This window comes from Emys orbicularis, chromosome 2, assembly GCF_028017835.1.
Source record: "Emys orbicularis isolate rEmyOrb1 chromosome 2, rEmyOrb1.hap1, whole genome shotgun sequence".
Classification (NCBI taxonomy): domain Eukaryota; kingdom Metazoa; phylum Chordata; order Testudines; family Emydidae; genus Emys; species Emys orbicularis.
In genome coordinates this window covers 294,341,464-294,483,059 of record NC_088684.1, presented here as the reverse complement: position 1 = coordinate 294,483,059, position 141,596 = coordinate 294,341,464, and the positions used below count along the sequence as shown (strand labels likewise).

The 141,596-nt window shown below is 55.3% G+C and overlaps 1 protein-coding gene across 1 annotated transcript; it reads right to left on the bottom strand.

Annotated features, from left to right (window-relative positions):
* Window positions 1-20,258: 20,258 nt before the first annotated feature.
* NBEAL2 (neurobeachin like 2) lies at window positions 20,259-141,284 on the bottom strand. Its single transcript, XM_065397779.1, has 55 exons — window positions 141,239-141,284; window positions 136,579-136,667; window positions 116,482-116,646; window positions 101,438-101,519; window positions 99,673-99,797; window positions 99,252-99,334; window positions 90,430-90,515; window positions 88,549-88,855; window positions 87,690-87,796; window positions 79,644-79,727; window positions 73,830-73,913; window positions 71,020-71,118; window positions 66,226-66,806; window positions 63,712-63,844; window positions 61,410-61,529; window positions 59,536-59,863; window positions 58,662-58,744; window positions 57,304-57,396; window positions 55,585-55,756; window positions 55,265-55,398; window positions 54,537-54,696; window positions 54,201-54,303; window positions 53,070-53,223; window positions 51,822-51,980; window positions 51,547-51,706; window positions 51,159-51,244; window positions 48,984-49,721; window positions 47,478-47,656; window positions 46,219-46,378; window positions 45,716-45,853; window positions 45,102-45,407; window positions 44,214-44,363; window positions 43,747-43,904; window positions 42,880-43,004; window positions 42,315-42,435; window positions 41,240-41,397; window positions 40,515-40,648; window positions 39,396-39,503; window positions 38,232-38,327; window positions 36,661-36,785; window positions 35,979-36,119; window positions 34,980-35,110; window positions 34,305-34,414; window positions 34,003-34,120; window positions 32,854-32,951; window positions 32,486-32,602; window positions 31,999-32,088; window positions 31,156-31,265; window positions 30,337-30,509; window positions 29,672-29,766; window positions 28,395-28,511; window positions 25,401-25,562; window positions 22,873-23,021; window positions 21,006-21,141; window positions 20,259-20,369 (listed from the first exon to the last, which is right to left on the bottom strand). The coding sequence occupies exons 1-55, from the start codon at window positions 141,263-141,265 to the stop codon at window positions 20,259-20,261; spliced, it is 8,358 nt and encodes a 2,785-aa protein (XP_065253851.1). The 5' UTR covers window positions 141,266-141,284.
* Between the last annotated feature and the right edge of the window lie 312 nt (window positions 141,285-141,596).

The following is a 141,596-nucleotide window of genomic DNA, read 5'->3' as shown; positions in this document are numbered from 1 at the left end:
TTTGACGGAAGAATTCTCCTGTTCACGTAGTGCTGTCTACACCAGGGGTTAGGTCGGCTTAACTACATGGCTCAGGGGTGTGGATTTTTCACACATCTGAGCGATGTAGCTGGGACGACTTAACTTTTTAGTGTAGACCTGGCCCAGGGAATATCCCCAGGCAAACACTCAATCCCCAGTGACAAAAAGAAAATGCTGTGTTTGCAGGCCAGGAAATATTTTGTACTCATGGCCCAGGTTTCTGGCCAGTACCAAAGGTTGGTTGTGCAGTCCAAGTAACTCCCCTTTGGCTATGTGCGCAGAACGGTCCTGGCTGGGGGAGAGCTCACACGTGTGCCTAGGTGGTTGCTTTGAATCCTCTTCCCCATGTGCCGTTCCCCGGCAACTGCGAAGGAATTTCCTCATGCTTTCCCAGGACAGCGTACTTGTGATAACGGCAGCTCTGGCGAGGAAATCCCTGGGAAGGGCCAATGAGCAGTGCTCCACAGGGCTCTGCTGAGACACATGGAGTTCAGATCCTGCCGCACGACCCAGGACTTCCCTGCCCATGACGGTCCCTAGGCGGTACCTGAAAGGAACTGGGCTGAGCCCTACCAAGTCCCAGCCTGAGTTGAACTCCTTCAGAGGACTTCTCTTTCTAGAGATCCATGTAGGAAACAGGGCCCGCTCTGTATCCACTACCCCATCCCTGTTTGACACCCCTGGCTCTCCATGTTATCACAGTATAAGCTCCAAACCCCACTGCCGGCCCCGGAGCCGTCCTGTCGCCACCCATTCGGGTTAGCTGGATATAAACTGGTGGTTGCTTGGACGTGCTGTAGCTGCCTCTCAAGCCTGGTGTCTCAGCTGGGCCAGGCCCGAACAGAGCATGGTGCCGTTATCTGAACGGCGAATCCAGCCTCCCCCTGGATCAGCTGTGATAGTCCCAGAAGGAACGTGGCTGCCGGGAGGGCTCCCGGGCGGGCAGGGGGTCACATGCAGACTAGGCACCCAGGACGGGGCAGGCTAGGCTGTCGGCCCCTGGCAAGGCCCTAAACCGCAGGCCGAAGGAGGCCCAAGATACCATGGAGTGGATCCAGCTGCATTAGGAGCCGCCAGGGCCCTGTCCCCCCTTTGCCCCTGCTGTCTGTCTCTCTCCCCAGCGGGGGGGGAGGCTGTCTGGGACCCCTCCCCCTCCCCCAGATCTCTCTCCCCTATCATGAGGTTTTCATTCCTCCTCCTGGGTCTTGTGGTCTCCCTGGCGCCTCTCCAGCCCACCCTCCCTTACCCCCCAGGGCTGCGCTGCCGCCTCCTCACAGCCCACGTGTCTTTCATTAGGCCCCTGCCGTAGTGTTGTTTTGCCAGGATGGCTCCGTGCACAGCCAGACAGACCCTGTGCATCTCCGTCCCCTGCCCCACCCTCCACAGCCCCAGGCGGGCAGTGCGGGTAACCCTAGGACCAGGAAAGGAGAGGGCCCTGTCTGGCATCAGCTCCCTTTGACACCCCCCCCCAGCCTATTCTTCCTCCTCTTGCACCCTCAGCCTCCCCATCCTCTTTCTTCTCTGCCTTCTTCCCACCTCCCGGTCCCTGTCCCCCTTCCCACAGCCGGCTCACTGTGCCTCTCACCCCATACCCCACTGTCTCTCTCACATTCATCCCTCCCCACACACACTAAGGCCTGGTCTACACCTAAAACTTAGGTCGACGTAGCTGCATTGCTTGGGGCTGTGAAAAATTCACCCCCTGGAGAGACGTACTTAAGCTGACCCAAGCCCCGGTACCGGCACCACTAGGCCCAGGGATAAATTCCAGGCGGGATTTATAATGGAAACCCCCCAGCTGTCACGGTAGCAAGTGTCGGCATGACGGTGCCGCACGCAGCTGGTGGGGGTGTACGGAATTGTCCCGGCTGGCCAGCACCACCGGGCAGAACCAGCTCTGAGCGCCACCCTCGCTAATGCACCATGCTTCAGTGCCCAGGCCTTGGGGACGCTGAACACGAGGGCTTGCAGGGGACGTCAGGGCGGAGGGGACATTCACGAGGGGGCTGCACGCGCTCATCTCAGCGCTAAAGGAAAAACTCATTCCCTAATGGGGCTCGTTACATTTGAAACCAGTCACTGACTGCTGGGCCACAAGGCGCGGGGAGCACAGGTTCCTATAGGCCCCTATAGGTGGAGGGGACTCATACAGCTCCCACGGTACGATTGATAGCCTTTCCCACCCCTCGTGCTGCACGGGACATCAGGGTTTGTGCCTAGGGTCACCCATGCTCCAAGGTTCGCTGCACCTAGCAACCGGGCATCTGGAGAGCTTTGCACGGAGTCAAATCCAACTCAGCTTGACCGTGCCCAGGGACCAGGGCTTAGCCCAGGGGCGGGCAAACTTTTTGGCCTGAGGGCTGCATCGGGTTTCGTAAATTGTATGGAGGGCCGGTTAGGGGAGGGGGTCGAGGGCCAGCCCCCACCTCCTATCTGCTCCCCCCCCCCAGGACTCCTGCCTCATCCGATCCCCCCTGTTCCCTGACAGCCCCTCTGGGACCCCTGCCCCATCCAACCACCCCTTCTCCTGGTCCCCTGACTGCCCCCTGGTGCCCCATCCAACCCCCCCCCCTTCCTGACTGCCCCCCTCGAGACCCCTGCCCCCATTCAACCCCGTTTCCTCCCCGATCACCATCCACACCCCTGCCCCCTGACCACCACCCCCAGTACTCCTAGACTGTTCACAAACCTCTCCAGTGCCGGCACAACTCTCTGACCTTGTCTTCTCAGCCACAAATGCAGAGCAACGGGTTTATTTAAAACCCCAAACCCATCACCCTAAAACCCTACCAAAACAAGACACTCCACTGCCCACCGGGGAGCGGCTGAGAGAACACACACGCCTGATGGGGAGTCCCGGTGCTAAATGCACGAGTGGAAGGCGCCCAGATACTACAGTGATGGGCGTGGGATGAGAACCTGCACAGAACAGAATCGAGCGGGCTATTTTCCACACGGTACTGTCACCCACTAACTTATTTTCTCGCACTCTGTAATGCTGCCACACTGCACGGACTCTCCCACGGCGGCAGTCTGCTCTGGTTCAACGCAGTTGCAAGCAAGGCCTTCTGGGAACAAACCCTGTCAGTGTTTATACTGCCCATCGCCTTCGGAATTAGTCCCAGCCAGAGCAAGGGGGCGAGGTGTGGCCCGGGGGTGTCTGGGAACCTGGAGAGTCACCCCGATCTGCCTCATCTTCGCAGTCCAGTGAGCAACATTCCAACACAATTTGCTCCTGGATGCAAAACCCACCCTTCACCCCTGGCTTTGTCCAGGGACAAAAGGGCCCGGCTGGGAGCTTTCCAAACGGCAGGCGTTTCAAAGGCAGCGGTTCACCTGAAGTGCTGGTCTCTTTTCTAGCATGGGGGGGGGGGTGTTATAGGCTAGCTGCTAGCCCCCCTGGGGAGCAGAGTGGGGGTGGGAGAGGCAGCTCAGGAAATGACCCCACCTCCAGGGAGTTTTATTGCCCCTGCTGCAGGAGTGTGGCATTTACAGCCTGTTAACGGTTGCACTTCAAGGGCATTTTTGGTTTTTATTGGAGTCCACAGGGTGCTGCAGAAGGGGAGGGGAGAGGGGCCGGGGCAGGCCGGGCTTCGGAGAGACACTCCTACAGCTTGGGTCCAGTGGCAGGGTGACCCAGGAATGTGGCCAGTAGGAGGGAAACTTGTCCAGAATGGACAGCCCGCAGCAGAAGGCCCTTGGCTGGGGGGAATAGAGGGTGCTGAATGTGCATTAGCTGGAGGAAATAAAGCCGATACCCTGAGCAAAGTCTGGATCCCTTGCTCCGTCCTGGCCTGGGGGACAGGCCAGCAGGTAGAAGAGCAGGGTCTGCCCAGGAGACGTTACGCCTCTGGTGACAATTCCAGTGGAGATAAAGCCACCTTAGTCCTTGCCCACCTGGCTGGGGCCTTTGCCAATCACCTCAGTCTAATGGGTGAGAACAGCTGCCGAAAAACAAGCCCCCAAAGAGCGTCTGGGATTAGAATGGGCTTGACTCAAGGGTCGTCTTCCCCAGCCTTATTTCAATGCAGGGTTCACCAGCCTGGCCTGGAGGGGGTTAACGCGGGGGGGCAGGGGAAGGATGCTCACTGAAGTCAATGGCGTTCCACTAGGCTTGATGCCAGCCCGTCGTGGCTGTGAATGCCCACAGCAGACCAGGGCCTGTGTCTTTGCTAGCCTGGCAGGGCGTGCGTTCCAATTTCACAGTGGTGACTGGAGCAGTGCCGCGGGGGACGTGGTTTACCAGGGAGGGTTATGCTCTGGCAGAGCGTGGGTTTGGCCTTTGATTCAAGCTAAACCCAGCGGGGCGGAGCTGACCTAACGCAACCACCCCCGTGCCCGCTTGTGCGAGAGGAACGGGACGGGCACACACATCCTCTCTCCCGGACGAGGGAGACTGTGGATTCCCTTGCTGACACCACCCACCGCTGCACATCAGCGGCTCTTTGGCTCTCTTTCTGTGCCCTCTCTGAGCCCGGCATCTACGTTGCCTTGCATCACAGCACTGCTGCCACGCCAAGCAGACCAGGGAAGTACTTGGATGGGAGATCTCTGGGAAGCGGAGTCCTCCTTTGGGTCAGTTCTGAACCATTGACCCTAGGGGGCGCCAGGCTGTTGTTGGCTTTCCACAAAATCAAGTTTGTTATTCCAGGCCATATTTTATAGACGACTGGGGCGTTCCCCACACCACGTCCTGTTCTGACTGCAAGTTGGGCTACACCGCTCTGCCTTCCAGTCCCTACCCTCCAGCTGGATTCTTCTTCACTTTGTCCCAAACCGCAATGTCAGCTTGCTGGGCAGTTTCATCCCAGAGGTGGCTGCAGTTCAGCGGCGGGGGACAAGATCCCTGCATCTACAGTATAATGTCATGGGATTTGGACGCCTTCAGAAATATGGGGCTGTCTGAATTCCAGCCATCAAAACAATCCAACAGCCTGTATGCAAGAGCCCCTAATGCGCTGGTGGGCAGTGACCGTGTCACATACAGACGCACAGTTTGGAGGCTAGAAGTAAGGACCTCACCTGCAATACACCCCTGTACCTTGCCCTAGGCTCCTGCTTGTGCATCTCTCCGAAGCCCAGTCATTATTGCGACCCAAAGGCAAGAGCTCGAAAACCTGTGCAGCACACGGACCCCCAGGGGCAATTTCCTGGTTGCTACTGCCGCCCTAACACGGTCCAGCCACATGCACCTTGTTGCTGTCTGTATGGGGAACAGACCCAGGAAGCCACAGCAGGACCCAGGGCTGGGTTTGCCTCTGGTCCTGCCCCCTATGCGGCAAAGTGTCTATTCAGACATGGGCAGGGACTCCCTCTGCCTCTTCTGAAAGACAAATGGAGACACTCACATCTCGGAGAACCAGCCACAGAGCCACGATTGTAAGGACCACTGTGGTCACCTAGTCCGATCTCGTGTCTAACACGAGCCACGGGACCACCGTGAATTAATTCCTGTTTGAACGAGAGCCGATCTTGTAGAAAAACATCCAAGCTTGATTTTAAAAATGTCCAGCGATGGAGAATCCCCCAGGACCCTTAGAAAGTTGCCCCAATGGTTAATTCCCCTCACTGTTAAAAAAAACCTGCATCTGTTTCTAGTTTGAATTTGTCTAGCTTCAATTTCCAGCCACTGGCTAGATTGAAGAGCCTCTTATTACATTTCTGTTCCCCATGTGGGGCCTTAGAGACGGTGATCAAGTCACCCCTTAACCGTCTCTTCGTTAAGCTCAATTGATGGAGCTCCTGGAGTCTCCCCCTATAAGGCGGGTTTTCCAGTTCTTTAATCTTTAATCCTTGGCTCTTCCCTGAACCCCCTTCAATTTATCAACGTTCTCCTTGAACTGTGCACAGCAGAGCTGGGCACGCCATTCCAGCCGCGGTCGCACCCGTGCCAAAGATGGAGTAATATAAACAGGGACCCTGCCAACTCCTCCCGCTCGCTAGGCCCCTACCATCCTACCTCCTGCAGGATTGACCCCCTTGTGGCTGGCTTGGCACAGAGTCCGAGGCCCAAATGGCCATGGACACGGAACTCCCTTCTCACTCCCCTTCCAAGTAGGGCTCAGGCACATCAACAGGGTGGAGGGGGCTGTTCTGTGGTGAGCAGAGTCCAGGGTCTGGGGTTGAGAGGTCAGCACCAAATTCACGTCCAAGAAACCACAATCCCAACTTGCCAGGTCAGCGTCACAAGTGAGCGGTGCTAGCGTGCATCCTGCAGAGCGACGGATGTACCCCGGCTTCTTGGAGAGGGACATGACACAGCCCGGCATAGGTGCCTGCTCACCCTCCTCCGCTCCCCTGAAGAGGGGTCCCACGTCACAGCAGCTGCCTTCCTGCTTCTGCACCAGGGTCCCTGGTGGAATCCCTTGTATTTACAGAAGGGTGAACTACTGTAAATAGAACTTAGTGTTAGACTAAACACAGGCGGGTCGGGGAGGCCGAGTCGTTGTCTTATTGGATAAGGAGCTTGCCAAGCCAAGATTGCAGCAGCTTCATCGGCGAAGCGCAGAGTCGTCAGACCACCGGCCAGTCTGGGCAGAGGGCAGTCATCAGGGATGCGTGCTTTGACCACAGCCGCATGTGGGTTTACAGCCAGAATGCTTGAGGAGATCCGGGCAGCTTCCTCCCGACGGATGTGCGGAGGAGTGAGGTGGCTTAACACAGGGAGCACGGTGCTGGTGTAGGTCGAACTGTCCCAGTAATGATGCGCCTGCTGGAGTGTAGTTGTGTGTTAACCAGCTTGACATGAGACGGATGGAGCCAGACCGGAGCACAGTATTCTGCTGCAGAGTAACAGAGCGCTAGACCGGATGAACGCGGAGTTCGAGTGTTTGCTCCGCATGAAGTCCCGGCCTGTTTGCATAGGAGGTTGTTATGTGTTCTCAGTGTAGCTGCAGTTTTCCTCAGGTGGTTAAGATATGTGAGAGATCTATCCAGGGTTACTCCAGGTAGACTGGGCGAGAGTCGTGGTTCAAGCGATGTCCATTGAGAAAGATATTCAGCTCTAGGGATGCTCTGGTGTTGTGAGGATGGGACACACTCAAAACTGTCTTGGTTACACATGGTTGCAAATGCCACTGACTACAGTATTCAGCCGTCTTAGTCAAATCAGCATTTCGGGTGCCTTCGAGTTCTGGGAATGACCATGCTTGGACGCCTGAGCAAATGTCATCTGCCTACGTGAACGTGCGAGCCAGAGGTCATTTGCGCACGGGTTGGAACGCGTCGGTGCCAGCAGAGAGCTTGGGGGTAGACTGTTGGTTTGTCTTCTCCACACATTGACTCGATCTCCCATGTGCACTCGGAAACCTCTGTGGTGGAGAAGGAGGCCAACGATGCTGACTACTCATTCTGGGAGTGCTCTTGACAATTTGACTAAGAGCCCCGTGTGCCAGACCCCGAGGGTCATGCCACTGTCCGGTCCAGAAATAAGGCGAGCGAAAGGGACGAATGACACAGGGTGGGGAAGAGGGAGAGAAATGCTTTCAGGCCAACAGCCTCCCATTGTGATCAGCCTCCATCCATGCCCAAGGGTGGGGAGCTGCCTGGGAGAGCGAAGCATAGAGCATGGCTAGGACGCTTGCCGGACACACACCATGCAGCCAGTTGGCTTCTCCCCGGCAGAGTCAAGCAGGCTGCCCTTCCCACGGCTTTGAGGTCCTTGTGGCCTCTAGACGCATGGGCGGCCAGGCAGCTCTGCACGGTATGTGCCACCTTTGAGCCCGCAGACGTCACCTCCCGCAGCTCCCATTGGTCGTGGTTCCCGGCCAATGGGAGCTGCGGAGCCGGCACCGGGGGCAGCATGCAGAGCCTAGGGGCTGCAGGGACATGCCGGCCGCTTCCGGGAGCCGCGTGGAGCTAGGACCGGCCGAGAGCCTACCTTAGCCCCGGGCCCCCACTGTGCTGCCAACTGGACTTTTAATGGCCTGGTTGGTGGTGTCGACCGGAGGCGCCAGGGTCCCTTTTCGACTAGGCGTTCTGGTCGAAAACCGGACACCTGGCAGCCCTCCGCTCAGCTATTCTGGTGACGGGGGGCCAGCTAAGTACCTAAGCTCCATAGCTGGTCTTGGAGCATGACTAAAACCAGCGCGGTGCCATCTCCGCCCTCAGTCCCCAATGCCTGGCATGCGCACCGCAGGGCTCGCAGACCACCAGGCCTTAACGGCCCGCTGGGGCCTGAAGGCAGTGGGATTGAGGCTGATTTGCACCCGCTGAGGATCGGGCCCTTCACATTTAATTGGACAAGCCAAGGGGGAGAAGATAAAGTTTAGCAGAGGCAGGGTCCTCATTCTCCCCTCCCCCCCCCAGTTAAACAAGCCAGGCAGTCCCCCGTCCCCCTGGCTGCATGTAGATCTCTCACTACGCCGGCCGAACCCACACGTATGCACCAGAGACGCAGGCTGGAAACCACCTCCGCGGGCTCCCCAGCAGCTCACAACAGCTACGGCTAAGTATGCTTTGAAGGCCCTGGCTCTGAGCCCAGGGACGGTGGAGCAGCGCTAGCAGAAGGCCCATCGCCAAGCTAGGCGACCGACCAACCGCCCGTGTCCTCAGCCAAGGGCCAGCCTGGGAATTCGCACGTCAGGGCACCAGTTTGCCCAACACCGAGTGGCAGAGCAGAGAGGGGAGGAGATGGGAAAGCCCCAGCAGATCCCGGCTGGCGTATCGATCCTCCAGGCCCCAGCCACACCAGGGAGGGCAAGAACCCCCATCAGGTGTCAAGGGCACCCGTCCATCCTGCGCCCTCGGGGTTAAATGCCTCCCGCTAGAGAGGGGCACCGGACTGCCTCGCTGCAGGAGTTTTAACCCTTCTGCTGCCCCGCTCCTTCCTCCAGCCAGGCCCCCACCCTCTTGGTTTGAGCCCCTCATCCCGTGGCTGCAAAGCTGCCCTGCCAATGCAGCAGAAATGCCAGCTCCTGCTGGGGCATCTCCAGTGGCACCTTTTCCAAGTGCCCCCTCCTGCCTTTGCGAAGCAGCTGCCCGCCCTGCGTCGTGCCAAGACAAACCGCGGCTGTTCTGAGCAGATCCGCCCGGAGCAAATACCCGTGCGTCCACCACAAACAAACCTCACGGCCTCTCCGGAGCCGAGTGTGGTTCCCAAGCTGGTAGGGAGAGAGCACAGGGGGAGGTGAGCCTGTGGGCAGCTCCCAGCACTGTGGCTGGATGAAGTTTGCAGCCCTGCTCCGAAAGCCACAGCCACTTCCCACCCATGTGTCAGCCTGGGGTCTGGCGGCCAAGATAAACCTGCTGGACGCCAGAACCTGGCTGGGCATCTCCCATGATCGGTCTCCCCGCGACCACATCACGGCTGCCTCCCCTCAAATGCCTGGGCTTGGCAACTGCAAACCATGGGTGCAAAGCACTCTGGGAGTCTGGGCAAGGGGCCGTCCCCATCTCCTGCAGCCAGGCAGGGTGAGCGCACAGGGTCACACCAGGTCAGCCCGTCCCGCGCGAGCCAGCGAGAGGCAGGACAGTGTTGCAGGGAAGCAGCTGGCCAACGCCGTTGGCGGGGAGGGGAAGTGGGAAGCCCTAGGTGCTGTGGCAGGGCCTTGCACAGCCGGAGGCAGCGACTTGGGGCGTCGAGCTGAATCAGCGCCCTCGGCCGCCGCCTGTGAGCTCCCGCAGCCCAAGTTCCTGGGACCCTGACATGAACGCGACAGGCTGGCCATGTGGTCACAGCACTGGACTGGGACTCAGGAGATCTGTGTTCAAGTCATGGCTCAGCTGCAGACGCCCTGTGCACCTCTGAGCAGGTCATTGAATGTGCCTGGGCCTTGGTTCTCCGTCTGTACAGTGGGGAGAATCAAACTGCCTTTCTTCCAGCCTTTGGCTGTTTTCGCTAGTTAGCCTGTAAGTTCTGCTAAGCAGGGGCTGCCCTTGCCATGTGTACGTGCAGCGCCTAGCACAATGGGCCCCCAATCTGCAGCTTCGAGTCGCAGAGCCCAGGTCAGCTGACTTGGGCTGGTGCTGTGGGGCTAAAAATAGCAACGTAGACATTGGGGCTCCGAGACCCTCCCTCCCACTGGGTTTCAGAGCCCAGGCTCCAGCCCTACAAAAGTGGGGTCACTGTTATCATCCCACGGGGGTGGGGGGGGAGGAGTAGGAGAGAAGAGGGAAACTGAGGCACAGCTGGGGTTCATTTGAGGCCAGTCAACCAGTGAATCAGTTACAGAGCTGGGACCAGTCCTCAGAGCAGCAAACACCCTCCTGGGGATTTTGGCACTGCTGAATGGGACAGGGAAAGCAAGACTCTCAAACTACACACTGCTCTGCTAGGGCACCCTAACTTGATCTGCAGCACCCTCTGGGCTCCCAATCCTGGACCATCCCCCACAGGACTGCAGCCCCCCACTAGTCCAGCCCCGGGACCCCCCCAGCCCTGCCGCTGCCCCTGGCTCCCGGCCTGCGGCCCCCCACTAGTCCAGCCCTGGGACCGCCCCAGCCCTGCCGCTGCCCCTCAGCCCCCCACTAGTCCAGCCCCGGGACCGCCCCAGCCCTGCCGCTGCACCTCGCTCCTGCCCTGCGGCCCCCCACTAGTCCAGCCCTGGGACCGCCCCAGCCCTGCCGCTGCCCCTCAGCCCCCCACTAGTCCAGCCCCGGGACCGCCCCAGCCCTGCCGCTGCACCTCGCTCCTGGCCTGCAGCCCCCCCACTAATCCAGCCCTGGGACCCCCCCCGGCCCTGCTGCTGCACCTGGCTCCTGGCCTGCGGCCCCCCCACTAATCCAGCCCCGGGACCCCCCTGGCCCTGCCGCTGCACCTGGCTCCTGGCCTGCGGCCCCCCACTAGTCCAGCCCCGGGACTCCCACAGCCCTGCTGCTGCACCTGGCTCCTGGCCTGCGGCCCCCCCACTAATCCAGCCCCGGGACCCCCCTGGCCCTGCCGCTGCACCTGGCTCCTGGCCTGGGGAATGCACGCAATGGGGGGAGCTGCATCAGGATCTGCACTTCTCTCTGCAGTGCTCGCCCCTTCCCAGCACTGCTCAGGCCCCCAGCTGAGCTTGAGGCAGCCAGGGCTTTACACACTCAGCCAGGTATGTAAACAGGCCCCAGTTCACAGCAGATTCCTGGCAGGAGATGAGATCATGCAGCTGCTAATCCGGGACAGATGGGCTCAGGGAGTCCTTCCAGGGCACAATCCTCTGGGGAGTCGGCGGGGGTGTGTGTGCGCGCGTGCGCGAGCAATCAGGGCATCTCCCCCAATACCCCTCCCTGGGACTGCGCAACTCTCCGGTGCCCAGCAGCGGGCCAAGATCATCCCACAAAGGGCTTGTAGGGGGCGCCCCACGGCCTGGAGCAAGGAAGGGCTTGGAGGACTGATCCAGGCTTCCCACCCTCTCTGGGCACTGCCTGCAGCACCCCAGCCCTCGGGATCTTCGAGAGCCCCTGGGAAAAGGGAGAACGACCCCAATTCAAGGCCCCCCCATTCATCCTATCAGGCAGTCGGTTCCCAAGGGTCCCCACGCATCTGGCAGATGAGCTCGAGTTAGGAGACCCCCCCAACCCCTGACCTTGTATTACCCCAGTGCTGGGCTCCCCGCTTTCCCCTCCCCCTCCAGGGCTGGGCTCCCCCACTTTCCTCCACCCATCCCTCGTGCCCCCCATTGCTGCAGCAGTCAGGGGCAGCTGGCCAGAGCTGGAGCTGCTGGGCGGGTAGGCAGCACAGAGGAACGGAGAGAGAAGCGTCCGTTGCCTCGTCTGCCTGCGCGGCAGCATGCTGGGCACAAGAGATGTGGGGGCAGCCCCCTAAAAAGCCCCGGCAGACTGGGAGGGCAGGAGAGAGAAGGGAGATCGCCCCCTGCTAGAACCAAGGCCTCTCTCTCGGCACACAGCGGGCCCAGAACAAAGGGAACAGCAATTCCTCCAGTGAGCCCCTACCTCTGCTGACGGGAAGAGGCAGGGCCGTAATTGAGGAGAGGACCATTTCTATCCTCATGCAGCCAGAGCAGGGGCAATCTACCTCCCTAGCTATGTCTAGGGCTCCCGGCAGCGCAGCATCGAAGCTCGTTAACAGCTGGATTTATTCCCTCCCCCTCCCCCCGTATCATCTCCGCATTGTACAAGTTGGGAAACCGAGGCAGAGAGCAGCTAAGGGGCATGCCCAAGGTTGCCCAGGGAGAGTGTGGAACCCCAGGGCTCCCAAGGTCCATGCCGGCACAGGAACCGCAAGGCCCTCCAGCAGCCCAGCAGCCGGGGTCGTAGCACGTTACTGAAGAATTCACCTGCCTCGGAAGCAGCCCTGGGAAGCGGCTGATACCAGAGGCTGGTCGCCCTGGGATTTGACGGCCCAAAGACAACACCGCCGGTGCCTCCTTCCTCCAGCCGGAGCAGCCTTCCCCGCCCAGCCAAACCCTGCGACCAGCGGCTCCCACACCAGCTGTGGCTTGCAGCTATTCTTCCCCCCATTTTCTCTGCCGCCTCCTCCTCCTCCTCCTCTGCTTCACATTTGGGTGATTAAAGGCTGTAAAGGCCTGGAATGTGCTGCCCCCCCCATGCCACTTCCTGTCTGCAACTAATTTAACATCCTCAGAAACATCTGACAGAAATATTCCCGTCTGAACCGGGCAGGAGCGCTGGGGCGCTGGGCAGCGGCCACGGCGCTCCCCCACCGCCACGGCAGATTGGCTCCTGGGCGCCCCCTAAAGCTCGGAGGAGAGTGCGCGCCAGGGCAAACAGAACAGAAAAGGGACCGTAAAAAACCCCCTGTGAGCTGGTTGACGCGGATCAGCGGAGGGGGAGGGTTGGCAGCACAAGCCCCGGGCCCCCTCAGTGGTAGAGAAACAAATTTCTCCGCTATTACCAACACCTCAGAGGCTGCTGGAGCCCAAGGTCGTGAGGCCTGGGCCCCTCCACTGAGACTGCGCCAGTGCCTGACTGGGGTGCTAACGCCCCTCGAAGGAACAGCCCAGGAGGGGGCACTTGGCAGGGCGAGGGCTTCCCTGCCCCCAGGCATCCCCCCCCCCCACCGCTGAGCTGGGGTCTCCTGCACGTCCACCGTTCTTGCACTCCGGGTTCAGTTCCACCAGGCAGGGCTTGCCCCAGGCCTTGCCCCAGGCCACCCGGAAAGCCGGCAGGCGCTCGGCCAGGGCTGGGCACAGCTCCGGCTTGTCCAAGGGCAGCGGGTGATGGCGAAGAGCTGGGCCTCGGCCAGCGTGGCTACCACGATGCCCTGGTACCTCTCCCCCTGTCATGAGGTCCCCGGCTCGCCTGCAAGGCAAGCACAGACCCAGGAGTCAGAGACCAGGCGAGGAGAGCAGGGCTGGGGGGAGGCAGAGCCGGGGGGCACACAGAGGCAGGGGGAAGGGAAATCCTAGGGGCACCCAACACCCAGCCCACACACCATCGTGTATGTCTGTCTTCACAAGAGGCCTCAGGTGCACGCCCAGCGCCTGGCAGCGCTCCATCAGCTGCTCCTCGTTAGAATCCCAAAGCCAGCCAGGCAGCGGTTGGGTCTAATGGGGGGCACTGAGTGGCACAAGCTCACGGGGGGAACCTACAGCATGCCAGCCAGCAGCGGCGGGGTTAACTCAGAGAGGCACTGCTCCAGAAGCCCATACCAAGGCAAAGGGATCATTGCAATTCTCTCTGGAGTACCCCAGCCTGCGTGAACAGCCCGCTACTGCTGCCAACTAAGGGAGCCGTCCCTCTAGTCCAAGTGGCAGAGGTCTGGGCTGTCGGTCCAGGGTTCAAACAGCCTGCAAAGAGGAAGAGAGATTCCCCACTGCGAGCAGATGCTGTCCGACAGAGGGGGACGTGTTCTGGTTCTCATTAGAGGCTGAAACCCAAACAGACGGGCGGGAGCTCCTGGCACTGATCCTGGCTGAGAATCTGGCAGGAGGCAGACCAGGTCCGAGCTCTGTGGACACCTCACCTGGGGGCTGGAGCTTTAGCCAAGATGCCCACATCCCTGCCATGAGAGAGGGCCAGCTCTGGCTGGCTCCCAGGGAAGATCCTTAGCTAGCCCAGTGATGAGGCTCTAGAGAAATGCATCAGGGCCCATCCACGCTAGGGATCGTAGCTAGACGGACATTCAGAAGCCGGGCAAGTAACACGGAGGCAAGCCCAGTGCGGAAAAGGGGCTCATGCTCCCAAGTCCCCTCCTTCCTGCTGAGATGAGATCCAGGCTGTGCGGGGCCCTCCCCGCACCAAAGGAAGAGTCACTCTCTGCCCCCCTGGGATGGTTGCCCACCTCCCTGAGTTTTGATTCCAACTTGGGGCAACTTTTTTGCCAAGCATGCGACTTCCATAACTGCAGCCCCGCAGGAGGCCACGCCGCCTGCCCCGGTGGAAGAGTTTGGATGTGAGGGCAAACAGGTGTAAACCCACTGCCGTCAGCACCGCACCTGGGTTGAACGGGACCCCAAGTTCCTCTCTCGGGGCTGTTCCACGTGGGACAGCCGACAAGCGTGCTACTTCTCACCCTGGCCTGGCGATGCAAAGGGCTGCAGAAGTCACTGCAGAATGCAGCTGGCCAGCGTCCCACTCCAGCCTTAAAGTACAGGCTGTACGTGGCTGGGCACGGAAGTTATAGGACAGGAACAACTTGGGAAGGGAGCTCTTTCCAGTACCTGACCTCATTGAATGGAGAAGTTCAGCTCGGGCAGAAAAGCCAGTCCCAGACCTAGGCACCACTTCATGCCTACCTTGGGGGCTCAAGTAGTGCAGAGGTCTCATGCTGGCTCAATGGTTGGGGCACCTGTGGGGACTGAACCCCTGATCTGTGTCTAAAAGCACACGAATCTCTACAGCTTCGGCTAATGCCCAAGCTACATTGAGACCCGTGTGAAAGTTTTAGACAAGGAAGGTTCAAAGAAATGCAGATGTTAAGTCCTCACTGCCAGGGCCGGCTCTGGCTTTTTTGCTGCCCCAGGCAAAAAAGCCTCCCGCCGCCCCCCGCCGGGGAGGGCGGCGAGCCCGGCCGCGGCCCCGCTCTCCCCGGCCGGCCAGAGCGCCGCGGGGAGGGCGGCTAGCCCGGCCGGGGCCCCGCTCTCCCCGACCGGCCGGAGTGAGGGTGGCGAGCCTGGCCGTGGCCCCGCTCTCCCCGCCCGGCCGCGGCCCCGCTCTCGGAGTGCGGCGAGCCCGGGCGGGGCCCCGCTCTCCCCGACCGGCCGGAGCGCTGGGGGAGGGCGGCCCCGCTCTCCCCGACCGGCCAGAGCGCTGGGGGGAGGGCGGCGAGCCCACTGCGGCCCCGCTCTCCCCGGGTGAGCGCCACCCCCCTCCAGGTGTCGCCCCAAGCACATGCTTGGTAGGCTGGTGCCTGGAGCCGGCCCTGTTCACAGCAACCTCAACTCGGCCCTGTGGCGCTCCTGGCATTTCTCTTGCGTAGTTCAATACATTTGTAGGGTTTCAGAAATGTTCACAAAGTGCCATCTGTCTGCATACGCAGAAGGCAGGGCCCTAAATATGTAACACACACACAATATCCAGTGTGTCGATATGGATGAGATGACACTGCTGTGGGAAACAAAAAAAAATTACCCATGCAACTTAGTAATGGCCATGAGGAAGAACTGTGCTGGGAACCAGGACACCCGGGTTCGGCGCCCAGCTCCACCACAGACTTGGGGTACAACCTTGGGCAAGTCATCAAAATTCCCAAGACAGAAAGAGCCCATATTGCAGATGGGTAAATCGAGTCTTCATTTACGGCTGTCAAGCATTTTGAGGTCCTCTTATGAAAGATGCGAAAGAAATGCCAAGTTTTATCACACAGGAAGTGGGTGCAGTGGGGGGAGGGGGAGGGAAGGGAAGGTCAAGGAGTTGAGAACGTGTATTCCTTTATAAAGTTTATTAAAGATCACATCCACCGTACATTGCTAGCAAACCGGACAACCCATCCCCCTACAGAATGAGGCCACGTTCCTCTTCAAGTTTAAGGCATAAATGTTTTTTTTAATCTGATTGTGCTTCATTTTACTTTTGGAAAGAATCTGTAGACAAAGCTACAATAGAAATACATTTTTCCGAGCACCAAACACACCCCTTGTGTGGATTTGTCATTCGCCCTTCTCTTCCCTGCTGGATAGTGGGGACTGGAGTGTGTGAATGAAAGACTTGGCCGGTCCATTTCTCCTCACGGCTGGTTCTAAAGGAAAAACATAGGCAATGGTCCCATAAATAATGCCTGGAGGACCACTTGGTCAGAGATGGGGAGTCTGAATTCCTGGGTTGGCTCTCAGCTATCAACCTGTGCCTGCAAATTCTTTGCCAGTCTCCCCAAGCAAACACTGCTCTATTCCATACAGGAATGAGAACTGCATTCAGGTCTGCATGGGATGCAATCTCACACAAGGATGGTGGATTTGTTAACACCCCTCCTCCCCAAGATTCAGGGTGCTTGGAGATCAGTATGTAGCACAACTGATTGGCACGAAGGCTCTAACACTACATGCGGCAGGCCGGAGAGCTGGGAGTACCAGTGGTGCTACCCTGGTCAAACCACTTGCTTGAATTCACTTCCCCACCGTGAGCCATTCATTTCCCAAAAGAGGTAGAGAAGTAGGGGGGCCCCCATGTAACCACCCCACAGTCATACCACTGCACGCAGGGATCAGGCATGGGGGCCAGTTTTTTTTCCAAATTTGGGTGCTTACGTTAGCTTGCCCAAATGACAACTTAAACAACCGGGCCCTGTAACGTAGACACTCAAGATTGAAGACCAGGTTTCACATTGTTATTCCAGGGGTGAGTGGAGCTGGAAGGAATCTTGCAGGTCAGAAGGAAACCATTCCCTTTGAAGGGGAGCATCCCAAGCCTGCCAGATTCTTCCCCACACAGAAGTCTCAGAGCATGGCCCAAGCATTGCTATCTGTGAAGAAGACTGGAGCAGAAAGAGCCCTCAGCAAGTTGCATCCTGACTCCATATAACCAGAGAAGGTACAAGCAAAGTGAAAGGAGGGAAAGAAAAATCTCTTCAAGTAGAAGAACATGGCAGAGGCCAACCAGAGAGCAGGTACCCCTGGAATTCAAGCATCTTCAGAACAGGGCCAGCAACGACCCCTTGAATTTCCACTGGCCCAAGCAATTCTAAGAAGGATGACAGACAAATCCACGGTGAGGCTTGTAGGTCCCTTGGTGCTCTATAAAAGCCAGTGGGATTCTGGGAAGCTCCAAATACTTACCACCCCGTTTTTGGAAAAAAAGTAGTAGAAATCTTTAGATTTACATCATTCAAAAAAGTTACAAAAACTATATATATATATATTGTATTATATACACACAAACCTCAATACAGCACACGTGCTAAAAAAAGTCTTCTCTACAAGTTGCAAATATTGCACTGTTGGTGGTTAAACCTTGATCTTCACCCAGGGAATGAAGTTGAGAGCATTGTTTGAGCCTCTTGCCCAGTGTTGGTTCTTCTTGCCCTTTTTTGTTTTTCTTTGTGAAGAGAATTGAGGTGCTGTTCAGCGCACGAGCGTGATCTAACCAGCCACCCATTACAAAGTCACCTCCAGACCAGCAGCAACCTCCGCACGCAACAGGGTCCGGTGGCTAACAAGCAGTGCATTTAGAGAGCCTCTCTCCCCTTCTTAGTGGCATTTGCAGTTCAGCATCTGCAGATGATTGTCCCAGGCCTACAGTAGATGTTTCCTCCAGCATGAGCCACAACGGACCCACGTCCTCTCCTCTCAGCCCTTGTTGGAAAGAAGCTACCGAATGACAGTGTCCCAAGGCAGAGACTGTCCCTTTTTTGGTCAGGAGGCGTCATGGCGTGGAAGATCCAAACCATTTGTAACCATCGTCTGTTGTAGTTTGACGGAAAGGGACCCTGGAGGACCGACGGAAGACAGTTGCAAGGATGGAAGGTACAGCGGCTTTAACGACCCATTGTTATGAATAATAAAAGCAAAGCACATCGCTCAACGGGATAGTGACTAGCAACCCAGGGCACATGGCTTTGAGCCCGTCAAGAATCGAACTCAGATCGTAACGTTCCTTGACCATCTCTTTGCGTTTCATACCATCCACCCTGCCTCCCTCCCACAGATCTTCACCAGGGACCTGCGACTTCTAGGAGAAATCCCTGGACACGGGGAAGCAGCCTGTCTCCATACTGTGGCGTAACATACCTAGAGTATATGGGGGCAGGGGAGAGATCCATTTCCTAGAGCCAGGGAATGGGTTGGGGAGGAGGGGAAAGGACACACTGCTCTTCAACCCACACCCCACCTCACTGCAACCCCTCCTGACTCTAGGACCGTGAAGTTTCATGGGGTTCTGCAGAGAGATGGGATTGAGCCATGAGCTTTGGATCCAGAACCGAAGCTCCCCTCCCCCATCTCTGGGAAGTTTGGATCCAGCCGTTTATGAAGCTCAAGCCAAGATACCAACATCTCCCGAGTTCGAGGGGGGTTGGAGTCAGGTGTGGAATTCCCTACAGCATCAAGCTAGTCACTGCCCTTCCTCTCCAAACCAAAGCCTGGCCCAGTGATGGGCAGTCACTGGCGCCAGGGGCAGGGAGAGCTGACTGGCACCAGGGCGCTTGTTATTGCAAGCATCAACACGATGCAGAAAGGCTGTGGGTTCCACAGCTCTCCGCCCAGACGCATTCGGAGCATGGCTGGAGTAAAGCCCCACCAGTCTCTTCCACCCCTGGCTTACCTGACGGAAGGAGAGTTTTTAAATCAGGGAGAGGAAGTGTGGGGAGCAACATGGCAGCTCCCTCCACCTTCCAGCTAAGTGACAGTAACCGTGTCCTGCAAGGATCGATCCATCGCCCCCTTGTTTGGGGGCCATTCGCTCCCAGACGCTCTGGTGATGGGCTCATGCCCTGCATCATAAACATGGAATGTTCCGTTTTCACGGGGACTGCTGGGCTCCCTGCAGCTGCAAGCTATGTCTGAATGGGGAGATGCCCAAGGCACAAACATCACTAGCCTCAGACGGCTGCTTCTAGCCTAACGCAACCCCCACTCCCCCGTTCCTCTCTGGATCAACAAGGCCTTGGTCATGCAGAGATCAGAACCTGGGTCCCTCAGAGAAGGTGCCAACGTGGTTTCAAATCTCACCATGACCAGGGATGGAAAGTCTGCAGGACTGGACCACCCCCCAACCCACCCAGTTGGTTAAGAGCAGCGAAGGGTTGGCCGTTGGCTGCAAAAACAAGCCTCTTTCTGGGCCAATTCCTATTTACTGTGTGCCACTTCAGTATCAGAAACAGACAGACGGACGGACAGAAGAACTCTCCTTCCCGCTACAAGCAGGGGTATCCGGTATGCAGCCAGGCAGGAGTTCCGTTACAGCCGCAGAGCTGCAGGAGGAAGGCAAAGCTAACGAACGGCCGGGTTTTATTGCTGGTGAAGTCATCCAATGAGCCCCGCCGGCTCGTGCTCCATGGAACAGACCAGTCTTGGGAGACAAGAAGATTGTGCACATTTATTTTTGTTTTTTTTAAAAAACGTATAAATCAATAGGAAAGTTAGAAGAGGCCCCACCAGCAAATGACTGGGGCGCTGGGAGGTGCTGGATTTGGGTGCCCCTGTTGGAAGAGGCAGACAAACCATATTCTGAAGAATCCCAATGAAAGCGCAACACCCTTCTTTGCCAGCAGGGGGTCTATACACATCTAGGATTTGGGGATCAGTAGGTATCTTTGTGGGCCCCTGGTATTTGTTGCCCTCCAAAATTCAACCTCTGGGAAGAAAACAGAACAGGCTCTTGCCAGTCTCATCACATTAAAGCTTTTCTGCAGCAGACTGGCCGCCTGCCGAAAGCAGTCCTTGGTTTTGGTACAAGTTCTCTACGTAGTGCAACAGGGTCTGGTTAAGGCCACCCAAGGAGGACTGAGAATGCAGCGATGGTCATCGTCTCGCATCTATTGCGACGTTTCCCTGCTGGGCGGCAGGGGGCACCGGCTGCAGGTTTCCTGGCCTCTCCATCCAGCGAGAAAGTCACAAAGAATAATACAAAAACGTTTTCCACTTCAAGCTCTGCAGGAAACGGGCTGGGCTGGGGGGACGCCAGATCGTCCCATGCGCATCCTGGCTCGGCAAGCCAGGGTCACCGGTGCAGGCCCCTGGCTCGGAAAGGGATCCTGAGCTCTGCACACTCGGAGAGCGAGTGGTCGAGAGCCCCGGTGCGGCAAGGCTCCCACGGTTCACGGCGATCGCCATGCTCCCTGGGGAAGTGCAGATACCTCCGAGTGGCGAGGCTGGACCGGCCCCCTCCGCCACCCCTCAGAGACCTCCTGCTGCAGGACATCTCTGCCCAGTAATGCTCTGGGGACAGGTCACCTCACATCAAGCCTGTCCCTTGGACTCGGGTGGGTTGTACTCGGTCTCTCCGGAGGAGACCTGGGAGATCCGGCGCGTGGAACGCCACAGCCGTCTGTGGAACTGCCCCGTCCGCACCTGGGGAGAGAGCGGAATGAAGGGGCAGGGCTGAGGAGCGACGTGGAGGTGCTTCGCGGAGAGGGATGGGGTCGCTCCGTAGTCCGTCTTGGCTACGTTACAGACCTGGCTTCTGTAAAGGGGGCCGCCCCACATATCAGAGCCCCGCCCTCCAGGCCAGGGTCTCATCACACAGCTGGACTGTGCAGCAGCCCGGCCCCTGGGATGCCCAGCCCCTCGAGGGTTGAAGCCCACCCTCCGGCACGGACGAGCCGTCTCACCAAAGAGAGCGGGGTGGAGCGGGCAGAACCTTTGGCCTAAGGGTTCGTGCCAAGGCTTGCCTGATCCCAGCCATTTCACGCTCCGGAGAGGGGCCGGATTTCGAGCGTTCTGCTGTGGGAAATCCAGCCCTGCCGTCACGCCGCCCACGAGGAGTCAATCCCTCAGTCTGCAGACAGCGGCTCGGACTTCATTCATGGCTATGGGCCCACCTTGGCGCCTACCTGGGCTGGCCGGGAAGGCAGTGCCTTCCCAGTCTCACCCTCCTGCCAGCAAGGTGCACCCCCTGCCTCCGATCATGCAACTACTTCACTGGTGCTTCCAGCTCATACTGCACCCGTTCCCGCCCACCCCCACCGAACCACGGTCTCCATTTACCTCCGAGGGCTGGCCCGCTCCCACCACAATCAGCTTCCCATCCTCCAGCCCCACCAGGATGTGGCTCTTCTCCTTGGTCACGGACACGCTGTGAACCGGGACCTTCATGGGCATTGGCAACACCGCTGCTTGGAGGCTGCAACGGCAAGGAGGGGGGCATTTAAACAGTGGGGAGAGCTGCCGGGGACTCAGCATGGACTGTGGAAAGGGACAGACGGGCAGGGTGCCCTGCCAGAGACCCCCCCCAAACCCACCCCCGCTCCCGGATCTTTAAATCGGGGGTCTCTCAAAGCGCCCTGCTCACGCAGCAAACCGGCTCCTGGCTGCGCTCCTAGCCAGATCTGGGGATTTTACTGCATTTCACACCTGTTCACCCAGCCAAGCTGACGCAGCTCCAGGACAGGGAGCTGGGTCCCAGTCTGTCTCCTGCATCAGTCAAATAGTTGGCTAAGTCCCAGTTGCACACACTGGGACAACTGGCTTGCGCGGGCATCTGAGGGCAGAGTTTTATTCCACAGACCCTTTGGGACGGGGGCAACGCGTGAAAAGGAGAAAGCCAAGCTTGACTCTCAGATCCGAGGCTGGTGAGTAGGAAAACCAAACCATTTCACTTCGCAAACAAGAGTCAATCTGATCTGGAATTCCTGCCGTGCAGAATCCCACAAGGCCAGCAGGGAGAACCACGTTTTCAGGGGTCGATAAATCCAGTTTTAAGTGCCGTTCATAGTGTCCCCAGAAGCCCGGCCCCGCGCAGACAGTTACAATGGGTGATTCTCTTTCACCCACAAGAGCCGGCAAGACCAGATCAAACTGGACAGGGCCACAGGCAGGTTTGCCCCAACCTGCTGTGGAAGTGGGAAAAAAGCGCAGACATCTTAGTCTTTTAGGAAGAGCAAGAGTCAGGCTAACTCTGACAGCTAATAACGCGAGACTTCCTGGCAGGGCCTGGGTGAGTGGAAAAGAACTGTAAGAGAGGTTGTTTTGACCTGGTGTTAGATAAGAATGGAACGCAGACTATAGCAAGAACTGCTGAGGAAAGTAAGATAGCAGGAAGGAATATGTATAAACAAAATGCAGTTGTTGATCATTACTGTATGTCACAAAAGGTATAAATGCTTGCCCTAATCGTTTATCTTTTGGGAGACCTGCCGTTGTGCACAATCCCCCTTGCAATATTGCTTGAGAATAAACTGCCTCCGACATGTTGCAACCAACACAAGCGTGAGGGACTGTGTTATTCTTCCCCACTGCAAACGTCAGCTTCCTAATCCCTGTAAGGAGCCCCCAGAAATGGCCCCAACAGACTCCTCATCAGTACGGATTCTATGGGCCAGGGAAACCAGCAGAGGATTTCAATTTAATCCCAAAAGAATAATCTCCACTCCCATTTGTGGCCTTTATGGCCAGAAGGGACCATTGTGATCATCTAGTCTGACCACAGGCCAGAGAACACATTCAGCTCACCCCCAAATGGGACATGAACCCACAACCCCACTTGGGAGCCCCGTGCCTTACCCATTAGTACATTTCACCTCCCGTGCTACTGAGCATAAGGTACCAGCCATGCCCTAACCTCATCCTGAATAAAACAGGACGTTAATGGCTGCATGAGTATATCTCGTCCACGGGGGGAGCTCCTCCAGAAGATGGTAGGCTACCCTGGGGGGAAGAGAGGTGCAGATGCAAGACCCACACGCTATGCTATCGACCCACACGCTGGGTGGTTTTAGAGAGACAGCAACTGAGGAAGAGCGTTCGCCGAACGCGGAGGATCATGGCTGTGACACACTCGGGACCCTTGTCCCCTGCACGGGAGTGACACACGGCACTGGTGGTGGGCCCAGGAAACCGACGAGGGGACATTTACCTCTGAAGATCCAAGATCTGGAGAGAACACTGCATGGTCCCCAGAACCACGAACTCCTCGGAGACACACAGGGCTGTGACCTGCTCCTCCAGCGGGACGGAGGAGAGATGCTTGCCGTTGACGGAATAAAGGTGCAGGGCAAATTTATCCTTCAACAAGAGAAACGAGAAGGGCGTTGGGGGAGCAACCGACAATGGGTTGAAAACTTTCCAAGGGCGCCTCTATTCTAGGACGCGACTGGGTGAACAGCTTTGGGCATGGCCGCGGAACCATCTCTCCATGACTCCCCGTTCAAATGGGCCTGGTTCTTACCTTCTCGGGCATCACCAGCCATAAAGGTTCTGCAGGCCGAGCTATACCATCAGCAACGCCTCCCCACTGCCTGCAACAGGCGCGACTGGAACTTACTACCCAATTCCGCTGGTGATGCACACGAAGGAGTAAGAACCAGCTTCCTCCCTCTTAGCAGTGCTGGCTCTGCGGAGTTGGAAGAGTGAAAATCTCCCCAGAGCCTTCAGTAAAACATGCCTCTGGATCCATGCCGGGAGCAGATCCATGAGAGGTGGGGATACCATTTTTAAGAGGAGAGCAGCACTTTACTATACCAGCCGAATACCTAGCATGACCAGGAGGACAGAAAAGCGACAGGTCTCACTGCAATACGAGAGCTATGCAATGCATTGAGACACTACGGGAACCAGCACTTTGGATCGACAGATGGAGCCTCAGAGAGGGAGCAACTTTTGAGCTCTCTTCACTGCAATCATGTGGAACGACCTCTTTCGATGAAACCATTGAAACCGGAGCAGGGCTGTGCTCAGCCTAACCATCTGCAAGAAACCTCCATGCTACACAAGACCCTTCACTCTCATTTTCCCTCTTGGAGATGCAAATTTTCCATATCTCTAGATACATTTACCCCCCCCACACACGCATTGTGGGACCCTCCTGACGTAGGTGTGAAACCAGGAGAAACTCACCAGCTTGGATTAAGTTTCCCTGTGTGCTCTCAGGGTAAGTCTGCACTGCAGTTAAAAACCTGCGGCTGGCCCATGCCGGCTCGCAGGGCCTGTGCTAAGGGGCTGTTTAGTGGGAGTGTAGATGTTCGGGTTTGGGCTGGAGACTGGGCAGGAAGGTCCCTGAACGTCTACACCACAATTGACAGGCCGCAGCTGTCTAACTGCAGTGTAGACATACCTGGAGAGTCTCCTCGGGGCATAACAAGTAGTACACCTGGGGGAATTCTGCGCCACTGTGTGTGCACATAATTAATGTGCCGTGCATAATGTTTTTTCCTCCGCAGAAAATAACTTCTGCCAAAAAGTTGCTGCAGTTCTGCCTTTTGCTCACCTGTGGGGTGGGGTGGTGCTAATACAGAACAGCCACTCCTGCATGGGAGCAGCCCCAGCTGCCGATAGGGAAGGGAAGAGGTTGCCTGCCTGCCTGCCAGCACCCTGCCAGCGTGGCCTGGTCAGGAGACAGGGAATATGGGGGGACACACAGCGTGGGGCTGGGGGGTGACAGACTGGGGTTCTTAAAGGCTATTAGGAGAGGATAGACTGGGGTAGTGGCTGAATGGGAATGGAGGCGCTGGGCCACATGGGGCTGGGAGGAGGGAGTGCAGGAACACATGGGGGAAAGGGGTGGCTGAGGGGGCACAGAGACACATGTGGATGGGGGGTGGTGCATGGACACATGGGGACAAGGGCAGATATGCCTGACTGAATGGGAGAGGCCAGGGGTCAGCCAGGGTCTGCATGGGGGAGGCTCCCTAACAATCTCTTGCTGCTCCCCACCCACACCCAACAACCCTCCAGGTTCACTCCCAGGTTCCTTCCTTCTCCCTCAGCTCCTCCGTTACCCCAACTCCCCCAAGCCTTTGCACTGCTTCTGGGGGGGGGGCAGGAAATAAGGTTCTGTATTGTAATTTAAATGAATTATTACAGAGTTCTGTATTAATATGCCTAGCAAGGAATCTTTTTTTCAAAAAACATTTCCTGAATCTTTTTCATTGTCTGTATTGTTATCGACATACTTGTTGACAGGTATTTTGAAATAAATTACCCAAATAATTGAAACTGGTGTGATTATTGTGTGTTATTTTGACAAATAAAATATGCAGAATTTTAAAATATGGTGTGCAGAATTTTTAATTTTTTGATGCAGAATTCCCGCAGGAGTAAAGTGGAAAAGCTGTGTGTGTGTGTGTGTGTGTGTGTGTGTGTGTGTGTGTGTGTGTGTGTGGGCGGGGGGGACGGGACAGCGCCTCCTGCCGGGTGGTGGATGGGTTGTTCCTAGACAGGGATAAGTCCCCAGCTCTGTTTATTTGGGATCGGAATCTGGCTGCTGCTGACCTGCTCCGAGGCACAGTGCCATCACCACAGTAGGGTGGAGTTACTGTCCCTTCCCTGCTGGGTTTCGGAGCGTGGCCGAGGCGCCCGTCCTTGCCCCCTTTCCCAGCGTCCCATAGGGAAAGGCTATGCTCGCCCCTGCATTGCTGCTGGGCCCGCAGGTCCCAGCCCACTCACCTTCAGGGAGGATCTCCCCGCCACGGTGGTCTGGACAATGATCTGGCCCTCCAGGCCCACGGCGAGGTTCGAGATAGTGGCGGGCAGCGAGCTCTCACAGGGGGGCTTGATGGACTTCATGAACTGGCCCCGGCGGATGGTGTGGACGATGATGGTGCCGTCCTGCCACAACGAGAAGGCCTTTCGGCTGTCACCAGGGCAACTGGGTGCTTTGCTCCCATTTACCGTCAATGGGCCCTCAGTGTCTAATTCCCATAGGCCTCTGAAAACCCTAGCCTTATTCTCCACCTGCCCTGAGCCTTTCATGAGGACGCCCAAAAGCTAGGTGGGCGACACAGATGAGCCATTGCCCTTTCATCTGGCTAAAGTCTCCACCTCATCTTTGCTGGGCAGGTTTCCTGTTGGTGCATGCTCTCTCTCCGGGCCTCCCACGAAGAGGGGTCCTGAGAACGGGGTAGCAAGCCAAACACCCCCAAAGCTGGACTGCCAGGTGTGGCGAGCTCCAGGACAATGGCCGGGTGGAGCTGGCATGACAGACAGGAAACCACTTCAAGCGCAGCAACCCTAGCACCCCCAGCTCCAGCACCTATGGATCCTCTCCCCAGGAAGAGAAGTTAAAATGGCAAAGTGACCATATGCAAATGGAGAGATTTTTGCCTAGGTGGATAAAACCTTTTTCTCTCTCTTGACTTAGCTACAAGCCACTCCAAAGCCAGGATGACACCTGATTTCCTATGCAAAACGATCCGCTCACTGTGCAATAGGCCACGAGGTAGGTGGGGAAGCTGGGAGTTAACCGAACGAGAAATAATTTGCTGTGTGAGACTGAAGGTCAAATGGGGTAACAGGCAGTTTGCCCTAAGAAATCAAAGCCACATTTTCACCCCAACTTACCAACTACCCATTTGTTTGCCTTGTAAATCAAATACACTGTGGCTAATCTGTTTTTGCCCCATCAATGAGTCTTTCACTCCAAATTAGAGGCTGCACATTTGCTTGTCTTGTCAGTAAGATCTACAGTGGAACCTCAGCGTTCCGAACTGACCAATCAACCACACCCCTCATTTGGAACCGGAAGTACACAATCAGGCAGCAGCAGAGACTGGGGGAAAAAAACAATCGAGTACTGTGTTAAACATAAACTACTAAAAAAAAATAAAGGGAAAGCAGCATTTTTCTTCTGCATAGTAAAGTTTCAAGGCTGTATTAAGTCAACGTTCAGCTGTAAACTTTTGAAAGAACCGTGTTTGGTTCAGAGTTATGAACGTTTCAGAGTTATGAACAACCTCCATTTCCGAGGTGTTCGGAACTCTGACATTCTGCTGTACATCTCTCTGTGTGTGGACAGCGGCTCTTGTTCTGTTGTGTCCCTAGCCTCTGTTTGTCAGAGGGTGGAGATGGATGGCAGGGGAGAGATCACTTGATCATTACCTGTTACGTTCACTCCCTCTGGGGCACCTGGCATTGGCCACTGTTGGTAGACAGGATACTGGGCTGGATGGACCTTTGGTCTGACCCAGTACAGCCGTTCTTATGTTCTAAACTCTAAATAACATGAAATGCTTATGTACAATCAAAGACCCTATAAAGTACGTCCATCAAATCTGGAAGATTTTTTGGTGTTCATCGTAAATAACCGACACTAGAAAGAGAGAGACCAGGTGGGTGAGAGGATATCTTGTATTGGACCAGCTTCTATTGGTGGGAGGCACAAGGCCTGTGTAGCTCAAAAGCTTGTCCCACTCACCAACAGAAGTTGGCTCAATAAAAGATATTCCCTCCCACACCTTCTCTCTAAATTCCTGGGACCCATATGGGTACCACCACACCACAGCCTAGAAATAACAGGGATTGTCTGGCACCAAAAGAAGGAATGTTGAAAGATATAAACACAGGAATAAGTTTGGATTAGCCACAGAAATGGCTTTAAAAGGGAGAAATCCCAGTTAATAACGTGGGCTAATATTGAGCTGGGATCCTGGATAAGAATCAAACATAAAAAAGCCTCAGATAGGGAAAGGACTGAAGAAATTTGTTATACGCCAGCGCCATCTAATGGATATCGATGGAAGCATAAGAGAAACAGCTGTATGTTAGAAATCAGAGGGTGGTCCCCACCAAGGAGCCCTGAAATCAGAGTATATAAAGCTGAGGTCACCACGTGGGACCCCCAGAATTGACTGAACCCATGAGGAAGCTTCCAAATCCCCCGTGCAATGGATGCCAGGACCGGCTGTGGGCAGTCTCCATATTCCAGGGTTAAGAGGATAAGAATTGGGGAGAGTTCATTTCAGACTGGATTTCCCCTTCTGCTCTTTAATATAAGTAACTAGGTGCCCATTCTCTAGGGAGACCTCCTGTAACCATAGTTAGGCGTTGAACTCATGCTAGACGAATGCTCTCCTTTGTAATGCAGGCAAACTGGCCCAAGAGGGATCTGAACTGAAACTGAAAGCAATTTTAAACTTGTCCCTTTTGCAACCAATCCATTCAAACAGCAGGGACTCAAAACTGCCTTACAGACAAATGCACCCGACCTCCTTGGAGAAACGCTGGCAGGGTGTTAGGTACTAAGAAATGATGCTCATAAGTAAATGTAATAAATCTTGCTGGTTTAACTGCTGAGCTCAACCCTAGTCTTTGACAATTGCTTGCAAGACTGTTGGTGTGTGCGGCTCGTCCCACGAGCATTGGTTGCTCCTATATGTGAGTGGTGAACTGCTGGGTATGTTAATCTGGTTCTGGATCAATTAATACACTGCTGATTGGTAATGTGTCCTGACTTGAGAAATACTGTTCAAGTGAAGAGCGGATCTGAAAAGAGCCCAGCGTTAAATGAGGACGTGAACACTCGCTGGACTCCGATACTGCTTACAGCACTTAGCCAACTGGCAGATCTAGTTGGTTGGAGTTTGGCTTTAAAATCTAACGGGCACCAGCAAACTCCTAACATTGACGCCTTCCGCCCCCCCGCGCACCGTGACGCATCCTCACCTTCGACCCCGACACGGCCATGTCCAGCTCGGTGCTGATGGCGACGCACGTCACCTCGGCGTCGTGACCGTACAGGACTTGGACAGGTTTGGGAGCCAGGCCACTGGAAAACCCACCCTGGAGAGAGAAACCAGGGTCCGTGGGCCAGATCCTGAGCCAGTCTCGGCCCCGCAGTGGAGCTGTCGCCGCTTAGAGCGGCGGAGGATCTGGCCTGGAAAGGCCCAGAGGAAACGGAGCCAAGGGGACAGATGCTGGGGATGGGAAGCGTTTGGAGTCACCGTGCGAAGCCGCCGATGCTGCTTGCAAAGCCCCAGGGGCCGAGCGAGGCTGGAGAAGTAACCACAGCCACACTCGCCAGGACAGCTCAGGGGAAGCCCCAGCCACGTGGCAGCGAGGCCGACGCGTTAGGGGAGCAGAGCTCAGAGCCCTTCCAGCGGGGCAGGCTGAACCGGGTAAGTTCCTATCCTCGTCTCCAGAAGGCAACCGGCCCCAGCACAGAACTGCCACAGAAGCTAGTATGATGGAGCAATCGCTGCTCGGGACAGGGCTGGACCAGGAGTGAGGGGCACTGGCAGAGCTGTGTGGGGAGGCCCAGGGTTGGCATGGCAGGAGGTACTGGACCCAGGGCTGGCATGGCAGGGGCTGTAGGCCAGGAGTGAGGGGCACTGGCAGAGCTGTGTGGGGAGGCCCAGGGTTGGCATGGCAGGAGGTACTGGACCCAGGGCTGGCATGGCAGGGGCTGTAGGCCAGGAGTGAGGGGCACTGGCAGAGCTGTGTGGGGAGGCCCAGGGTTGGCATGGCAGGAGGTACTGGACCCAGGGCTGGCATGGCAGGGGCTGTAGGCCAGGAGTGAGGGGCACTGGCAGAGCTGTGTGGGGAGGCCCAGGGTTGGCATGGCAGGAGGTACTGGACCCAGGGCTGGCATGGCAGGGGCTGTAGGCCAGGAGTGAGGGGCACTGGCAGAGCTGGGTGTGGGGGGTGCAGTACCACTCCCACCAGCCAATCAGTATCAACTCAACCAAATGCACACAAAAGGATCCTGAAAACCTTTGAAGAGACATGGGGGTAGCCCTGCTGCCAGCGCGTCCTCGGATCTACAGAATGGTGCCTCCTAGCCCAGGAGCGAAACACGCTGGGGATCTGCCCTCTCCCCTACCGAGCCCAAGAGTCACGCGAGTGCCTTGCCAGGAAGTTCCCAACCACCCAGAAGCCTCCTCGGACCCCAGCCCCGAGCTACTGAGTGGAGCACGCCCGGCCGGAGCCGGTCTCCCCCTCACCTGCTGCAGGACCTGCCAGACCATGCAAGTGGTATCCCGGGAGCCCGAAATGAGGTAGATTCCGCACAGATCGAGTGCCAGGCAGGTGACCACATCTGCAAGGAGGGGAAGAGGAGACATTGCCTCCGAGACGCCGACCCCAGCGCCCCACGATGCCGATCCCCACCCTGTTTCCCTGGGGCTCTGAGTTGGGGCTGGGATCTCATGGGTCCCCTTCGCTGGAGACTTCGCACCCAAGAGGGGGACTGTGGGGCAGAGCCCACCAGGCACTCCGGAGGGGGTGGAAGTTAGTGACCGCAGGGTGAGCAGCATGGCTCATTTCAACCCCACCTGGTCCTACGGGCAGGTAACGCCTCCCCCCAAAGCACCAGGTCACAGAGATGAGCCACAAAGAGCAAGGGGTGGCTCCGGGGCCCTGGCTGGCCCGAAGCGTCGAGAGTTTGCCAGTGTCTTCCTAGCGCCCCCGTAAGTCATGCCACGGTTGATCAGCTGGCCACGGGGTGGAACAGCTGTGGGGCTGCAGGCCAGGGTGGAGATGCATTGGGGGGATGGGACACAGGACTTTGGCAGGATGGTGCCTAGCCAGCGATGTGAGTCCCTCCGGCCCACGCGCCCCGCATCGGGTTACCCCCTCCCCCCCATGCCAGCCCATCCGGGCCCCATACCTATGTGCCTAGTGATGTGCCCGATGACCTTCCCTTTGCTCAGCGACGTGACACGCAGGCTGTTGTCCCAGTGCCCCCCGCTGAAGAGGAGCTTCCCGTCGGGAGAGACTGTCAGTGTCTTCGAGGACACCTCCACACCCGGGGCGAAGGGGCCGGAGAGGAAGCGCTGGGCTCTGGCGGAGGAGACAAGAGCGCATGGCTACGGTGTGTCGCCCCCGAGAGCCGCCTGCGCTTTGGCTCCCGGGAACTCTCCGCCGCGTGGTGGGGGGGTCATGGGGAGGACAGAGGGCCGGGGCCTGCGGGAGAGGGGGCGTGGGAGCCCCGGCCGGCACAGGCAGGGCGGAGGGTACAAGCAGGACCCGGAAGGGGGCAGTGGATCACCTGCAACCCTGTGTCCAAAGAAGGCATTTGGGGCTGCCCCATGTCCCAGAGCAGGGAGGTGACCCACCCAAGGCACTCCGCCGGGGTGCCCTACGGCCAGAAGACTGCTCCGTTCCCTCCCAATTACCTAAGAGCAACAGAACTGGCCAAGGGGCTACGAGGACTGGCCCTTGGGAGGCGAATGCCAGGAATGGGCATGCACAGCTTGGCCGGGGGCCAGGGAGCAGGCTGCCGGTCAGGGAGGGTTTGGAGCCAGCTCCTCTAGGGGGCGGCTGGAAGAAGTGGGATAACGCTGTGCAAAGGACGCCGTAGGGTGACAACCGGAGGAGCGTGCCTACTGGCCGGGGGAGGGGTGGAGGCCACCTAAAACCGGACTGGACTCAGTGTCGGGAGCCAGGGAGGGATCCGGTAACGGGGCTCCCCGCCAAGAGGACTCACTTTGCATTGGAGACGGTGGGGTCTTTGGTGAAGCTGAAGTAGTTGGAGATGTTTTTGTCGTAGGGCAGCCAGCCGTGCGTTCCCAGCAGGCCATTGGCGCTCACCGTGACCTAGGCAAGGAGAGGGAGGCTACCAGGAGAACACAGAGTGCGCAGCCCCTGGGGTTACAGCCCCGCTCTTGGGGGACGGGAAGGCCGTGGCCAGTCAGGACCTCGGTTTTACGGCTTGTTCGAAAGGTGCCCCCCTTCTCCCCCGCAGCATCTATGATGGCAGTGGTATGGCCACCCCTACCACACTGGGTGATTCCGGGGTGTCCGAGCCAAGTACCAACCGGGCCTGGCCCTACCTAGCTACTGCAACCCGAGGCAAATCACCGCGCCCGGAGGGATGCGTGCAGGACAGATCCCTTCTCTCTCCACGTAATAAGCCAGAGGTTAGCTAGTGCTCTCGGGAACAGCCGGAGCCAATACCTGCTCAGCCCTCGTGCTTCGTCGTCAGCTGCAGGAGGGAGTTTTAGTTTCCCCAGCCAAGTGCTGGAAGTTGGAAGGCCGGGCTTGTGGTGAGGTCCCCGGGCTAGGACCCAGGAAACCTGGTGGCCAGTTCTGCCACTGACCCGCCACGTGGCCTTAGGCAAGTCCTTTCAATGGCTCTGTGCCTCAGCCCTGGCCCTGTGAACTGGCAATCGGCTGCCCTGAGTGCACGGGGGCTGGGAGGATAAAATGAACGGATAGCAGAGGTGCTCCGATAGGTACCGGCTGGGGGGCTACAGATGCACCGAGCTGAGAGCCCCCTCCCCCCGAATTCCCAGCCAACAAGCCATGCCATGCCCCCAAGGACACTCACCAGCACGTCCGGGGAGCCCTGCGTGATGAAGGAATGGGCCTGGTTCTTGGGGACCACAGCCTGCACCAGCGGGACCCCGTCGCTGATCCCCTGCGGGAGAGAACAGAGAGCTCCGGTGCTGCTGCCAGGCAGTTCGGGGGCTATGCCCTGCCACGGCCTCGCCAGCACGCGCACGTTGCGTTAGCGCTGGGCATTATCGGGTGTTTGTAGGGCCTCGGCGCCCCAGTCACGGACCGGGACAAGGTCGTGCTAGGTGCTGGACAGACACACCAGAGAGTCCCTGCCCCAAAGAGCTAGGTAACCGCACGGTCTCTCTGGAACCCGTGTCCTCCCTCACCCCATACCTCCCCCTCCGGCCATTGCCACCCCATCACGCGCCCCTCCCTCCCTCCCCACATGGGAGGATTCCCTCGTAAGCTCTCCCGGGCAGGGCCCGCAGCTCTGGCCAGCCCCGCCCTCGGAGCCCAGCGGCGAGGAGAGCTCTCACCTCGACGAAGAAGGACTTGAGCTGGTCGAGGTTCTCGAAGACGTTGGGGGAGTACGTGTCGAGCCGGGCCAGCCTCCTGGCGGCGTTTTCGGCCGAGAGGCGCACTGGGTGAGGTTCCTGCCGGGGAGGGGGGGAGACACCAGCAAGTCAGGAGGTGCCAGATCCTTGCCCCGAGCGAGATCCCAGAGCCCAGCCTCCCGGGAAGAGAGAGGAAGCAGAGGGCAAAAGGACCCAGGGGTGGGGGGTCGCCGTACATGGACCTAAGCCCTGGCCGAGGGAGTGGAGCTCTGCTCTCAGGGCCTGTTGGGGGATCCCCACCTTCCCCTCCCCGGGGGTTAGCCGGGTGCGCCCTCTCCGGCTCCCGATACCTTGAGCAGCTGGCAGGGGGTCTGCCCGAAGTTGCTGATGATGCCTTCCAAAGCCTTTCTCTGCGTCTCGTCAGCAATGGCGTCCAGGTCCACGGCCCCTGGATGTATCATAGAATCGTAGAATATCAGGGTTGGAAGGGACCTCAGGAGGTCATCTAGTCCAACCCCCTGCTCAAAGCAGGACCAATCCCCAACTAAATCATCCCAGCCAGGGCTTTGTCAAGCCGGGCCTTAGGAACCTCTAAAGAAGGAGATTCCACCACCTCCCTAGGGAACCCATTCCAGTGCTGGTAACATGGATTTGGGGACGAAATTGTTTTGTCCTTTATAATAAGGTTACTTGATGAAATTGTTTTAATGTAAGTTTATACATTTATGTTTTGTACTCATTTAGTAACATTGGAGATTGCTCTGCTCTGCCTTGACAAAATTGTTTTGTTCTGTGAAAAGTTGGTTTTTGAAATTATTGTCCTGTTCGGTGTGTGAATAAGTATGTGTGAAATGTAAATCAATCAATAAATAAATAAAACACGCCAGTAAACTACAAAAGGGGGGTGAAGAAACAAGATGCCAGCGTCATCCTCCCGAGATCCCGAGGGCTGGACGAGAGTGCAGAATGACGACCCTAAAGTGCAAGGGCATCCACCCTAAATTAAGAACAGGATACGAAATAAGGAACTGGAAAATAGCTGTGAAAACCACATGCTAATGATGAAAGAGAAACTGCGAAAACAACTAGTTTGTGATCAATAATTCAAGCATGACACAGCAGGGTTCATAGGCGTACCTGAGGATCTGTTGCTATAAAAGCTAGGTGAGAGTCGAGGGGCCAAGGCTTCCCCCGGAGCATCGCGTCGCGACAGACAGAACCCGGCTCCTCCCTACCCTTGATCCATCTAGCTGGTGAGTAGATTGATCCAGACCCTGGACTGGTAACTAGAACATCGCCTGGCAGGGCAGTGTGTGTGTTTATGTGAGCATATGCCTGCTGCTTTCCTATTGTATTCTTAATAAACGCGGCGTATTGCCTTATCCCCTAAAAAAGATCCTGTGTGCTTCTTATAAGCTAACATGGGGAGCAAGAGAGGGGGGCGCTATGAGTGACAGGCGCTCACCAGGGAACCGCCCTGCCTGGCCGGTGCCTCTTACCCTCGTACGTGCAGTAATAGAAGACGTTGAGCGCCTCCACAGCGGCCGGGCCCCTCTGCTTGTACCCGAAGATCAGGTCGATCCACTCGTGGAGGTGGGCAGACACGTGCTCCGACTCCTGTTCCAGGGACAGAACGGGGACGTTTGGCACCACGGGGACACACCAGGCTGGGGACACCCCAGTCGGTCTGGGCCGCCTCTTAGGGAAACCACAGGCCCCCGCCCTACAAGCTGGGGGAGCAGTGAGTTTGGCAGGCCAGGTGACGGCTTTGCGGGCCGGGCGGAGCCCCCTGCTCACTTACCAGCGCTTTCCTGTGCTTGTGGACAAAATCCTCCGGGGATCTGGCCCACTTCGGGAGGACGACGTCGTTCACCTGGTCGTTCGACATCTGCAGGCAGCCCAGGTCGAACCCTAGGGAAGGTGACACAGCAGAGTGGCTCACCATCCCTCGGCACGGGGTCCGATCAACGGCCCCCCAGCCCCGGGGCCAACACCGGCTCATGCTGGATGCTATAACCTCGCTGCCCGATGCTATAACCGAGCAGGGCGGGGAATCCGGAGGATCCCAGGAGATCATGCGCCAGCCGTGGCACGTCTGCCAGGCACCAGCTCCATGCAGGGCGAAATTAGCTCCCCCGGAGCTCAGCCTGCGTCTCAGCTCTGTCTAGAGCCCAGTAACGATGCGCACAGAGCCCTGGGGCACCCAACATGCTCCAGCCCCCGCTGGCTTGGGCACTCCACCCTGCATGAGCCAGTGAGCCCGGGCGCCAGCATGCCCAGTGGCTAGAGACAAGGACTGAGAGTCACTGCGACGATCGCGAGAGATCAACTAGAGTCACAGAACGCATCCTGCCCCTTAAATGGAGGCCCCAAGTAGGCACCTCCCCATGCCAACCCCAGCGCGCCTCTCTCCCCCGGCTCTAGACGCAGGGCACTCCGGCCGGCCGTGCCGCGATGCCCCAGGAGCTCCCGTTACCGTTCTGGTTCTCCAGGAAGTCTGTGAAATAGAAGAACTCCGGGATCAGCTCCTTCACGTCCACCGGGTTCTCCATGCGCGCCTGCCAGGCCGCGGGCACCGAGTGAAACTGGCGGTCCGAGCAGTCAAACCTGCCGGCAAGAGGGGTTGGCAAGAGAGTGAGGCTTGGCCTAGTGGCTAAGGCACTGGGCTGGCACTCAGGAGAACCGGGACCTTCGCGTGTCTGTGCCGCAGCTCCCTAGCTCGAAGACGGAAGGGGCCTGACTGTCTCTTGCTAGATACCTGTCCAGCACCAAGCACCACAGACCCCTGATCTCGGTGGGGGTTTCTAGGCACTAGAGCAATACAATCAATAACGCGTAGATTTTCCTGTCTTCCAGCGAGCTCCCGGGTTTACCGTATGGTCTGAAGAAATCAGCCTCGTCAGTCAAATCACTGTATCCCTAGCCCTCTCGCCTTCTTTGTGCCGGATAACGCTCATGAGTCACCCAGCCACAGTGGGATACAGGGCCGGCCAAACCCTCTTTCTGCTTTATCAACTCAGAGGCCAGACTCAGAATCGGCTCTACGACACTAATAAAGAATATCTAGCGCTTTCATCAGCAGATCTCCAAGCGCTTCACAGAGGTACCATCCCCATTGTACAGCTGGGGAAACTGAGGCACAGCACCGGGAAGTGACTTGCCCAAGGTCACCAGCAGAGCTAGGAATAAACCCCAGCTCTCCTGAGCCTGGAGATCTATTCACTAGGCCACACTTCCTTGCACAGACACACAGAAGGTAGGGAAGAGGCTCCTCCCTCACTCGGACGCAAGGAACGTTTAAGAATGAGCCATGGGAAAGGATTCCCCCACCAGCAAGCGCTCAGGTTGTGGATCAGTCTCCCAGGGGACAGTTAGAACGAGCGCGAGGGGAGGTGGCGATCCTGCGTTAGCAGGGCCTGGAGAAGCGAGCAGGACCGTCCTGCCACGCCGGTGCTAGCCCAGCCCCGGGACTCACCGGCCGCTCTGCAACTGGATGTGAAGGGTGGTGAAGGGCTCGGTCCGGATCATGTAGTGCATGACGCCCGCCGCGTTGGAGTAGTGTGTGCCGTAGTGAAACTTGTCGATCATGCCCGTGGGGTCCTCAAAACTCTCGTACCTGGGGACAGAGAGGGGAGGGGAATGAACAGAGAGCGCCACCGAGACACAGACGGTGGGGGGGGGGAAGGAGGAGGAGGAGGAGGAAGGGAATCCCAGCGGTGAGGCCGGAGTGACTTGCAACGCAGCTCTTGCCTTGGCCGGGCTGGTTTGCCGGCATGTGCTGCAATAGCCGGAGCGATTGCATCAGGAAGAGAAGACTGGCACCTGAGAGGACACAGCCTTCTTCCCAGCACCTTGCTGCTCGGCGGCCCAGGGCCTCTCTCCAGCCATGGAGCAGAGCGCAGGGCGAACTCCCCTGCCCACGCACCTCTCGGCCTTTTCTAGGCATGAGACGATTGCTCCGTCTCCACAGAGCAAATGGGAACGGGAGGCATCAGTGATCTGCCAGCCACCCCGGACTCTAGGCCTTCGCTACCCCACGTGCTGGGGTCAGACTACTACATCCAGGGGACACCACCGGCTCTCGCCGGCCACTGTGACGCTCCGATGTCAGCCCCCCTCCCCACCCGCCAGTCCCAGAACCCGGGACGTGCACTCACTTCTCCTTCACGTCCTTGGCGTGCCTCTCGTTGGCCACCCCGATGGGTTTGGAGAGATCCCGGAACACGCCCGGGTCGCTCAGGTCCAGCGTCTCGGAGATGTAGTCCTGCAGGATCCAAGGGAACTACGGAGGAGAGAGGCCAGTCAGATGCCTGCCAACTCCTTACCCGGCCTGGCCTGTCGCGGGGCCTTCAAACCCTAGTGTCGCCCATGGCCAGACAGACAACAGGGGAGTGGCAGAATGGGCAGTTTTCCCCAGGAGCACAGGGCTAGTGTTAGTGGCCGTGCTTCTGGGGCGGGCTGGGTTGGCTCATTGGGCCTTCCAGACTCTTACAGGGGGAGACATTCTCGATCCACTGGGAGAGCTAAGAGGACACTATAAGTAGGAGCATTGCCAGCAGATCGAGGGACGTGATCATTCCCCTCTATTCGGCATTGGTGAGGCCTCATCTGGAGTATTGCATCCAGTTTTGGGCCCCCCCACACTATAAGAAGGATGTGGAAAAATTGGAAAGAGTCCAGCGGAGGGCAACAAAAATGATTAGGGGGCTGGAACACATGACTTATGAGGAGAGGCCGAGGGAACTGGGATTGTTTAGTCTGCAGAAGAGAAGAATGAGGGGGAATTTGATAGCTGCTTTCAACTACCTGAAAGGGGGTTCCAAAGAGGATGGATCTAGACTGTTCTCAGTGGTACCAGATGACAGAACAAGGAGTAATGGTCTCAAGTTGCAGTGGGGAAGGTTTAGGTTGGATATTAGGAAAAACTTTTTCACTAGGAGGGTGGTGAAGCACTGGAATGGGTTACCTAGGGAGGTGGTGGAATCTCCTTCCTTAGAGGTTTTTAAGGCCCGGCTTGACAAAGCCCTGGCTGGGATGATTTAGTTGGGGACTGGTCCTGCTTTGAGCAGGGGGTTGGACTAGATGACCTCCTGAGGTCCCTTCCAACCCTGATCTTCTATGATTCTATGGCTGAGCTCTGCATTACAAGGGGGTGAGGCTGGGCAGCTCTAATTTTACTCTCTCCCCCACAGCAGGTAAAGTCCTTGGAGAGGCCTGGTCATATCTATAGGTTCGTACAGCCCCTAGCGCAAAGACGCCCCCACCCGGCTGGCCTGTAGGTGCCACCCCACCGCAGCTGTGATCTAAAGGGTTCTGATAGGATCGATCAATGCAGGCGCAGTACAGGTGGTCAGCAGCACCACCGGGTGCTAGAGACGGCTGGGAGTGACCTAGCACCCGCTGGGCTCTATCGCGCTTCGTTAGCCAATCATTAACACCTCGACCGATCCCTTCATAACCCTGTGGAAAGCACGCAGGGAGCGTCCCTGCAACGTGAAGGGTGGCTGGCGAATAACCCGTCACCAGGCTAGTGAGAGCCGGACTCGGGCCGAGGCCACGCTGCCGGCCCAGGGAGGGAGCGTGGAGACCAGACGACTACCCCGGAAGGAATGTCGCGGGGGCCCTCTGAGCACCCCGTCTCCGTTCGCCCGCCGGCCCCAGGACAGACCGCTGACCGCAGCTCTGGGCGGAGGAAGGCTGAGGGGAAGGGCCCGGCGGGCATGCTCACCACAGGGTACTGTGACAGGTCGTTGTAGGTGCGCCCCGCGATCGTGTTCAGCTGCATCAGGTACTCGAAGTTGGAGATCTCCCTGTAGACCCATTTCTGAAACAGACATGGCGGGGCTGAAACAGGCTCTGCGGATGGCAGGGGTAGTGGGGGGCGGCCCTGGCTGGGTGAGCGGGAGGGGAGTCGCTGCATGGGGGGGTGGCATAGGGTGACCATATTTTCCAAAAGAGAAAACGGGACACCCCATAGGGCCGGCCCAAGGCCCCCTCTCACCCATCCCATGGGTCAGCCCAAGCCCCCTGCCACCCACCCGTACAGGGCAAGCCCAGAGCAGACTCTGCAGGGAGGGGGATGGGAGTCACCACGCTGGGGGTGGGGGAGGACCCTCTCGGGGAGCTGCACAGACACAGGTTGCTAGAAAGTCAGGCTTCACAGGGAAACTCACCCAATGGATTCTCCCCACCCCGCCGTCACACCCCAGTGGCCTGCACCTGCGGGAGGCCATGCTAGCAGCATAGAATCATAGAATATCAGGGTTGGAAGGGACCTCAGGAGGTCATCTAGTCCAACCCCCTGCTCAAAGCAGGACCAATTCCCAACTAAATCATCCCAGCCAGGGCTGTGTCAAGCCGGGCCTTAAAAACCTCCAAGGAAGGAGACTCCACCACCTCCCTAGGTAACCCATTCCAGTGCTTCACCACCAGCCCACGCCTGAGCTCCCCCTCGGGCTATTTAACCGCTCAGGTGCCCACTCTGCCCCGGAGCACGATGACGCGCACCGGGAGTGTGACCCCGCAGGGGGCGGCACCCACTTTCCCCCTGAGCGACCCAAGCCCAAGTGCTCAATCTCCCAGCGAGCCAGGGCCGGGGCCTCTCCCATTGCAGGGCTGGGCTCACGGCCCGGACCACGCCCTGAATAAAGTGCCAGCCCGGGCGGATCTCAGAACCATGACCCAGCAGGGCACAGCTGACAAGCCCTGCTCCCAGGGGCCCAGGGCTGGGACAGAAGGGTGGGCCCCGGGAGCTCTGACAAAGCCGGGAGGCTGGGGGGAGTTTCCCCGGCACTCTGCCTGGCTATGAGGCAGCCCCGACGGACACACTCCTCTCTCGAGGATAGAGAGATGAAGCGGGGAGGAGGTGGCTGGAAGAAGATGCTAACAGCACCTGAGTCAGTCCTGAGGCCTTCAGCAGCTCCTGGGGTGACCGGCTGCCGAAGTAGATCTGGTTGGGCGGGCGCAGGCCCAGAATACAGGAATACACCTTATTTCTAACCTGCAGGGACAAAACCAGGTGCATGAAGCATTCAGGGGAGCACACGTACAGCGTCCAGCCTGCCCCTGAACAAGGCTTTGCATTGCTAGAGCACCTCTCCCCCAGGGCCTCAAAGCACTTGCCCCAAGGGGTGGGGGATCAGGCTCGATCTCCATTTTACAGATGGGGAAACCGAGGCACAGAGGGGCGGTGACTTGCCCCGGTCAGACACTGGAAGCCGACAGAATCCAGCTCTCCTGATGCCCTGCTCTAGCAAAGACAACCATGCCTCTCCGTGAGATCTGGCCTGCTCTTCCAGTAGGGGGGCAGTAGGGGCTGGGAGAGCCCTACATGGACAAACCGCGTGAAAGAGACAGCCGTCCAAGGGCCAGCCCCCCCGGTGTAAATCAGCAATGAAATCAAGGGCCCCACGCTGATTTACATCAGCGAAAGATCCGGTCTAAGGAATTCAATCCTAAATCAAACGCATGTGCAATTCCCTTCTTAACAAGGCTGCGGAACACGCTGGCCGGGCGCGGCTCCCCTGATTTCTCCATGTGGGGATGGGGGCTGGAAAAGCTGGGGGAGCTGGGAGTGCTACGGGATCACACCCCCCCCCTCCTCCATCCCAGTACCATACCACCCTTCTCCTGGCTGAGCTCCGCCCACTTTAGAAGCTCTGTATGAGGGGCCACTTTGCCCATCACCCTGCATCAGGCCTCTTGCACCAGCGACTCTCGACTTCCTGTCTTATCCCCCACTCCGATCAAAGCCCCCCCCCCCCGTTTGAATTCAGGTCACTGGAGCATGATTCCTCAGATGGCAACGTGCCCCAGGCTCTGACCACATGGGGCCAGGACCTTGCTTTGCGTCTCCAACATAGCCCCATCGGCAGCCCAGCGCCTCCCAGGGGTCTGGGCTGGGCACCAACGCTCCAGGAAGGGTGCCACTGGCTTCTCAAGAGAAGCGGGGGCGGCCCCCGGGGCTGGGTAGTGGCCCCTGTCTAGGAGAGCAGAGGGGATCAGGGCGAACCTTCTTCCTGAAGTTGACAAAGTAGTTGGCCTGGTCGATGAAGAAGAACTCCAGCGCCGACCGGCGGAGGTTGTAACGGCGGAGGTGCACTTCCCGGAGCTGAGACAGGGGGCGCTTGAAGTCATAACCGATCCCTGGGGAAAGGGCAGAAGGCAGGCCAGCTGTTACTCCCCATCCTATACCCAGGTACCTCCGTAGCTGGACAGCTCCCAGCGCCGCGGGGGCCACCCTGATCCTAGACACTGACCCATCTCAGCCAGCAATTGTCACACCGGGGAGACCCAGCGTAGGCTTCCAGGCTCCGGGTAGCGGCCAGCCCTCACCCGCTCCCCCACATCACATCTCGGGTCTGAGCTCAGCGCTGGGCTAACCTCCAAGCCAAGCTAGCCTCGAGGTTAAGGCACTGGACTGGGACTCAGGAGATCTGGGCTCAATTCCCAGCTGCACCACAGACTCCCAGCATGCCCTGGGGCAAGTCACTTAACCCCCGTGTCTCAGTTTCCCATCTTCTGCCTGAGTCCCCTTCGTCCGTGAGGTCTTCAGGGCAGGGACATCGAGCACCTAGCAGCATGGGCCAATAGGTACTACTCTCATGCAATGCTAGTAACGAGATTAACGAGTAATCTGACAGCAGCACGGCAGGGAGAGGATGGGGCGGGCAGCCTCCGGTATCAGAGGCTGCGACGCAGGGCAGGAGACGGGCGGGCATGGGCGAGCTCCGGTACCTTCCTCCGTCTCCTCCTTCTCGCTGCTGCAGTCGTAAAAGTAGACGTGCTGCGTGGTGACCTCCAGCCGGCCCTGGATCACAGCCACGATGGTGATGAGCTCGCAGTCCTCGGAGATCACCAGCTTCTCCCTCTGGCTCTGCTCTTTGGGTTCAGCCCTGGAAGAGATCAGGGTGGCAGAGCACTGATGAGTACGGTGTCCCGCCTGCGCGCACCCCTCTTACGGCCCACGGCCTCCATCCCCGCACACAGCTGTCCAATATGGAGCGTGGGACTGGCTGGTTAGAGAACAGAGGCCGCCTTTAGCGTCCCATGCTGGCCTGGGCCGTACGCCCCACCGCATGCTCTGCTCCCAGCAATGGTAGCAGATATCTAGGCGCCCACTGGCCTTAGCGTGACGCTCTCTGCTGCTCAGCCAATCCTGGGCAGCGTGGCGACTCTCCCTGCACCCTCGCCAGGGAAAAACCTACCATCTTCCAGGAGTACCAGCTTGAGCGGTGTGCAGAGCGCCTCTGGCCACTGCAGTCCCAAGAAGGAACTGGGAGGGATCTGCACTTGTTAGCTGGGAGAAGGGTGAGATGGGGCCAGGGCCCAGGCAGGCGAAGGGGGATGGATGGCTCGGGGAACATGGAAGAGGATATAGCGCCTCTCACCTCTTCCAACTATATTGTGCTAGTGGCCAGAGGTACCAGTCAGGATCGGGGCCCTGCTCTATTAGACATGGGGGGATGTGGTCTCTGCCCCACGCTGCTCACAATGTAAAGGCTGCGGGTTCAAATCCCGCCTGTGACAGTCCCGGACCAAGAGCTGTTACCGGGCGATGGCTGTTTGAAGGCCGTGACTGGCCCCCTGTTGATGATCTCAGCAGAAAAGCCACAGACTATTGGCCGGGAAGTCCGAACTGCCCCCTCCCCGAGAAGGGGACCACGTGGGGTGACTCCGAGACACACGGGCAGACTCAGACGCAAGCCTCCGAGGCAACGTATCCCTCCCGCTGCAGGACACGCTTCGTTCCTGCACCCTGCAAGGGCCCGAACGGCAACCCAGGGCACGGACCCGCCCAGGAGACACTCACTGATTGTCCAAGAACTCGAGGTCTTCCTCCGCCAGCTGATCATCCTCCAGCTCGCTCACCTTCGCCTCCTTGGCCACAGCCAGCGGCAGAGGCTCCGCAAGGGTGTGAGAATGATCCGCGCCTGAAACAGACGGAGACTAAAACTGGAGACGCCGGGCTGAGCATGGCTCCTGGACAGTCGTCCGGGGGCTCTGCGGCTGAGGGGCCCTGATCTAGGTTTTATTTCCGCAGGCAGAGGTGGGGTCAGGCCTCACTCCCTCCAAAATGTACATTAAATCCCTCTACGTGAAAATGTAACCCAGGCGTGCTCGGTGTGGCGCTCTGTCCCCCTCTAGTGGCACCTAGCCCAGCTACAGATCGAAGAGCCTGCTACAACCTTGCCAAAGAGGCAGTTGGCTTTTAGCTCATGCAGTAGAGGCTCGTACACTAAGCTTCAGAGGTCCCAGGTTCGATCCCGCCCACGGGGTCTGCCGGCGTTACAGCTGTCTGCCCATCAGTGAGCTGGCAGAGCCAGGCTCCGACCCACGCGCACGGGCCCCATCCCCACGCCGCGAGCCCCGCTCACCTAGGTTGTCCCGGAGGGCACTAGCCTCCACGTGGCGGTCGAAGTGATAGTTGGGGACCAGCTTCAGCCTCATTCTGGAGTAGGTCTCGGCACTCGACAGCTTCCAGCGAATCTCTGGGGGGGTTCTGCGGGGGAGGGGGAGAGAAAAGTGAGCCCCGAGCACCCCAAAGCTGGGAACTGGACAGGGGGCAGCTGGAGTCAGCATGGGGCAATGCCACCTCATCCACGGAACAGCCTGGGCTCACGAGGCATTGGCTGAGGGAGTCCCCCCTTGCTGCAGGGACTACGAGGACTGTAGACTGAGCAGAGGACCTGCCGGACCAGGGCCCATCCACCTCCGAGAGCGGCCACAGGGGAGTTTCTACCACACCCCATCAGCCTGGGAGCCACCGGGCAGAGAGGAGGAGGCAGTGTGAAACTAGCCCGGCGGAGAGGGGCACAGAAAACGTGGGAGGGCCAGGAACAGCTGTAAGCCACACTGCCTGGTTCCACCCGGGGGAGGCGTGGCTTTGCCACAGCGGGCGGGGCTAACGCCTGGGCTCTTTCTTTTCTGTCTGACTTCGGTCAGTCTTCCGGCGGCCGGCCCACAAGCGGGCAGGGCACAGCGGGACATGGCCGCGGCACGCTCCGGGGCTCTGAAATCGCCCCCTGCTGTGGGAACCGCCCCCCGCGAGGGGCAGGAAGCCAGGCTAGGATCACGGCGCGGGATTCCTGGGGGGGCGGAGGGGGGGGGGGGAAACAACAACGATACTCCTAACCCCGGAGGATCCAGCAGCCCCAATCGTGGGCTGCCCCATAAGCGCTGAGCTGGAGGGGGCCCTGGGCAGCATCCCCTCCCCCTGCCCAAAGGGAGCGCTATCTCCTGACCGGTCGGCCCAGGCGGAGCGCTGCGAGGTCAGCAGGCGGCGCAGGGCCTTCCACTGCTTCAGGACACCGCTGTGGTGGTTGTTGATCTGCTTCAGGACGTTCACGTGCCGGATGTGCTCGTACCTGGAGCGCTTCATCACTGGTTCCAGAATCAGGTCCTGGCGGGGGCAGAGAATGAGGCGGGACTGTGGGGCGGGCAGGAAAGGGGGCAACCACCCGGGTGTCCCCCGGGAGGAGACTCCGCAGCAGAGATTAGGGTTTTGCGGAAAGACGTGCCAGGAGGAGACACCCGGCACGGGCCATTTCAGCCCCCGGGGTTTGTGTGTGTCCGAGTGATATTGGCTGTATTTTGTGGAGGCCGAGGCATCGACTGGACAACAGGTGTGTGTGTGTGCGTGCGTGTGTGCGTGTGTGTGTGTGTGTGTGTGTGTGTGTGTGTGCGTGTTCAAACAGCTGAGCGCCCGTACCTGGAACTTCTTCCTGCTCTCCTCTTTCTCCCGCTCCCTGCGCAGGGAGCTGCTCATCAAGGCATCGTAGCACGAGTTCCAGAAATTGGACATGTGGTCGTGACTCTTGGCGAACGTGTCGATTTCAAACTGCGCCATCATGGGCTGTACCTGCCAAGGGGATGCAGGGGAGAGAGCCCTTGAACGGCGGCGGCCCGGACAGGCGGGCGAGGACATATTTTCGGGGACGCTGCCTTAGAACAGAGCGAGGTCTAGCAGCGAGTGTGCAGGACTGGGAGGCCAGGAACTCCCAGCTGAGGTGTGGATTTCGCTGCATGACCCTGGGTAGGTCATATGATCCTTGCCTCAGTTTCCCCATCTGTAATCTACTATTCAGGTGAATGCATCCCCTCTCCCACTCCCCCCAAAAAATCACTGCAGTGTCTGAGCACTTTATCCTCAACTCCCTGGCAAGCTACATAAATACTGTTCCCCCCCCACCTCGCCATTTACCATATGGGGCGAGTGAGGCAGGGGTAACGGGACTTGGTTCGGGCAGTCTCAGAGCTGGGACAGCTCCTAGCCCTGCTCAGACCCAGCTCAGCCCCACCCATGCCCACTCTCCCGACAACCCCCTCCCCTTGGTTCAGGGCTTGGCTGTCGGCATCCGTGGCTGAGCGTGTCGACCGAAGCGTCTCCCCACGGACATGCACAGCACCACAGCCAGAGACAGGGACAGAGCCCACATCTGATGCAGCCACGTGGCCCAGCATCCCGCGGGGACACATGGAGACAGGAAATGCGTCTAGGGCCCCGTCTGATGCGTGTTCTCCCCCGCTCTATCCGCTCAGTGCTCCCTCCTCCCGCAATGGTAATCAGCGCCCCCCCCCCGGTCTCGGCGGCACCCACGTGCTTCTCGATGAAGGCCCTCCACTCGGGGGTGGTGCAGAAGAGCTGGAAGTCCTCGTAGAAGGTGGGGCTGCCATTGGTGGGGGGCAGCGAGGGCAGCCAGCGCTGCAGCTGCAGCGTGTCGTAGCACTGGTCCAGCAGCGTGCGGATGATGGGCAGGAGCCAGGAGAAGGCCTCCGACTTGGGGTGCAGCGCGCGGCTCAGGGGGCTCTCCAGCTTGCCCAGCAGGTAGCAGGCCTCCTCCTCCTTGGGGGCCGAGGCCGTCTGGAGCAGGCCGTGGAGCTTGACATAGGCCAGCGAGTGCAGCTGCTGGGCACAAGGGGAGGGGGGGGGGCAGGGGAGAGGCTGTTACACCCCAGGCTCATCCCAGCATGGGGGGGGGGGAGAACTACTACAGTTTTGGGGCCCTCAGAGGCCTTTTCCCTGCCCCCCACCCGATCCCCCCACTTCCCTTCAGAGCCCAGCCCCGCCTAGCTGATACAGCCCCCCCACTTCCCTTCAGAGCCCAGCCCCTCCCAGCAGAGAGAAGGGGAGCCCTCAGGGTGCCCCAAACGAGGACAGTCGGGGTCCCCAGCCTCCTGGGCCTTGGAGGCGCTGCCCCCGGGCCGGCTCACCTGCGCCTCCTCCAGCCCGCTGTACCCGACGAGGACACGCAAGCCGATCTGAGCCATCTCCTTCAGGTCCGAGGTCCCGTTGGCCAAGTGGTACCACACCCCCAGCTTGTCCAGCAGGTTGTTCACCCCCTCGTAGATCTGCAGCCACAGGAAGGGCAGAGTGACCCCTCCCGGCAAGGACAGCGACGGAGCTCCCCCTCCCAGCCCCCGCGCTTTGCTTCCCCGGCCTAAGGGAACAGGCATTGTCCAGGGAGGCTGCGCCTGAAGCCCAGGCTGGGGTATTTAACGGGGGAGCCAGCTGCAAAGCAGTGACCCCAAAAGGAGGGCAGCCAATGAACCGCGGCAGGCGGGAAAGAGAGAGACCCACGGCTCTCCTGCGGCTGTCACGGCAGCACACGCCCAGCAGCCGACGAGCCCCCTGCGCGTCAGCACTCCGCTACCCCAGGGAGCAGAGCGGAAAGACCACCTTCACCCCCCAGGCCCGCCAGGGCACCCGCGCGGACCTTCTCGCTCCACAGCGCCTGGTTGTTGTGTCCCTCGGAAAACAAGAAGTCCTGGAGAAGTCTCAGCAACTTGAGCACGTTCTGGGTGAGGCTGGGCAAAGTGGCCGGGGCCGACTCCTTGATGTCCGTGAAGGCCGATTCCAACATCATCTCCAGGAGGCTGGGAGAGAGACAGGGAGTGTGAGTGTGAGTGTGTGAGGCATCCGATGACACCGCCTGCTCTAGAGAATAACCCACTCATCCTCCCGCGCCGAGCGGGGGACTCCAGGTATCCCCAGACGCTGAGCACGCTGCTAGCAGCTGCCGGATATCGTGTTGGTCACGCAGCCTCTCTCTCTTCGGGATCCCCATTCATATAGTCTCTGAGCGCTTCAAAATCCTCCACCCCCCTGTCTGGTGTTACAGATGGGAGGGCTAAGGGACATGCCCAAGGTCCCACAGGCAGGCCTCGGTAGAGGTGGGAACTGAACTCACGTCTCAAGTCCCAGGCCGGCAAACCAGCCGCAGGAAGCAGGTGCCCAAGACCAAAGTTTCTCTTCCAAGCACCCATCCCTCCGGGGAGCGTTTCAGGGGCACGCGCTCTGCAGCGCCCCAACCCGGGATTACCCTGGGCTCTGACACTCATGAACTGGCTGGGAAGCTCCTTATTTCAAGGAGACAGAGGGGCATCTGTACAGGGGAAAAGCCACTAACCCAAGTGTAATGCATTTGGGGGGTGGGGAGGGGCCTACTCCTGATGTGTGCGGGGACATCATGAAATGCAGCCCACTCGTCGGACACATGAGATGCCCAAGACTGGACGAGAAAGGACAGGTCAGGAGGGAGGGGGCACCGGCAGAGCTGGAGCGGGCGAGGGCCACAGCTGGGATCGCAGGGGGCTGTGGGTCTGGAGCGAGGGGCCCAGTCCCGGCTGGGCATGGGGATGCAGGGCTGTGACGGCCTGAGCCTGCTGGCTGGGAGCAAAGGACATGGGCTGGGCATGAGGGCGCAGGGCTGGACAAGCAGGGGGTTACTAGCCAGGACAGCTACCTTGGGTAACGAATGCGTCACTTTCACAAGCCCATGCCCTCCAAGGTGAAAATGGGGGAGAGAAATGGGCAGGTGTGGGGGCGGGGCAGGACTCTGGCTGTGTAGGGGTAAAATGAAGCAGCTCCATTGGCCGACATGTGGGCCCAATTCTGATCCTATTTCTCCACCTCCCAAACCCCTCCCCCAAGCTGGCCAGAACCCACCAGGCTGGCCCCTCTGCCAGCACTCACCTGCGCTTGATCTCGTCCGGCGGCCGCACCAGCTCGCAGGCTGTGCCCAGCTTGGTGAGGACGGAGAAGACCTGCCCGCGCTCCTTCCAGGCCGCGTCGTCCCAGCCCTCCACCCCGCGCCAGGTCACCGAGAAGATGATGTTGGTGAGCAGGTTGCACAGCTCCTCCTCCGGTGTTTGCTGAGATGGGGGGAGAGCGGGAAAACACATGCTGATCTGCTCCCCATGGGCTTCTCCTAAAGGGGATGGCTGACGCAGTGCCCCCTGGTGGAGACAACTCCCCTGCTCAGACATGATGGGGGTGGGATCAGGAGTGGGGCGTCTGGGGACAGAGTGCTGGCGTTAGAGGGCCCTGACTCAAGGATCTCTTGATGCCAACTGGCAGAGGGCACCAGGGGGCACAGGGGTTACAGGGATTCTCTGGGTCCAGTGCGTTCCTATGTAGATAGCGAAGAGCGTCATGTACAGCCTCCGTCACACCGGGCAGCAGAACCTTTAGGAACCGTGGGTGCAGATAACACGCAAGGAGACGTGTGTCTAGACAGGAAAGTTTGTTCTTAAAGACTTGGCGTTAACGGACATGTCTTAAGACAGGTCCCGCTGGAGCGAAGAGACTTCGCTCCCTGCCTTACTGTTGCATCCTGTGCATCTCGGAGCGGGTGGCTGTTTGCACAGAATCAAATGCTGATGAACAGACGGTGGGGACTTGAGGGGAAAAAAATTAACAGGAAGGGGTGAACGGCGGGGAGCGGGGAGAAACTGGTTTACAGGTGAACAACAAAAGGCTGGTCTAGTGCATCTAGGGGTGCAGAGATACCCTGGCCTCCTTCATCTGGGGAGGCCAGCTGCCAACGGGCATGGTCTTGTACGGTGACCGGATGTCCCCATTTTATAGGGACAGTCCCGATATTTGGGGCTTTTTCCTTATATAGGTGCCCATTACCCCCCCACCCCCATCCCGATTTTTCACACTTGCTGTCTGGTCACCCTACAGTCTTGTGAAAGGCGGGTGTTGGTAAAAGGTGCTGCAAGGAGGACTGGGCGGTGAGCAGAACTTGCTTAGATGGGGGCATCCGGTTACTGGAACATGGGCTCCAGCAGGCATGTTTTACGTCTCACCCTGTGTTTCCGCTGTTTCTGTGGGCTACCACCTAAATCCCTGCTCTGGGGTAAATCCGCTCCCGCTTGCGATCTGTTCCTAGAGAAAGCAGCGCCGTGCACGACGCAGAGCTGCGATCTACGGTGGGACTAGTAACCGGGCTGGGCTTTGGGGACAGCAGGGCCGGTAATTCTGAGAGCATCCAGTGGGCCAGACATCGCAGGGGGACACTCGGGGGTTGGCATGTGCCTATTGCTAGCGGCAAAGGGACGACACCAAGCCTGGGAGAGAAGCAAACCCCTCCTACTACAGACAGCGGCACCATCGCTCATCCACTGCTGCCGGCTCCCCTCTGGGGGGCAGCGGGAGAGCGGCTCCTTTGCCGGCCCTCGGGGGGCAGCACCTTACCTGGGGGTTACTGGTATTGGAGACGTCGTCGCTGGCCAGCGTCTCCTGGTAGCTGCTTTCGTCCAGGACGTTGGAGAGGCTGGAGCTTTTGCGAGCCCGCATGCCCGGGAAAGGTTTGAAGTACTCCAGAGGGGAGGGGGTCCCCGGCAAGCTCCCCGGCGTCTGGTTGCCGCTCTCCACCGTGGCGGTGGAGCAGGTGCTGGCCAGGTCGAGGCCGAGGTCGAAGGGCGACATGCAGAAGGGCGAGAGCGGGTGGTAGATGCTGTCGAACTGGAGGGCGTCGGCGGAGAGGGCCTCCCCCTGGCCGGGGATGTCGATAGTGTTGGAGGAGGAGGAGTGGCTGGTGCGGTCCGAGGAGTCGAAGGATTTGAAGTTATAGGAGCGGAAGGGCTTGGAGCCACCGGTCGGGGAGACAGAGTGGTCCGAGAAGCCCTCGGAAAGCTCGTGGTCGGAGGCCTCGAACCCCATCGGCAGGAAGACGTCCAGGTCCTGAAGGTCTGCCAGGGCAGGGCTGGCGCTGTCCAGCTGCTCCTTTCCAGCCTCAGTGCCCAACTCCCTGCCCGCGTGCTCCGAGAGCTTCAGGAAGCCGAGGCAGCCCCCGTTGGCGGAGCCGCTCAGGCTGTGCTGGCGGGACTCGTACGACTCCTTGACGTAGAGCTTGGTGAGCGTGTCCTGCCAGCCGGCCAGCTTCGCCAGCTGCCTCACCATGTCGTGCTGGGAGTAGATCAGGTGGAAGAGCTGCAGGCGGGGAGAGGACAGAACGGGGCACGTCACGGACCAGCGTGGCCGCGCAGATCTGTTCCCACTCCCTGCGCCCGCCAGAGGGGGAGGAGTTTGGCACTAGCGCCAGGGCGCTCAGCTGCACAATCCACTCGCCCGCCTTTACTGGGGCAAACGAGGATTCGCCCAACGTCCACCAGTGACTAGCCCTCAAGGATCGGGCAAGGCTGGGTTAAAGGGAGCTGGGCCTGTCTACTGCTTCCCGCATTCCTCAAGACGGCAGCACCGCGGGGTAGGGAAACCCTCCTTAGAGGGCCCCACGTGCGGTCGGGAGAGGGGTCACGCCTGCCACTCCTCAGCCCAGAAATCAGGGCTCCCACATCTGCAGCCCCCACGCTCTGCGCTGGCCTCGCTCCAGCAGCGAGGATGCAACGGCCCGAGCCGCGCCCGCAGTCCTCGAGCAGAGCTCCGTTCACCTCACTAGGTACTTGTACGGCCCCAACAGCGCTGCATCCAAGTACCTGCTCAGACACCCACGGGCCCGCGGGGCCGAATCCCTCCCCAACCCCAGATCTGGTGAGCAGCTGAAACCCGCCCAGCAGAGACCAAGAGCCACCGTCGGGATGCGTTCAGCCCTTCGGTTCCTCCACCCCTTTGCGGCCGCACGCTGGGGACGGGTCTGAGTTCCGGGACAGTGACGTCAAGGGAGGCTGAAAGCCTTCGATCACGCTGAGCCGGATCTCTGTCAGCTCGGCGGCTCCTTCCCCGGCCAGCCCTTCTTATGACACCGGCTGGCCGGCTGCCTCGAAGGGTCTCCATGCCAGCCAGCCGCTCAGCTGGCTTCCCGCCCCATGTGGCTCCAAGCTCTTGCTAATCAGCATCTCTCCCCGCCTTCCACTCTTGGGAGAGAAGTGGAGAGATGGGGTTACGCCTGGCTCCGCTGAGCACAGTCACCCAGGACCGCAGTGTGCGAGGGATCTAGGGACACCATCAGCCCGGCTGCAACCAACGGGGGATGGAATAGGGTGTCTGCATTTAGCCTTGGAGACGGACGGCGTCGGTCTGTCTATGGAACAAGGGCAGCTCACAGCCCTGCCAATATGCCCCTGCCCAAGAGGACAAGATGGGAGGTCAGCCTGCAGGTGCGTCTGCTCGGGTCACAGGCTGCATGGCCAATCGGTGTGAGACGGAGCAGTGCCTTAGTGACAGACGCCAGCTCCTGAGGACACCCAGCCGCCTTCGGAGGGCAACAGCTTCCAGGGACATGGGGCCCGGAGGGCATGTCAAGAGACAGAACCAGCTGCCTTGGGAGGCTTGGGGGCCTGATGGGTTAATGCACCAGGCCCGAGTTTGAGCCCATCTGGGGCTGTACACGCAGGGAGTGACATGGACTCGTCTCTCTGCAAGAGTGCACGATCAGGGAAACCTGCAGAACTCCCCGCCGGACAGTCCTACCTTCCGGCAGGTATCCAACCTGACCGCCAGCTCCGCCCGGTGGGACAGGTACACCACGGCCATCAGGTCCTTGTGGCTGGGAGAGTCTGCGGGGATGAGAAGCAAGAACGGGCGTGGGATGCGGCCCTGCGGCGCGCTGACCTTAACGGACCCTTCTCCGGCCACAGCGCAGCCTGCCTTCCGTGGAGACCGGCGGCTGCTCCGAGCCAGCCCGGCCCAGACACTCCCCCACACTTCGCAGTGGGAGGGGAGTTCAGCATGGGATCCCGGGTCCGAAACAGATGGCTGACCCCCGGCTCCATAAATCCCAGGCTCTCTTTAGCAACACGCCCCCTAAGCCACGTGGCTGTAGTGCGGCAGGGCCACGGCCTCGAGGCAGGCGCCGTACCTGAGCCAAGGACCTGCTCCAGGAGACACCGGAAGAGCAGCATGGACACGGGGGTGTCATTCAGATACGATATGAGCCCTTGGTAGCCGACGTCCTTCAGCTTCAGGCGGTACTTGCTGCGCTCGTGCGCCTTCTCGTATTTCAGCATCTTGTACAGGACCTGCGGGAGGGAGAGCGCCGGCCTTAGGGATGGGGCTTGGCGGGAGCCACCACGGGCCTGGTGCTGGAGGCCAGGGGGACTCGGACAACGCCAGGCTCTAGGACTCACGTCTCACCTTGAAGACTCTCTCCCGTACGTTGTCGGAGAACTTCCTCTGGACAAGCAGCGAGAACAGGACCTCCACGTTCCCCGACTCAAAGAGGAAGGCGTAGAGCTGGTCCTGGGAGGCCGAGTCTTTCAGCAAGCTATGGATCACCTCCAGAACCCCACACACCTGCAATGGCCACGGACGCAGTTACACCCCACGGACGCCGACTGGCCATCGCCCCCAGACCACAGCAGCCCCGCCACCCTTCGGCCCGGCCTCGGGATACAGCCACGCCTCCCGGGCTATCAGACGAGTGACTGGCAGGGATTCGGGGGGATATTCACGGTAACGGGGGTTGCTGAAGGTGCGGTTACGGTTGGAAAAACAGCTCCGACAACAGCCCCCGAGGGCTTGTCTACATGGACAGTTAATGCAGGATAAGGTGGGATGTAAATCTACAGCACGCGCCTTTGCTGCGCGCTACCTGGCCACGGGGACCCTGCTGCCGTGCGCTAGAAGTGCCGTGGTGCAGATCCCAGCGCACGACAGAACCGCTAGCGCGCGGCTGCTGGGTCCGCACGGACACTTGGTAGCGGGCTGTACATTCCCGCCCCAGCTGGCCGGTTAAACGAGCCCTTAGCCAATCAGCTCCCTGCGCGTCCCCACCTCCTACAGATTATCGCTCGCCACACACGGTTTTACCCAGGGCTGGCCCAGCTGCAGCCGAGCGAGCTGGGTCGGGGATTTTCCTTCGGGACCTCGCTAAGGGCACAGCCCGGCTTCCAGACCCCACGGTGCAGGGCTGGATCTGGGGCCCCCCCCCCAAGTAAAAATACAGAGCGTCCTCCCGAGCATCATGCAGTCCCTGCGCTGACTCCAGCCGCGGTTCCAGCTTGGCCCCGAGCGGTCACTTCTCAAGGCAAGAGCACGGCCGCCGTTCGTCACACCTCCGGGACAACCCAGCCGCCTCTGAACTCTCTGTTAGGAGGCAGTATTTGTACTGCAGTAGCGCCAACGGGCTCCGGCCAAGAGCAGGGCCCCGCAGCGCTAGGTGCTGCACAAACCCACGGTAAGAGTCGCGGCCCAGGAGAGCTTGCAGTCTGAACAGGCAGGACGAAGGAAGGATCGTTCCCCCTTTTAAAGATGGGAAACTGAAGCCCAGAGAAATGAAGGGTCACTCAGGGCGGCTGTGGCAATGAACGTAGGACCCCCGAGTTCCAATCCTGCACCTTAACCACAAGACGCTGCCCCCTAGTGGTGCCTCTCCCGCCGCACCTGGTGTTCATCGTGCACCGCAGCCAGGTAGTTCAGGGCGCTTTGCATCTCGTCGGCAGAGAAGCTCCTGCAGAGGAAGTCCTTCACCAGGCTGAACAGGGACATCTGCACCGTCTTCACGTCGTCCGTGGGAATCGGCTTCTCCTTATGAGCGCTGCAAGAGAGGGGGAAGGGGAGGGACTTTACATTAAGGGCATCGACGACATTGCCCGGAGGCGGAAATGGGGGAGAACCGCATTCCTCAGCCTCCCCTGGCTTCGCTTTATAGTGCCACCCCCGACAGGGCTCCAGCCCCCCGCCCCCAACAGAGGCAGGCATGGTTCCCGATCACGGAGCTGCCTAGCGGGGCGTGTGGGACGGGAACTCTCAGGCTGCAGGAATCCAGAGCCATAGGGCAAACCGGGGGAGGGGATGGCGCAAGAATCGCACCGCCGCACGCGGCGCCCAGGGGGGCTCCGAAAGCAGCAGCGGAACTGGCAGGAACGGGGCAAAGCATCTTCACCGGGGAGTCAGTTCTACTACAGCCTTGAGACGCGCCCACCGAACAGCCTGCCATGGGCAGTGGATAGCGAAGGCCAGGGGAGGTTAAGCATCCCCTAACCCAGATGTGGCCCTGCCCATGCTCCGCACCGAGGCCCCGCCCATGCTCCGCTCCTCCCTGAGGCCCCGCCCCACCCATGCTCCCTATCTCCCGTGAAGCCAGCAGGGGCTGTGCTCTAGTTGGAGGTCAGGGGTGGTAGGGCGGCCGGAGCTCCTCAGGCTGCGGAAGTGGGGGGTGAGGGGGCGGCAGTGGCTCAGGGTTCTGGCGGGTGGGTGGGGGCCTCAGGCGGAAGAGGCGGGGCCACAGGCTAGCCTCACCGACTGGGGTGGGGGAAGGTTACCTGCTGCCTGCGTTTCCCCCCCACCGCATGCCTCCGCTGAGGGAAAAGAAACGGATGGGTCCTGGGCAGAGCAGGCTGGAGAGAACATCTTCTCAGACTGCCTGGAGCCAAGGAGCCGGTTCAGCTTTCCCATGTGCTGTCCCAGGACATCCCCTCTTCTCCAGGCACTGAAGGGTTAAAGCAGCTCTGCCAACTCCCCAGGACAAACAAGGGCAAGTTGGAAGCTGCGAGACAGCCTTTAACAACTCACCCGTAATACGTCCGAATGGAGTCCAGGATGTATTGGACCCCGTATTTCTTGCGGATCCTCTGCTTGTGGTCCTTGATGGTGTTCGATAAATACTGAATGTGACCTGCAGGCGTTGGGGAAGAGAGGGAGAGAGCAGACCCATCCAGAAGATTAAGTAAGTACCTGTATTTGGCAAGCAGAGACAGCCAGGACATGGAGCAAGCTCTCGGCCAAACCACCCTGGCCAGGAGGCAGCTGATCCCCTGACCCACACAGCGGGAAGCCGTGCGCTGCCAAGGCGCACCCCACCCGGGAAGCAGGCCCCCAGCAGCGCTCGACGCCCCAGGAGGCGCTTACCTAGCCGGACGGCGAAGTCACTCTTGCTCCAGATGCGGAAGTCGAAGAGCAGGTACTGGTACAGGAGGTGCAGCAGGAAGCTGTGGCTCTCGGCAGCCACCTGCTCCATCAGGATCTGCGACGCCATCAGCACGTTCATGTCCATCACAAGGCTGGAGACCTGACGAGCGCAAAGCAACGAGAGCTGGGTGGGCGGCGCCATTTCGATCCCGCAGCCACAGGGCATTCTGGGACTTACGAGTCATGTGACCCACAGAAAATGAACCTGCCTTAGAGCTCTCACAACAAAAGGCAGGCAGATGCTTTCCTAAGCCAGAGGGGGGCGCTAAGGTAGCAGAAAACTTGCCATTTTGGGTGATGAGAGAGAAGGAGAGAATAAACTCTTAACCACGAGGGGTAAAAGGGATAGGTGTTTGGGTGTCCCCACAACATGTATAAAATACTCTTTATGTCTCCAACACCTCTGAGATCAAGCCATCAGTATGCTCCAGAGTCAACACCCTATTGAAACGACTGGGAGCAGAGGTCACCTATCATAGCTTGTTCCAGCGGGGCTGCAGCCAGCACTGCGTGGCATTACGTGAAATCCCGGATTGGACGTTCCCCTTGCAGGCACATGCAGCGGCCGGCTTTAATGCACCACGTGCCAGGCCCTGGGCTCAGCACCGCCTTGTTTAGCTGCCCTAGGTGACCAACGGCTTGGCCGGCTGGCCCTGGAAGTCTCTTACCTTCTGCAGCACAGCTCCAATGATCGCCGGCCCGTGGCACTGCACGAGGCTCTCCTGGTTCACGGGGTGATGCCGGATAAAGTTCTTGACCAGCAGCAGAAACGCAGCCACGCCGTTCTTCTCCAGTCTGCCCTCTGCAGGAGGGGACGAGAAGGGTCAGCCAGGGACCAGCTCTTATTGCCAAGGGGGGGGAGTGGGGATGGCTGCCCAAGGGACAGGTAGGTACGTGGCCCAGGAGAATTTCAGGGCTCCAGCAGCACACGGAGGAGCTGGTCTCCCGCTGCCTCCCCTCCCAATAGCCACGCAGAGGCTGCGCTCACCGGAGGACTTGCCCAGGGGGATGAGCATTCCTTGGCGATTCCGCGAGGAGGTCAGTTCTGGCCCAACCAGGTCGTGGGTTTCCTGGCTGTCCTCCGATTCTTTTCTCTCGGCCGCCACTTGGTCCAGCAACGGGAGGAGCACCCCCATCCCGCCAACACAGTTCACCACGTCCTACAGGAGGAGAGAGAGAGAGACAGGGCCCTGGCTGATGCACGGAGCTTCCGTCTTTGCCAGCTCACGCCGCGCCCGCGCAGGGCAATGCTCAGGTAAGTAACCGTGCATGCAAGACTCCAGCGAGGTACCAGCCCGAGAGACCCTACAGAACAAGCCTGCTCGGGCCCAGGGACTGCCCGCCCCTAGGAGTCAGCAAGAGAGCCAGCCGCAGGCCGTGCAGCCCAACAGCCTGCCAGGGAACAAGGGTTTAGCAGTGCAAAAAACCCATCTGTGTGTGTCTGTCTCAGCAGCTGTGCCTGACTCCTCGTCACCCACACCAGTTTAACCATAGACCTCAGTGGGGCTACTCCTTAGCAGAAGAGAAGCAGGCCCACTGAATCTAAACCGTCTGGAGCACTGAAAGCTTAAGTTAGCACCAGGGTCATAAAAGCAAATAAACCGGGCTCTGCATCCTCTGGGCGACCGGTCTCAAAAGCTGTTGGGCCGATTGTTGCCCTAGAGCAGCGTTAGATTAGCCGCAGTGTTTGCGTTGCGTGTGCATGAGTCGCACAGCGAGACCGTGGACCATACGCCGTGTGCCGTGACGTTATCGGGGGCACTCTTGACAGCACAGGACTGCCAGTGGTTTGCAAACCTGAGCCGGGAGCCTGGGATGCAAGGTTCAAGTGTTCCTCCAGTTTGTCAATATCTTGGGAGTGGGTTTAGAGAAGAGCAAGGAAAATGATCTGGGCGCTGAAGGGGCTATGGGGTACGAACAACTGTTGCTCAGCCACGCTCAGTGTAAGGGGGTAATGGGGCAAGGGGAACCCCATGGGTGGGAGTGTCCGAGAGGAATTATCTAAGGGGCACACAGGGAGAGAAGCTACGGGTGAATAGGATGGCATTAAGAAAAGTAAGATATAGGTTAAATGTCAGGAAAATCCCCATGGCAGTGAAATATTAGACTGGAGAACAGTCTTTTAAGCCTCAGCGCAGGAGATCTTTCGTAGCAGACAGACCCCCCCCACTCTTACGCGTTCTGTAGCATAGGAGCTGACTTCCTCTGTTCCCGGGGGGACGTTCGACCCCCACTCTGCCCCAAGCCCCACCCCCTCCACCCCTTACCCCAAGCCCCCACACCCACTCTGCCTTTTCCTGCCCCTGCTCCGCCTCTTCCCATCTCCACTCCTTCCTCTCCTCCCCCAGCGCCTCCTGCACGCCGCCAAACAGCTGATCGCGGCAGGCGCTGAGGGTAGGAGCTGATTGGCAGTGCTGCCAGTGGGTGCTGAGCACGCACTATTTTTTCCCCCCATGGGTGCTCTGGGGCTGGAGCACCCAGGGAGTCGGCACCTATGTCCTGTAGGGAAGGAGTTGAACTGGATGATCTAACCCATGTGATTGTCTGACAACATGACGATGCATTGATCCCAATTTAGCGCTGTAGGAAGCACCAGTTCCTGGACTTCTCGGCTACCCAAGACCATGTTTCCCACTGAGTCCCAATCTCGTTGGCCCAGCGCCCACCAACTCCAAGAGCTGGGGGAGACCAAGAGGCAGCACCGTACCTTGATATCCCAGTTCACCACTTTGTGTCCGGTCAGCCTCCCGTCAAAAAAATGGTTTGGAGACAGGTCCAGGCAGATGTTATTTTTACAAGCCTACAACAGTGCAAGCAAATGACACGTCTTTAGCACACACTACGGCCATGCCAACAGGTTCAACACACACATGCTCCCTATCCTGGCATAAGCCATTGCCCAAGACAAGGAGAGAGAAGGAGAGGAAAGGTGGCCTTGCGGTTTGGGCTGGGACTCCAGAGATCCAGCGTTCTCAGCTCTGCCACAAACCTCCTGTGTGACCTTGGGCAAGTCACTTGATCTCTCCAAGCCTGTGTAAAACGGGGATACCGACTTCGTCTGGTCTGTTTAGATTGGAAGCTCTTCAAGGCAGCCCTTGTTACAAACAGCAACCTCAGACAGTCACCGAGTCCCTTGTGCCGAACTCGCAGCCCGGGAAGGCGGGTACTTTGGCGGCCCATGGTATGTGATTTAACCCTACCCTCCACACACACCGGGGGAGGAAGGATCTAGCCCCTGAAGGGTTGCGTGTTTACTACAGGAAACATAAGAACGGCCATACTGGGTCAGACCAAAGGTCCATCTAGCCCAGTATCCTGTCTTCCGCCAGTGGCCAATGCCAGGTGCCCCAGAGGGAATGAACAGAACAGGGAATCATCAAGTGATCCATCCCCTGTCACCCATTCCCAGCTTCTGGCAAACAGAGGCTAGGGACACCACCCCTGCCCATCCTGGCTAATAGCCATTGATGGACCCATCCTCCAGGAACTTAGCTAGTTCCTTTTTGAACCCTGTTATAGTCTTGGCCTTCACAACATCCTCTGGCAAAGAGTTCCACAGCTTGACTGTGATGTCTCCCCACACCCAGAGGTCCCCCGCATGCGGGGTTCTTCTGAGCTACGGGCAGAGCAGGTGCGTGTGGTGAGGATCCGTTTTGGCTGCTGTGTCTCATTCCTTTTCTGCCACGACTGCAGAGCGGCACCCAGCCAGACTGAAGGATTTACCATCACCTAACGAGGAAGGTCCCAGAGCTGTTTAAAGCAATTGCCACCATGGGCCAGCCCAGCCCAGGAGACTGGTAATTCCATACAGAGCTGGTCACCCCGCTGCAGCGCGCCCCTCACCTCTGGAACCCCAGTACCCACGTACCTTTCCAGCTCCACCCACAAACTCCCAGTCCCTTTGCAGAGCTGGCCAGCACTCAATGCAGTGCTCTCTCCAAGCCCAAGGCAGCTTGTCCGAGCACGGCCCAGCGAACCCCCAGCAGCACCGGCCGTGCCAATCTCTCAAGATGGTGCCGGCAGGAACAGAACCGCAGAGAGGTGCCCGGGAAGGTCCCTCTTTACCTGCGGTGTGTAGTAGAGGAGCAGCTTGCTGCTGAGCTCCAGGAAGTCGCCTTCCGGCTTGAGCGGCGACGTAACGTTTGGTCCTGCGGGCGGGAGGGAAGGGCGAGCGGGGTGAGCGAGCGACAAGCACCCTGTTGCCGGGCTGGCCCAGAGAGCCGAGCACGTGTTCCTACCTGGGGCTGACCCTACTGGCCAACGAGTGCAGAGGCCTGCACAGCTATCCCTGGTCTGATCCCCACTGGTCCCGGACCCTGTGCGAGAGCGACCTGCCCCCTTCTCCCTCCCTGCCAGGGCGGCCTCCTCCCAAGCCAGGGGAGCGATGCACTCGGCACCATGGGGCGTCACACCCTGCTAGCGCACACTCTGGGGATAGGGAGCGTGGCTGGCGTGGGGCCCCAGCCAGGCTATGGAAATCTATCCTGCAGCAGGACCCATGTGGTTAAACCCCCTGTTCGGCCCTGAGTCACAGACTGCGTTATCGGTGCTCTGGAATCACCGCGCAGCTTGGACGGTCTGTGCACCACTGGGGTGGGTGCGATCCCCAGCCATGCTGCCAGGGATGGGGCAGGGCAGGTCCTACAAATTCCTCAGCGTGTTCCGGACCCCGCCGGTACTCAGGGTTGCAACCCGGCCAGCAGCGACTTGAGTCAGACACCTAGCACTGCTCTGAGCCCTGCGTGGCCGAGGCCTCCAAGAGATTCCTACTGCCCCTCATCCTCCTGCTTCCCCCCTGCACAGAAACCCCCCTGCAGCAGGAGAACAGCCTCCCGGGCCGTCCCCCGAGCTGAATGAGGGATATCACGCCTCAGGCCGGCTCCCTGAGCGAGGAGAGGAACCGAAGGGGGAGATTCTCCCTTTGAGATCCAGAACCTACCTGAGGAGAAAAGTGCTTTGACCTGTGTCTGCTGGAGGGCTTCGCAGAAGATGGACACCGACCCCAGGTGTCCTTCGAGGGACGTAGGGGTCCCCCACTCTGTGTCCTGACTCCCTGCCACTGTCGTAGACACCTGGCCTTCTCTGGGGGGCTGAGCGGCCCCGGGAGTCCAGGAGTGCATGGCCAGCGAGGCAGGGAAGGATTGAGAGCGACTGAGGGAGGGGTGGGAGGGGAAGGCCAGCTCCGGCGAGTGGGAAGGCGAGGGGTAGACCGTGGAGGTGGTCGTTGTCCGGTGGCCAGCGGAGCCGATGCAACACGAGGTGAAAGACTGAAAAGAGAGAGGGGGGAACAATTGCACGGAGCCCTGGAGAGGAGGGTAACGCGGCTCTTGCAGTGCGCCACCTCCCCAGACCCTTTGACTTGTATTTAGATAAAGCTCGTCAGGGCAGGGACTGTCTCCTATGTGCGTTTGTACAGCGCCTAGCGCACCGGGGCCCTGTCCTTGGTTAGGGTCTCCCGGTGCTGCCGCAACACAAGCAGGAAGCGTCATGTTCCCAAAGACAGGACTGGCAGGTGGCTGCCGTCCTCTCCTTTCTGTAGCCCCCTTTATCGAGCCCTCTTCTTCCACCCAAAGATGCGGGACTAGGACCGGCCCTCCACCACTGGCCCCTGGAACGACCGGATCAGGCAGCGCACGATGGGAAAGGAGACTCCTGCGTCTCCCCTCAGCAACGAGGGGCCGCTGTCGAGCCGGAGCAGCCTCCCAGCACTGAACGGGGATGGGGTCTCTGGGAGCTGGTCTAGGACCGAAAGGCTCCTCCTAACGTTATGGCTCAGATACCTGAATCCGAGGCAGCAGAGATGAACGAGACCTATTACTGTAGGACCCACCCAATCCATCTTCCTAGGCCAAAGGAGGTGCAGCTGTTGTGTTTTTACCTCTTCTAGTTCTCAGTCACCTAGACGACGAGCCGGGGAGAACCCTGGGCCATGGCAGCATTTCTGCGTTTCACACACTTTGGCTGGGAGATGCCCCTTGTTTTAGACCCCGACCCTGCCAGCTGCTCCATGCAGAAGGACCCCTATGCTCACAGGGAGCCAAAGTGGATCCTTTTGGGCAGACGGCTCAGGAGACAGCGCGACCGGCCGCTCAGGGCAGATGGGCACAGCTCCGCCGCTTCCCCACCTCTCCCCCAGCCGCGGGAAGAGATGTGAGGGTGCCCAGGAGGGAGCAACCTCCTGCGCAGAGTTGGGATCAGACCCTGAGGGTTTCCTTTGTCACAGAGCATCAGAGGGGAGTGTTCTCTTGATGCACATCCTCCTAACACTCCCGGGCCTGGTCGCTCTCCACAGCCTGGCATCACTTCATCCAAGGTGTCCCCCACTGCCCACCTGCAGATTCTTAAGTCAGGCCCTTCAGATCTGACCTTTCTCTGACACGCCTCCCCCAACCACCCTTTGATCTTTCTCTCTCCCCCTCCCCCCTCGATCCTGACGGGGATAAAACCGCTCAGCCCGGTCTCAGTACAGCCCAGCGCTTACGCCAAGTTCAGCCCAGGCTTCGGAGCACTGTCCTAAGCAAGGATGCTTTGCCGAATCGGGCTCAAGTAATCTTCCTCAGCCCGGGCACCCTCAAAAGTGTGAGAGCACCGCTCCTCTCCCCCGCGACCTGCACCTTCTTCTCACGCGTCGCTGTACGGGGGAAGGGCCAGAGAAGCAGGGAACTAAAGAAGTCAGCAGTGGAAAGCCGGGGGGCGGCAGGACAGAGCGCCATCTGTCTGGGTCACCGAGGAGGCGAGGGGCCTGGCCCAGGAGAGCAGGGAGGGGAGGGAGGGGAACAAGGCAGCAGCTCCCAGACGGTCCCCCCGCGTTACCTCGTTAAGGGAAGGAAAGCGCAGCTGAGCCACCTGCTGCAGCTGCCCGTCTGTGTAGATGTTGACCAGGTTCTGGCCGAAGGGCCGGCGGCCGATGACGTGGACGATGTCGATGCAGTGCTGGAGGAGAGAGCGGGGGGGGGGGGGGGGGGGGGGGGAGTCAGCGCCAGCTTCAACCCTGGCCCTTTACTGACTATACACAGCATGAGCCAACCGCCCCGGCTACGCTCATCCCCCCTTCCAGACGCCAGGCACTCAGGCTTCCGGACGCCCTCCTCCCAGACTCTCCCCCGGCCAGCTGCCCCCACTCCAAGCCATCTCCTCCTGGAATCGGGGGGCAGCTCAGGACCCCAGATGAGCCCAGATAACAGATCAACGGAGGTTTAGCTTCTCAAGGCTGCGGTGGACGTACAGGGGGGAAGGCACCAGCTGCGTAAGACAGACAGCAGTGCTGTCCCCAGCACCGCAGGGCAGGGGGTGAACCACACACTGCACCTCACTGAAACTGCGGCGGAACGCCAGCCAGAACCCGGGCCGGTGAGCACGGTTAAGCCCCTCTGCACTCGGGAAAGTGGACCGTGATGGCTGCTGTCGGTCCAGCAGCACGGTGCCAGCTCTATGCTGGGCCACGGACTCAGTAGCGACTCACGGGGAAGAGCGCCACCTACCGAATCCCCAACGCATTGCTCAAGCAGCTAGGGGCTCACCAAAGGTCTCCCATGCAAGCGCTGGTACGGCTCAACCCCGAGCAGCTTGCGAGAGCCTGTCAGAGAGACGCTCGCAGCCCAGGTGCATGGAGCTGCAGAACTGAACAGCCAGCGGCTCGTTCTCCAGGCAGACCTGACACTGCAGCAGTGTTTATTTCAGACAGACGTTTGCTAGTGTAACCCACACACCTCCTGGGTGTGAGGTTCTGTCCCATCTAGTGGCACCCAGACCACAGAGAGAGAGATTAATGAGTTTGCTCTTCAGCCTTAGCTAACCGCCAGTTGGCTTTTAGCTCACGTGGTACAGGCTCATGCACTAAGCTCCAGAGGTCCCAGGTTCGATCCCACCCACCGACGACCGGGGTCTGTCGGCGTTACACTAGACTGTGTCTGCAGGTCTCAGAGCTTTCAGTGAAGGCATTGGGAGTCAGATCATAAGAATGGCCATAGCAGGCCCAACTAATAGTCCCTCAAGTCCAGTATCCCATCCCAGGGCGTCAGGGGGAGCGTACAGAACAGGGCAATTTTGGAGAGCTCCATCCCTGTCTTCCCCTCCCAGTTTCTGGCAGTCAGAGGTTTAGGGTCACCCCGAGCATGGTTCTGCGTCCCTGACCAGCTTGGCTAATGGTCATTGATGGACCCTCTTCTCCGTGAATTTCTCCAGTTCTTTGGTGAACCCAGTTACGAACCTTCCCCTGTGTGACCTTCAGCAAATTACTTCGCCTCCGAGCCTTATTATCTCCTTGTACAGAGGGGAAACCAAGTCTGATTTACTGCCTTGAGTGAGGCACTGAAGAGACCCTGGACTACTGCTTCATGAATTGCAAGTTCCTGGGCTGCTGTCTCTCTCCACCTACAGACACCAGCCTGAGATATGGTCCGGTGGAGGGGGTACAGGCTCCAGAACACCTGGGTTCTATTCCTGGCTCTGCCAATGATCTTCTGAGTGGCCTTGGGCCAGTCACTTGCCCTCTGCTTCCTCTGCCACTCTGTGGCTGTTTGGACTGTCAGCTCTTTGTCTCTCAGTCCATGCATACGCAGAGCTTAGCACAACTGGGCCCTGATCTCCGCTGGGATTGCTAAGCGTGACCCTAGCAATTTGCATCCTGACGATCACGTTGTCTTCATATCAGGTGCCGCACCCACGTTTAAATAGGTTGGCCTCAATCTTTTGGGGGAGGGGAGCGGGATCTCCCCCATGATGACAGGGCTCAGAGGAAATCCATTGCTGTAACTGCAGAGCAGAGGGTCACTGCGTGACATGAACAGCCTGTAGATTCGGAACGGATTCAAAAAACGCTACGGCACATGGGCCAAGGGCAGAATTCTCTGGCGCCTCCGGTCCAGCCATTGCTGGGGCTAGTTTTAAAGTAGGCCGGACAATCCCAGTCAGATAGACCCAAGTCACATTTCAGGGTGTATGCTGACCCCACCCCGCCCTGTGGCCAAGCGAATTCGAGATTGCCACAAGCAGGATGAAGACTTGATGGACTAACCCATCAGGTAAGGCCAAAGGAAGGGCATGGGTTGGCTGGAACAGAAGGCACTGGAATAAAAGGGGATGTCCCATCCCAGTGTTAAGGGACCCTACTCACCCATGCAGAATCGTTGAAGGTGAAGTCCGGGAGCGCCACCGTCATATACTCCTTCTTGGTGCACACCGCCACCACCAGCATCCCGTCGGCCGTGAAGAACGCCTCGAAGCCGGTGCCGCTGGCTGTGAAAAAGCTGCAGGGGAAAGTCACAAGGAGGAGGGAGAACGGTGACGTGGGGGTTAGGAGCTGGCCTGAGGTCCTGGAGGCCGGTGGAAGGGACCGGTTGCGGGAGGCGTGTGTAGTAAAAGTCTGGAGAAGGACAGTCAAACCAGCAGAGAGGATGGTTGCAGACAGCTTGGGGTGGGAGGGATGCAGGGGGAGCGACCGAGACCCGCTGGGTGCTTTGCGAAAAGCTGACGAGAACGGGCGGCGGGTGGCCCTGCTCTGGGGAGGCTAGCCCCCGGCTCCGCCCCTTCCGCCCACGCCCTCCCTATGGCCGGAGCCCCAAGACCCCCTGCCGCTGCCCCCCTCCCCCGCGGCCAGAGACACAAGACCCCCACCTCCCCCCAGCTGCAGGAGACCCCCCCACACACACCTGGAGGAGCCCCGGGCTGGCTGAAGCTGCCCCATGCCTCCCCTCCCCGGACCCAACCCACCCCGAGGAAAGCGTCTGTTAGAAGACGCTTTTGATATGCCCCATGCAGGTTCCGGGGTGGCTGAGGAGGTGGTATGTGCCTCAGCCGCCCTGGAACCTGCACGGCCATAATAAAGCAAAATCTTTGCCACCAAAACCTGCAACCAGGGGTCCCGTGGCCGAGCCTCCCCTGCCTATTATACCCGCCGCCCATGCTGATGAGTACTCAAGGGGAAGTTTCTATGCCCGAGTGGGGTTTTACTTCACCCTGGGCTCTGAGAGTCAAGCTGGGTTCTTCTCATCCCGTGCACCACCCCCAGTAATAAAGGATCAGCACTCCAAGTTAGAGACGCGACCCTGTGGTCTTCAGATCTGCCCAAAGCTGCACCATGCACCTACTGTCAATGCTTGAGCTGCATAGGTGTGACAGACCTGAGTTTAGCCTGGCTGGAGCTTAGGTATCAATTCTGCTCTAAGTATTTATCTAGCCTCCATCACACTAGTTTGTGAGCACCTCACAGAACCATATTTAGCTTCACAACCACCTGAGAGGCAGGAGAGCTGGGGAACCAAGGCTCAGAGAGGCTAAGTGACATGCCCAAGGTCATACAGGAAGTCTGTGGCAGAGCAAGGACTCAAACCCAGGTCTCTCAAGTTCCAGACTAGCACCTTAACCACTGTGCCATCCTTCCCCTCATGCAACATTCTGCTAACGTTTGTGTCAGGATAGACTCCAGCTCTTTCTCCGAGAGCTGTGTGGGCACTGCAGGTATTTAATGTCATTGCTAACGTGAGTGACGAATGCACAACAGGTAACAGGAACTCTTACTGCTGTGACAGGTAATCTCCTGAAATACCCTTGAAAAAACTCACAGTATGAAGCATATGTATTACTGTGGGCTGGCACTGGATGCAACTTCTTTATGGGGGGAGGTGGGACAAAGATTGCAACCCCATGAGGTATCTTCAGCGTCCATTGTTTTAAACGAATGGTTCTGTTTGATGGTGGTGTTCTACTCTGTGGGGGAGGGCTGCCACAGATCCTCCAGGCAATGGGCAGGGGGGTAATGAAGGCAAATCAGCCATGTTGTACCCTCCCCCCAATCCCTCCAAAGAAGTACCAACTTCTGGGGAAGCTTGCATATACTGGGTCAAACTAGATTCTCCAGAGACCAGCGGACAAAGGAAGGACTTTTGGATAAATAGCCTGGTAAAGTGACTCTGGGCCGGCTTTCTGATCCAACAAACAGGCAGGACTTTGTCCAAGAGAGGAAGGCGGGGGGGGGGGGGGGGGCGGAACCTTCCTGGGAAGTGTTGGAAGGACCTGAGTGCATAAGGCCCCATGAGGCTGATGGGTGACCTCTAGTAAGCTTAGCTTGTGTGTGTGTGTGTGTGTGTGGGGGGGGGGGGGGGTTGATTGTTTTCCTTGTAATGCTTTCACCTCAGGAATAAATGTGCTTGCTGGGAACATATAGCTGCTGGCAACACACTGTTCAGGGAAATTACAGTGTAGGCAGGGAACTGTGCAGCCTGGAAAAACTCTGCTCAGGAGGGAGGAAGACATGGGTCTCTACCAACCGTGGTGATGGCTGAGGAGCCTAGAAAGGGTACTCTTGATAGACCATGAGAGGAAATACAGGTGCAGTTGTCCTGAACTGCTACAATAGCCGCTTGTCAACACAAATTGCCGTTGCGGAGGCACGATCCTACAATAAAGGAACCCAGCACTTCCACAAAGCGTAGCATAGTAACAACTCAGTCGCCTAAATAATCTGAGCTAGTCAAATAAAGCTGTGAGGCAACAGCCTTCAGTTCTTAAAACTGTGTTTATTGGCTGGCTGCCTTCCAAACTCCAGGGATCTACAATGGGTTTCCTGTTCCCACGAAAGGGAAGGAAAGGAGGCAGGTGGACACACCCCACTCCCCTCCACAAGCCCTACCTGTATAGCTGTTTCCGCTTCAGCCTCGTGGGCAGATCCAGCAAGTCTTCGGGCTCCTTGTTCAGACAGACCCAGGCGTGGAAGGCAAAGCCACTCCCAGGCCATTTCTGGATGGCCGGCACCATAATTCCCGCCATACTTGGCGTCAGGTCGAAGTACTGCAGCGCCCTCTCGGACCGGTCCTTCCTCGCCATGCCAGAGAGCGCCCGGATGACCAGCGTGGTGTAAGGGTGGGGCCCCTTGCCGGGCTCGGCCCAGAGCAGCCTGATGAGCTGGCGGAGCTCGCCCGGCCGGATGGAAAGGCCGCCCAGCACCTGCAGAAGGTAGATGAGGTTTTCGGAGCACTTCCGGTCCAGCTCCTGCTCAGCCCCCAGGGCATCCAGGAGGCAGCTGACCATCCCCGCCTTGACGCAGGTCACGCGGCTCGGCAGGGAGGCGTCGCACACCCTCTTCAGCCAGTCGGACAGGAACACCTGCAGGTCCCGTGACTTCAGCTCGGGGAGCCACGCGATGAGCATCAGCAGCGGCTGCTCGTTGCGGATGAGTCGGACGGGGAAGGCGCTGTGGTCGCCTTCTACTGCCTGGCGAGACAGAAGCCACAGGGTCACGTCCCTCGGCCCAAGGCCCACCTCCCCGCTGCCCTCCGGCGGAGTCAGCGCTCAGCCCACGGACGGGCCACCGGGGTCAGTGGTACTTGTGCTGCCGCAATGCATCATGGGGCATTCCAAACCATGGAGAACGCCATCCCACCACGCACGGCAGCGTCCGTAGACGACTAGCGTCTCCGTATACTGGGAGCGCACAAGCTAAAGGGGAGGACACGTGACCGCCCCCCCACGTGTCTCTCCTGCCCAGTGACCCGCCCCCCAGCCCGGGGCCGCAGCGCTCTCCCTGCCCCATGTTATCTGCGGTGTGGGGGCTCTCGGTCCTCCTCTCCCTGCGTCTCCCCCGTGCACGTTCGCGGGATGAAGCTGCTTCTGCCTCCCAGCCAGGCTCCCTCAGGCAGAAGCCGCTCCATCCCACTCCCCACCCAGCTGCCAGGGAGAGAAGGACAGAGCTCCTCTCCCTCCCTGCCCCTGGCATGCCAATCTAGGGGGGCACTTGACCCCCCCCCCCCCATACTCCCTCATGCGTCGCCTCTGGCAGTGTCTATGCACGACTCCACACAGACTGGCAGGCGCATCGCACCAAGGCTCAGCTGAGAAGCATCTGGGCATGTAGGTCACGTGCAGGCGGGGGGGGGGGGGTGACGGGGGAGGTGAGAGGGGCACCGGGCCAGCAGAGGAGGGGGTGTGAGGCTCCCACCAGCCCTAGCTCATCACGAGCTGTGGAAATAGCACCTTGCAATCCCAGACACCACTGTACGTGAGCTGCTCCACCCACAGGACGCACATGACGCACAGTGAGGTTTGCCCCGTCTGGAGGCTGGGACACCGATAGAGGGTTATGAGCTAGCTACTGCTGCCCTGATCCTGGAAGGTTGGCTCAGGCATTAAAAGGCACGTGAGTTTAGATCCAGAGGTCCTGGGTTCACCCTGCACCCAAGCCAACCAGGGGCATCACTGCACTGTAGAGGGAATTTGATTATGGATGAATTCCCCCTCCCTCCCACTGTGTGGAAATATTTTATCAGCCAATTAAGACTTCTGGACAAGGCAGCACCTAGACATGCAGCCTGGGTGCCAGGCAAAGGAGCTGACGCCCCCAGAGTCCATCTGCAGCCTCTCCCCAGGTCAGTAAGAAGATCTGATCCAGAGCCAGGCTGTAAGCATGTATCTGTGCACGTAAGGGTGAGAGACAAATCCGCCTCCTCTAGAAATGACATTGCTCAGACGACAGGACCGAGGGGCTGCGAATGCCCCAGAACAGCACCTCTGGAGTCCTTGTGAAGACACGGAAATGGCTTCGCTGCTTGGCAGCTACGTCCATTTCTTTATTAGTCGCATGGCAGTAGCACCAGGGCCCCAATCCTGGATCAGGGCCCCCACCCAAACCTCTTCACTGCTATACTCATGGTTTGCAAGTGGAACGCTCTCAACGGCTCCCTGGCTGTCCTTTCCCATCAGACCCAGATCCTTATTAACGTCCCCCTTCATGCCCTATCCCCCAGTGCCACAGGCCCCCGGCGTGCTTTAATTAATCTGTTCCCAGCGATGTGACGAAGCAGCTGCTTTTGAGGAAGCCAAGCGCTGCGGATGATGGTATCGCTTGAATGGACGTCAGAACTGCGGCCGAGGCCTCCCATAACTTGCAAACGGAGAAATAAGCTTTTGTGTTTCTAACACGAGAACTCTGCTGCCTTATCATTGTCAAGGCATCTTCCCCCAGCAAGGCTTTCTTCCTGCCCTTTGTATCGCCAACTGTCTTCAGCTGACAAGACAATTAAGGGAAGTGGCTCATTCTGCGAGCTCCCCCTCCTCTGGGGCCTAGAGTAATCGGGTCTCTTCCGTGGAAGGCAGAGAAATCTTGACCCCGATCTCTAGAGGGAAAGCCAAGGGCTATGCCTGACACACTGCACCAGAGACAAACGAACAGGTGGAACGGATGCCTCATTCGTATTCCTTTGATTGTATTGGGGCCCTTTGCTCATGTCTAGGGCCCTACCAAATTCACAGTCCATTTTTTACGGTCATAGGATTTTAAAAATCAAATTTCTTGATTTCAACTATTTAAATCTGAAATGTCACGGTGTTGTAATTGTAGGGGTCTTGACCCAAAAAGGAGTTGGGGGGGGGGGGGTTTGCAAGGTTATTGGTGTGTGTGGGGGGGAAATCGCGGTACTGCTACTCTTACTTCTGCGCTGCTGCTGGCGGCGGCGCTGCCTTCAGAGCTGGGCAGATGGAGAGCTGCGGCTGCTGGCTGAGTGCCCAGCTCTGAAGGCAGAGCCACCGCCAGCAGCAGCACAGAAGGACTGCCTGGTATGGTATTGCCACCCTTACTTCCACGCTGCTGCCCGCAGAGCTGGGCGCTCAGTCAGCAGCCGCCACTCTCCAGCCGCTCAACTCTGAGGCCTCAGCGCAGAAGGATGGCATGATATGGTATTGTCATGCTTGCTTCTGCGCTGCTGCTGGCGGGCTGCTGCCTTCAGAGCTGGGTGCCCGGCCAACATCTGCCGCTCTTAGGGTGACCAGATGTCCCGATTTTATAGGAACAGTCCCGATTTTTGGATCTTTTTCTTATATAGACTCTTATTACCCGCTGTCCCGATTTTCACATTTGCTGTCTGGTCACCCTAGCCTCTCTCCAGCCACCCAGCTCTGAAGGAAGCGCAGAAGTAAGGGTGGCAATACCGCCACCCCCTTAAAATAACCTTGCGACTTGCCTGCAACTCCCTTTTCGGGTCAGGACCCCCAATTTGAGAAGCGCTGGACTCCCCCGTGAAATCTGCACAGTATAGGGTAAAAGCACACAAAAGACCGGATTTCACGGTCCGTGACGGGTTTTTCATGGCCGTGAATTTGGTAGGGCCTGACTCATGCCGCAGGGAACAGTACCATCTCACGGACATGGCTCGGGGCTAGGAGACAGGAGATGGGCTCTATTCCAGCTCTTACAGACGTGCTGTGCCATCTTGGGGCAGCTCCAGGTCCATTAACGGGTATAACTATTCTTAGCTGCCTTTGACCTCTACTTGTGCGACGCTGGAAGCATGACGGCTCTGCAGCTGGCCGGGTCGTTTCCAGCTCGGGTGGACACACGCACACGTGGCTTTTGTTAAGCTAGCGGGCTAACAACACGAGCGTCGCTGCGGCAGCGTGGGTGGCAGGATACGTCCCTAGGATCCCAGGCGGGAACATGCTAGGGGCAGCTAGCCCATCCCGCCAGGACTACACTTCTGTCTTTAGCGCACTAGCTTGCGGAAAGCTAGCTGGGTACATCCATCTGAGCTGGAACTCACACCTGCAGCTCAAATGTAGCCATGCCCTCCGGAAGAGTCCGTCCCAGGGCACGTAAACCCGCTCGGAGAACAGCCCCCAGGCACGCGTTCTGTCCTACGCCGCCTTGGTTCCAGGGCGTGCTGGAAACGAGCGAGCTGCCTGATTCAATGGAACTGGGGGGCAGGGCTCCCTGCACTTGTGGTTTTAAAACCGGGCCCGTGGCGTTCACGGGAAAGAGCTTTTCCTCGCGGCGATGCGGACCGAGGATTCCTGACGCGCTACACAATGGTGTGTTTGTTGTGAGTGTCACTCCCGATCGTGCCCTCGATCTTCAGAGCGAGGACACAGCTGCAGTTACTCACCCGGCTGGGTTAGCGCACAAGGCAGGGACGGAGGGTGGTATTGGCACGGGTACAAAACAAACCACAGGTCAGCAAACATGGCACTGCCCTTGCATGGGCCAAATTCCCACCTGGCTCCAAGGGGGGGCTTGCAAAGGACAGACTATAAAAGGTCAGGCCCATGGAATCCCCACCACTGTCCTGGGAGTGAAGAGGGACCAGCAAAGGACCGTGCTCAGTAAGGAAGGAGAATAGCTGCCTTTTATTACTGCACTGGTCTGCCCGTGAGAAAGCAGATGGGCTGTAACCCATGCGTCTCCCCCCCCCGCCCAGCAGTCCTGCATTAGCAAAAGCCTTGGGTGAGTCACCAGCAATGGGGATTGAACTCAGGACCTCTGGCTCTAAAACGATCAGCCTCTACTGAGACAGTACCAGATTCAAGCCCCTAGCCCTGGCCTGGCCAAACAGCAGTGTTGTAGCATCCCCGGTCCCGCCAATCCCGTTTGGGGAACGGGACACTTGGGGCCGGGCATTGCAAAGCCATGAGCCGCCCCGCGGCAGAGCTCAGCCCTTACCATGTTCAGGAGCTCCTCAAGCAGGCGGGCGGTGGGTTGGCTCTGGCATCTGAGAACTTCGTACAAGTGGGAGTAGCCGATCCTTTCTTTGAACACCTCCTGGAAGCAAGACACGCAGCCACGTTCAGTGCACGCCATGGCCCCATACACCCAACCACAGGGCAGGGCGTGGAACCGGAACCCATTCGAAACCGTCTTTTTACTTGAACTGGAACCAAACTAAAACCAGAAGTCTGTCCTATCTAGAACCTGAACTGAAGGAAGATTGGGGTTATCAGTTAAAATAAAGGGTCTGCATTTTTTACGATCAATATTTAAAAAAAAACAAAAAAACTGATCTTATTGTCATTATTAAACAACAAAATAACCAGCAGGCCTGGGCTGACTCCCAGAAAGGCCTTGCCCCCTATAATGAGATGAAAATGAGAGAGGTAGACGACCAGCTCACAAGAGTAGGGAAGGAGAGGAGAAGCTCGGGGAGCTGCCTGCACACGACACGTTGCTACGTAAAAGCCGCTCTCTGGCCCCAAAACGTAAAATAACGCCTCACGCCTCCTTCCACCAGCCCCAGCACCTGGGGCAGCTCCTCCCTCCAGTCGCCCCACTTGAGGCAGGGCCCAGGCTCCAAACTCAGATTTATTCCTTCACTGCAGAGGTCCAAGATGAAAGAGCAAATATCGGCAGATGCTGTTTTAGTTTTCCCAAAATAATCCTGTTGATTTGACAATGCAAAAAAAAAAAAAAAAAAAAAAAAAAAAAAACCACACCAAGAAAACTCACAAAGTTAAAAAAATAAATGGTCAAAAAAAAAATCAAAAGTTTTTCACTTCTAAATTTCAACTCGCTTTTTTCAATGTACTTCCACTCTGACTGGAATTTGATTGGAACCCGTTCAAACTGGTCACCGTTATCGTTTTTCGGTGGCACACTGAATACAACCAAACCTGAGCCGAGCCATACCAAACCCAGGTCCAACTCCGTGGTAATGGAACTAGAACGGGAGTTAAAAAACAGCCACCTGGTACAGTTTGTTCAAAACCACTCAGGAAGGGTACGTCTACACGGCACCCTCATGGAGGCATGAAGCATACCTATAGCTGTGTTGGGGAGTGTGCAGCCTAAACAGCATGACTTAGGTGAGTAGGGTACAGACCCACCAGAACTGTAGGGTACGTACCCTACATGGTTCTCGATGCACTCAAACGGTGCCTCCTCCATCTACACTTTTTTCCTTTTCTTTCTTTCTTTTTTTTTTTTTTTTTTTTTTAGAGCAGTGTAGTGTCCTGCTGCCGGAGCCTTTCCCCATTGCCTGTCCCCACCAGGGCCTTCACTGCCCCCATGTAGCTACACACTGCAGCATGCACACAGCCTGCTTTTCACTGCGGTGTGTAGCTATATGGACCCTACACGCTGCCGCCAGTGTAGACAAGGCCTAGGAGACCACTGAATCGTGTGGTGATTCTTCACCAAGCTCTCAAGTCCGATCCTAGGGCCTCATCCTACAGACGCTTCTTACCAGGTGCGGTGCCGCTGAAGCACCAGTTGGCCCAAACTCCCAGAAACACGGACAGAACTGAGCTCCCAAAGAGCAGACTACAGACACAGAAGCCCGCCAGGAAAATGACTACAGAGCCGAGACAACACGGAATGCTGGAATTATCAAAGGAGGTTTTAAAAGATGACCAGAAATCTACCAACAGCTCAGTTTTATTTAACACAACAAGCATCTAATGGAGACAACAGTCAAAACAAAAAAGCCCGCTGACAAGATCCAGTCAACTGGTGACTAGACAGGACACAGGGCTGGAAGGGACCTCTTCAGGCATCAAGTCCATTCCCCTACATCACAGGCATCCAAAAATTTATCCAGCATCCTCTTCAAACTAGTTTGGTTGTTTGCCCCTACTTCTCCTATTGGGAGGCTGTTCCAGGACCTCCCTACTCTGATGGTTACAAACCATCGTCTCATTCCCAGCCTAAGTTTATTCCTGGCTAGTTTATCCCCATTTGCTCTGTCCTTTAGTTTGTACAGCTCTTCTCCATCCCCGAGTACTGAGATCACCCAAGGCAAGCGGCAAGAACCAACGGCAAGTTCAAGACACCAGCAGATGTTTTCGTTCCCAGACTCAACTTTCACGGGAGAGTGGTTTGGTTGGTTTCAGTTACTCCCTGACCCTTCCACATTTGTTGTGCCAGAAGCTCCCATTTTAGAGATGCCTAGATTGCCCGGATCACCCTCACCGGGAGGAGTATCTGACTTTGCCCGGATTCCCAGTAATGGCAAGGTGAATATCCACAGACTAAGACACTGCCCTTCAACCTACACGACATGGACTAGCACGGCCTATCCTACAGCACAAAATGAAACCCAGCCACACCTAGCAGTAGGAGCTCTCTTTTGGACATCATCTCCCGCAGTATACTCCATTGGTCACATCCTCTGCAGATGCCCTTTGGAAGTAGACTAGGTTTAGATTCCAGTGTGTTCTCCCTCATGACTATTACTGTTAACAATACTTAGCTCTTCTCATTCACCAATCTCAAAAGTGCTTGACAAAGGAGGTCAGTGTCATTATGCCCAATTTACAGATGGGAAAACTGAGGCACGGAGAGAGGAACTGGCTTAGTCAAGATCACCCAGCAGGCCAGTGGCAAAGCCAGGATTTGAACTCAGGTCTCCCAAGTCCTAGTTCAATGTGTGCTATCCTCTTGGTAACACAACCTCCCCTTCCACCTACACGTTTCATCCCTCTCCCCCACCCTTACAACCGAGCAGAACCACCAAGGGGGTCAGCCTCCTGGCTTCTTACCTTGGCCGACGGTGAATTGCTCATGATGGAGGTGAGCACACTGATGGCATGAACCGTGATAGCGTCGGAACTGCTGTCGAACACCTAAAGACAGGGGAGAAAGCGAGTGATGATCATGTGGTGACCCCGGCCTATTAAAATCCGCTGGGCTGGCAGGCCAATCTGCCCGTTTTCACAGCTCCACCGCAACATGAGCCAAGCCCTGAACTACAAGGTCACATCGGGGGCTTGTGAGCAGAAAAGAGCTTCAAGTCGGGTCAGGTCAAGTCGGCAGCCGCAGGGCTGACAAGCACACTCATGCACCGGTGCGAGATCCGAGCTCAGACCCTCTAAGCCGCTGACAGCCTGAGCAGCCGCAGTGCTCACAGGAGCTGTGGCTAGCCGGCCCCTCAGAGAAATCAGACCATGAACCTGTCACTGGCCAACAGGGAGCGGCCAGGATTTTTCTCTCTTTACATCGTGTCAGTGATGGGGAGAAACCACCAGTTCACTCAGGTTCATCCCTGAGCAAACCCGCCTGGCCACAGGCAGTTGGGACAATCCTCGTTCTGCAGGTGCCAAAGCTTTCACCCCTACTTACCCAGAGCCACCAAAGGAGCTAGGGGCTAAAGGACGCCTAGGATTAGATAGGAGAGAGATCCATACAGTGCCACAGCTGTACCTGACCTACAGGAAGGAAGGGTCTCATGTCCCCCATCCCTCCCTGAACCCCAGGGACTAGATTCTCTTTGGCAGGCAGGATTTATGGGGAGCACGCTATTTATCTGAGATAACGCCCCCCCGCACACCCAAACTTTGGGAGAATTCAGATTCCCGTTGTCAGGCTCAGATCCACCCGTTTAATATTAAACTCTGCAGGTCACCTCTAGGGACCACACGGCAACGCTCTCACATGCAGACACATGACGGGTACAGGAGATGACCGCAGGGTAGCCTGCCTTCATCTGCTGCTTTATCTTGCAAAGAAATTCAGTCCAACTGGGCCTTGCCCCTCAGGGCAGATCCATTCTCCCTGGGGCTGTTCAAGGCCGATGGAAGACTGTTACCCAGTAGGGGCTGGGAGGGAAGAGGGAATGGAGCGGTTTTTAATCAGGGGGAGGGATAGCTCAGTGGTTTGAGCATTGGCCTGCTAAACCCAGGGTTGTGAGTTCAATCCTTGAGGGGGCTGTTTGGGGCCAAAAAAAAAAAAAAAAAAGTTGGGGATTGGTCCTGCTTTGAGCAGGGGGTTGGACTAGATGACCTCCTGAGGTCCCTTCCAACCCTGATATTCTATCCAGCCTCTGTTGTGATCCTGTGACCCCTTCGGGGGCTGGGGAGATTCAGGGGGCTATTCCCAGGTTGGGTCCTTTCCCCTACAGGGGCGGCTAGAGAGTGAAGTGCAGTCTGAGAAAGATGCACAGAAGCCCCAAGAGGAAACATCTGGAGGACAGAAGGAGCAGGGCCCTGCCAGACAGAGCGCAGGGCATCCCTGGAGCCAGAGGCGGGACGGCAGGAACAGGGGTAGATGGAGGTACACGCAGCTGCTACCTCCAGGAGCACAGAGAGTTCCTGTCATTGGCCACCCCCCCCCGGAAGAGGACGAGCCAGAAAGCGGAGATTTCCTGCACCCGCTGCCATTAGCAGGGGTTTGACTTCAGTAGGGGCAGGATGCCAGCTGAGGAAGGGGAGTGGTTCCTTGTGGAAAACAGCGCCACTGCTCCCAGGTCAGCCCCGGAAGGGAGGTTTGTGCCCCGGGATCCGAGGCCTAGGACTGCTGGAGCCTCCGGGGCGTTTGAGAAGGGAGCTGTCAGAGCGACACGGCGCCACGTGTGAGCGAGAGGCAAAACGTGCAAGTGCCGCCTCCGCGTCCTGGGCTCGGCTTTCCCTTTTCTCCACGATCCGGGGCACGGTCGCCGTGCCCTGAGACCCCCACCCCCACCCTTCCTGTGGAAAACAGCCAGCCCCCAGTGAACGCTGAGACATGCTCCCCAGCTTTCACCCTCCTGGCCCAATGCTCCATTGTGTCCCCAGGTTTATCTAGGCTTTAAAACCCCAGCTCAACCTGGGGGGGGAGGGGTTGTGGGAAAGGGGAGAGCCTCTATTAATTTTCCCTTCTGGCCAGAAGTGACAGGATATTTCTGGTAAGAAAGAGGGAGACTGGGCCAATTCCAGGAGTCTAATCTTTTGGACTGGCGGCTTTTTCTATCCCTGCAATAGCCAGGACCACTCAAGATGCATCGCCCAGCGACCTGTAAAATAAAGAGGTGCAGCCAAGTAGCAGAGCTTACGTGGAGCGACTACGGCCGTCTCTCATCTCAGAGCCATAAGGGACCCCCTCCTCTGAGATGCAATGGAAAGGGGAACCGTCGTGCCTTGCATGCAAACCGAGGTTGGGTTGCCAAAGCGTCACTACCAAACTGCGCAGGAAGCGGTACGCCGCGGCCGCTGGAGGCAGCTCGGCTCAAGGGAACGCCGGGCTTGGAGGGAAGGAGCTGGCAGAGGAAAGGTGGCTGGCGATAGGAAGGGTCTGAAGCAAAGGCAAGATCCTACCCAAAACAGGAGACGCTGATCGAGTGAATCAGTGAGGGGTTCCCCCGGCCTGTTCATCCGACCTGGGTCATTCCCCCTTCAGGGTCTCAGACACTTTCACTCAGCTCAGGCCCAAGGAGGGTTCTGCAGACCTCGAGCGGCCCAGAGGACCAGTGGCATAAACAGATCAAGAGGTCACCAGGCCAGCTGGTTAGGGCTTGTTCCCATCCCCTGTCCCTGAAGCATGCGAAGGTGGAGGAGAAAGAGGGTTAGCCTCAGAGAACTCCTTTTCTGGTGAGCAAGGGTTTCTCTACACACACCCCTCCCCCTCCCCCAGAGCCCTCAGCCCACTCCCCAGGGAAAGCCACAAAACCCCGCTCCCAAGATGCGCATGCATGTTGCAAACCCGGGAGAAGTCTAAAACCAAACGACAAGCTTTCCCGCAGCCGTCAGCCCGGAGTCAGGGAAGGAGAGGGAACGTTTTATGGCTCCCTTGGTTTTCTGTAATTAAATTGTATTGTGAGCCACCGGCTGTTAATACTTCTCAGCTGTTCCATCTGGCCAGGCCCGCCTTCCTTCGTTAGGAGATTATCTTTGCTCCCTTCCTCGGGAGGGACAGGCTAAGTGGCTTCTCCAGGAAGTTGCTGCTCAATGAAGAGCCAGTCTGCCCAGGCACAGCCCCCGGCTTCGGAAAACCTCTCTCGGTTCCCTAGCTACCAAGCTGATAAGGAAGGAGGAAATGGGAACGCAGGTCAGAGCCTCCCAACCAGGGGGGGAGGCTCCATCTACTGCTAAAAAAAAAAATCCATTTCAAATCTCGCCAGGCTGGGAATTCAGGAACAAGGTCAGGGAGTGTGTGAGAGGGGGACGCCGTTTATAAGCACAGGCTGCAGGAGAATTACTCCAGGCCGTTCATGCAACAGGGCCCTTAGAACTAGGAGGGGACAGAGACCCCCCCCTCATCACTCAATAGCCCCACTGGGGGAGCTACCCAAGACCCCTAGGGGCAACTGGCGTTAACTGCCAGCGCAACACTGATTTCAACGGAGCGACGCCTGTTCACACCAGCTGAGGATCTGGCGCGTGCTCCGGATTGTTTCTCCTGAACAGCGGTGCCCCAAGCGTCCGGGTTTCGAGGGGAGGAAGGACGGAGCTCACTACAGGTCTGCCCGGTGTCGCCCAACAACAGGGCATTTTTCAACGCCCAATATTAATGTCGCACCCTTTCCTCTCTAGCGCACGCCCGATCAGTTGCCCTATCATACTTAAGGGGTTTTTAGGGGGGTGGGGGGCAGCAATGGAAGGATTTTAGAAGACGTCCAGTTTGACATAAGATTTGGAAAGGGCGTATTCAATGCAAAGGTGGATTTTACGGGCCCGATCCTGGGTCCTCAGCGCCTCTCGCGGCAGCACTGCACGCCCGTCCACTCCCACGGAAATTGTTGGGATTCGAATACGCTTGGCACCTTACAGGACTGGGCCCAGCCCTCCTGACAACACCGCTTGGAAATCTACTCCCAGGAGGGCCCCGGGGTTCCTGGCTAATGGCGTAGGATGGAACCAGCCGGCGGCTCTCTGTTTATAACAGTGCGCTGGGCTAGTCTCCCGGCCGGCAACCTGATGGGCTTGGGTTACTTCAGATATTCCCTTTCTAGGCCTGCCTTCCTGCTCCCCGGTTGCCACGCACATGGAAGGCTGAGAAGCAAGTAACAGCGAGCCCTCGCCGGGCAGCTCTCTTGGATCCAACGGGCGACCGCGCTATCCCCCCCCCCCCCCCCGCACAGGCGAGCCAGGACGTATTCAGAGCGATGGACGTGAGACTAGCGCGACACGCACACACACACACACACACACACGTGATTGGTGCAGGCTCATTTCCAAAATGCCATCACCTTGCACAAACCAGGGATGTCAGCGCTAGGGACGTCCAAATGGAACGGTGGATTCCCCCCTCCACCCCCCCATATTTTAGCCTCTGAATCCATCCTCTGTCTTAAAAAGAGACAGCGGAAGAGAGCAGGGTAGTAAGTACCTGCTCCAACATGATGCCCTTGGAAATCATCGGCTGCTCCCTTTCCCCAGGCTCTGGGGCACCCCAGCCCCTTTCCTAGGCTATTACACCCAGGAAGGCAGCCAAGAGCGGGTTCAAACAGCCTCGCAAAGCCATCGGCGAGGTGAGGTGGCTGGGTTATTTCTCACCTAGTCACGGGGTACAGGAGACCTGCCTTGGGCACAAGACTATGGCAGGGGCCAGTCGTGCTATGCTGCCAGAGCTTAAAATCCACCCGGGCTCCCAAAGCAGGCACTGAAGGGCCGGCAGGACGGGGAGGGGGCAGGATGGCCTGGCGGGGAAGGCACTGGACTGGGACCCAGGAGATCTGGGTCCAATTCAGCTCAGCTTGGCAGTGACCTTGGGGAAGGATGGATTGCCTTCCTCTGGAGTGCAGGGCACTTGCTGGGGTTCTCTGGGTATCTCTACCTTTGCAGGGGCATCGGGCACTAGTGCACCTCGGTCCCTGATAGTCTATGCTTGGGCCCATCATAGTCTAGTCTCCTGCGGGCTGTGATACTTCAGTCTCAGTTCAGTTTCGGTTGGGTGGGCTGATGGGAGTGGCCCAGGTCATGCGAGAGGCCAGAGCAGATGATCTGGGGGGGCCCTTCTGGCCTTGAACTTCATGACTCTGACTCTAGGACTCCATGCAGCACTCTGCCTCAGTTTCCCCATCTGTAAAAGGGGGAGGAGAATACCGGCCTGTGTCTCGCTCCTAGGGCTGTTGGGAGGCACTACGGTACTATGAGTGGAGCGCATCCATAACGGTCGGCTCTGCTCAGAGATCCAGTCCCGGTCTGTGTGAAGGCAAAATGAATTTTAGCAGGGGCGGGCGAAGGGCGAGGTTGTGTGGTTTAGACAGAGGCCTGCCAGGCACCCACCTCGCTCCATTGCCAGCCCCTGGGGCTTTGCCTCAGTTTCCCCAATCAGGGCCAAGCCCTTGGGGACAGAAAGCACCAAGCAAGGATAAAATCTCACCCTCCATTTGGGATACGCAACCCCCCATCCAAGCCAACAGGCGCTGGGCCAGCTCAGGTCTTATTTCCTTCCCCCCTCTAGCTGGACGGTGCAGGGAGAACTTGCCTGACAGCTGGGCACAGAACCACGGGCAAAAGCGTGGCATCCCCTCTCCCTCCATCCCCCCCCGGGCTTGATGGCGCTGCTGACATCACCCGGTTTGTTGCAGCGGAAAAGAAATTAACAAAAGCAGCCACAGCCTGAGCGTTGCCCTGGCCACCACCAGTGACGTGCAATACCTTCTGGACATCGCTCTCGGTCAGTAAGCGTGCGGCGAGCTCGCTCCCCGTCTCGTCCGCTTTACGCGCCCCGCTCACGTAGAGCTGTCGAAAAGGTGGGCAGAAAAGCTTACGTCAGCCACGGGGAAAGAGAGAGAGAGACGGTTAAGCACACCACGGACGGGCACACCTAGGAGGAACCAGCTGGGCTTCCAACTGCGCTGCATCGTCGCTGGGACACCGCTCCAACCTGGACGCCCTCCCAGAGCCAGAGGGTGCAGCGATCTGGGACAGGGTCCAGGGGAGAGATACTGACCCCCATAGGCCCTGGATCAGGTTCTAAACTCTGGCCTGCAGCCTGCCTCTGACATATGGTTTATGAAGTCTCGTCTCTGCAGCCTCAGATCAGCTGGCATTTCTCCTGTGCACTGACTTTAAATGGCAGGGTAGAGCATGGCGGGGTGGGGTCGGGGGGGAAAACAAGGCAGGTCCTGAAATCTTAATGCTGGAAGTGGATTGTAAAACAGCCTGGTAGCAATTGCTCCTGGGAACCGGCAATGGGGCTTTCCCCTCCAGGTCACTGACCCGAAGGCCACCCGGGTAATTAGTGCCTGAGTAACCCCCGCTGTTTAGTGGCATCTATGAAGCAAGTTTGGGGGGAATCTCACGCCAGCTGCCACGCACATCACAGAGACCGCCACCGGCACCTCTGCCGTAAGCCTCTACGAGCAGGCCAGAGACAAGGAACGCGGATGGGGCAGCATGTGCATGGGGAAGGCTGCATTCTTCCAGTCTTGGCTGCGGGGATAATACAGGGCTCGCCAATTTAGGGCTTCAGTCTGGCCCCGTCGACCAGCCTGAGTCAATTTGCTTTCAAGAACCGGATTGTCATTGTCTTCTCCGGCTCTTCCCAGTACGGCAAGACTGGGCAGAAACCAGCGAGGATCAGAGGAATCGGAATGCCTTGTCAAAAAATAAATAAATAAATAAAATAAAGACTCTCAAGCGCCCTTGCTCTGTGCCAGGTTCCAGGGCTCGGTCTCTGTTCTAGCTTTTAGGGGGGCGGAGGAAGGAAAGCTGGTCTCATCTGGAGAGCAAAGATCAGGACACGGGAAAAACAGGCCCTTCTCTGAACTATCAGCAGTCAGGTTCTGCTCTCCACCGTCACGCCAGCACAGCACCGGAGCCATGCCACTGAAATCAGCGGTGTTACTCTCAGCGCGACAGCATAACTGAGCTCCAAATCCATCCCTGGGTGCCTGGAGAGGGGGTGATCTCTGAAACCATCTCAGGGCACAGAGTCATTTAGCAGTGTTGTGAACATGCTTATGGGCAGCAGGCCAAGCAGCTTCCACACAGATTATTCCATGGCTAATGTGAGGCCAGACCCAAGTGACGCCGGCTACGTGAACGAAACACTGACTCTTCAGGATTGGGCCCACGTGCAACGCAAGATCGAAAAGCATCACATGGTTATGTGCACAGGTGATGTCCGGTTACCCTGCAGAGTAGACCTTACTCCCCCTGCTAAGTGCAGTCTCCCTCTGCTACCAGCCATTGCTCCCCTAATCTCAGAGTAGCTGTCACTCCCTCCCTGCATTGTGGGGCTTGCTGGAGGGGTATCGCTTGGAGGTTTCAGTCTTAACTCACCGCCAATGTATTAAAATACCATCAGGCATGGTGCTGAGTCACCTATGCAGCCTGTCTTTCCCACAGTCCCCTGGGATCTCACTTCATGGTGACAGCGCCCTGGAAAGATGGGGAATGGCTGGCCTCGACAATCAGCTACGTCCCAACATGGGGTCTGGAGGACCAGCAGGCACAGCCTTTGCACAGACAGCATCATTTCACAAATACGAACGGCAATGGCTCACAGAGCCCTAGGCAGACACGCAGACTGCCTGGGAGAGCCAGACATCCATATCTGCCTCCCACCCCCGAGGCCATGTCGTAGGACGCTGGAGAACCAAGGCGGGGTCCCTCCCCTGGGGGGACCTTTACACGGTCTAATGGATCTCCCCATTAGGAGACTTGCCCCGCGATTTCATTTGAGATTTACCTTTGCTCTAGGGCTGTCAAGTGATTAAAAAAATTAATCGTGATTATTCACGCTGTTAAACAATAGAATATCATTTATTTTAAATATTTCTGGATGTTTACTACATTTTCAAAGATATTAATTTCAATTATAACACAGAATACAAAGTGTACAGTGCTCGCTTTATTTTTGATTACAAATATTTGCACTATAAAAAACCAAAAAAACAAATGTATTTTTCAATTCACCTCATACAGGTACTGTAGTGCAATCTCTTTACCATGAAAGTTGAACTTACAAATGGAGAATTATGTACAAAAAAACCACATTCAAAAATAAAATAATGTAAAATTTTAGCGCCTACAAGTCCACTCAGTCCTACTTGGTCAGCCAATCACTCAGACAAACAAGGTTGGTTACAATTTGTAGGAGATAATGCTGTCTGCTTCTTGTTTACAATGTCACCTGAAAGTGAGAACAGGCGTTCGCATGGTACTGTTGTAGCTGGCATCGCAAGATATTTACGTGCCAGATGCGCTAAACGTTCATATGTCCCTTCATGCTTCAACTACCATCCCAGAGGACACGCATCCATGCTGATGACGGGTTCTGCTTGATAACGATCCAAAGCAGTGCAGACTGACGCATGCTCATTTTCACCATCTGAGTCAGATGCCACCAGCAGAAGGTTGATTTTCTTTTTTGGTGGTGTGGGTTCTGTATTTTCAGCATCAGAGTGTTGCTCTTTTAAGCCTTCTAAAAGCCTGCTCCACACCTAGTCCCTCTCAGATTTTGGACGGCACTTCAGATTCTTAAACCTTGGGTCGAGTGCTGTAGCTATTTTTAGAAATCTCACATCGGTACCTTCTTTGTGTTTTGTCAAATCTGCTGTGAAAATGTTCTTAAAAACGAACATGTGCTGGGTCATCATCCGAGACTGCTATAACATGAAATATATGGCAGAATGGGGGTAAAACAGAGCAGGAGACATACAATTCTCCCCCCAAGGAGTTCTGTCACAAATTTAATTTATACATTATTTTTTTAACGAGCATTATTAGCATGGAAGCATGTCCTCTGGAATGGTGGCCGAAGCATGAAGGGGCATATGAATATTTAGCATACCTGGCATGCAAATACCTTGCAACACCGGCTACAAAAGTGCCATGTGAACATCTGTTCACATTTTCAGGTGACACTGTAAATAAGAAGCAGGCAGCATTATCTCCCGTCAATGTAAACAAACTTGTTTGTCTTAGCGATTGGCAGAATAAGAAGTAGGACTGAATGGACTCGTAGGCTCTAAAGTTTTACACTGTTTTGTTTTTAAGTGCAGTTATGTAATCAAAAAAAATCTGCATTTGTTAGTTACACTTTCACAATAAAGAGATTGCACTTCAGTACTTGTATGAGGTGAACTGAAAAATACTATTGCTTTTGTTTACCATTTTACAGCGCATATATTTGTAATAAAAAATAATATTAAGTGAGCCCTGTGCACTTTGCATTCTGTGTTGTAATTGAAATCAATACTGAAAATGTAGAAAAACATCCACAAATATTTAATACATTTCAATTGGTATTCTATTGTTGTAAGTGTGATTAATCGCGATTAATTTTTTAAAATCACGATTAATTTTTTTGAGTGAATCGCGTGAGTTAACTGCGATTAACAGCCCGACTTTACTCAGTTCCATCTCATTACATCCAGTTATCCCATCCTACTGCAGAGTCACAGAAGATCTCCTGAAAGCCTCATAACAACAGAAGCCTACTAGTTCTCCAGTTGTCCATAGCGTCCTCCCGGAAAGACAGGGTGGACAAGACCTGAATTTGGAATGGAACAAAACCAAGCAGGAATAATCGTCAGGGCCTCTCTGTTCTCCACAGAGAAGTTCAAAGAGGGCAGAGACATTTCAAATGCCTTGTCCGAGGCCCCGGCTGAGCCCTTCCCACTATACTCAGGTGAGGGCTAATGCTCACTGTCAGAGAGCAGCCCCAGCGTTTGCTTTCCAGGCAGGCTCTGAGATAACGGGCTACGTGTCCGGTTACGCTGCATCTCTGGTCCCTTTCCGATGCACGGAGGGTGAAGCAGCAGGGGAAAGAAGATGCATCGCTGTTTGTAGCGAGGCAGCAAAGCCGCCAAAGGAAACTTCCGCCTGCAGGGCCAACGGCAGATTAACGCAGAGGCACTGGGCTCTAGGGCTGGCGTGCTGAGCGGGCAGCAGTGAGTTACTGGGAAGGGAAGATCGGGGAACCCCGGAGAGCAGGATGGGAGGACAAATCACTAGGGATCTGCGGAAGGAAGCTCAAAGGAGACAGTTACAGGAGGCTGCTCAGCTCAAATGGGGACTTGGGTCGCCTGCGAGGGCACCCATAGAACGGTCCCGAAAGCAATCTGGAGTGCAAGTGATGCAGCCAGTCTGCGAGTTGCTGCATCGAGCTGGGGGCAGATGGGATCAGAGAGGAAGGACAAGGATTCGCGGCCCAACACCTCATATTGCCGACACTGCTTTCCTCCCTTGACCACAGGAGTCACTACTGAGCAGCACAGAGCCCTGGAGAGCAGCCTGCTCCTTGCATTTAAAAAGCCCACGATCAAAGTTGCCTGCTGTGAGTTACCCTCCTCTGCTCCCCCGTCTCCCAGCAGCAGCCTGTGTCGGACACGGATTAGCCAGCAGCTCCTCAGTCAGCGGCAGTTCTGCCAAGGACAGGACCGGAGCTGCCATTTCCCCGGCAACAGCAGCAGCTGGAGATGGCATCAGATGACGGAGAGAGGTGGAAAATCTTGTTAGCGTCCCCGATGATTGATCCCGCGGGCCTGGGGGAGCAAGGAGCAGCAGGGAGCAGAGCGCAATCTAATTGCACTTGATTCTTTGAAAGAGTCTGGGCGGGAGCTCAGAGACACAGCCAGCACGGGGCTGCTCGTCCTTCGGAGAACCCGCCTACCTGGCTGTGTTCCCCTCCACTGCACAGCACCGGCCCGCAGGCCCACAGCACCCTGCTGGGACACTCCGAGCACGCCCAAGACAAGCCGGCGGCTGCTGCAGACGCATGAGCCTGTGCCGAAGAGTTCGTGTAACATGCGCACTATTCCAGCCGTGCTGGGACAAAGGGACACCTAGAGGGCACATCTGAGAGAGGCGGGACCCGATCACAGCAGCGGGAGCCCTGAGTTCGCATCCTGGTTCTATTGCAGACTGCCTCCGTGGCCTCTGACAAGTCACTCTCCCTCTCTGCCTCACCCCGCCCCCCACCAAGACCCCTAGGGCAGGGTGATGCCACCACCTATCCCCCTGCCAAGGGCTGATTACTGTGCACGAAGCCCATCGCAAACCGTACAGCACCAAGCACCCTCTTCAATAAGGTGAATGGCTCCAGACCTGCCAAACAATCGGTGCCACCCTGCACTAATCTGTTAGCTCTCCACCACCGGTTCTTGCGGCCGGCAAGGTGGCAAAGCTGCAGGGCTGCGGCGCTCATCGGAGCGAGCGACGTTCTGACAGATACGCTCCCAGCCACCTGAACCCAAGTTCTGAAACACTCAGAACGGACGAAAGCCCTGGCAGGGCTGCGAAGGGCTAAGAGCGCTCCCACGACAGCCCGGATTTTAACAACAGAAGAAGAGCTGGTTCAGGGAATGCTGGAGCCACTCCTCAACTTAGAGTGCCGGCCTGTCTCCCCTCCCCAATTCCAAGCCACGTTCACCCGCACATCTTCGCCTGTTGCGAGGCCCCCTTGGATTCACCACAGAAAAAGCTTCAGGTGTAGCTTCTTGTAGATCTAGGAATCTAGTTGTTAACGTGGCCAATTTCAGCCTCTCCTAGGGAAGAGACACCCTCTCTTCAGCTGCAAGTGTTTGCAACAGCACCCACTGGTGGTCACTGAGATTCAGAGCTTGCCCGAGTGGCACCTTATTGGTTGAAGCTGCTAAAATGAAGAGCCCCCCTGGATCGCCTGTTTTGAAAAGATGGGCTCTCAGTGCCAAACATGGGCAGGGGGCAGCTGGTGGGGGGAGACACATGTGAACAGTGCGTGTTCTGAGCCACCACTCCGGTCAATGCCATAAATGGGAAAATTCCAGCCAACCCACACCTGGTTTGTTTAAACCAAAGTTAAAAATAACACACGGGAGAGAGGCGGAGCAAGATTCCAGCAGGGTCCGGCTTTCGGTTTGTTACGAATGAATGTAAATCTTCCTTTTGTGTACAAGTGAGGATTTAAGGGGTTTTCCGGGCAGAACGAACACGCACCGTGCCAAAGCCAGGCCGGACTTGGAAACTGCAGCGAGATGGATGAACGGCTGTAGATCTCCTGCGTGGAGGGAAGCACAGACTGATGGGCCACAAAGACCCACTGCAGCAGGACAGACACAAAATGAAGAGCAAAGATGATGTGTTGTTTTTTATTTTCCTTCAAATGAATAAAAAGCGGCCTCCAGATAAAGTCAGGTGAATGAACTGCAGGCATCTGGGCTGGAACTCCGGGTTCCAGTTAGAAATGGGAGTGCGGCAGCTCCATACCCTCGCCCATCGCATTTCCAGGGCAAGCCCGCTCAGTAAGTAAGTTAACAGACCTTTCCCAATTGTCAGCCCTGCAAATGCAGCCTGGGGATCAAAAACCTAGCTGGGCTCTTTCCGCCTCTTCCATTAGCAACAAGTAAGAAAGATCCTGAAATTAACACACAAGGCCAAACAGGATCAGCTTTCACGTGCCATGATGTGCGGCCACTTCTAGGGTGTGCTGGTTAACACCACACAGGAACACTATGCAACAGCTTAGGACAGGAGATGAAGGATGCTGAGCGCAAGTGAAAATAGTCAGGGAGTTTAGGGCCCTGCTGGAATTTGGCCAGGGCAGCAGGGTTAACAGTCCTACTGCTGAGAAAAGCGGATCGGAATCTTTAATGTGCATTGGTGGTCAGGACGTTAGCGTAAGAGGCACAACACTTGCACCACAATAATAGTGAGGACCCTTGTGTGTTGTGGGAGCCTCTCAGGACACTAAGTGCTGCACACGCCTAGGAAAACAGGCTCTGCCCCACACAGCATGCAAGCCGAATGACAAACCGCAGATCTAGGGTGAAGCTGAGGCTACAACATACATGCAGTGTGGGTCCGGGTGGATGTGTAGCACAGGAATTACAGACTCCTCTCGGAGAGGGCACACAACCCAGAACAACGGCCTCTCAGCTTCCTCGTCGTTAGCTGGGTGATCTGTTGTATTGCAGCATGACAGACCCCAATCTTTGGGGCGTGGGGGTGGGGGTGTGTGACTCAAGAGACTGTTAATGGCGTCTGAGGGATGAGAGCAACCCAAAGTCAACAGCTCAAGTTCCCGCAGAGCACCTGGCTCATTCAGTTACTTCTACCTGCCCCTTCTGCGGCGCGAGGGAAACCCTGGCGCACATTTACCTAGAGTGCGCCAGGCTGCAGCCCCTATTCCGGCTCCTCACGGATATTTTGCTAAAATTTTGGTTGCACTTTTCCCCTCATCTTTTTATTTATGCACTCCCTATCCATCGCCCCACAAAGTCACAGGATCTCCTGGTCAACCTCCTCCTGCCCTGGCGAAAGTGGCCATCTATAAAACCAGGGTGAGGAGGTTGGCCGATGGAGTCTCCTGTGACTGTGGGGCCTATTTCCGATCCTCCATCCGTTCACGTATCCGGGCAGAGTTCCTCTGGGCGGCGTCCACTGACTCCCTTGACGCCTTCGAGGAGCAGTGGGCGCTGTCCGGGGTTCTCTGCTCGGTGTCCCCGTCTGGTTCACTTCGTTTGACCCTTTGACCGCACTCCTGTCCCTGTTCTTTTATTAGTTGTCCCCCGTAATTTTTTGGTCTCCAGGTCCTATGGACCCCCTCTTAGGCTTCGCCTGCCCACTTCCTGGATCCCAATAGGATTAGAACAAGTCTCCTTGCTGAGACCAGCCCTGAAGCTGAAGGACCCGATTCAGGTTTTTCCAAGCAGAAGGAAACTCGGAGAGGTCCCTCCCACGCCGCCTGCGACCCCAGAGTGCCGGGGAGCGTACCTTGCTGTTCTGGATCAGCCGGATGATGTGTTCGAAGCAGTTGTTGCTGAGGAACATGGCTTGCAGGACTGGCCGGTCGCCACAATTCAGCATTTCCGGAATTGCATCTGAAGGCGAGAGGAAGAGAGTCATCCATCAACACGAGCCGAGAGGGGAGCAGCGGCTGAGCCTCACTCCATGGCAGAGTCGTGGGGAGAGGAGCAGAAATAAGGCCCGAGGGCCATGCAAGTGAACCTGGGAGGCTGGGACTGCCAATAGCTGGGTTAGCAGGCCGCACGTGACCCACCCCCAGAGCTCCTGGGGGGACAAGAGGGAATCTGGAAAGCGGCCGGTGCCTAATTTCTAGCAGGGTACAGAGATCGTCCTCCCCTCCCAGAGAGGCGCCCGACGGAGAGAGGCAGCCACTCAAAGAGGATGCTGATTTCATGCCAGATGAACGGCCAGGCCTTGACGACGTGAGGCGGGGTTGCCTCGGTCAGCACCATGGTGCTGAGCCCAGGGTAACAGCAGGTGAAGACGAGACAACACGCGGTTGAGCCCTCCCTTAGGCAGGGCTAGCTGGGGTGGTTAAAACCAGGTGGATAGCCATGCCCAGTCTTCACTAGCACTCCCAGCAGCGGCCGAGCCACACTGCCCTGGTGCCCTGGGATGCGGAGCAGCCTGCATCGCCCTGCTAGGACCTATGGGACTAACCCCAGGGACAGCCTCATCTCATTCCACTACCCCATCAGCTCCCATCAGCGTTGTGCACGGTCAGGGAACCATACCTATCTTGTGCGGGAAAAGCTCACCACCCCAGAGCCCTGTCCCGCCCCGCAGCCCGGGAACTCCAGGCCCAGCTCCTCCCAGAGCGACCTACCCAGCATGTTCACCCTGAGAGCAATCATGCCCTCCTCCCAGCGAGCGGCCGGCGGGCCTTCCAGAGAGGCCATGGGCTGGTCGGAGTTGAGGACCTTGAAGTAACTGTCCAAGATGGTCCTGATCTCCACCTTGCGCTGGCCCGGGTTGCTGGCGTGCAGGATGTGAATCATTCCCACCAGGCTCTTCAAGGTCAGCTGCAGCAGTTTGGGGTCCTTGGTGTCTCCGTTCCGGGGGGAGCACCACCGCCTGAGCACCAGCATGAGGACCTCCACAGAGGCCGGCGTGATCACCTGCAGGGCATTTTGCTGTTGAAACAAAGCAGCCCCGTTAGCTGGCGCCCCAGGATTCTCAGACCCAGGGCGGGAATCGCGCCCGCGCGCTGGGCATTGTGCAGAAACACACGTGCACCGCGCTCGGCATGCTCACGTACGGCGCGATTTCACGCACAAGCGGCTGGGAAGCTGGGCCTCAGCAGGCATCAGAGACTCCCCTTCTGCTAGCACAATCTAGCTTCCCGCAAGAGCGTCTAATGCTCAAGGCTTGGGTCTGTCCTGCAAATGCTGTCCAGTAGAGGGCAGTAACGCAGTCAGGCGAAAGAAGCCATGAGATCACGTCGCCCTCTACTGGCTGCAGCTTACAGGGAGGAAAGCAGAGGGAGGATGGGGAAGAAAAAGAGCGAAGAGGACGACGCTAGGAAGAAGGAAAGAAGGTACCTGCAATATCTGAAGTGCACCCACTGTGAATCTGTCTCAGACAGCCTGTGCCCCACAATCCCTACCTCCCCCCCTCCTGTATACCTAAAGCACCAGGAGCTGCCATAGGCTCCTCCCAGGACCCAAATCAGCAGTGCTCTCATCTCTTCCCGCATCACCCTCCCCACCAGTAATAAAGAAGTGGCGGCTGGGACGAGAGATTCCATGGGGCCTCGCAGGGCGACGCGAGGCCAGACACCGGGAACGCTTGTTTTCAGCCCTACTCTCGGCAGAGGCAGGATTCCGAATGCCTGAGAGGGGCAAGGGTGTTGACATGACATATTGCATTTTTCATCCCTAGATCACCCAGGAGGATCGGTATCATTATCCCCATTTTATGGGCAGGGAAACTGAGGCACAGTGAGAGAACGTGACGGGCCCAAGGTCACCCAGCAGGTATGGGGCAGGGCGTACAACCCAGGTCTCCTGATTCCCAGTCTAGTGCCATTGAGCCACACTGCCTCCAGGTGGCTAAGTATCGGTGTGTCAGACTCCCAGGGCCTGAGCCCTGCTCCTGTAAAATGAGGATAACATCCTCCCTCCGCCTTGCTGGTTGACCTGTGACCTCCTCCGGGCAGGGACTCTCTAGACATGCGTGCAGCACCCAGCACAACGGGCCCCGATCTTGCTGGGGCCCGTAAGCGCTGCTGCAATACAAGTATTTTCCTCCTAAACCAACACAAGGGACATTTAAAGGCAGCGCTGGCTCCGTCCGGGCTTTCAGGCCAGCCGAACACAGCCAGCTGCACATTACACCGCCCCTGCTCTCCAAGGACACCCCACTAGCTGCGGGGCAGCAAGTGGGAGTGAGCATACAACAGGCGGCAAATGCAGAGGGGATCCAAGCAGTTTGCTTTTATGTCCTAGAAATGTGGGGCTGGAAGGGACCTCGAGAAGTCGCCTAGTCCAGCCTCCCCACCGTGAGGAAGGACCATGAAAAGCTACACCATCCCCGACAGGTGTTCGGCCCCCCCGTCCTTAAAGATCTCCGGAAAGGGTGTGGAATCCCGCATCCTTGGTTATCAGACATGCCACGCCCGCTCCCCCCCTCCCCACCTCTACCTCCCCAGGGGTGGAGCTTGGCTTTCAGGAAGGAGGGGACCCCACAGCGGCTAGGGACGAGTTACCTTGGCTCCAGAGATAATGGCTCCCAAGAGGTGGATGAGTCGCAGCTGGAGCGCCTCGGGAAGCTGCCCCTCGTCCTGGAAGCTCCCTGCAAAGGGCAAGCGGGGAGAGCGGTTTAGCTGGTCAGCCGGAGACTGAGCACCAATCTCTGGAGGGGGGTGGATTTAGCTCGACCCCAAACTCCCACTTCTGGGGCACATGGAGAACCTGGGTTACCACTGAGCAAAGGCAGGGGGAGTAGCAGGTTGGGAATCAGTGACCAAGGGCACTCTCTTTATGGGGTGCGAGCATGGGGCTCGGGGGGCACGACTGCTGGGGAGATGCCCTGGATGGGGAGAGATCTCCCAGCGTACAGTCAGCGGGGGTTTCTCTAGGACGTGCAGCAGATGATCTAATGGTATATGGCCATTACGAGCGAACATGGGGATTTTCCCCTCCACTTGTGGCACAGCCAGAGCCCTTACCCAGGCTGCCAACCACTGGGGATCGGAGGAAGAAGGGGCCTCTCTTGGTTACATTTTCTTCACCATGAGCGAGGAAGGCTGGCCTTATGGGTACAGTGCCGGGCTGGGACTCAGACCTGCCACAGGCGCTGCGTGTGGCCTTGGGCACGTCAGGCCTGACTCGATGCCTGCTGAAATCAATGGAAAGACCTCCCGGGGATCTGTATCACAAGCTGTGTCACTTGGTGCCTCAGTTTCCCCACCAGTAAAGCCAGGATGACACTGCTTCCTTTCTCTGCTGGGTCTATTTAGATTGTGAGCTCGGTGGGAGAGGGACTGGCTCTCACTGGGTGTATGTACAGGGCCTAGCACACGCAGCCTTCATTTGGGTTGCCCCTCTAGGCGTTACCACACTACACATTATAAATAGTAACTTAGGGCACACTCAGATCGCCCCCCTGTCTCCAGAGGTGGAGTAAGTCATGCCAGTTAGGATGGGGCGCTAGTGCCCCTTGGGAGACCAAGGATTTGAGTCCCACTTCCAGTTTTGCCACTGACTCACCATGTGGCCTTGGTTTAGAATTTTTCTGGGCCTCAGTTTCCCCATCTGTAAGAGGAGGCTGACACAGCTGCCCCTCCACCCCCAGCTCTTCACTCACTATTTGGAAAGCTCACCTCCTACTCCTTAGCTGGAAGATGCTACCGAAGGGCAAACACGCTCTTATTTAAAATGGACCCAAGCGAGCTTACGGGAGGGAGCCTGCCCCGTGCAGGGAGGGAGAGGGGCTGCATTAGCTAACGCCCTTCCCAGATCAGAGCTGTACCGCTGTAGGGTGGGAACGCTCCCTCGGTCCCGCTGTGATAGGGATGTCGGGGAATAGAGGGGTGGGGAATTCTCTCATTCTGCCCAACAGCGAAACCCTCCCGGTGTCAACCCCAGCCCAGAGCATGCGGATCAAACAGAACGTGACGGGCGCTCAGGAAGCGCTTTGAAGATGAAAAGCGCTCCGGCTGGGTGCGGCAGCCCCACTTCCTCTGGCTGGGAGAGAGAGCTCGCGGTGCAGCTACTCTGGGAGGCAGCATCTCACCTAGAGGAAGCATCCAGGAAGCCAAAACCCAGTTTCCTACAGGAAAGACCCTGGGAGGATATAAACAGACGAGCGAAACGCTACTGGGCCCCTCAGCGCTCACGCCAAGGGCTGCTAACGGCGGACTGGTCAGGGACTGCTCAGCCAGCGCCCTGGAACGCCTGCAAGCAGGCCGTCGTGCGAAGCCAGTGCAGGGAACCCTCGTGGCAGGGGGAGAGGGGAATATTCTCCTCCTCTAGTTTGGCTCTGCCCACACCTGGTTCCATTCCCAACCTGGGCTCCCCTTATGGGGGTCCCGCTGCCCCAAAACAGTCACCTCTCAGGCCACGGGGTCTCCAGCACTTATGCTGCCACCTCAATCAGCTCCCCCTTGTTGGCAGACCCAGTAGAGAAGCCAGGAACTTTCTCCCCACCAACCCCCCAGGTCAGGCTGAGTCAGCGTGCGGGGAAGCCTGCCCTGCATCCAGCCAGTGCTGCCAGCTCGGTGCCTTGGGCTAGCACGACATTCACGCGTCGAGCGCGGGCCGGGAGGTGAGCGCAGCATTTCCCTCCTAGCGAGGGGCACGGCAACTGCTGGGGGAGGAGGGTGACGAGACCAATGGCACGCGACCCCGGTCTCTAATCCTTGGAGCATAGCCAGTCCCCAGCCCGGCCTCTCCCAGGGACCACGAAACTGCTCCAAGTCCCAGCAGGCCCGGAGCAGGCCAAGTCGATGCAAACTTGCTCCACAGGACTCCACGTTTCAACGCTCTCCTTGCGGGACACAAAGCTGACGGGCTGTTAGCTCACAACTCATCTCCCCTCTCCCCCACGATAGGGCCGCTGCGCAGAAAGGCAAGACCAAGAGCCAGGTACATGTACACTGCTTGCCAATAGTTCCTACTCCTTTGCCAATAGTTTCCCCCTTAGTGGTAGCATCAGAGGCCTCGTGGCTCAGGCACTGGAGGGGGACTCGAGAGGCAAATTCAATTCCCAGCTCTGCCACAGACTCCCCTATGTGCCCTTGGGCAAGTCACTTAACCGTGCTGGGGGGCTCAGGGTTATGAGGTATATCGAGCATGGTAAGCGTATGTAGTTAATATTGGTCGCTTTATCATTCCTGTTTGAGTTACCATACTGCCCACCCAGGATCAGAGGCCCATTACGCGGAATGCTCCACACACACAAAATACAAAAGACCAAGGACACGTCACACGACCTTTGCCCAGCGATGTTTGTGCAGAACATCGCACTAGGCTTTGCAGAGAGCGTGTTCCACACCACTGGGGAAAACAACGCCAACCCAAGGGAGAAAGGAGAAACAGCATAACAGATGGATTAAAAGCCATCCAACCCACACAGATGCAATGCACCGAGATTCGAGAGCAGGAGTCACCCCTTTTGCCGGATCGTGAGCTTCTTTCTCTAAGTCACTTAATCATTCCTCACCTCTTCCCTTGACAACTTCCTGCTGGCTTGAGCTATGAGGATCAGCGTCTGGCTAGAAACACTCACTCACCTGGGTTACAAGCACCACCATCCTGGGTAGGTAAGAAGGCCACAACAGTGGCTTTACACTGTTTACTCTCTTCATTTCAGAGGCAAAGGGACTGCTCAGTTTCACTTCTGTTGCTAGTCAGTTTCACATTCCGGGTGTCATGTGCTACCTCCAAAGCAAACTTATTTGGGCAGGAAAGACATGGATGGGGTTTAAATGGGTGTTTTCTTAAACAAAGCCCTTCTCAATGGAAGTTTTAAAAAAACCCTCACGGAAACACCTCTTGACCTTCAGCATTAAACATCTTCTGTGGCACCAGCATCTCTGCATGCCACACGCATGGTTCAGGGAGCTGGTAACTGGGCATCCAGCTTGGATGGCTGTTTCACTTACAGGAGATTGCAGTGCTGTCCAGGCACCGTACAGCTTAGCGTAGTACTATTACAGGGTTTGGGGCCAGGGCACGGTGCAGGAATCCTTGTGGGAGATGTTCTCTGGCCTGGGTTAGGAGTAGGTCAGACTAGACTGCCTCAGTCTAGGCAGCCCTGGCCGTAGGTTTGTAATGCCAAGCTTTGGCCTTCTCTAGCTCCATTTTTCAGAGGATTTCCAAGCACATCATGCTGGGGTTTATTTAGAGGCTGGAGAGGCATGTGTCTCGGCTGGTTTAGACACAACAAACCCTGCATCTTGGCAGGGGGTTAGACTAGATGACCCTTCCGGTCCCTGTGGGTCTATGATTAAATGCTGCTTCTACAAGACCTACGCCTGGGGCCAAGTCGGAGCTGACCATTTCCTTTTAAGGGCAGCAAGGAGCGTACCTGAGATCTCAGCATTTTTCATGGTCGATCTCAAAGCCCTTTACAAAGGGAGGCTCACGAGCATTAGCCCTGTTTTACAACCGAGAAAGCCGAGGCACAAGGAGACTCCCGCAGCGCCACACAGCAATCGGGGACGAGAACCCAGCTCCCCAGGCAAGCAGCAGGATGGGCACTGAGAAGGGGAAGAGCGAGGATGAGAGGAGCGAGGTTGCGAGTCGGGTGTGTGGGTTGGCGGCAGAAGGGAGGGTGCTACAGAAAAGGGAAGGAAACAAGAGACAGATTGGAGAAGATACCAGCAGGCACATGGTCAGAAGCCCAGCTCCCTGCATTGATACAAACACCAGCCACCGAAAACCCCACGAGGCTTCACCGCCCAGAAGCGGGTTTTCCCCAAAGGAAATTCTGCCAATTAATTCCATGAGAAGACTCATGTGGAGACGCTTGTCCCCGGGCACAGCGTGTGCCTAAGAGCTCATTATCTAGTAGGGCTGCTGGACGTGGGGCTCAGGGGAGGTTTTGCTGGTGCCCCCTGATTCTTTGTGGGACAGGGTGGGATTTTAACAGCGCCACAAAGGGCCCCAACCTTGCAGGTGCGCAGTGCTTACGGCCGTCGCTCCCAACAGGCACCGGGACAGAACGTGCTATGTGAGAAATCAGCCCAGATGCAAAGGGCGTTTTTCCTCCTAAAAATAACTGGGCAAGGGGATTTATACCATGTGGTCAAAGAAAAACTTCCTGCGTAGTTTTAGGGGCTTTTTCTGCCCTGTCATGACTAGAAAGGGGCTACCGCTTAGCTTCCCCGCAGCAGTCAGATGCAAGTTCTCCAGCTATTAACTCCAGCCACAACCCTGCAGCCTCGTAGCTCAGCGGCACTAACTCAGGTGTGTAAAATTAAGTGCGTGCGTGCGTGTGTGTGTGTCCCCTTCAGAAGGGTCCATCCAGTGAGGCACCCTCCTGTCTAAGACACACACCAACCTGGCATCAGGCGCCTGGCAGAGCTCCTGGCGTGGAGAGGCCGAGATACCAGAGGAAAAAGGAAGTCTTCTGTTCCCGCTCTAGACGTATCCACTACTCCGGTGCCATGTGATCAATGGAAACTGGTAAATAAAGCATTAGGGGCACCCAGTCCTACGCTGAAACATCTGGAGTCTACGGCCTCCCTGTTGCACAGGGGAGCGCTTGCTGGTGCGCAGAGCAAACCCATTAGCATGCAAAGGAAAGAGCGCCAGTGAGGATAAATCCCCAGCTAGCAACAGAGAATATTAAAAACCCGAGTAGCCAACAAGTAACGTGCAATCAATCCACTCCACCAGGCTCCTGCCCCCATGGGAATGGCTGCCTCTTCTAAAAGCAGCGCTAACATCCTGGCTTTGATTTCTGCCCCCGCCGCTCAGTCCTCTCATACACGTGTGGTCTAATTCAGACTAAGCACCCCAGGCCAGGGACCCCATCTTTACTTGTGCCCTGTATAGATATTGCTAATCCTGAGCCAGGCCAAACTCTGAGCCCTGGGAGGTTACCCCTGCACTAGACATCCAAGTACCATTTGTTATCTAATCAGATACTCACCGTGCTCAGGCGTTCTACTGGTCACTTCCAACATGTGTGTAAGTAACCCACACGTTCATACGGTCCAAAGTGTTTAATACAAGATCCAATCTAAAGTCTCCCAATGCAAGGAGTTGCCCTGTGTAGCTTATTCGCCATAATAAAATACAGGGCTTCAACTCAGCTCATCAATAAAGCATAGGACTTGTTCAAATCTGAGCCAGGATATAGATTTTGGATTTCACATATCCCTGCAGTTTCGGGGTGCCCGAATCCAGGGTTTTTCTGTAACCCCACCCCCGCTCTATTTCCTCCGACAGTACAGGCCTCCAGTTAGTCAGGAAGTTATTGGTGAATTCAAGTTAATCTTAGAAAATGAGGGGCTATGTTGAAATGGAGGTGGTGGTGGGGGGAATTTCATGAAACCCAACCCTCCCTCACCCTAGTTAAAAAGTAACTTGTAAATGGGGAGAGAATTGTGTTTGCAGACTTTCTTCCTTCTTTATAGTGTTGTGGAAAAGCCTGGAGGAGTATTTTCAAAAATGATGTTTTACATTAGAAATTCAGGTCTTGTTCTTGGAAGATTTCCAAGTACAGGACAATGAAAGAGGTTGTGTCATCTGGGAAGCAAAACCTACAAAGCTTTAAGTCAGATTGTCTAAAACTGTTTATTTTGTGTAATGCCTATTTAACAGCAATGCCCGAGAAACAGTTGGGAGAAAAGCTCTCAATAAAAAAAAAACAACAACCCTCCTTCAATGAAAGCTCCCTGGTCCTCCAACAAGACTTCCACCAAGAATAGGGAAAATGAGATTTGCCATTTCTAAAACAAACAAGAACAACTTTTTTGGGGGGGGGGGGGGGGGGAGACCAGCACTTAACTGAAGATGCTGGAACGGTTCATAAAGGGGTCTGTTTCTCTCAGTGTTTGAGTAAAGCAAGCACAAAATAAAAGTTTAAGAGTGAACAGAAATAATCCCTTTCCCTAAATTGGGTTTCACTCCAGCCAGCCACAGAGTCCTCCAAGAACAGCAGGTTAGCCAAGACCTGAGTTTCTAATGTAAAAAAATCACCAAGCTGGGGTGGGGGATGGGGCTTTCAAAAAGTAAAGAAAATGTCCAAAGCGTATTTCTACAGTACGGCAAGCAACCAGCTATTTCTCCCCCGTCCAGTCAGATCGCACTGGGCTTTTCATCTCCAATACAAAGGAAGGAAAGGTTCATTTGTGAAGTGAACGGGGTCAAGTCCAGAGGTCCATAGGCTGCAGCTCCTTGCAAGAGAGCCGCACGCCCAGCTTTCTGAAACAGCTCCGCCCCATTCAATCAAGACTCTTCCTCTTTAGATGCCGTCAGCACGCGGAGGGACATGGTAATGGGACGGAGCAGCAGCACGGACACCCCGCCCCCCCTCCTCAGAAGTGGTCACTTGCTCCTCGGGGACGAAGTAGCTGGGAAGGAGTGGCTGGGAGGACCGTGCCACTCTGAGAGGCAGGACAAACCCGTTTCCCTGTGAAACATGTTATCGGGCTGCTGCTAGCGCTGGTTATTTCTGGTAGCCCTAACTCTCGGTGGAGAGCTCAACGAGACCGGCCGGGCGCGCTCAGTCACACTTCCCGGAGTCTCCATCATCACTTGGCGCTTGGATGGCACCAAGATGAGGTTGAGCCTGGTTGGCCACAAACAGCAAACACACAACGGTGAGGAGACTGCACGGCGTGTACTGATGCTAGCCGCCGAGCCATCCCCCATGCCCAGCTCCCGGCCCATCCGATCGGTGCAGGCTCCCACCAGGAGGCTGGAAGGGAACTGGGGGGCCACCCACGCTGCTGCCCCAATTTGTAGCATTCCCCCTTCCCTCTCTCTTCGCTGCCATTGTCCTCTCCTGGAGGGAGGCTGAAATGAATGAGCTCTTAGCAGCACCAGCTGAGATCAGGGCCCCATCGTCCTGGACACAGGAAGACAGTCTCTGCCCCACAGAACCTGCAACCTACATGGACAAGAGAGACAAAGGGCAGGAGGAACAGGACGTTCCCCCCCCCGCATTTTACAGATGGGGTGACATGGAAGGGCTAAGGGTGGTCGTGCAGAGCTCCAAGTCCCAGACCAGCGCTTCAGCCGCAAGCCCACCCTTCCTTGTGCAAACAGCCAGGACGTTCCATCTAGTCCCCCTTACAGCGCTTCCAAAGCCTCCCCCGTTGTGGTGCGTCTCAGCACTGCCAGTGAAAGCCCCCAAACGGCTCCCAAACTCCAGGCCTTTCCCCGGCCTCTGAGCTCTTGGTTCCACACAGGAATATCCCCCGCCCGCCCCCCCCCCCCGCCCCTTTACTGTACAACGTTCCTTAGGAAGTTCGTTACAGAAGTTAACGAATCAATGAGCCGAGAGAGTCAACGTGGTCAGGCTCAGAGTCCAAGCTCAGCTCCGGCAACGAAGGAAATTCCTTTGCTAGTTGGGGGAACCTTGCCTAGAAACTGACATGAGGCTATTTACCGCCCCAGGGATGCGGGGTAAAGGTGTTCCCAGGCTCAGCCAGAGGCACACGGCACATCTGGCAAGACAATTCCAAGAGCCAGAAGAAAGCAAGGAGCAAAGGGAACGCCAACCACCGTGTGGAATTCCCCTTGCAAGCCCACAGAGAATGGGCCCGGAAGGGATGGGAGGTGGCTTCGGTAGCTAGGAAAGCCCCCAGGAAGCCTTCCTGATGTCCAAGCAAAATAAGAACAAAACCCAGCCATTCAACGGCTCACAGGAGAGTTTTATACACTGGCACACGTGACCAGGCCAATGCTATTGGGTGGAACTCGCTCAGCATCCCAGTGGAGGAGCGTCCACATTACGAACCCCCTGCCCATTTGCAGACAGCCTCAGCAGAGAGGGCCCAGACTGAATGGGTCTGGAGAGTCAACTCCTCTCAGAAGCCCAAGGAGCGGGTCCTTCAAATTAAGCAGTAGGCACACTGCTGCTACGTGGAGAAACAGGCAGGTCCAGTTTCCAAGGCTACCTTTCGCCAAACTACATTCGCTCCCCATCCCCATTTGAAACAACGCACTCAGTCCCCACTCCTCTGGGATACAGGGACATGAGAGGCAGAATGGGGTTCTGGGTAATATGCAAATACACTTTCTCAACATGTACTGCCGGCTCACAGCTGCTGTCTGGCAGCGCTGGGGTCCCGCCTGTAGGGAGGAAATCTGGGAAGCGCAAGCGTGCTTTTTGGGTGCACACACTGCTCTTTTCAACACCAGAGAGCCCCCAGTGCCAGGGAGGAGGAAATCAAGGGTCATTAAAGATAACAACAACTGCCTGCAAAGGCCTGGAAAGGTTAGGGTGACATTTTACTCCAGCATGGGGAGGGAAGGAGGAGGGCTCCTGAACAGAGAGATAACAGCACTGGAGACAGACGACCCTCCAACCAGAGCTGGAGGAGGCGGGAGTTGGTTGTTTGGCATTTACCTTGGAAGAAAGTGCTGAACTCTAGAGGCAAAGCAGCTGGTGCAAACTTGTATTTGCTCTTCTCTTTCATGCTGACGATTTCCCTAGAAACACAGGAAACGCAGGGGAAGTGAGACAGGATTCCAGGCAGGGAGCAGCTAACAGGGAGCAAGCCGGAGACGGGGGCGTTGAAATTACTCGGCCAAGGCATCCGAATGGTGCAGCGCCGAGTCATTCGATGCCCGTGTGTCATGCTGCATGTTTGAAATGGGGAGTGACGTGTCTCGAGACCCCACTCTCCGACACCCCACACCGACGGGTTTTATGCAATGGATTATGGCTCATCGAATCCGACCCCGCAGGCCAGCCGAGCTGTGACAATCTGCCTAGACCACAGCACAGCGAGACCATCCACACAGGATGCTGCTCCACACCCACTCACCCGCTCAGCTGCCGCCTCCACGTCTGGTAGGGGTCGAAGAGGCATTCGTAGAGGTGCAATGCATAGACGGTTACGGTCTCTAGCTGAGACCTGCTGGGGGCACACTGCTCCGGGGTGTTCTTTAGCTGCAAGGACAGAAGAAACCTGGTTAATTTGCAGCATTAAAAAAAAACAACCTTCGCCCACCCCCCCACTAAATAATCTTCATTAACATTCAGTCGTGCTGCTGAAAAAGTGCCTTGAAGATGTGAAGTGCTATTGAAATGCTGTATTATTATTCAGGCTAATTTCACTCATTTGATCATAAGCTCCTTCAGAGGAAGTGGAAGAGGGTGTGTTTGAGTCTGTCACAGCTGCTCTTGAAGGTGACCTTTATTATTACTACCTCCCTCCAGAGGACATGGGCTGGGATCGGAGGGCCTTTCTGCGCCAGGTGCTGTACACACACACACTAAAGAGACAGTCCCCACCCTGAAGATCTCACAATCTTAACATATTATGGGGCACAACAGGGGGAGATGAACAAAAAAGGCAGAGGGGGAAGACAGCCAAATGACTGGGTGTGTTATACTAAGCAGCAGTTGCAATGTGGCCAATGACCACAAAGGATGTTTTTAACAACCCAACTGACCATTTTGGCTTCCTTTGATAGAAAAATGCAGCCCGAAAAAGCTTGTTTGATTTTTTTTTTTTAATTTTTCCTGGTTGTTATTTACCTTTGAAATCCCCCCAAATGTCAAGTCTGATCATTCCTGGTGTATCTGGATGACCTCTGGGAGGCCTTGGGGATGCTTACTGTGGATTTTAACAAGGGCTGAAGGTGGGGAGTCTTTAACAAAGGCTTCCTTTTCCAAAGTGTTGATTAGTCATTGGCATTAAACGAATGCCACCAAAAAAGTTCTATGCAGCCTAATTAAAAACTCCCTGCCCCTCGTAATAGCTCAACTTTCCCTCCCTACATTTAAGAGGTCACCGTTCAGCTCTCCACTTAGCCTTGCATGCTAGACAGGATCTGGGTGTCTAGCGTTAAACAGGGAGCATCATTTTCAAGCTGCCTTTGTTCATCATAAAACACAATAAATCACAGGCACACGTCCAATTTGTTTCATCTTGGTGGGTCACCTGTAAGGGGTGTTGGAGAGGGGAAGTGAACCGGCCAGTCATCAGAATTTCTTTCAAGTCACGGCGGTCCCCCAGAAGTCATGAAAATGTGAGCTTCATAATTTAACAGTTCGCCCTAGCATAGGGGTCCCACTCAGAGCCACACATTATGGCATTACATGGTACACGGGACCTTGTCTGGGCCTGCTGCGCTGGCATGAGACTCACTCACTGAGTGCAGAACATGTGTGCAGCATAGGAACATGTCACTTCATGGCTGTTCTTTGCGGGATTCAGTGTCCTGGCCCCTGTATGACATGTCAGTGACACACTTCATCCAGGATGAGGCCTTAGAAGAGAGCTCTATGGCCCAAGAGCCAGTATATTCCAGGTTCATAGATTCAAAGGCACAAGGGACCACAGATCTAGTCTGATCTCCTGTATAACACAGGCCAGGGAAAACCCTTGCGTTTTGCTGGCTTCTTAATATCAATAGCCCATATATGGATTTCGGGTTGATTTCAACAACAGGCCAAGCCCAGACATAAGCATTTCCATTCTCACAGCGTGCAACTTCCACTGCTGCATGCGGGGTTATCTAGAGGCCCTGTGTAACGGGGCATGTGCCTGGCACAAACACACATGCTAGGAAGCCGGCGCTTACCTTGGCTGTACATGCAACCAGCAAGCTAAGCACCTCGTGGATAAAAACTGGCGTCCTGTCGGCTTGGACATTTTCTAAATTCCTGCAAGGGGGGGGGGGGGAGAAAAAAAGAGGGGGAGGATGAGAAATTCTTGCAATGGGTTTAGGTAAGGAGCAGCAAAGGGGAAAGCTGCAAGCTGTGTACAGTTTGGTTTGCAATAGATTGGCGAGGGCGGGGTGTGTGGAATCAGCTGAGCTTTGCCTGGTTTTTAAGTGAATTAGTCTATCACCACAGTAGTTAGCCATTTATCCATGGCTCCCCTTGCCTCAGGGCAACTTTTATATAGTGGTCACATCAGCTGGGTCTTAAAAAAAAAAGAGAGCCATCACCCTACCCCAATACTGTCCCAAGGTCAATTAACTCAACCGGATGTGTCTTTCGCTGCACCCTACAGGCACTCAAGCAGATGAGAACAGTCTGACAGAGAGACCAAACACCAGCAGACAGTAACGCTGACCCTGCTGTCTGACTAGCATTTCAGAGAGTGCTTGTTGGAATAAGTGCTTGAGCAGGGTAGCAAATGGGGCCGCTCATTCCCTTCATTCCCAAGAGGAGCGTTCTCCTCTAGAGCACTGGCCTGCTAAACCCAGGGTTGTGAGTTCAATCCTTGAGGGGGCCATTTAGGGAACTGGGGTAAAAATCTGCCTGGGGATTGGTCCTGCTTTGAGCAGGGGTTGGACTAGAACCTCCTGAGGTCCCTTCCAACCCTGAGATTCTATGATTCTAGATCTGCAATGGGGAGGCACTGGAGTGATGCAGAAGCAGAGCTGTGCTTGCCCCAGACGGGAAAGTAATTGAAGGCAGAACCAGTCCCAATCCTACAGCCAAGCCCATTGCCCTCTCTCAGAGAGGCATTGGTGGAGTCCCACCCAGCTCTCCTCAGCTAAAGGGAAGTCCCTTGATAATTGCCACGGAGGTAGGCGGTAAACTGGAGGAAAGGAAAGGGCGGCCATGTCTGTCCATCCACCTCCCCAGCAACGGGGGAGTCAGACAGGGCGAGAGCCCTTCTCAGCCAGGGGAACTTTCCGATCAGGACACACAGAGGCAAACGCACAAATTCCCTTTAGGAAATTAACTCAGTCCCCAGTGAACGTTGCCTAGAGAAAAGTGAACTTCCAAGACCTGGGGCAGAAGAAGGTGCCAGGAAGAGCTCACCAGCCCCTGCCAGACAAGGCCAGCTTGGATCTGGTGTAGAGCAGGTTCCAGTTACATCAGTCTACAATGAGCCATCACAGCCCCCAAGATTCTCCTCTCCCCTACCAACCCCTTAGTCCAACTCGAGCATCAGCAAGAACCTTGATGGGCAAAGGACATTTGAAATGCTCCCGACAGACATGGGGGAGTGGGTAGCTCAAGATGTGCACTGGTCAAGAATTTTCCATTTTTTGCGAAAAAGCGTCCGCTTTCTGTGGAAACCTGAAGTATTTGGACATGTTGCCTCACCTCCCACCCCCACCCCCATTCTTCTCTATGGGCTGAGCTCTCTGGCGGACTACAGCTCCCATGATGCATGACCTCCCCTGACCAAGAGGAGAGACCATGTTGCTTCATAGGAGATGTAGTCCACCCAGGGAGCCCACCCCATGGATGAGAATAGGGGTGTGAGTCACCCGAACTACAACTCCCATGTAGTGCAGCAGCACTTCAGAATTTAAGGTCTTTTGGATTTTGGCTAAAATTTCAAATTTTTGCCAAGAAAAACTAAATTTTCTGCCAAAATTCCTCCCTCCGCCCCAACCAGGTTTAGTCAAGACCTCTCTTCTTGGCAGGATCAGTCTCTCAATTCCCTCTGTTCAGTCCAGTGTCCCCATCATGGCTGCATCTCCAGCCATAGCATTTGGGGCAACAATGACCATAGTGTGGCTAAACGCTCTGAGATTTGGGGTCCTGAGAAACCTCCTGAAAGCCCGAGTTTTGGGCCAAAAAGCCTGAAGTTCGATAGATATTGCCACCCGCCTCCCCCAGTGCCGAGTTGGCCAGAACTTCCACCGGGACCCCCTCCCTTTCTGCTGCCAATTAGCCCTTCTGGCCACAGCTTAGAAGGGAGGCCGTGCTGGGGGAATGAAAGATGAAGCCCACAGCTGGCTGTGGAGAGCAAGGCAGGTGAGGGAGGTGATGGAGCCTGGTCTTGCTGAGGGGAACGGAAGGGGTAGCTTGCTGGCTGAGAACGTCCTCCCCTCCAATGGTTAAGAGAGGGGAGAAGAGCAGGTCAGCCCAGCCAGAGGGCCTGAACGTCACTGGTCTGCACAAACAAACCACAAATCCTGACACACACAAGTCCAATTGTTCAGAACTGGCCCTTCTCCAGAGCTAAATATAAAGGCAGCGCCCGTTCCGGGGGTGGGGGTGACAGAGATGAGCCTTTGCAAGACTCGGGAGGAGGCAGGTGGATGGGTTCTCCTCAGAATCATGCTTCAAAGGGACCCTCAAGAGCTCAGTTAATGAGGACGGCAGCTGCCAAGTCTCCCAAGTCACGGGGTTGTATTTGAGGCCCTGGCCCCCCGGCTCCACCGTGAACATGAGTCAATTATCAGCCCTTCCTTATCTCTGGCTGGCAGACGGCAGGCAGGAATGCAGGAAGGGAGAGAAAACACGGGTTTCCAAAGCCCCCTCCCAGGACTAGCCGAAATTCACAGGCTGGGAGGGGAGGGGCGGAAAGGGGACAGACGGGACTCCCCATGTCAGTGCGGAGAATGACAGAAGCATTTGTGGGGGCAGTATTGGGGTGTGTGTGTGGAGGACGGATCCACAGCCATCCAAGGAGGTGTGGCCCCCCGAGTCTTATTTCACAGACCTGGAACAAAGCAGGGGTTCCACCCAGCTGCAGCCCAACCACAGGGAGTTCACCGGAAAGTGGTTGAGGTGATCAGGGACTGACAGAGGATTAAGAAGAGTTGCAGGTCTCTTAACCCAGCTAAGCACTAATTAAGCAGGGGGGGGGGGGGGGCGGGGAAGAGGAAGAGAGAATAACTGGTTACATGCATGTACATACATTGCAAACCATCTACATCATAGGTTGCAACTCCCACCGTCTCTTGCAGACGAAGGATGCCAGAAAAATTGCACGTGATAGGTGTAATGAAGAAGCAGGGCCGGCTCCAGGCACCAGCCCAGCAAGCAGGTGCTTGGGGCGGCCAAGGGGAAGGGGCGGCACGTTGGGCTCTTCAGCGGCAATTCGGCGGCGGGTCCCTCGGTCCCTCTTGGAGGGAAGGACCTGCCGCCGAAGAAGAAAGCGGCACGGTGGAGCTGCCGCCGATCGCAATCGCGGCTTTTCCCCCCCCGCCCCCCGCCGCTTGGGGCGGCAAAAACCCTGGAGCCCGCCCTAGGAAAAAGGAATCCCTTGGAGGAACAATGGCCTTTGTGGTTAAGGCATACAACTGGGACTCTGCGTGAGGATCCACAGGCTAGAAGCTGGATCTGCTGCTGCCTGGGCGGCTGACACATCCACGCTCCAACCTGACCGCTCTGGCAGAGCGGCGACTGACGGGCCGTGAACCTCATGGGCCCAAGCCTCACGGGATGTGCTGCCCACAAAGGGCCTGATAGGTGCCGGTGCACTGCTTAAACCTGGAGGGGACACCCGGAGAGTGTGCACGCACCTACGCAGATCTCCAGCTGGCTGCTACGACAGATCCTGTTCTTTCACCTTGCTCCTGGTCCCTGGTTTCTAAGCCCAGCTCTGACTTTTGACTCTGGGTTCCTGGCTTCTGATTCTGGCTCCCGACTCGGGTCTCCGGCCCCAGACTCCAGCTCCACCCACTAGTCCTCACTGCACATGCCCCAGCCATGACACTTGGGACATCAGACTCACTATGAGACCTTGGGCATGCCCCTAAATCTCTGTGCCTCAGTTTCCCCATCTGTAAAATGGGGATACTACTTCTTTTCTCTCACCCCCTGTCTGTTCCATTGATGCTGTAAGCTCTTCAGGGCAGGAGCTGTCTCTTACTAGATGCATACACAGCTCCTAGCGCAATGGGTCCGTGATCTCAACTGGGACTTCGACATGCTGCCATAATACAGAACAGTAATGCTGCTATTGCTCTTCACTGAGGGCAGGCCAAGGGGTACAGGTAGGAGCAAATGAAGGAGGAAATCACTAGCAAAGAACATTTTCTAATGGAGGGTTGTACTGGGCTGTGGAAGAATGAGATTTGAAAGGATGGAAAAGCTGATTTGTCGATCATTTAAATTGACCAGGGATCAGAAATATTTGCTAGTTACGATGGGTGAAAAAACAAAACAAGTGCTGTGTCTTCGGGGACGTCCGCACTACGAGCGGGACGTACCGACGCCAGCTCCCGGAGCCACACCCACGCGAGCACCGAGCGGGCTAGCGCGCTGAAAACGGACGCAGAGCAGAGGTGGCGCGAGGACGTGCCCAGCGCCTCAGACGGGAGCGTACGGGGAACGGCGAGCCCTTTGCGCCGCTGCGGCCACGCTTCCGTTTCCAGTGTGCTAGCCCGATCAGAGCTAGTGTGAGTCTGGTTCCTGCTGCTGGACCTGACAGCTCCCGCTCCAGGTGTCCACGTCCTCAGACAGCGAGCGGGTGTCATGTTCGGGGATCGGCATTCTCTCCTAAAGAGCCTCCATCCCCATCCTGAGGGTGCGCTGGGGGAAGGATGCAAAGGCTGAAAGAGACCTACTGGGCATGTTTCATCTCTGGGGATGATCGGAAGCTAAGGAGAGAGAGAGACAGGAAGTGACCAGGGCATTAGCTAAGAGTCCCCTCCCAAAGGCAATCTGTAATGTTCAGAGCCATTCAGCATCTCCTAAAACCAATACCCCACCGTCACCATCTCCTACAAAGCCAGTCTACCACCAGCACACGGGACAGGGAGAAGTGAGAAACTTTACCCCAGCGTCATTTTTAGCTACTGAAAGTTCATCTAGCAGCTAAGAATAGGGGAACTGGGAGCCAGGAGACCTGGGTTCTAATCTCAGTTCCGCTGCCAACATGGCATGTGGCTCTGGGCAAGTCACTTGCCTGCCTGGTGCCTCAGTTTCCCGCTCTACAACAGGGACGACGCTAGGAATGCTGATGTAAAGACAGAAGCGCAAATGCTAAAGATCCTCCCGCTTAGACCTGCATCTGACGCACAAGGTTTTCACTCCTGTGACTTGTTGGCCAAGAGGGCAAACCCCAAGCAGCCTGGCAAACCCCACATTAGGCTCTTCCCTCCCCTGATGGCTGCCAGCTCCATTCATCCCCCAGCAAGAAGATCAGGGCTGTCTGATAGGAGCACCAGGAGCAAGGCCCCTTTCTGAGCGTCAGTGGGGCTGCTTCTCTGCTCATAGCCCATTCCTGGTATTACTGTAGCTCCTAGACACCCAGCCAAGAAGATTGCCCCACGGTGCTAGGTGCTGTACAAATACACAGCGAGGGCGGATGCCTACCCCGAGAACACGCCATCTAAACAAACAAGGCAGAGTGCGGGAGGAAGGAAGAGCCATTAACCCTATTGTACAGATGGGGAACTAGGGCCCAGAGCAATTAAGTGACTTCCAGGGCACACGGTGAGTCAGTGGCAGAGCCTAGTCCGGTGCTGTAAACAGACCCTCCTTCCTCTCGTCATCTGCCCAAGCAGACAGCACAGACTAGCCAGGCATCTTTACACCCTGGGCTCCGGAGTGGGGACAGACGTGCCGCGCCGTTGCCCGTCTCCCGGTGCCTTGTCCGCTTTGCTCTCCTGCATGCTGGACGTGCTCCCCCAGCACCTCTGGGGCTCCCACTGAGCGCTGCAGGCAGCCCCAGTTGGCAGGCTGGGGGACAAGCTGCACTGCTCCGCAGTCAGGAGAGAGGCACTGAAGTGGCTGCTCCACTTCCCCTTTAGATGGCAAGCAAACGGAACCCCCCCAGCACCTGCCCACCTCCCGAGCCAGCGTGCAGATCCTCCCTCGCTCTTGCTGCGGGGGAGGTGTGGGGGAGAAACCGACAATACAAGCAGCTGCATCCCCCTAGCAAAGGCTCTGACAGCGAGGTGGGGACAGACTCGGGGTTACCGTGCAGCACTGGGAGACAGGACTCCTGGGTCTACCCCCAGCTCTGCCAGGCAAGTGCTGGAGGAGCCTAACCAAGTCACTTTGTGCGCCTCAGTCGCTCCACGGGTAAACACTGTACCTGCCTCTCAGGGGGGCTGTGAAGCTAAATACTTCAGTGCTGCATTATCTGCCGAGCTGGGGCAGGGACCGTACCTGCTGCAGCATGTTCTGCGCGACGGGTCAGAAGCACGGGCCAGGTACTTTGTGACCTAGTGGCTAGAACACTGGACTGGGTTCTGTTCCTGGCGCTGCCACCGACACTGTGTGTGATTATGGCCAAATCACTCCCTCTGTGCCTCAGTTTCCCTGTGTACATAATGGGGGAATACTAGCACTGCCTATCTCCTGGGAGCACGGAGAGCGCATTCACCATTGCAAGGAGCTTCGATCCTATGGCCATGAGGACCAGAGAAGGACCTGGAACCACGCGGACTGTAAGTGCTGGGGGAGGGAGGCAGGCAGCAAGGGAGGGTCAGGAATTGGAGTCATTTCCTGGACGAAGCAGGATGTGGCAGGACATCGGGGGCACCTCGAAGGAGGGAGTCCAGTTGTGCTCTCAGGATCAACCCGGTCACCCCCAGCGCAGCAGAGATCAGAATAAGACCCAGGGTTGCTTAGCGCCCAAGTTGCTCTCTGCCAGGTGGAAGATTCGAAGGATGAACGAGTTCCAGCATCTCTCCAGCGCGAACCTACCCCGGACGCTGGATTGAAGCGGGACGGGCTGCTCTCCCGGGCGAGGCAGGGGAGAAGGGCAATGTGACAGTGCAGCACGCACGTTGCAGCTGGGCGGGAGTCGCTGAGAAATAACGTGTCAACGGAAAACAAACAAACCAACCAACCCAAGTTGGCTCCGCAGAGACTTGGGCTGGCTCAGAATCAAGGGCTCTGGCAGGGTAGATCCAGGGAAAGCCCCTCCTCCGCCCCCAGCCATGTCAAGGGTGCAACAACATTCGATGTTGTCCTGGAAGATTTCAGCATCTCAGCAAAGTGAAAGTTGGGGGTAGGGATGGCTGGTGTTGGGGGAACCATGCGGTCTGGAGGTTAAGCCCCTGGACAGCACTGTATCCTCTGTATTCTCCCTTCATTCCCTTCTAGCTACCTTCCTTCCTTCTCTCATAGTTCCCTGGCTCCCGCGCCCCCACGCTTCTTCTGCCATCCCAACCCTCTGGCCAATCCGAAACGTGAGCAGTGACTGAGCTCCTGAAATTCCAGGAGAGAAGGCTGCTGAGAGCTACGCTGCGCCCCCTTATCACCCAGCGCTGAGACAGACGTTCCGGCCACGAGACACTCGGGCGCAGGGACCCACCTCCTCCTGCTCACTCGCCTCGAGCGGACCTGAGACAGACCCCGGTGCTTTCCCCTCCCCCCACATGCGTCGGACCGTCCCCCCTCCCCACTTCAAAAGGCCAGGGTGGCTAGATAACGGGAAAATAAGCTAAAGGCTTCACACATCCTGGTGTTGCCAAGGCTGGTAACCGTTGAAGGAACACGATGGTCTCACCACAAAATTAGCAACAGAATAAAAACCACCAGCTCATGCTCTGAAAGGAGAAGGGAAGGCCAGGCTGAGGGCTACCAACCACAGGCAGGAACTAGCCGGGGGCCCTGGGTTCATTTTGATCTGAAACTAGGCTTGAGGTAGATGCCATAAGAACCCTCCCAACCGTACCCCAAATCCAACACGCTGAGGAAAACTCAGACCTGCACTTTAAGGCTCTCTCGCTTCCAAGCCCTGCAAAGCCAGGGCACGTCTGCCTGAATGCATGAATCCCAAGGCTGCAGAGCAGTGGAAACCCACAGACGGGCATGTGGCGGGAGCTCTGGCTTGCGGGGAGGATGCAGAGGAGAGGAGCAGGACTCGGGAGGGTACTGTCTCACGTCTGCCTCTGGTAAAGTCCTACTCGTCACGGGATGATCAGCGGAGGGCCGCCTCGAGTGGTGTTTTACAGCACACAGAACCATTAGACAGGGCACTGGGTGGAACTTTACGCTCTAGGCGTGAGGGACGCCAGGCGCCTCTTAAGAAAAGGAGGCGATTCCCCAAAACTTGTCTGCAGGCAGCCGCTGTGGAGATGCGGCCGCTTTGAGGGCAGGGCAGGGGAGGGCATGGCAGGGGCAGCAGGGATGGGAGAGTCTTTTTTTCCCCGAGCTTAAAATGCGGATGTTGAAAGTGATGGTGGATTGGTTTCCATGGAAACAGAACCGGGGATAGAAACTGTACAACCTGCTGTCTTGGATACAGGGCCCCCCCAGCACATCTCTGGGGGAGAGGGCTCTGCCTCATCAGGTCCCCCAAAACCTGGCGGGGGGGGGGGGGGGGGGCTTGGTTTGTGTGTGTGACACATGCCTAGAAAAATAAATAACCCACAGAAGACACGTGGGGAGATAAGGTTTGTGTTTTTGTGTATTTACATATGTATGAGTAGGGTCAACAATGTAATCTACAGTCCCTGTCTATGGGTACGTCTTCACTTACATCCGGGTCCGGATGTAAGCAATCGGCTTTCTGAGTTCGATTTATCGCGTCTGGTTAAGACGCGATAAATCGATCCCGGAAGTGCCCCGGATCGATCCCGGAAGTGCTCGCCTTCGACGCTGGTACTCCAGCTCGGCGAGCGGAGTACGCAGCATCGACGGGGGAGCCTTCCTGCCGCGTCTGGACCGCGGTAACTTCGGACTAAGGTACTTCGAATTCAGCTACGTTATTAACGTAGCTGAATTTGCGTACCTTAGTCCGAAGTGGGGGGGTTAGTGTAGACCTGGCCTATGCTGTATTCTGATAATTCAGAGGTCAAAAAAAGATCCTAGCATTTAAATGAATTGTAAACACGGGATATCTCGGTATTCATCTCTCTTTGAAATGTATAGCAAATAATCTGTGAATGGTGGAGGAACAAGCAAATCATTTTATGTTAATTCCTATAGCTAAGTACCAGTGATGGACCTCCTTCAAAGTCATCCTAATTACCTTGGAACTCCCAACTCATCAAAGAGGACATGAAATTGTATAAAAGATCCTTGGTCCTGAGGCTGTCATCTGAGATCTGCTTAAGCTTCTTCAGGGGAAGTTTGAGTCGCAAGATGAGGTCCCAGTTATGCTGGTACCGCCCTGAATGTGATATTTGGACATTGGACTATAAACTATGAACTATTTCTGAAAGAACTCTTTGCAACCACAAAGCTCACCATCTCTGCTGTGAATCTGCACCTAAAGGAACTGAACTCATGTCTGTATGTATATTGGTCTTTTAACCAGACTCTCTCTTGTTTTTTAATAAATTTTAGTTTAGAATTGGCTGTAGCATGTATTTGGGTAAAATCTGAAACATTCGTTAACCTGGGAGGTAATGTGTCCTATCCTTTGGGATTGGTAGAACCTTTTCTTTTATATGATGAAATAAGATTTACAGAAATTTTCATCATATTTGGAGTGGGTACCTAGATGGAGGCCTGAGGCTGGGTCACTTTAAGGGAACTGTGTTGTTTGGACTTCTGAGTAACCAGTAAGGTAATGTTTTCTGCTGCATTGGTAAATCGAAGTATTGGAATATCCACCAGCTTTTGGGAGGTTTGGCTGCCCCATTCTTTGCAGTTCACCCTAATTGAGTGACCATAGCTGGCCCCCACTGGGACCCCGGTCACAGTGGCGTAGTCATGCTTGGATGCACATTACCACAGGTTAATTGGATTTTTGGATCAGAACCACACGCTTGTCAAAATTTAATTTTGATATTGGAGAGTTTAAGGGGTAAAAATCAGTTACAGTGATTGACCCATGATCAAGATCCTGACAGAAAACCCTGGAAGAATGGTGCTCACAGAGACGGTTGTATTTTAAGCAAAGGGCCCCAGAGCAGGAACTGAAAAAGCTGTTAATTGCCAGGGATAAGGAAACAGAGCCAGCAAAAATGCTTGCAGTGAGAAACCTGCAGTTAGAACCCAAACAAAAGCAAAAAATAGCTGATATGGAAGGAGAAGCTGCTGAAAGAGAATGCCTGTGTTTTGAACATGAACAAAGAATGGCAGATATTCGTTTGCAGGAACTAGAAGCTAAGGCAGAAGTGGACAGACTTAAGCTTCAACTCAAGAGAATAAAGGAACAACAGGAACTGTATCATCCAGAAAAGCCAGCTCCTCTCAACAGCAAAGATATGGATAGACTCTATCCAGTTTGTAACAATGTTGGTATGTTGTTTGACTCTAAGCCGTTGTCTGTGTGTAACCAAATTTACCCCAACACTGCCACCTTTTATGTAAATGCTTTTACTGGGAGCTCAGATGAAAGTAACCCCATAATTTGTGCAGAGAACATAAAAGTCAATGGTAAAAGCTGTTTAGGGCAAATTACAGCTTCTAACATCACTCTTGTTAAAGAAGATCTTGTCAAAGAGGAAGATTATTTACCAACTCAGAGTGTGAAAATTATAATCCTCTATGAGTTTACTGTACGTGTGCCTTTAGCCAGAATCCATCTTAACACGAAGTTATAGCTGGTGTAAGAAAGTTATTGCCTAAGGATCTTTTGATTGGGGATGATATTAAAGCTTTGTTCAGTCAGGTTGACATAAACCAGTCACAGGAAAGAAATAATCCTGAATCTGTGTCTATTAGGAGCAAGAATTGGCCCATGGAGGGTTTCTCCAAATGTTTGTCTGAGGAAGATAGCTGTTTGTCTGTGCAAAGAAGCAGTGCATATGTGGAAAAAAATTCTGAGTGTCTGTCTGGTATCTCAGAATGAATCTGGCATCAGATAAGGCTCAGGAAAATGTTTCTCTAGAGCAAACTACAGTTGGTGATCAGGTTAAAGCCGTAACTGAGGAAGGAAGGGGGACAGTCTTGGTGAGTGATGGATTGTTGGCAAGTAAATCTTGGGGAAGTCAGCCTGGCCCAGGTAAAAGTGATGTGCTTAAAGTAGCTCAGAGTAACAAGACACTCTTTGTGGAAAACAGCAGCTTATCTCTTAAGGGAGGGGAAGGCAAAGAGAGTTTAGATGAGCAGAGGCTGCCTTCTGAGCTGATGGCTTTGTCTAATCAGCAGTTTGGGAAGGCCAGGTTAGTGGAACATGAGTGTCCCTGCACCGTACCTGTTACCGGTGTGGAGAATTGTCACAGTGAAGGAAATGTTCCTGTGACTGTTAGGGGTAATGGCTTGCCCATGAAGAGAGCTACCCCAATCTCCAAGCAGTTGTCTGTGAATAGCCGTGTGTGCTGGGACAAAGGAAAGGATATCCCAGGCTGTTTGTCTGTTAAAGGGGAATGTTTCTCCAGCTCTTTTCTGTCTATAAAGCAGACAGAAAAAGCCTGTCAGCCTATGATGGCCGAAAATTTATCAGTTGACCCAGAGTTGATTCTGGATACAACTAAAGCCCAGGAAGGAAGTGGTCCTAAGTTTGTGTCTGCTAGGGATGATGACATTGTAACTAGGTTGCATCCAGTCAATGTCATAAATAGCTCCCAGAGACCAAGCGATTCTGGTGCTTCTATTTTGCCTATTGCTAGTGTGTTGCTGGGTAAAGATATGATAACCTTGTCTGATCGGGGTGAGGATATAGCCAGGGCACAAGGAAAGCATGAAGGTGATTTAACTATGTTACCCACTGACAGTGTGGAAACTTGTAACAAGGAAGAGAATGCTTCTAATCTTGGGACTGTGAAGTCTAGCAGTTTACCTGAAAGGGGGTTTTGTGAAAATCCTCCTGATGGGACAGAGGTGATTCTGGATTTAAGTGAAACCCAGAAAGCGTCTGTTGTTGCTCAGGAAATTGTTCCTTTAGAGCAAACCCTAGGTGAAAAGAGTAAGGGAAGAATTTCTGTGAAAAATGGGTTGTTGCTTAGAAAGATTCCTGAAGAGAAAAATCTTCAGGGTAGTTTTTGCAAGCAGTTTGCTGCAACGGATGGGTGTGGAAGTGATTTGATTGAGTTAACTCAGGGTGAATCACTGTATAGAGAAAGCAACAGTTTGTTTGGGAGACTTGTTAGTGAAAATGGATGGAATCTCTTTACGACAAGAGTCCAGCCTTGGAATTGGTAAAGTGTGAGGATCTGAAAACCAGTAAACAAGCTAGTGTCTGTGTTGATGCAAATTACCTGACTGGCTGCGGGGAGAAAGACTTGCCCATAGCCATTAGCAAAGAGGACGCACCCAGCCAGCCAATGGGTTCTGTTACACAAAAGAGTTCAGATTTAGAGCTTGGCTACACTTGCGAGTTACAGCGCAATAAAGGAGCCCGGGCGCACTAGCTCACTCCCCGTCCACACTGGCAAGGCCCGTAGAGCGCTCTGACTCTGCGGCTACAGCGCTGCTGGTACTCCACCTCGGCGAGTGGAATAACGTTTGATGCGCCCCCGCTGGAGCGCCCCAGCTTCAGTGTGAATGAGGTGTTGCATTACTGCGCTCTGATCAGCCTCCTGAAACGTCCCATAATCCCCTTAAGTCAAGTGGCCACTCTTGTCATTGTTTTGGATATGCCCTTTGAAAGCTCCGTTTGACAGCCGGCTGCTTATCTGCTCTGAGACAAAGCAACCATTACCGTGGAATGCTGTGTGAGAGAGAGAGAGAGAGAGGCGCGGGGGGAGGTGGGGGTCTGCTGCTGTCTGAACTTACAAGACAGCATGCTGACATGCTCTCAGCCCCCCAAAAACCCACTCTCTCTCCCCCCACATACAAACACAACACACTCCCTGTCACACTCCACACCCCCCCATTTGAAAAGCACGTTGCAACTACTTGCATGCTGGGATAGCTACCACAATGCACTGCTCTCTGTGGCTGTTGCAAGAGCTGCTAATGTGGCCATGCCAGTGCGCTGTCAGTGTGGACAGACTACAGCGCTTTCCCTACTGCGCTCTACGAAGGCTGGTTTAACTCAAAGCGCTCTACATCTGCAAGTGTAGCCATGCCCTTTGACCCTACTGGACAGGGAGGAAGGGAAGGATTAAACCTTGCAAATAAAAGCCACCTGTTAACCCTAAAATACCAAAACCCCAAGGAAGTGATTAAACTGAAAGCCTATGAGGTCAAGAAAAAGCTACAAAGATTCAAAAGGGATATTGAACAAGCTGACCTAAAGAATGATTTGTCTAAACCAAAGGTTTGGCATGACAAAAATAATTCTAAATGTACACGTGATAAAACTGACGTTATTGCTAATGATTGTAACTAACTTGTTGCCGATACCAAGAACTGTAAAAATTGTACAATGTGCAGGGTTTTTGGGAAAAACCCTTGAACATGTTGGGGGTGATATGTAAGAACTCATTATGCTGTAAAAGCCTTCATGGTTATACTGTTTCATTACATGACAACACACACTATATTAAACAGCCTGGTGTTACTGATATTTCACAATTAGTGCCTGTATCTAATCATGAAACTGTACATAGCAGAAAAACCACTACAAGCTTGAACTGCTGTGCACAAAGGGAAACTGAGGTACAACACCTCACAGCCTTCGTGGCTGAATGCCAGAGTAAGTGCTCTTTAAAAAACATTAATGGCTATGTTAACACATAGACCAAACCCTGGAATCACTACAGTGTTGCACAAAGTATGGGCTAAGTTTTTAGCTGAGGCCAAATCAGGCATCATTAAATTTGGCCTTACAAAGAATTCAATGTAAACACAGCTCTTATCAATGTTGGAAGGTCCTTAAGGTGTATCCAGGAGCTCTAATTTCGCCCTTCCACACAAGACTCATGTTGGGGGTGTGACGCATGGCTAGAAAGGGTTAAACATCCTAAGTATTGGAATATCCACCAGCTTTTGGGGGTTTGGCTGCCCCATTCTTTGACGTTCACCTTAACTGACTGACCACAGCTGGCTCCCCATTAGGACCCCGGTCACAGTGTGGAAGACAGGGAGCGAACACGTTTATTTCATCATCAGACTACGTCTCTCTGCTTCCCCTCTGCCCCCAATGATGTAGGTATTAGTGAGAGCGCCTTCTTCCCCCCGCCACTCTGCCACTCCAATTCCCCAGCCCCACTGAAAACCCCACACATCCTCAGGTCGACCTAACAGCTCCCCCTCTGCCTCTCCGGCCTTGGCACCGAATGCTTGTACGCACTCACTGTGTGACCCCGTTCCCTGACGGTTCTACCCTACGCCATGCTCTGACTCCAAGGTCCTGGGCTCAGGTTTCCTTGCTGGCTAGCTAAGATTGGGAGCCCTCCTTGGGCCCGAGGCCTGGCTAAGGCAGGGGTCAGGAGGATGGGTAACTCCATTTCGTTTTCCACTACGGATAACCAAACGGGAGGCTGGTTATTGTGGCCAAAGCACAGCCCTGCATGCCAGGAGCCCTGGGTTCTGTTCCCAGCTCTACCCCTGCCTCCCAGTCTGACCCCTGGACCCGCCACTCAGCCGCTCTGTGCCTCAGAGGTCAGAAAACAAGAACCACCACTTACTACACGGGTTGCTGGGGCATGTACATACAAAATCCTGGGGCCCAGCCCTGCATTCCTGCCTCTGGAGGGCTTGGGAAGCAGGATCCGGTCCTCTGAAGCCTGCAAGCGGGAAGGTGCTACATTCTCACAGGGTATGTCTACACTACAGGATTAATCCGAATTTATATAATTCGAATTTAGGAAACCGATTTTATAAATTCAAATGTATTCGGCCACACTAGGCACCATTAATTCGGTGGTGTGCGTCCAAGCTACCGTAGTAGCATCGATTTCCAGAGCGTTGCATTGTGGGTAGCCAATAACATTGAATTGCCAATAACTTCGAATTGCGGCCACACTAACCTTAATTCGGATTAACAATACCGATTTTGACGCTACTCCTCTCGTCGAGGAGGAGTACAGAAATCGAATTAAAGGGCTCTTTAATTCGAATTAAATGGCTTCGTTGTGTGGACGGGTCAAGCGTTAATTCGAATTAAAGCAGCTAAATCCGAATTAAAGTCGTAGTATAGACCAGGCCACAGACTCCACCAGAGCAATGATTCAACTCTCCAGCCTACCTGCAGATGATGATAAAGAACTTGACGTGCAGGAGCGCCTGGCCAAGGCCCGCCTCGGCCGCCTCCTCACGGGCAATCTGGGCCACGCAGTGCGCCAGCTGTTGGCTCAGCACATGCAGGACGTCGCGTGGGAGCAGCGGGATCTCAGACACTGAATCTTCTGGCCTGGGGGGGGGGGGGAGGAGGAGACGGAGAAACAAAACAATTAGTCTAAGAGCTGGCATCCCCAGCCTCGGCATTCTGGGAGGGGGGAGATGCTGCCACCGCGTTGTTTTTATCCCGAGTCTCACAATATTTGGTGTTTTTCTTCAAGCCCCAACTCTGGGAGTCATGGGATTCCAGGAGAATCTCAGCTTTAATTAAAAAAAAAAGTTAAGTAAAGGGTCTAGCCCTTGTTGTGGCAGAGAAGAGGCTTGAAAGCCTGACCCTTACCAGGTCTCAAGAATAAAGAGACCTGGTGGGAAAAAACTCATGAGTGCTGGATTCTAAGTCTCATGAGTTTGCGTGGCTCCAGCTCATGGTTTTTGGAATGCTCGCGGTTGGCAACAAATTCCTGGGTTCTAATCCCAGTCCTGCCCCTCTCAGAGTCACTTCTGCTCTGTCGTCTTCATTCTCCGCACACCCCCCCCACACCTCCATCCACGAAGTGGGGGAGTCATCCTGACCCACCTCTGTACCAACACAAAGATCTATAGGTAAGGAGTGCTATGGGAAGGCTGGACATAGTCATGAACAGTCTCCAAAATGTGTGAAAGGTGGTTATACCGAGAGGATGGTGATCAACTGTTCCCCATGTCCACTGAAGGTAGGACAAGAAGCAAATTGGCTTTATCTGCAGCAGAGAGAGATTTAGGTTAGATATTAGGAAAAGCCCCTAACTAGAAGAATAGGTAAGGACTGGAATAAGCTTCCAAGGGAGGTTGTGCAACCCCTAACTCTTTGGAGGTTTTTAAGGAGAAGTTAGAAAAACATGGCAAGGCTGGTGTAGGTTTACTCATGCAGAGGGCTAGACTAGATGACCTCTTGAGGTCCCTTCCAGGCCTACATTTCTGTAATTACTGAACCACTGGGATCTTCCTCCAGCCCCTGCCAACATGTCCTAGTTTGAAAGGGAGGGAAACAGAAGTCACTCCTTGTGGGCTAGGCACAAGCTGGGGGAGAGGGATTGGGACAAACATTTCTGTTAGGCCTCGTTTACATGTGCAAGTGAATTCGAATTAAGGCAGGGTGCACATTAAAGGGCAATAGCGATTCCTGAATAACGCCATGTGGGGTCACATTTATTCCAGAATAAGATTGCATTGGTCCAGTGTAGCTTCATCCGAAGTGCAGTCTCCAGGGTCCCACTGGGACAAAGATGGTAAGCAGGATAGAAGCAACCAATTCTTTCGAGTGACTGCTGTCCAGAAACAAGCGCAGCTTAAATGCAAAACCCGCCCTGGGCTATTATTTGCAAATGAGACTCAAAGTAGGTCACTGACTTTAGGGCAGAGCAGGCAGCAGCTAAAAGAAATTTCTACTTTTGTTTGTTGTACAAGGGTAAGAGAACAGCTCTGTCATGGTCACCACCAATGCACTGACACTCCCAGCTCGCACCTAACAGGTGAGGACTGCAGCAGCACAACCGATTGTTTCTATTTGAACATAAGACCATACTGGGTCAGACCAAAGGTCCATCCAGCCCAGTGTCCTGTCTTCTGCCAGTGGCCAATGCCAGGTGCCCCAGAGAGAATGAACAGAATAGGTAATCATCAAGTGATCCATCCCCTGTCGCCCATTCCCAGCTTCTGGCAAACAGAGGCTAGGGACACCCTCCCTGTCCGTCCTGGCTAATAGCCATTGATGGACCTATCCTCCAGGAACCCTGTTACAGTCTTGGCCTTCACACAACATCCTCTGGCAACGAGTTTCATAGGCTGCCTGCACTGTGTGAAGAAATACTTCCTTTTGTTTGTTTTAAACCTGCTGCCTATTAATTTCATTCGGTGACCCCTAGTTCGTGTGTTATGAGAAGGAGTAAATAACACTTCCTGATTCACTTTCTCCATACCAGTCATAATTTTATAGACCTCTATCATATCCCCCCTTAGTCGGCTCTTTTCCAAGTTGAAAAGTCCCAGTCTTATTAATCTCTCCTCATACGGAAGCTGTTCCATACCCCTAATCATTTTTCTTACCCTTTTCTGAACCTTTCCCAATTCCAATATTTGAAACCTATCAAGATATTTTCCTCATATATGGACCCCTGTCCCCCATGGCACAGTCTATCCCACAACTGCACCTGATCACTGACCCAGAATTGGTGGGTTCAGAGCGGTGGTAACTGGATAGTTCTATGAATGTCAGCAGTGCTCAATAACGGCCCGTCTGACTTCAGAGCCAGCAGCAGGACTGACTTCTACTGAAGCTCTTGAAAGTTGAAATCTGGTTACCGGACACTCATCACGACAACTAAACTAAATACCCTGTGTGCCAAAGCCACCACGGGCTTTGGTGGTAAAGAGGGACCCACCAGAGGCACATGAAAGAAGTGGACTGGATCTGGTGAGCTTTGGGCACAGTGCTGGGGAGAGGGAGATAAAGGACAACTCCCAGGCCCCGGTTAGTGCCAGGCCATAGACCGGGGGAGGTGTGTGTGCCACCTTACGTGTCTACGCTTACACAGGCCACTGCACTAGAGAGCAAGAGTCTCTCCAGACACTGGCAGGTGCCTTCAGCTGCCGTTTTATAGATCCATAGATTCTAGGACTGGAAGGGACCTCGAGAGGTCATCGAGTCCAGTCCCCTGCCCGCATGGCAGGACCAAATACTGTCTAGACCATCCCTGATAGACATTTATCTAACCTACTCTTAAATATCTCCAGAGATGGAGATTCCACAACCTTCCTAGGCAATTTATTCCAGTGTTTAACCACCCTGACAGTTAGGAACTTTTTCCTAATGTCCAACCTAGACCTCCCTTGCTGCAGTTTAAGCCCATTGCTTCTTGTTCTATCCTTAGAGGCTAAGGTGAACAAGTTTTCTCCCTCCTCCTTATGACACCCTTTTAGATACCTGAAAACTGCTATCATGTCCCCTCTCAGTCTTCTCTTTTCCAAACTAAACAAACCCAATTCTTTCAGCCTTCCTTCATAGGTCATGTTCTCAAGACCTTTAATCATTCTTGTTGCTCTTCTCTGGACCCTCTCCAATTTCTCCACATCTTTCTTGAAATGCGGTGCCCAGAACTGGACACAATACTCCAGCTGAGGCCTAACCAGCGCAGAGTAGAGCGGAAGAATGACTTCTCGTGTCTTGCTCACAACACACCTGTTAATACATCCCAGAATCACGTTTGCTTTTTTTGCAACAGCATCACACTGTTGACTCATATTTAGCTTGTGGTCCACTATAACCCCTAGATCCCTTTCTGCCGTACTCCTTCCTAGACAGTCTCTTCCATTCTGTATGTGTGAAACTGATTTTTCCTTCTTAAGTGGAGCACTTTCCCCCTCACCGGTCAGATATCAGCTTCTCAGCCAAGTCCAGGCCAAGGGACCAGCCACCATGTGGAGCCTGGAACCACAGGGCTCGGCGCCAGGATTACTAAGCGAGGAGGAGTTGTCAGACTTGCTTACAAGACAAGCCTACGGGGGAAAGGAGGGCGGCCCAGCGAGACGGACGGCTCAGGACGTTTGGAAGCAGGGAGGCGGCGTCGAGGGCAGCAAGCAAGGCCGCCTTGTGAGTGACCTATCGGTACAGGGACATGGGTGCCCCCAGGAGACTGCCCCTGGTCTGGGTGAAAGCCCCACAGTACAGGGAGCCCTAGAGCAGGGAGGGGGTGCAGGGAGTCCCTCCTCACCTCTCCCATGCAGGCACTGTGATTTGGCAGGCTACGCCCACAACCTGGGAGGCAGGGGTCTGGACAGTGCGAAGGTCCTAGGGGTGGCTCAGTGGGATGTCATGGGGGGCACCAGCGGGACAGGGGCACCAAGCATGCTAGCAAGTCACTCAGCCTACAAGCAGCATGCCCAGTTCTGGCCTCCGCAGGCCTAGGCCCAAGCCACAACCCGGTGAAGTCAGTGGAAGCCTTTCCATTACCTTCACTGGACTTTGCATCGCGCTCCTCATGTCTCCAGCTACCCCTTGCTGCTGTGCATGCCCTCTGCTCCATCTCCCCCCACAGCAGCCATGGCTCAGAGCCACGCCAGAGGCCCCCATTAACATACAGCATAACTGCGGCCCGGTCCCCCTGCCCCCTCCACCTCCCCATACCCCCAGGCAGCAGAGCTCTATCCAGGGGAGTCGCAATTTAACATCCTGGCCAGGACCTAAGGGGCAGCCAGGCTCTTTGGATGCCAGCGCCGCTCCTCATTTGCTTGGCAAGGGAGGTGGGAGACACGTACACGATGCGAGCAGCAGCAGCCCTTCCTCCATGGCAACGGTTGCCAGGACCAAGACAACGGAGCAACAATCAGGTGGAGTCTCCCTCCGGCCAGCTGGCCTGTCGCTTCGTGCTGCTGCCACCGTTTGCCATCCCCACAGCCATCCATCTAGGCAGCACCGGCAGGTTATTTGTGCCTACCAGTCCGGTTCACTCTTCAGGGGCCCAGAGCTCCCTTCGTCACACAGCAGCACTGCCAGGCAGTTACAAAAGGACGGCAAAGCCTTTGATCGTAGCAACTTGGAGAGACGTTGGCTCAAGTACAGACTTTCAGCTTAACTCCAGTACAAGCGCCCAGCTCGGTGGGGTAAATCCATCATCCTGATAATACACAGCATGGGCCTTGGCTCCGGAGTTTGCCTCCTTGCTGCAGAATTTTGCTCCAGGGGCCGTTGTGTTTTAAAAGTATGCTTCTAGCCTTCATGGCTACGAGATACCCTAGCCAACATGAACCCCCTTGTGAACCGACGGGGTAATGCCTGCCTTAATCTGCAGAGAGCCTGAACCAATAGCTCGGAGAGGTGTGAACCGTCCTTTCATCTTCATCAGGGCTCTATGGACACTTGCGATTCTGTAGCCCCCGAGAGTTTGGCATTTAAGAACGGCCATACAGGGTCAGACCAAAGGTCCATCTAGCCCAGTATCCTGTCTTCCGACACTGGCCAGTGCCAGGTGCCCCAGAGGCAATGAACAGAACAGGTAATCACCAAGTGATCCATCCCGTCGTCCATTCCCAGCTTCTCCCCCCCACCCCCAGCATGAGACAGAATTTGCCATTTTGTTGCAGCCACATTTTATTTGATCTCCCTGCCTGCAACTGTCTCCCTCTCTGCAGCTTCCCCCACAAGAGGCAGCGTGAGGGGCTGTTCCATGGGGCCAGGCAGCAGGGTTCAGGGCACTAGAGGTAGCTGCGGGGGAACAGGAGAAGTCAGCCGTATAGACTGGAGAGCTGGGCGCTTGGAAAAGAACGCAGGAACCCAGGCCGTGGGGGGTGGTGGAGGGGGGGGCGCCAGGAGGAGTCACTGAACCCAGCTCCAAGCTCTCCTCTTCCATAGCACACATGGGGACAGGGAGGAGCTTGAAGGCCCCCCCCCACTGCAGGGGGCTGGGGGGGATCTGTCTGCTGCAGGCCTGCCCGGGTGCATGGAAAGGTGGAGGGGACCGGAAGACCTGGCCGCATAGCCATGGTTACGCTACACATTACTGTAACTCCGGACAATATTGTAGCAGAGAGAGGGGAGAGTAGTGAAAAAACCCATCCTTGGACAATCAGAGTTTAGACAGATTAGTATCTGCACATCATGAGCAGGGGGGGCAGGAATGAATCATAGAATCACACAACTGGAAGGGACCTCGAGAGGTCATCTAGTCCAGTCCCCTGCACTCATGGCAGGACTAAGTATCTAGACCATCCCAGACAGGTGTTTGTCCAACCTGCTCTTAAAAATCCCCAATGATGGAGATTCCACAACCTCCCTGGGCAATTTATTCCAGTGCTTAAACCACCCTGACAGTTAGGAAGTTGTTCCTAATGAAGGGTATATTAGGAAGATTAGCCATTTTTATTCACTTAGTTGTACTGTAATGGTTGTTCTTCGAGATGCCAACGCTGGAGAACTTTGCCTAGCAGTACCCATAGCCCCTCCCTTGGCCATGGAGCACAAACTCCAATGCAGAGGGGACAGAGGGTGGGTTGGGGAATCTACGTCTGCATCACATCTTGCAGAACAGTTAAATACATGTAAAGTAATGGTTTTTTCTTCTTTTTTGAGTAGATGCAGATGTGTATTCCATGTAGGTGACTCACAAGCAGTAGTAGCAGGAGGTGGGGCTCAGAGTCCATTTAAACAAGAATTGCCTTCTCAAAGTTTGCAGCTGAGCTGGATGCAGTAGTAACGGTATAGCGGTTTGTAAACGTACATACAGAGGACCAAGTGGCAGCCCTGCAAATGTTCAATATAGGAACGTCACTTAGAAACATCATTGACGTGGCCTGGGACTTCATGAGATGAGCATGCACCCTTTGAGGGGACCCAGTTGGAGATGCATCATATGCGGTCATGGTACAGGAAGTTATTCACCTGGAGATTGTCTGTGCAGAGACTGCTTGCTCCTTCATTCCGTCCGCATAGGAAACAGATAGCATAAAGAACGGAACGGTTTAGTCCGATCCAGGTAAAAAGCCAAACCTTGCCTGACATCCAACGTATGAAGATCCTGCTCATCTGGGGTTGAATGTGGCTTAGAGAAAAAACACTGGGAGATATATATCTTTGTTTAAGTGAAACTGAGAAACCACTTTAGATTAAAAAAAAAAAAACCCTCAGGATGCAGCTGCAGGGTTACTTTGTCTTTGGAAAATTGTGTGCAAGGACGCACCATCCTCAAAGCCTGCAACTCACTCTCCCGCCAGCAGATGTTATGGCCACAAGAGGGGGGGGGGGGGGGGAAAGTTTTCTGACACAGAATGGAGAGAGAAGATGTTGCCAGAGGCTTGAACGGAGGGCCCATAAGAGCCGCTAAGACTGTACTAAGATCCCGCAAAGGAACCGGCTCTTTAACTGGCAGGTAGAGATAAGCGATTCCTTTCGAGAGCCTCTCTGCCATGGAGTACGAAAACACCAACTTCCCATGGATAAGTGGATGAAATGCTGAAATCACCCGAGTGGACTCGCAACGAACTAAGTGCAAGACCAGAAGACTGAAGGTGTAATAGGTACTCCAAAATGTCCTGGCTACACGCCAACTTCCGTTTAACTCCCTAGGTTAACAACCACATGGAGAACTGCTTCCACTTGGCCAAGTAGGCCACTCTGATGGAAGGCTTAGGCAAGAACTGGGCTTGTTTAGTCTCCAGAAGAGAAGAGTGAGGGGGGTGTGACGTTGTGCAGTCTATATGGTTTTATAAAAATATAAGTGAGTATAATGTAACTGGGATATGCTTCATGCAAAAGGTCTCTTGTAAGGTATCATTACAAAGCTTATAATCTACTGAGTGTGATCATCCGATTTGTATAAATGTACCACTCTTGTATCTAAAACTAGAAATATAAAACATAACTCTGAGGGCCTATTGTAATTATGTAAAGTGTGGGCCATTAATGATGGTTTGGAATCTTGATGACTCCCATTAACAAGGACCATTGTCTGCAGATGACTGTGTTTACCTGTGAGTCTTCCTGTATATGTGTGCTGGCAAGTGAGTAATGAAGTCTTGCAGTGACATGTGATCATGTCACCTGAACTGGAATCCATCTTTAACCTGGTGCTTTTCCAGTGAGGGGGGGTGGAAACCCAGAGAGACAAAGGGTTCCCGCCTTATGCAAAAGATATATAAAGGGGTGGAAGAGAACAGAGGGAGAGAGGAGCCATCATGGAGAATCCCCTAGATAACACCTAAGCTGGAACAAAAGCTGTACCAGGGGAAAGAATTGTGCCCAGGCCTGGAAGGTGTCCAGTCTGAGAAAAACTTACTGAAGCATCTCTGAGGGTGAGATTATCTGTATTTAGTTTGATTAGGCATAGATTTGCGCATTTTATTTTATTTTGCTTGTGACTTACTTTGTTCTGTCTGTTACTACTTTGAACCACTTAAATCCTACTGTCTGTATTTAATAAAATCACTTTTTATTTAGTAATTTACTCAGAGTATGTATTAATACCTGGGGGAGCAAACAGCTGTGCATATCTCTCTATCAGTGTTATAGAGGGCGAACAATTTATGAGTTTGCCCTGCATAAACTTTATGCAGGGTAAAACGAATTTATCTGGGTTTAGACCCCATTGGGAGTTGGGCATCTGAGTGCTAAAGACAAGCACACTCCTGTGAGCTGGTTTCGGGTAAACTTGCAGCTTTGGGACTAGTAATTCAGACCCTGAGTCTTTGTTAGAGCAGACTGGAGTGTCTGGCTCAGCAAGACAGGGTGCTGGAATCCTAAGCTGGCAGGGAAAACAGAAGCAGGGGTAGTCTTTGCACATTGGGTGGCAGCTCCCAAGGGGGTTTCTGTGATCCAACCCGTCACAAACCCCCTTGGGAGCTGCCACCCAATGTGCAAAGACTACCCCTGCTTCTGTTTTCCCTGCCAGCTTAGGATTCCAGCACCCTGTCTTGCTGAGCCAGACACTCCAGTCTGCTCTAACAAAGACTCAGGGTCTGAATTACTAGTCCCAAAGCTGCAAGTTTACCCGAAACCAGCTCACAGGAGTGTGCTTGTCTTTAGCACTCAGATGCCCAACTCCCAATGGGGTCTAAACCCAGATAAATTCGTTTTACCCTGCATAAAGTTTATGCAGGGCAAACTCATAAATTGTTCGCCCTCTATAACACTGATAGAGAGATATGCACAGCTGTTTGCTCCCCCAGGTATTAATACATACTCTGAGTAAATTACTAAATAAAAAGTGATTTTATTAAATACAGACAGTAGGATTTAAGTGGTTCAAAGTAGTAACAGACAGAACAAAGTAAGTCACAAGCAAAATAAAATAAAATGCGCAAATCTATGCCTAATCAAACTAAATACAGATAATCTCACCCTCAGAGATGCTTCAGTAAGTTTTTCTCAGACTGGACACCTTCCAGGCCTGGGCACAATTCTTTCCCCTGGTACAGCTTTTGTTCCAGCTTAGGTGTTATCTAGGGGATTCTCCATGATGGCTCCTCTCTCCCTCTGTTCTCTTCCACCCCTTTATATATCTTTTGCATAAGGCGGGAACCCTTTGTCTCTCTGGGTTTCCACCCCCCCTCACTGGAAAAGCACCAGGTTAAAGATGGATTCCAGTTCAGGTGACATGATCACATGTCACTGCAAGACTTCATTACTCACTTGCCAGCACACATATACAGGAAGACTCACAGGTAAACACAGTCATCTGCAGACAATGGTCCTTGTTAATGGGAGTCATCAAGATTCCAAACCATCATTAATGGCCCACACTTTACATAATTACAATAGGCCCTCAGAGTTATGTTTTATATTTCTAGTTTTAGATACAAGAGTGGTACATTTATACAAATCGGATGATCACACTCAGTAGATTATAAGCTTTGTAATGATACCTTACAAGAGACCTTTTGCATGAAGCATATCCCAGTTACATTATACTCACTTATATTTTTATAAAACCATATAGACTGCACAACGTCACACCCTCCTCCTGAACTTACTGCCAGAGACTTGGACACTGACCATGGCGGAGGCAGTATACCTAAAATTCGTTTTTGGGCTCCCCTATGGGGCAGACACTCCTGTGTCCCCCAAAAGGGAAAGAGACCCTGATCCAGCTGTAGGCTCACAGCTACCAGCTATGAGAGACCTTTCGCTGGCCAGCAAAATCCCCCCCCTTTCACTCAGGTTGGGTTTGCTTCCAGCTAGAGTCCTTGGGGTTTGTTCCCACCGCAGCAGTCACCAGGACCCCAACTTCCAGCTCCAGGATACATGTCTCTGTGCACCTCTTCCACTCCATTACAGCCAGGTCATGCTTCTGGGTCTTAATTGCTTTGTCTCTTAAGTCCAGGCTGGTGGGCAGCCTTTTCTTTTTCCAGGTCAGCCTTTTCCCAGGCAAATTGTACATTAGTTTTCATTTGTCTTCCCTTGAGACCACCACTCGATGAGCTGGGATACCACAGAGAACACCCTCCTGCCAGAACAGGCACCCCTCCACTCCTGTCTTGCTAAATTAGACACTCCAGTCAGCTTCAGCACAGACAGAGGTTGGGCCACACCCATCTGCAGTTCACTGAAACTGAGATCACTCAGCTCAGGGGCTTCTTAGTTAACAGAGACATTCCCAGCACCCATTGTTCAGTCTTTCTGGGCAATTTGAAACTTGTGTAGTTTTAGCTTCTTTTGATCTTCATTCTTACTTATTTTGCTTCCTTTTCTGTCCCTACTTCCCTTTCCCGAAATAAGCAAACAGAAAATAACAAACCAGTAACCACTTTGTCTGTTCTCCAGCCACCACACTTAAAACTCACTTAAAATCACTACCAAGTATCTCAAAGCAATCAGCTGTGCACAGACCCTGCTCGACTACGCCACTGTGACGGGTTGGATCACAGAAACCCCCTTGGGAGCTGCCACCCAATGTGCAAAGACTACCCCTGCTTCTGTTTTCCCTGCCAGCTCAGGATTCCAGCACCCTGTCTTGCTGAGCCAGACACTCCAGTCTGCTCTAACAAAGACTCAGGGTCTGAATCACTAGCCCCAAAGCTGCAAGTTTACCCGAAACCAGCTTACAGGAGTGTGCTTGTCTTTAGCACTCAGATGCCCAACTCCCAATGGGGTCTAAACCCAGATAAATTCGTTTTACCCTGCATAAAGTTTATGCAGGGCAAACTCATAAATTGTTCGCCCTCTATAACACTGATAGAGAGATATGCACAGCTGTTTGCTCCCCCAGGTATTAATACATACTCTGAGTAAATTACTAAATAAAAAGTGATTTTATTAAATACAGACAGTAGGATTTAAGTGGTTCAAAGTAGTAACAGACAGAACAAAGTAAGTCACAAGCAAAATAAAATAAAATGCGCAAATCTATGCCTAATCAAACTAAATACAGATAATCTCACCCTCAGAGATGCTTCAGTAAGTTTTTCTCAGACTGGACACCTTCCAGGCCTGGGCACAATTCTTTCCCCTGGTACAGCTTTTGTTCCAGCTTAGGTGTTATCTAGGGGATTCTCCATGATGGCTCCTCTCTCCCTCTGTTCTCTTCCACCCCTTTATATATCTTTTGCATAAGGCGGGAACCCTTTGTCTCTCTGGGTTTCCACCCCCCCTCACTGGAAAAGCACCAGGTTAAAGATGGATTCCAGTTCAGGTGACATGATCACATGTCACTGCAAGACTTCATTACTCACTTGCCAGCACACATATACAGGAAGACTCACAGGTAAACACAGTCATCTGCAGACAATGGTCCTTGTTAATGGGAGTCATCAAGATTCCAAACCATCATTAATGGCCCACACTTTACATAATTACAATAGGCCCTCAGAGTTATGTTTTATATTTCTAGTTTTAGATACAAGAGTGGTACATTTATACAAATCGGATGATCACACTCAGTAGATTATAAGCTTTGTAATGATACCTTACAAGAGACCTTTTGCATGAAGCATATCCCAGTTACATTATACTCACTTATATTTTTATAAAACCATATAGACTGCACAACGTCACAGGGGGATTTGATAGCAGCCTTCAACTACCTGTTCTGAGTGGTGGCAGAAGACAGAACAAGGAGCAATGGTCTCAAGTTGCAGTGGGGGAGGTTTAGGTTGGATATTAGGAAACACTATTAGGTTGGATATTAGGAAACACTATTTCACTAGGAGGGTGGTGAAGCACTGGAATGGGCTACCTAGAGAAGTGGTAGAATCTCCATCAGAGGTTTTTAAGGTCAGGCTTGACAAAGCCCTGGCTGGGATGATTTAGTTGGGGATTGGTCCTGCTTTGAGCAGGGGGTTGGACTAGATGACCTCCTGAGGTCCCTTCCAACCCTAAGCTTCTATGATTCTAAGATTTGCCAGATTGCCTCAAACGTCATTCCTCCTCTAACCAGCCAGCATCCACACCATGAGATGCAGGGAGCTGAGTGCTGGATGCAAAACTTGACCATAATGCTGAGTCAGGAGGTTGGGGTGAAGAAGAGGTATGGGAGGCTGAACTGATAAATGTGAGGAGGTCAGAGAACCAACGTTGTTTCGGCCATGCTGGAGCAATGAATGTGAGCTTGGCAAAGTCCAATTTCAGCTTGAGAATGACTGGCAGGATGATCAGCATTGGAGGAAAAGCATACAGGAATGCCAGTTCCCAGCTCAGGTGAAAAGCATCAGTCAGGGAGCCTGGACTGAGACCCCCTCCAGAGCAGTACAGACTGCATTTCTTGTTGCGTTTCGTGGCAAACAGGTCGATCGTCAGAATGCCCCAAACTGCAAAGATGGCCCGCAGGACCCTGGGCTTCAGAGACCTCTCATGATTCAGGGAGAAATTTCTGCTGAGGCCATCCGCTAAGTGATTCTGGATCCCAGGTAAGAGGCTTAGGGACAGCTGGAGCATGGGGTTGCATCCCTGAGCATCTTGGCTAATAGCCATTGATGGACCCAGCCTCCATGAATTTATCTAGTTCTTTTTTGAATCCTGTTATAATCTTGGCCTTCACAACCGTTTACCCCTTTTTCCAGACAATTTAGGACTATGTTGAAAAGCACAGGTCCCAGTACAGATCCTTGAGGGACCCCACTAATGACCTCTCTCCACTGTCCCTGAGAGAACCCTCCCATTTTCCCCATGATGGCTCTCTTCGCTTAAGAGCCTTTGGTGAGGGACCTTGTTGAAGGCTTTCTGAAAGTCCAAGTACACTATATCCACTGGATCATCCTTGTCCATGTGTTTGTTGACTTCCTCAAAGAATTCTAATAGATTGTTGAGGCATGATTTCCCTTTACTAGCCATGTTGACTTTTCCCCAACAGACTGCATTCTACTAGGTGTCTGATAATTTTGTTCTTTACTATCATTTCAACCAGTTTGCCTGGTACTGAAGTTAGCCTTACTGGCCTGTAACTGCCAGGATTACAGAAAAAACAGCATGCGTCTGACGAAGTGGGTATTCACCCAGGAAAGCTTATGCTCCAATACATCTGTTAGTCTTAAAGGTGCCACAGGACTCTCTGTTGCAGAAAAAAACAGTGTTACATTAGCTATCCTCCAGTCATCTGGTACAGAGGCTGATTTAAATAATAGGTTACATACCAGTTAGTAGTTCTGCAATTTCATATTTGAGTTCCTTCAGAACTAGTATTTTAGTATTAAACTGCTGTTTAATTTGTCAATTTGTTCCAAAACCTCCTCTACTGACACCTCAGTCTGGGACAGTTTCTCAAATCTGTCACCTGAGATGAATGGCTCAGATGTGAGATTCTCCCTCATCTTCTGCCGTGAAGACTGTGGGGAAGCTAAATAAATTCTTTGCATCAATGTCCTTGTCTTCCTTGAGTGCTCCCCTTTAGCACTTCGATTGCTCAGTGGCCCCACTGATTGGCAGGCTTCCTGCTTCTGAGGTACTTAAAACTAACAGCTCCTTTCTATTTTTCTCAATAGGCTTTAGTCCTGCCATGAGTACCGGAGACTGGACTAGGTGACCTCTCAAGATCCCTTCCAGTCCTAGGTTTCTATTATTCCAATTTTTAGAGGAAGTCTTTTGGTCTCTAACTACCTCTTCCACTCTGTTTAGCCATGGGGGCATTATTTTCATAATCTTACTGTTTTATTTGAGATATACATATAGCATGAGCCTCTATTATAGTGTTTTAAATTAAGTGCGTCTGTAGCTTGCAGGCATTTCACTCTTGTGACTGTTCCTTTTAATTTCCATTTAACTGGCCTCTCATTTTTGTATAGTTCCTTTTTGAAGTTAAATGCTATTGTGGTGGGTTTCTTGGGTATTCCCCCTCCCCCAAAGGAATGTTACATTTAATTACATTATGGTTGCTATTACCAAGCAGTTCAGCTATATTCACCTCTTGGACCAGATCCTGTGTACCACTTAGGAATAAATCAAGCATTGTCTCTCCCCTAGACTAGCTGCTGCAAGAAGCAGTCATTAATGGGGTCTAGAAATTCTCTCTCTGCAGCCCATCCTCAGGTGACATGTTCCCAGTCAATACGGGGATAGTTGAAATCTGCCATTATTGGAGTTTGTTTTGGAGTCTAATCTCCTGAGCATTTCACCATCCTCCTCAGGTGGTCAGTACTATAGTCCTAGTGCTACACTCTGATTATTCAAGCTTTCCGTTGATGTTTCGGATCCTAGGATGAGACCTAAAACAGCTGAATCAGCTTAGCGTGAACTGAAGCTGGAGAGGGGACTTCTCCATGCTGATCCTGGCGGGGTACCGGGGAGCGGTTGGAACGTATGCCGGAAAGAGTACGGTACCAGTCACCACTCCTCTTAGAAACGGAGGAAGAGTCTCCCTGAGCCTTGGAGCAGTTCCGATTAGTCTTATAGGACCTCCTCCTCACCACGCTAGAGGAGGGAGAACTCTGCTTCCTCTTGGGCGAAACAGCAGCGTCTGAACCTGGAGCGACATCACCTGCTGGTTCTGAAGGCGACCGCCGATCAGATGAGGGCCTTGATGCGTCAGCCATACGTCTCTGGCCATCCGAGGCCTCTTTTGGAACGACTTACAGATGGAGCACCGTTCCTTAACGTGTCCTTCACCAAGACACAAGCACCGTGGGTGGGGATCACAGGCCCCAAGACAAACAATGCTTGAACTACAGCGAGAGCCAACTACTTTAGACACACTTAACTAAACCAAACGTACTACTAACTATTAACCAGAGGGGGAAATACCCCCTCAGAAAACAGACTGAAAACATGACGTGAACACATCACACCGAGTGCCAACTCTAGCTGTGGGCGGTGAGAAGGAACTGAGGCGGGTCGGTGTGGCAGCACCCTTACATAGTTAGGGGAGGAGCGAGGGCCACAGGGCACGAGGACCCCTCCCCTACGGGTACTGCTAGGCAAAGTTCTCCCGCTTCGGTGCACTGGGCATGCGCATACCGACACAGAATACACGGCTGCCTCTACTTGAAGAAGTCAGCACTGCCGCCAAATTTGCTGCCATCCACCAGACCAGGGCTAGCAGCGAGCAGAGCAGAGTGACTGTGCTCCAAGCCCGACTCCAAAGGCAGGGGGAGGGGAAGGTGCAAGGAACAGGAAGAGGAGTACGCCAACAAACAGCGTCCTGGGAAACTGTGGGACAGCACGTAAGCTTCAGAAATGCCCCCTGGCTTACATTGTTGCTGGTGCATTGCAGGCTACGTGGCACTTATGCAAATAAGACTTTGCCCAGAAACCTCTTCTTTCTGGCCTAGCACAAATTTAAACACGCTGGCATGTCCCTCTCAGCGGAGAGGCACTGAAGATAGGGCATGCCAAGTGTCATTGATAAAACCCCTGAAAACACCCTCATCAGACCGGGATAGGCAGAGGCTTAAAACAGCTTCCCTTGGCAGGGGATTACAGCTGCTTGATCTAACTGCTCAATGAGATGCCACTCACAGCTCTATCTCCCACTCCACACACAGCCACCTTCCAAAAATAGACTCGCTCAGGATCCAACAGGCTAAGTGTGGAGCCCAGCGCCAGAGAGCAAAGGGATTTCTCTGCAGCTGAGCTCAGAGGGAGATAAGAGCGAGACACATTCTTCCCAGCCCCAGAACTCAGATTAACGCCGCCAGCAGAATTTGAACGGCCCAGTGGTTAGGGAGGCAGTGTGGGACTCTGAAGAGCTGGCTTTGAGCCTGTGCTCCACCACAGTCTTCCTATAGTGTGAAGCTGATTCAAGGTGGTAAGGCAGTCGGGTACTGTGTAGTGGGGACTTTGTAAGTACATGCATATAGACAGCCCTAAGTATGCGCAATGGCCTCGGGGCTCACTTCTGGTTTATATCTTATGTACCAAAGCTCATGCTTCAGGGCTTCAGCCAGCCACTGGCAGGGGTCAGGAAGGGATTTCCCCCAGTGTAGTCTGGGAGGTTTTTTTTTTTTTTAAATCTCCTTCCTCCGAAACACCAGAGATTGTCATGGCTGGAGAGGAGACATTGGATGGGGAGGGGCAGGGCTCTGAGGTGTTACCGAGGGGGCATGGCTGGCTGGTTCTTGCTCACGTCAGGGTCTAACTGATCACCACATATGGGGTGAGGAAGGAATTTCCCCCCCAGGTTAGATTGGCAGTGACCGGAGGGGGGAAGAAGGGGAGGGTTTGCCTTGCTCTGCAGTGTGTGGGTGAGGACCACTTGTCAGGAATAATGGATGTATCTCAAACATTTGCCTGCCACTGCAGGGGACTCACGCATTGGTGCACCTCGATCCCCCTTATTCTCTGCCTGTGGCGCATAATAGCCTCCTCTTCTGTGGGCTGTGATACTTTGTCTAATTCAGTTGGTGGGTTTAGTGTGTGTGTGTGGGGGGGGGGGGAGGGGGAGGAGAGGCTGGTGGCCTGTGATAGACAGGAGGTCCCTTAAGGCCTTGAACTCCATGAGTCTTTCTTCTGGTCTTCCCCCACCATAGCTAGACAGGTTGTTTGCCCTGCAGTTTGCACAAGGAAACTGAACTGACTAATACCCCAGTAAAAAAGGAGGTGGCAATGTCATCTCCATGGAGAGCTCCTTGCGGTCACCACCTCCCCATGCACGGCACAGGGAAATCAGCTCTCTGTCATCCTGCCCCACCCCCACAAGAGGAGGGAAGCCACCAGGAAGTTGCACTGATGGTTGGAAGACGCGAGGACAGATTGTAACGTTTCGTCCGCTCGCTGCAATAGAACAAAGGGGTGTGGAAATCAACACTGTGCCAGTGGTAACCACAGGCAGAGGGAGAGAGAGGTGCAGCCACTGCATGATCTGAAACCTGGAAGCAAAGGTTTCCACAAATGGCTGCTTGGAGTTCAACTATCCAGGGCCTAATTGTTAATCTCACCCAGGGGCCCAAATTGTGGTTACCTGCATGAATTTGCACTGACACTAGCTTGGGTAAGAGAGTTATCAATCCACATGCTTCAGGTCATAAAACTGACCACCAGAATGGGTCAGGAAGGACTCAGCCATATAAAAACAGCATTGCTCGAAAGGTCAGATGTATTATGGACTTCATCCTGAGTCACCTTATTGATTTCAATATGGATCGCAGGGACTCAGCACCTTTCAGGATCAGGTTCTGTACTGTGGAGTGGTGGTATAGGACTTCCTGTCAAGCATCAGTTATCGGCCAAAATTTGAGCAAGGGAGGGTGGGAGCGTGAGAAGAGTTTCATCTGAAAGACAACCCACAATGAGCACAGAGTCTGGCTTTACTGCTTCAGAGCTGGTCAAATCCTTTCCAAGGGGTGAACATAATCCTCAGTTACACAGTCAGATTGCCTAATGGGCAGAACGCCCTCTGACCTGCCAGAGGTTTATTCCAGATCTCTTCATGGGCACTTTCCTAATCTCAAAGCCTGGGGCAGTCCCAGCCCATCGTATGCCCCTTCCACAACTGGCCAGTGGAATGAAGAAGCTGGAGAGTCCAGATTTTAGCCTCCTACAGCAAGTACGTTAAAACCCACCCCGAGGTACCAAGGCAGGAGCGCGGGAGAACTTTGGAGGCTGCGCTCCGCTCGAGTGCCAGATGTATCCCCAGAGGGATCAATGCAGGGGGCTAGGAAGCCAGGAACCAGCCACGCCACAAGCCAGGCACTCAGGCAGGAGACCAAGGACTTAGGATCCTCCAGAGTATCAGAAATATGCTCCTTGATCCAACAGAGGCGTCAGGAGCTGAATCAAAGACTCTAGATCAGTTGGCGGCTGGGGAGAGAACTCAAGAAAAAGGCCAATGCAGAGCAGGGAGTGCTGGTAGCGTCAACAACGAACTCAGCTGCATAAATGAAGCAGAAGAGGACGAGCGAACCCTCCTTCCCACCATTCCTGAGCCTGGCACGCCCTAAATCCAATTCCTCCTTATGTTACGCCGAGGTAGCCCAACGAGAGGACAGGGTTTAATGAACGCATTGTGAAATATTTCACAATGCACAACCACAGGCGTGTTCCGCTTGTGCGTCATGCCGGCCGAGGAGCCTCCGCAAATGGCGTTAAGTGTAGATTAGCGGATTGTTGACAGGGCCGAGTGCAATTACTGTACAACAATTAGGGGACTTGCTAAATATAGCCGATATTTGGAGCCTGGCTTTCCTTCTGCCTTAAGCCATCCAGATTGGGCTCCATTCTCCCAGCACTGAGCTCCTGGATCATCCTATCTATAGACATGGGAACCACCATGGCCAGAGAGAGCAGGAGCCCAAGCCTGGAAGAGCAGGGGGGGCCGTGGGTCGGGGCTGAGTTACAAACACAGAGCTCTCCCAGTGCAAGCACTGGAGCACAGAGGCGCAGAAGGGAAAGAAAAGCTTTAATGGCTACCGCTGCCTGCATCACATCCAGCCACTAGTCCTGCAGTGGAAAGTCGCCCACCCGATTGACATCCCTGCCCCTCCTGCACAACGCGAGCAACGAAGCACGTGGGATTTCAGGGCACTGTTGTAAGTGCAAATCCCTCGGGCTTTCAGCCGGCTGCCCCCATTCTGTCTATTCCCCAGCACAGAAGCAGCTCAGGAATTGGCTGGAGACATTCTGCATTAGGAGGAGGTTTTCAAGAGCCCCAAAGCCACGAGCGATGGGCACTAACAAGGTGCACCATCCCCCATAGGCAGTGGGCGCCGCAGGACACAATGATGCACATCCTCAGTCCTGTCCTGCAGAAAGATCTTCTCCAGAGTTAGCAGTCAAATCTCACCCTCCTGCACGTCCCATCTAGAGATGAGGCTTCTCTTGCCTGGGATGGACGGTGGAGAACAGGCCTGGAAACAAACACAACCTGGGTGGAGACCGTGGGACCCTCACTTCCACTGGGCTTCCAGGGAACAGCAGCTAGCGGCGGAGTTGGGAATTGGTCCTGCTTTGAGCAGGGGGTTGGACTAGATGACCTCCTGAGGTCCCTTCCAACCCTGACATTCTATGATTCATCCCTGTGAATCCTTGTTAGATTCACTATTATTGCACGCTCCTTGGGGCAGGGACCTCCCTTCCAGGTAATACACCGAGCACAATGATGCCTCCACATTAATATCACGAGGCAAGGTCAAGAAGCTCTTCCTCCTGGAGAAGCGATGCCTGCGCCCTCAGGCGGAGGAGGATTAGAAGCCATTCGAAGCGAGACACCGATAGCTCTTGGGATGGATCACTGGCTACAGTGCCAGTCACCTCCAAGGCACTGGACCTGGCCCGAACAGGTGGCTCCAGAATGTCACAGCCGCCTGGTTTCACGCTGGGAGCTGAGCAGCAATGGATATGGGGGTCTCAGTGCAGGCCCTGGAAGGAGAGGGCCTTCACAACAATAACCCCAAGTGGTACTAATTGGCCCCTTTCCTGGCAAGAGAGCAGCTAAAATTCGAATGGGCCATGGAAACTGGCCCCTCCTCTGCCCCTGGTGGTGGTCAGTCTAGGACAAAGCTAAGGCACATTTGAGAGGCCAGGACAGGGGACTCTCGCGCCACCGTGGCTTGTCACAGATTTTTGTTTGCTTTATTTTAAGGACCGGAAGGGACCATTAGGATCATCTCATTTGACCTCCACCGTAGCAGGCGAGAGAATTTCAGCCAGCACTTCCTGCATCAAGCCCCTAGCTTCTGGTTCAGTGAGAGACTATTTAAAAAAAAGGTCAGGTGACAGAGAATCTTCCGTGTCCCTCAGCAATGGTCAGTTACCCTCACTGCTAAAAACGGCATGACGTGTCGCTAGGCTGAATTTGTCTAACTTCGCTTCTCAGCCACTGGCTCTCATTATCTGTGGGTGTACAAAGGGATCTCCAGAGATGCTATTGTTCTGGCACTATTCGCCCAGCACTCAATTCACACTGGTTTAAAGAATAATATTAGATAGTAATCTGTGAACCCCTTAGGCAGAGAAACAAGTGAAATCCACTGAAGGCACCAGCTTCCCAGGAGAACTTGTACTATTCAATTCAAGTTCTTTAACTGCCCATGTGATCTTCAAGCGTTTGCACTAACTAGCGTGACCACAAGGCAGCCCCCAACCCAGAGTCCAGAGAGGGGGAGGGCAGAGACTCACCTCCTCGGGTCCAAAGACTGCACCGCGATGATCTTTTCAAAGTTCATGACAAACGCCTCCAGCCACTGTTGCAGGTAGCTCAAGTCTTTCTAAAAGACAAAGCAAGGACGTGGTGAGACGTCAGGAGTAAATATAAACCAAACGTACACCGCCACACACAGAGCTGTTAGCTGAAGAGACGGGCCCGAATTAGAACCGTCTAGTCTGAACATCCTCAAGCTTCGGGGGAAGTTAGAAACAGAGGCAATTCCAGATTCAAGCTTCCCCCACCTTGACCGATCGATGAGAGAGTGCAGGATACATAGCGCTGCAAAATCCATGATAATTGTACGCATTCCGTATGTACATGCAAGAGGGTCACATGGTCAGGGTCAAACGGGCGGCCAGATTTGGGGGCGTGCAGGAATTGCCTCCCCAGGTAAATTGGCAGAAACTTTGGGGGGTTTCTTTGCCCTTCTCTGAGGCATGGGGTGTAGCTCATCTGCTAGGTGCGTCTGGCCAGATCTCGCCTCATCAACTCCCTGCCATTGCCCGGGCACTGGTGGTCCCACCATCTCTCCTGTTCTCTGCCTGAGAGTTTAGTCTCCCAAGGACTGACGTGAACTGGAGTCTTCGGGCTCAATATAGGGGCATATTGGTGAAATTGAATGGCCTGTGATGTACAGGTGGTCAGACTAGATGATTTAAATGGCCCCACCTCAGCCCAGAGCGATGGGCACCCAAGCCAGGATAGGCTGACAAGTCACATGATCAGCAGCCCATCTCAGTCCCCTCCATTATGACACACCCCCTTATATGATACATATCCGGGAGGGGAGCTCTCCTATTACACAGCAGTCAATCACCATCAGTCTTGGATCCCCACTGTCCACTCTCAGCAAGGCTGACCAGCCCTGCATGGTTCTGAGATGTGCCCTGAGCTCCAGGACCTTCACCAGGCATCTCACTGATCTGATCTCCAGGGGTCCTGTCTGATCGACAGAGAAGTTCTGCTCCAATATCCTGGGCTAAAATTTCCCCTCTCCTCCTCAGAGAGGCGTTACACACACACACACACACACACACACACACACTGGTGGGTCGCTGTCCTTCCCCCCAGAGAGGGCTGCATCTCAGCAGCGCTGCACGCCCGTAGTTTGTAGAATGTGAGGCTAGATTTCAAAACAGATGCCAGGCAAGTTGTGCAATACAGTTATTACTACACACACTTTTTGGAACAGCCTTTTGCCCTCAGCAGCCCCAAAACGAGATGGTAGCACTCTGCCTTTTGTAACCCTTGCCCTTCTAGCAGCACAGACAGCATGTAGGTGAAGCGGGCCGAGTCCTATCCCCCTTCTCACGCATGCTGGGTTTGTCTTCTCCAGATGTCAAGCTCTGAGGGGCAGGTGGCACATCTCATCTATGCGCTATAAAGCACCATGTACGTTTACCGCCTGGTACTGTATAAAATGATTAAACTCACCCCAACTCAGAACACAAGCAGTAACAGAGCAGCAAACTCAGGCTCCGCCATAAGTTGATATGATCTTAAAATCCTCATAGGATGGTCCCACTCATGCCCCCTATTCGAGGGTGAGGGGAGAGATACTGCTAGACATCCATGCAAAACTCCCAAAGGCCAGCCAGTACAGATTCCACTGCAGGGTACATCACAAACCAGGCCAGAGACCATCCAACCATCCAAAGGGGAGAGCAGAGACCACAATCCAGGGAAGTCAGAGACCTTGGTGACCGTCTCCCAGAGAATGCCAGGAAACAAGGAGAGAGAGAGAGAGGGGTGGTGGGCCAGGTAATCTCTTTTATTGGACCAACTTCTGTGGGAGAGAGAGAGAAGCATTCAAGCTACACAGAGCTCTTCTTCAAGTCCAGGAAAGAGGGTGTCACAGCTAAATACAAGACTGAATAGATAGTTCAGCAAAAGTAGTGGGCACATACATTGTAAGGGACCACTCAGTGTGAATGGACCTTAGAATAGGTTCGATCTTGTATTTTGCTGTGACATTGAGTAAGCTCGAAAGTGTCACCCTCTCACTAACAGAAGTTGGTCCAACAAAAGAGATTCTCTCACCCACCTGGTCTCTACTGAAGTTTTTAATACCTTTTGAGTTCTTCTGCTTTGCCTGCTAGTTCCTGAGCCTTCAGGTCACACTGCAACCACGAGGGCTGGAAACTTTTCTCAGAAGCTGAGATTGCTGCATAATCACAGGACTCCAGGAGCTGGTGCTTTACAAAAAGCCACAAGCAGAGTGCAAGCTGGCAGAGTAGCCAGTTCCAGCAACCAGAAGCCCTTCCCCCCCACTTCAGTATCAGACAAGCTGCTGTAAAGTCACACATCACTCTTGGGGGAGGGGAGGAAAGACCCACGCTATTCTCTGCCATGCAAACAAGCCAAAAGAAAGGGACTGAACAGTCAGGATAGGACGGGGGTGCAGGAGAAGGAATCGGTCCTCTCCCAGCAATCCGGGGGCCACCTGCAGGGACTGAACCCTGAACCACTGACTGCATGAGCGAAAGGGCCAGATGTGCTGGCTCAGAGGCAGCGGCAGATTCAAATCACTTCTGCGTGGCCCATTGACTAGAGGGACAAGGACGCAGACTGGGTTAACACGGGTTACGCTGGGAGCCTGTAAAGCCAGGGTCACAGTGCAATGCCCACGGATTGGCATACAGCCCGCGAGGCTCTGCAGTGCCGCTCGAGGCTGCTCCCCCCCCGCTCAGTGCGGAGAGGTGGCCCCAGCCCAGCCAGCGGGCTGCTCCAACTCATGCCAGCTGGCTGTGGGCCCGAGGGACCATGTGCCAGCTAGAGAATGCCACAGCTCAGTGTGCACCAGCCACTCCCCCTCCCCACCCACACTACACAAGCCCTGGGGGAATCCCCAAGCAGGGTTCTGCTCCCTTCGTGCCATCGGAGCGGCACAGAGCAGGGCAGAGAATGGGCCCTGCAGCTTGGGTTAACCAGCTGCAATGGTACATTCAGCCCCACCACGCGCTAAGCCAGGGCCTGGACCCGCCCCCATGCCAGAATCCAGAGACAGACACGCACATTCAGGGAAGCCAATCAACCATCAGCCAGCAGCACACACACCAGCCCCTTTGCAGTCCAGCCTTTCTCCCAAGAGCCATTCCCGTGGGACAGACGGACAGCTGAAACCAGGGGGCCAGAGAGCCCCTCCCTCCATTTCTTCTGCACTCCCTTGCTGCTGCACCCTTCTAGCGCCCATCACCCTGGTATCTAAGCGCTTCCCAGACCTTCTGCCCTTCTCCTTTCCCTGCTAGTAGAGGTTCTGCGCCCCACCACAGGTGGGTGGGTGTGTGTGTGTGCGTGCTCCTCCTCTGAGTAGCAGGCTGCCTTGAAAGCCATCTGACGCCGGATCAGCCCGATTTCCTCTGGACGCTCCACAGTTAAGCCTCTTCCCCTGAGAGCAATTTGCCTATCGCTCCATCGCTCTTTCTGTCTCAACTCACCATAGTTCTACAGAAGAGATAGGCCGATAAGGCAGAGTCATTGCAGGCAGAGGTAGCTGCTTCTCTGCTGACAGTCGCAGCTCTGGGGCTAGGAGACCTGCGGGGGGTTTCACGGCCAGTCTGGGAGGGTGGAGTTTGCAGCAGGCAGACCAACGGGCTGGGCCCTAGCTCCCCATCTAAATCCTGGCGTCACGGAAGCCAGTCTTTAGTCTCTGTCTCCTGCCCATCGAGCACATCGGGAGCAAGAAGCGCTTTTGTTAAGCGTCAGTAGCACCCAAGGTTCCCAACGCCTCCCATCGCAAGTCACCTTTGCCAGGAAAGCAAGCGGAGAGTCCATGCTCCAAATTCCTTCCCACCGCGGATGGTCTTAAAGGAAGGGAAGAAGCAGAGGAGAAGTCGCACCCTTATGGAAAAGCCCTCTAAGCTTTAGAGACTCATCTCCCCTCTGTAGACTTTCTGGATCAGCCACTGGAACGTGACAGACTCTTTTCCCTCCTACATCAGTCCGCAGGTTGGTGGAAGTCCCTGGAGAAAGGATTTCACTCTGTTTCAACTGACAGCTTTTCCGAGTGCTCCTTGTGAAGGTCTACAGGGCTTTCCCAGGAAGGTGAAGAGGGGATTAGATGCACCCTTTCGATATTCCTCAAATGCCTGCCCTCTCCTTGTCCCAGAACCTCTTCCCTACACCCACCGCTTGCCAAGGAAGAGATACCAGGAGGCCAGCCTCATGGACCTCTGCCTAGCCTAGCTCGAAGTCACATAGCTCCTCTCCCTGGGGGAGCCTAGCAGGACCTGCAGGTGTAAGAGTCGCTGCCCTCAAAAGGGCCTGAGCCTGCCAGCGGCACAGCACTCTCAAAGGGAGTGCCCGGCACCTGGCTGGATCAGGCCCAAGAGTGGACCGGTAAAAGCTCTCCCACACGTGACACATGCTAGCCTCCCTCCTGCTACGAGCGATCAATGGATTTGCCCAGCACTGCAGAGAGAGCAAGTGGAAGCTCTATTTACTAGCTTGTTTTTCACACCTCAGACAGAGCTTGTTTCCTGTAACGACTCAAACATCTGCAAGCGCAAGCTCAGAGGCAGACGCCCATCTAGCCTGCACAGACAAACCCCCCGTTGCAACGCAGCGGGTTCCCACCTGCACGCCATCCAAGCTGGTGCCGCAGCTACCTGAAAGCCAGTGTGCAGGTGTTACCTGGCAGGCAACGGCCGGAGATCCCATCTGACAGTCTGGCAGCTCCATCATCGGCCAAGGGCTAAGCCAAATCCAGAGACAGCCGCCTCAGCTGGGAGCCCATGCAGGCGATGGGCTGAGAGCGGAGCCGCTGGCAGCGCGGGCGGCCCCAGCGAAGGTCGGCGATGCTCCGGGAAGGGGCGGGGGAGGGAGAACGTGAGCGCAGAGAGCAGCAAAACAAGAAAGTGACTTTAAAAAAAAAAAGCGTTGTGTAAAGAGAGAGCCAGGAAATGTCAAGTCACTAGAAACATCAGCGACACTTCCTCCCGCAGTGCCACCGCGGCCAGGAGACAGGCTGGGTCTCCAAGAGGCACTTGCT

Excerpts from the sequence above, each read along its gene's own strand:
- NBEAL2 (XM_065397779.1), bottom strand. The coding sequence starts at position 141,265 with ATGGGATCTCCGGCCGTTGCCTGCCAG. Across the intron at positions 45,854-46,218 it reads AGGCGCTGTGGAGCGAGAAG|ATCTACGAGGGGGTGAACAA; the intron begins GTCCGCGCGGGT and ends CTGTGGCTGCAG. Across the intron at positions 45,408-45,715 it reads GCGGGCTGGAGGAGGCGCAG|CTGCACTCGCTGGCCTATGT; the intron begins GTGAGCCGGCCC and ends TGTGCCCAGCAG.